The sequence below is a fragment of the Strix uralensis genome, chromosome 4, assembly GCF_047716275.1.
Source record: "Strix uralensis isolate ZFMK-TIS-50842 chromosome 4, bStrUra1, whole genome shotgun sequence".
In the NCBI taxonomy this organism is placed as follows: domain Eukaryota; kingdom Metazoa; phylum Chordata; class Aves; order Strigiformes; family Strigidae; genus Strix; species Strix uralensis.
The window spans coordinates 102,605,518-102,727,413 of NC_133975.1; the positions used below are offsets into that span (position 1 = coordinate 102,605,518).

The following is a 121,896-nucleotide window of genomic DNA, read 5'->3' on the forward strand; positions in this document are numbered from 1 at the left end:
AACGACTGTGCTGTGGGAAAAACAGGAGAAATTTTTGCTGCTAAAAAGAGACTAGTGACAGCATTTTTTTCCTAGTAATAGCAGTTGAAGTTAACTAATAACTATAGTTACAGGAAAAGCAATGGTAGTAACTTCAGGTTTTAGCTGCTAAATGGCATGTAACAGAAAGAGAAGGAGGGTCATGTCTGAGTTTCGCCTCATCTTAGTTGTGCATCATCAGTTTATTAACCTGGAGCATTTAGGATAAGAAAATTACTTGTGGTGTCCTGACTGATTGAAGGATGGTGAGAAAATATGATAAATATGTTAAATCAATCAAAAATACATTATATTTATCGTATCTAATGTAAAAGTTGTGACAAAATGAAAATTCTATCATGTAGGAAGATACGGTTGTCATACACCATGACCCACTTTTATTTATGCTGTAGATAATATCATAGTAGATAGGTAGATCATGACTTAAGGTCACTTCAAAACCCATGAATGTAATGTTTCTCTTAAATTGTAATTTCATAGGTTCTTATGGCTTAGTTTTCCTTGCCAGCTCATGGATGGCATTATCTCTTGCAGTAGACATACGCTTGACATTAGGGTCTTCGCAGGTCCCTAAAGGAACAGCTGATCTCTCTCCTACTTAGTCACTTCCTTCTTCTGAAACAACCTCTTTCTACTTAATCCTGATTTTTTTCTAGTTCTGCTGTCAGCAATCAACCACAGCCTCCACAGACACTGGCTGTCTGTACCAGCCAGCCACCAGGCCATGTGATGTCCAAGAAGGGGCTGAAAGAAGTGGGTTCATTCAGTCTTAAGAAGAATAAGCAAAGGCAAGATCTTTTTGATCATATTGCTGCCTTCAGCTACCCACTAGGAGGGTATGGAAGAACAGAGCCAAACTCCTTCTAGAGTGCACAATGATAGGATGAGAGGTGGTGGATACAAATTGCAACACGGGAGATTCCAATTAGATATTAGGAAAATTATTTTAACTGTAGTCAAACAGTGGAACAGGTTTCCCAGAGAAGTTGTGGCATCATCACCACTCACAACTCAATCAGGCAAGGTACTAAGTAACTTATTTAAGTTGGTCCTGCTTTGAGTGGGGCCAGATGACCTCAGAAGGTCTCTTCCAACCTAAATTATGTGGTGATTCTGTGATTCTATTCAACTCCAGTTCAGGAGAGCTCAGCAGGCAGTGGTTGTCATTGAAGAAATTACTCTAATTGAAAATCTGAGTATGCCTGAGACAATAGGTCCCTCTTGTAAGTGAAAAGGTGTGATTTATCCAAAAGTATTTGCCACAGAGGGAGAGGTTGGTATTGTTCTCTTGTGGATGTATTTTTTCTATATCGGCATAGAGCATGTTGAATTTAGTAGAGTTATTCCTGATGAAAATATAAATAGCACAGAATCAACTCCTAAACACGAATGCACCAAAAATAAAATAACTGATAAGTTTCCTTTCAGTATGGCTTGTTCTATTTCAGGAAACACAGAACCCAATAAGTTATATTCAAAGCCCCTCTATAATTAAGTGTAAGTGAAATATATTGCTACAGCATATTAGTGACTCCATGTAAACATATTTTCCTCCTGAATGGTTATAAACAGGCACACCATAAGCTCATTTTTAGCTTTTTTTCCACATTATAAATTCATTTTTCTCTTTGCAAAATGTCACTTTCTTTCCATCAGGTTAATCCCAGGAGGTCTGGTAACTACAATTACTCCATTTAAATATTCCACATATCTGTCAAGACTCAAAAGAATTCTGTAGTGTCAGTTTAAATATAAATATATATAATTCTAGTTAATAATCATTGCTTCAAGTTCTGTTATGAAAACTGTATTACTCATTCAGAATGTGTGTGATGTTGTGTACATATGCAGCATTTGTGGCAGCATTTTCATTGATTTATTGGTTAAAAAACCAACTAACTGCAACACATCAATGATCTCATGCAGAAAACAATGCTCTTCAAAGGTAAACTCATCTATTAGTTTTGATTTTAATTACTTACGGAAGAAGCACCAGAAATTTCTTAGCTTTTTATGCAGAGAAAGCTGAAAAGGTATATAATACTGTAAAAGCAAATGCTAGCAAAACATATTTGATGTTTTTCATTTTTATATTATTTCCATCATTTACCAGTGACCAGAACTTTCTTTTTTTCTTGGCAGGGGGTAGGAAGGTTTGTGGGAGTTGACAATTTTCTGCCACCTTATAAATAGCCTGCAACACTACACAATTAAAAGACAAGCATCTTAATGGCTTAGAAACTAAAATGGTAATGTTGATAAAAAATAGATCACAGTTTATTTTCCTTAAATCGTATGTGCTCATCAGGTCCTTATTTACTTAGCCTGCTAGAACAGTCTTTGTAATACAGGTAAAAGTGTAACTGTTTTTACAATGAAAGTTTCAAAGTAGCAAACGGAATACCCTGATGCCCAGCAAATGCAACTAATACCAGTGAATAGTATTTCAAAGCTTTTAATCTCCATGACAACCCACCTCAGATTCTTCAATAAAATGCCACTTTACATGCACACAAACATACTCATTTATGCACACCTACCATGTGTTCATAAATATCACCAGTGCTGTGCATCTTAAAACCATATATAATACCATTGATGTCTTTCTCTTGGAAAACTAATCAGTCAGCACTCAGTGAAAAACTTAATTTGTATCCTTCTGCTTATATTAACTGCTGAATAAACAAAAGGCAAAGAGATACATACAAAGTATGGCTCAAACATATAAGAACATACCTTGAGCTTTGGCAAGCATCAGGAGAAATACCTGATATATAAATAAATCGAAAGAATTACTTCAAAGACCTACACAAATTGCATAGCACAGTTATTCACAGTACTTCTTCTGTCTCAGAAAAGAAATAGTTGACTTAAATATTATAAGCGGAGCACTCACTAAGCTGTGTGAGTAAGGATCTAATTATTGATATGAGTCATGTACTGATGTAAATATGGCTCACATCTAATATGGGAAAAATCACGACAAATGTTTAAAAAAACGTCCCAAGACCAAAGTTCAATTTAAACCACTCCAGGAAATGGAGCATTACAAAGATCTGCCCACATAAAGTACACAGATACCTGCTGCCATTTGCCCAGCTTGTAATATTGCATTCACAAAAATTCACTAATTACAGACCGTTACCTTGCCTGTTTTGTGTTTTTAGGACTGGTTCTCTGGACCTGTGCTGACACAGCTCTAACATACCTGCTGGAGGGATGCACCACATCAGTGCAGAATGCAGTACTGAAATGAAAGAAAAATATATGCTCAGGCCTGGAAGTGGGCCTGGAAAACTTCCACATGCACGACCTGAATAGATCACTGTAGCTGCAACTCATACCCTTCTCCAGCCTGTGGCTTCAAAAGGCAGCGTCCCCCCTGCCCTCAACCTCCTGGAGCCTCCGGTCCAGCAAATCTTGCAAGCATTTCTAAATAACCTGTTTTAACAATCTCTCATACCTAACACCGCTACCCAAGCACAGTAGACTTTATTAGTCAGGGTTAATTGCACATGTTTCAAGTACGATTTGTATCCATTAAGCTACTCTGCAAGGTAATAGCTGACAAACTGAGCAGATCTCTTCTTCCTGCCTTCTCCCAGGGTGTGTCAAAGGTGATGTCTAGCCATCAGTATCAATTTTGGGAAAAGCACTTTTCTCCGCACACAAAAAAGAGGAGAAAAAGTCAGAAGCAGCTTTCAGCTGTGGGAATAGCCTTCTCTGTGGCATCCCAGGACATACTTCACTTTCTCATGAGTCTGCTCATCTCAAGACCTTTTATCCCAATTAGTATGGTCAGTGAACAGCAGTTGACATAAAACTCCTGTGAAGCTCACTGCCAGCCTGGAGCACAGGTAAGAAACTCAGCAGAGAGACCTCTGAAATACCACCAGGTATCTTTTGTGATAGACATGGACAGAAATCCTCAGCATTCTCCTCCTCCTCTGTTCCTTTCTACTGTCCCTGCACTGACCTCTACTACAGAACAGCACTATACATGTGTCTATAGAGGAACAAAGGCTGCTTCAGCATACCTGTATTTGCATGGTATGTCACAGGACTTTAAGGGCTTAGGAAGGGCCTGAGGGTATGTTGAAGACCACCAGTGTGCTTATGAATGGCTTGGCCCTTAACAGTCTCATAAGGCATTATCGATACAGGCTAGTTAGCTCATATACTTTGCTAAAAGACACATAACAGAATTGTGTTGCAGAAAATGTGAGGAGGCAGGGTAAGGGGGGCATTTTGCAGTCTTGGAGTAACCACTGCTACACTATCTGGCTAGTCTGCAGGCATCCTGGAGCAGTAATCTATCAGATATATTAACTCTGCCTACTCATTTAAGATTAGCTGTGAACTCTGTAATAAAAGGGCCAGTTCTAACATCAGCACTAACTGTTGCTGTTGCCTTAGGTGTCCAGCCAAAAAAAAAAAAGCTTCCTGCAGTCCAAGTATATCTTCCATAATGTATCATTACTAATATTGCTACCTGTCCCAAAAGCCTCCAGTGTGGCCAACCCCCTTCCTGTGACTCTATCAATAGTGAAAACATTGTGCATTCTAAAATGGCATTGCATTATACTATAAAATAAACATAACTTGCTTAAATTTTGTGGATGAATGCCAAATCAATTTTATTTTCAAACTTCAGCACAAGAATCTGCAGTTCATTTCACTGCAAGCCAACAAAATGAGTTTGTCAAGATGTATTCCTCAAAATTTCTTGCTCTGCCCTGTTACTTCTTCATATAATACTTTCCCTGCTTGAGAAACTTCAATAAGAATTCTTACTGAGAGAGAAAGTCATCTGCCTGTTAATTAGACATTTATGCTCATTTTAAATCTGGCAAAAGGACAGAAAGTCTAAAAGGCCAAAATTAAATTCTTTCCCTAAAGAAGACTTAACATCTTTTCTCATAGTAAAAGGGTAGAGTTCCATGGTGACAGAAGTATATACAAGAGTTTACAGGGCAAAATGAAACCTTTCTGCAAAAAAATGCCTTGAGATGCATCCTTTTCTAGCCTTTCTTCATTGATGGCCAGTTGCATCACTTCTAAGTTTTCATTATCCCCCCTTCATTAAAACGACCACCTAAGTTACCAAAAGAAAATGTATAATATATATAATTTCCTTTCATTCATGTTGAATTCTACATGCAGCTTCAAAATACTAATGCTTGATTGTACTATCTGTCTAGAATGAACGTCTAAATTTCAGACCTAGAGCTTCCCTGAAACACTTTGTTTTGTAAGCCAGTGTTGATGGGGCCAAAAAGAGTTCAGCTACCTTATTTAGGTACTCATTACTCAAGCACAACAAAAGGTAGGAGTTATGTTTTATCTGCATTTCTAAGATAGAGACAGCCCAAGGTTGGCCTTTCCACCTTTAGAGCAGGAATCGTTGTAGAACAAAAACCTCTAGAGGTTAACTTTATTGTTTTCTCACTATTTCTTTAAGGCAGTGTTAAAATCAAACTAAAAAGGCAGCGAGTTGCACTTTTCATGGTGGCTGGGTATAGTTCAGAGTAGATTAAGGAAGTCACAAGTCTACAGATACCAATTCTTATTAATCACAATGATATTTTTTACACTGTAGCTACCACATTGGTAACAACTTCATTTTAGACAAAAACCCCTGTGAACAGGTAGTAAAAACTTTCATTACCACTTGTCTTTCTAATGGCAATCTAATAGAGGGACCACAGGTTTTGCATGGAATTAGCAGAGCTTTCGAACTGTCAAGACCCAATGCAGGTTGTTAGATCTAGCCATGAAACTCATGGTAAGAGTAAGCACCTTCTTTCTACTGAATGAGTTTAAGTGTTAAACCAACACTTCACTTTTTAAAAAAATGTTTTATACGTTCATTTTATAGCTACTGCATCATGCAGTTAATTCTCAAGTCAAAAATACCATTTGTCTTGGATCCTAATGACATTTACAAGGCCTACAATTAAATAAACAAAAGATACTTTACCATCTCTCAGTGTCTTGTCCCTGTAAAAATTACATACTGTATTTGTACAGAAGTGTATCTTTTCTTCTGTTTAGTTTATTACCTACAGAGAAGTTTTAGGTATCCTTTTATGTCTTGTAGCTGTAGTTTCTAAACTATATGTAATTACTTTCAGTGAAAAAAGATAACTATAATGGGAATAGCTTTATTGTCATATTTTTACTAGTGGGTGTGAGAAGTGATTTAACTTACAGGTACTGATTATTTAATTGTATTGATATAGAGCATACAGCCTACCATGACTAGTGAATCATTCAGACTGACAAGAGGAGGTGTAAAAACTCTTCTTGCTTCTATTCTGCCACATCCTTCCAGTTTTACAAAGGAAAAAGCTTTATTCATAGGTGGGGGTTAGTAAGCCATTAAAGTTCTTGGTAACAGCTATGAATGCATAAAGCAAACACATCAAATCCATACGGTATAATTCTGAAATTAATTGGATAGTGAAACAAACTATTCCAAGAGATGACTATATCATCAGATACACAGTACAGCTGACTCTGAGCCTACATATGGTTTAAAAATAATCGTTGTAAACTTTACAAAATTAAGCTGATATATAAATTGCTTATTTTAATGTGTTCCATTTCGTTTGTTAGTACGTGACCTTTATTCAACACAATTGTTGCATAAACCCATTTACTTGTTTAGATGTGAAAAGACACCACAAACTATTAAAGTCTTAGCTACATCATTATGGATGAAAGTAATTGTACTGTGTATTTTTAAACCTATGGCCCTGCACCAGTAGTTGATTAAAAGAACATTAATTTAGTCTGCAAAATAATTGTGCTCTGGACAATACTTGACCAAAAATAGTTAGCAGAATTTAGATAAATTCTCAGTCTGGCTTTCAGCAACCTGCATAGAAAAAGATACCTATAGATAGGCTTGAATATGACTGTTTGAGTTCTACAGTAATATTCTACAGGAATAATAGGGCTCAGATTTTAGATATACTACAAAGCACAGGCTTTTGGCTCAAAAAAGTCTGCTTTTTTTTTCTTCCTCATCAGTTTTGTTGGTTTTTCACTAAATACAAGATGACGAAAAGCAAGTAATGGATTCACATAGGTCTCTTAATTTCTTTTCAGTAACAATTTTTGATGAGGATAATTAAAAATAAGATGCAAGTCATCTGCTTTAATAGTTATAATTTTCTATAGTTACAGCCAACAATATATTTCAAAGTTATATATTTCTCATTGTTTTTCTTATAGTATTTAAGTAATATCTATCTCTCTGTTTGTGTGGTTTTTTTCACTATGTAGTATACATATCCAGAATTGTTATCTTCTACTTTCAGTATCATTAATAATTCCTTTATCAGTATAAATGAATATTCTAAGAAGCTGAGTAAAATATCCTGAAAGCATTAACTAATTTGCCCAGTAACAGAAACATGTGAAAGTGCAAGATTATATTTTCTTTTTATTATTTTTTTTCTTGTTATTAACAGAAGAAACAAAAGAAGGTAAGAGCTGTGTTAGAAGACATCCAGCATTGGTAAAACAGTTCTGAACTAGTGATTATATTCACTAAATAGGAAAAGAGTTCCTTTTAAGTACTGCCACGTGCTTGTTTTGCCAGAAATGAAGTGGTTTTCTTCAACAAATTACTAAAAATCTGCCTGGCACTTGTAGTCCAAGAACAGCAATGTTGTTGAAGGGAAATGTTTTCTCCTTTTTTTGTTTTCCACAAAAGACAACCACAATGGGTCTGCCTGCAGGGCAAAAATCTCAGAAAATGAAGAAGTTGAGAATGATTGTACATACAGCATAATTTCAGATGTGACATGCTAGTAATGGCCCATGGAAAGAAAGCTGGCACATCTGGACAACTTGTTGGTGAAAACAAGTTACATTTTATGAAATAAAAATGAATGAAATTTTTGGCTGGCTAGCTTTCTTCAGATAAGGGAGCCAGACTATACTAAGTAATGAAACATGAAGAAATTATTGCAGTTTCACTTGGATGACACTTGAAATGAAAATAATCCTGGTCTAAAGTGAAGTTCACAGATACTGACAGAAGAATCTTTGTGCTTGTAAATTTAGCACAGCTTACTTCTAACAACTGGGATTTCATGATTGTTGATGATTTCCAAGTTGCTTTTCAGAACAGTGCATATCAGTATTTTTATTTAAACATGAAGTAAAAATTAGAAGTATGGCAATTCACCCTGTTTATAAATATATAATTACTAAAAAGGATGAGACCACTAGAATTGAACTTACCTTTTGAAATGGCAGGACTGAAGAGAATCATAAGTACAACTTAGAGACCTGAATAGGGAATGTGAGCATTGATAAAGGATGTTGTAAGTCTGATAAAGAATTCTATTAAAATATTGTTATTCAGCATCAAATTGTAAAAAATATTTTTAGATGAGGTGAAAAATCATAGAATTGTAAAGCTTAAAGAACAGATAATGCAATTATAACAAGATACAGGTGAGCTACTTAAATTATCATATTCCACTTAACAACTCGGTGATCGTAATCATTTTGCAACTCTATTATAGCAAGCTATGAAGAATAATTTAGAAAATCATTGACTCCATCTAGTGGTGATTTTCTGTAATTTTCAATTGCAACTGCTTCGGTAGGGAACTCTACTCCAAGCTTTGATTTTGTTACACTTCAGGAAATAACAGATAACAACAGCACTTGATTGATATATGAAAATGAATGAAATATGATATATTGATATATATTACTTTTTATAGTATAGAAGTAAATCAGTTACAAAACCTATGCTTAAGTGTATAAATTTTAATCTTAGGGAAATCAACTGGTAGTAATGCCCACATCTCTTCAAAGAACAGTGCTCAGAAGATCTTGCAAAGAAAGTCAACATAATTTTTCATGCACTACAGCATGGGGAAGCTGATACAGGGAAAAATGAGTCAATTTTGGCCAGTGCCGGAAGGTGGAAATGAACCTCAGCCTGTCCAGCCACTTGGCTCAGGGTTTTCCCACAGAGAACCAGCACAAGGGAGGCAGAGTCTTTCTCTTCGGATGTCTTTGGCTCAGATCAACACCAGACTAGTGATGACAGGTATTCTGTAATGACATATGAAATGAAATGGCATTTTTTCTTTTTATAACTTAGAGGAGGGAGCCATATCACTGCAGCCACCACCTTAGCTATTACAAGTAACCACATTTGCAGCCTCCTAAGATGATATAAAGACTCAGACTTCAGAACATGATCTGCTTCCTCAATTCCCATGAGTGTACAATTGAATCAAAGTGGCAGCATGGCATGAAGAAATTTACACTGCCACTCCCCAATGACCTACCTTATTCCATAGAAAAAAATGAGGTCAAGTCCCCAGGGCAATAACTGTCATTTTTTAAAAGCATTTAATCCAGATGAAGTCTTTTTGGATATTCTTGTTTACATAACAACTAAAATGTAAGTCTGCTTGCAAAGTTTGAGAGACTTGAAAAGCAGTATGCACCAAGCTGCCACATGTTTATTCAGGGTCATTGAAAGGAAAATTAAGTCCATAGAGATCAGAATCAAAGGAACTAGAGACAAAAGCGATTTTAACATTGTGAAGGTCTGGCACCTTGCGGAAGTGTGGACATCATACTAGATTAGTTTTTATTTCTATTTTTACAGCAATACTGTTCAAGCAATATGGTGAACCTCAGGAAGGAGGCCCAGTATTCATCTCCAGTTTCCATGACAGGGAAACAAAAATGTCCCAAATACTGTTCTATTCTATGTCAAGTCAAATACATAACACTTCCCAATTAATAATTTGGAAAGCTATCAATAAATTGTGAACTGGTCAACACTTATGAGAGAAATATCAATTACTGATAAACAGCATTCCATAAGGAGGATGACTGGGCTTCAACTCTAGCTTGATCTGGCTCTCACTACCTTGTCAGTCATAGTCTACACAGCCCTAACATCTAGGACACTGAGCGAAGGATTAGCACTATAGTGAACTGTGCTTTCAGAGGTAAAATTTGAATGTTGAAAGCATTCACTGGTGAAATTATCCAGATTATTTTGAGTGTCTAAACTTGGCAGACAAAGTGCTCTCCTTAAAGCAGTATAAACAGTACCTGTCAATAAAGAAGCTCACCCTCTGCTCGTTTTAATCAACCACAGCTGATTCACAGATTTTGCACAGCTAAACCCTCTCCTACTCAAACCTATCTTCCTTTGACAAGAGTACTAATGAAAAATCACTGGATTGAAGGAATTCTTAGCTACTAGCACTCATTCTTCAAGCCATCGCATGTGTTCAGTACACTCCCTCCATGACAAAGTAGTATTCTACGTGCTGTCCTTGTCAACACCTGAGGAGGAACAGAGCATCTTTAAACAATCCTATAGACAACTGAGAGAGACTCAGTAGCTAAACAGTTAAAAAATGCTGGACTTTCATAGGATACTTATCTCTCAGACATGATTATCAAAACAAAAATTAGAGGAAAAGTTCTTCTTTTCCAGTTTTCAAGTGATGAAGATACAGGATGACTTCAGGTCTTCATATAGGAGCCAACTGCAGCCTAGCAAGAGATCAGTCATTTAGGATATATTACATCCTCTACAGCATCTAACTAATAATTTGGTATGAGTAGTTTGATATGAGTAAGAGTTGTCTCCCGACTGTTCATAAATAAGATGTAGATCAACACAATAAATGCAGAACTTGAAACAAATACAGTACTATCTTTTTCATGGTAAGCAATACAGCAAACAGAATTGTAAGAAACACAGCTGTATTAATTTATTTAAAAGACCAATGTCAGGTACTGGTACTTTTCTATTTGCCTTTTAAATTATACACCAGAGCTGGTCCCCAGTGCACAGTGGTCTATAGCTGCATACTAGAATCTTCTTCTCCTATAACACTCATACCTTAGAGAAAGAAAAATGTCTAAACAGAAGAACAGATTATTTTAATAGGAATAATTTTCCATGCTTCTAGTTCAAAAAATATCAATTTTATAATAAAATTCTTTATTTGTAACTATTTGCATATTTGAAAAGAATAAAGGCTGTACTCCCTTGATAGTGATCCAGTAAAAGAATGTATTCAAGGAACTAAATAATCTGCTATTTTTAATCTTTTGTCTAGCTAATATTCAGATCTTGGGCAACTTGCAGAATGTGAGAAGTCTGGATAATCATGGATGGTTGTAGTGAGTTTTAGCTCTAAATTTCTGCAATGAGATAACACTTATGAGACATCTCAACCAAAGAAGGTCTCCCTTGGTAGGATGGGAGGATAGTAACTTAAACACAGAATGCTTACATAAGGGTACCACAGTTGATTTCAGGTGCAGAATATATCATAATCATTGAAATAATCAAGATTTCAAGTTGTCTAGCCATTTCAGAGCTGAGAATTTAACCTCATCTCAGCGCTTGAGAAGAAATAATAAAGAGGTTTAAGATCAAATTTCCTTTCTCTGTAAATACAAAAGAAATCATTGGTAACAAATAAAAAAATCAAGATTCATACTCATTTGTCACCAGTGAACAATGCGTTCTTGGCCGGCGTTAGTTCATCTGGCATTTTCCTTACATCTATCCACAAATTTCATGAGAGCACTGCAGAGGCCCTTCCCTCCCAGATTCTTTATTACAGCAAACAAAATGTAGATAATCGTAACCCGACACCTTCCTGCTTTTTACTTAAGTAAAGTACATCAGCAGAGAGTTCACTGAGGCCTTCACCATTTTTATTCTGCTTTTGTCAGACTCCAGAACTAATCTTTCATGGTGAAATTCTTATATTAGCATCTAAATCTTTTGAAAAGAGATTAAGTGTTACAAACCAAAAAAAATGCAACAGGCATTCTGGATCTTGGAGCTGGAATTTTCATTCATATGTAATTAAAGGCATTTGTGCAGCTCAGGACAATGATGTAGTCCCTCAGGGTACACAACACGTTTCAAGGTTTCACTTGGAAGTGGACCTGTGTTTCTGTCTTATCTGGGTCTGATGAAAGCAAAGGGTTTGCAGGGTTCACTGAAGGATGATCTACCATTGCCTGAGAAGCCAAAAATGCCAGGGCAGCTTCCTTTTTGGTGTATGAAGTTTTGTCCCTGTATCTGTAAAAATTATAAGGGTCTTATCCACCTTAGTTGTAAATGATGTTCAGAGTGTCAGTATCAAAGGAAAGGAAAACATAATTGACTGGATATTAGGTGAAAGCAACTCTTAAATGACGATCAACTCTCAATGACAATCCTGGGATGTGTTCCCATGGTTTCCAAAACCTGGGGCTCTTTCTGACACCCTCATTAAAGATCAGCAAAACAATAACAAGTCCTATTTTATTAAGAAAGACCGACTAGTACTCATCACCTCTCCAGTAGGGTTCTCCATGAGCTTTTAGCAGAAGTAACATGCTAAGGAGGGAACAGACAGAAATCTTCTTCAAACAAAAAAGCCATCATCTGATGTACACTTTTGGTTGATTTTGAGATGCTTGAGAAATTTCTGTTTCTGCATCCACTGACTGCTCCCTCATCTGAGTCTTCCTGCATAGCTTAAGGTAACCTGTTTCACTCTGCGCTGACATGTACTTGGTTAGTTATGACTCAATAAGTAAGCTGACTATACTCTATCTGACTGAAGTACTTTGGTTCAACAGATTTCAGTTAAGTTTGCTTACCTCTGCTTATTTATAAAAACTTTAAGATTTCCACAGTAAACTAAACAGAAAGTACCAGCCGTTAAAGTAACAACCCCTGCCCACCTTTAAAATAAGTATTTTATTTAAATGCTCAAAGAAAATGTTTTATATTCTACTTAATCTTTAGAGTTAAGATTCTTGCCTGAGCCGGGTTAGAAATTTCATAAGTAAGGCTACCTATCTCCCAAATGATGTAAAGTATTTGTATGCTCAAATGGACATCTCAAGAAACCTTACCCTGTTTTAAAGATTTAAGAAACACTGTAAGACTTCAACATTCAATGAACTAAGTGGCAGCTTAATATCAAAACATTTTCCCAACTACCTTTTTTTCCTTAAAGCTACTTGCTGTACAAAAAAGATACAATTTTCTTTTGGAATATTTCATAAATCTCTGAACCAAAAGTATTTCTCTTTACAGAAACCAATTCAGAGTGTTGAAGAAACTATAAGACCACTTCTCTTTAAGACCTAACAGTGTTCTCTTGTCCTTTAAAAAACAGGATGTATCTTACTCTTTGAAAAGATATTGTGACTGGCTGTTTGCATCTTAAACAAATGCTTCACCAAGTATCATCAGCATTACCCACAATCTGCAATTAATGACTCTACAAAATTCTTTCTGCAAGGCAAGTATTAATCGACATTTAAATATAACTATCAAACATAAACATATTCAAGCAAAACAGCATATTTACAGCTACAGGCTACAGTTTGTTCATTTGGATTGGGAGATGATAAGCAGAAGCTTTCCTGCCTCTTATTTACAGGATGAAAAAGGAAAAACTTTCTAAGTTTTTTAATGAACCTAAAAATCTCAATAAACAAGCAAGTAAAAAAACATAGATACACAAACTACAACTGGTCATCACATGTAGAAAGGTAATTTTAAGCACTTTGTCAACTTCAGGAAGGCTAACAGATACAATGGTGTGTAATCACTTTCACCTTGATATCCCAGTTGCTCTCCCAGAGTTCATCTACGCAACACAATTGCCTTGCCCTCGGCAGAGTGCTGATCGTGGATCACAGTGTTCAGATACATCAAAAGAGAAGCACCATTTAAACTTTTAACTCCAGAAGGAAAAATTATAAGCAATTTAGCTTATATCCTGTCTGAAAGGCCAAAGAGTGGGACACAATGGTATTGCATTTATATAGACACATTAAGCTCCTGACCCAAAATGAACACAGCAATGCAGGCAGCAGATAAGCTCTGCGGGATGAAGCCACACCATCTCACAGCAGGAGAAATATCACCCCTAACCACTGCTGCTCACATACCTGCTTATTATCTGAGCAACCTGGTATGGAGACCTGAAATTGCTGTTTTGTGATGAAATTCCTGCTGCCAAGAGGTGGTATGTTTGAGTTCAAAAGACACCGAGAACAGTCAGAAGTCATTTCAGATCAAAACATTCAAACAAGGACCAGAAAATATAACAGGGGAGAACTAGGAAAAAAACCCTTGTGTTTTGTGGTAGATAGCGAGCTAGTACTTTTCAAAGGGTTATATGAAAACAAAGGAACCAAGGGAGCCCATGATTAAAAAAGTAATTAAAAGAAATTAAGGTAAGCTGTCCACCTTTCTCCTAAAAACAATTAAAGAATAAGGACATGGTTAGTTATTCTTTTAATTTTATTAAAATATAACCATGCAAATTGAGTAAAAAATGCTGCCATCATGGTTAGGTCCTAAAAACTTAACAAGCTATGCCATGACTGAGCATCTCCATATGTGATTTGGAGTTCTAGACAGCCTACCATACTTCAGATGTTTAGAGGAGGATGCTATTGCTTGTCAGAATTTTACATAAATACAGAAAAATGTTTGAGGCTGTCTCATTTTAAAAAAAAAAATCCATAAAAAACAGCAGAACAGACAGATACATTCAAATGTTAATTTTTCATTTAGAGCTTTTTCTCCCGTCTGGGTAAGACTACATGAATGACTGATAAAGACTGAAAGAAAACAAAAATGTTCAGCCTTTTTTTGACTGATGATAATAATTAAAAAAAGATCTAACAGAACATATCAGCTGACCCAAAATGGAATATTCTGTATTTGGAAATTATCAGCATACAGCAAAGGAAATAATGGTATATATTACAAAAGATGGAGGTAGTATAATAATAACAACATCCTTTCTTTATTCAGTAGACCATTACCTGGGACATTTATCAATAATGTGGCAGACTGGGGTTTAACCCCTGACTCTCAAAACACAACATTAAAGCTCTTCATTCCCATTGTCAGTGTGACACTTCCTTTTATATATTAGAATAGTCAGCAAGCCAGAGAGGATACAGACAAGAATGATACTCTACACTTCTTGAAAACGTAAATTCAAATCCATGTAGGAGGATGGAATCTATTCTGGATTTTTCATATAGCAGGTAGGTGCTCCACTGGATAAAATGGGACACCCACCATACCGAGGCACATTTAGGAAAACCAATGTCATTTCTCAAAAATCACTTTTTTTTTTTAGCAAACCACAAATCACCTATAATTGTCTATACCTTTTGCCCTATTTCACATCCAGAGATTCCCTTCTTTTTCAGAAGTACACACTATAAGGATATGCGGATTAATTTTTTTCTGAGGCTATCTGATTAACACCTGTTTAATATGCAAGACTTGGACAACAAACAGGAGAAGTAATTAAGCCCCAGGAGATAACGGAGACAATACCAAAGACCAGAAATCTCAGGCCACTGATGGGCCATTGAAGGAACCACTCAAAGTCTTGAGGAGACATAACTGGAGCTTTCTAACAGATGAAGGGGAAAGAAGATTACCACAAGTCTCTCAGGAAAGAACAGACTCATTATGGGATATTTTAGGGTGTTTGTATGATTGTACAAAATGTGTTATGGGATTTTGGGGAGAAAGGCCAAAGATGGGGAAAGGGTGGGATGAAGGTACATTGAGGATGAACAAGCACAGGAGAACAGAAAGGCAGTGGGACAACAGGGGCCAGTTGTGTGAAAACAAGTGGTCAGCACACTTGCCTAGCCAAGTCCTAACCACGTTCCTGGGTAAGCTCCCTGTTCTGTCTCTGTGTGCTGCTACCAAACTTCAGGCCAGAGTAGCTAGTGAACAGCATAAGTGGTCTGGGACCTAGCTAATGGAGAGAGCTCAGGTCTGGGTGTCAGGTGCTGCAGAGACTCCCGTCAAGTTACCTGGGGGAATACAGGCCTGCACGAGGTGCTGCAGAGACTCCCGTCAAGTTACCTGGGGGAATACAGGCCTGCACGAGGTATTGGAGAGACCTGCCTGGGTTGGGCGGGGGATGAGGTGGGAGATCTGCTACCAACACTGCCTGGTGGGTGGGTGCTGTATTGAGGACGCCTGCTCAGCATTCCCACCGGCTGGACCTCGGGCAGCTGGCTGTAGCAGACGGAGAAGCAGCACTCACCTGCATCTCAAAGCCCACTGGACTGAGCTTCCTTTTGATGCAGTCCACCATTACAGTGGCATTCAGATGGCAAAACATTAGTGTAAACATCAAATACAGAGCTTTAGCTGAGAAACTCCGTTTTACTGTAGCAAATGTCGCTGTGTCCACATGGGTTTCCTATCACCTATGGGAAACACGGTTCAGTGCCGCAGCCTTACAGTGGGATAGTTTAGGCCCCTTGAGAACAAGCTGCAAAAGACAGTAATTTAAAAATAAACAAACTCAAGTGGATTTCTCGGAAAAAAAAACCTTGTTTCCTTAGGTAAGTACTCCACGGGTATTGTGGAAAGGCTGCCTGGTATGACAGTTAGCAAGGGCAGAGGGTAAACAGCTTGTGAAGGCCCTGCACCGTGTCAGTACAGAGAGGTTACCGGTGGACACAGGCCAGCCTGCCCACACGTTACCGCCCGGCCACAGCCGTTTGTAGGGTTTTGCTTCTGCGCGGCGACGCCAGAAGCTGGGCAATCCCGCAGCACACCGACGGCGGGAGCACCGCCCCCCACGGGAGGGCACGGCCCACCGGCCCCACCGCCCCGCCCCTCACGGCTCCCGCCCACTGAGCCCGGCCCCACGGCACCACCCGCCGTCGTCAGACCCCCCCAGTCGAGTGCCGATCTCCAGGATCGCACGTCTCCTCCCGCGGAGGCGAGGCGGCGCGCCCGGCGCAGGTGGCCGAGCGCCGATGCAACGGATGGCGGCGCGGCGGTGGGCGGAGCGGGGGTGCTGGCGCCCCGCTTCCGGGAGGGCGGCGGATGTTGGCGTTTGAATTGTCTGTCGGTTACCGCCAGCGGCGCCGCGCTGCCCGGGTGCGTTGTTGGCGGGGCTGCCTTCGGGTGAGTAACGCCCCGAGGGGGCTGAGGGTTTGCGCTTCTCTGGCCTTGGCTGAGCCAGGGGGTAAGGACGCGAGTGCCGCCTCACGAGGGGCGGGTGGGGCGTTCAGTCGCCGAAGGGGCAGCTTAAGTCGCCGTGGCCGGGGAGAGGGGACCCCCCGCTTCTCGGCTGGGGGAGCCGGGCGGGGGAGCAGCGTGCACAGCTTCCCTGTCCGTGCTCTGGGGAGCAGGAGGTGCCTGTCTCCCGCCGCCCGCGTGGAGGCAGCAGGCAGCGGAATCGCTCATCTAAGAGGGAATCTTCCCGCTGCCGGAGGACACTAGCGGGAGGCGAGCGGCGTCCCGCGGGGACTCGCCGAGTGCCGCCGCGCGAGGGAGGCGGGACGGGGCTTGGGGCTGGGGCTGGTCGGGGGGCTTCTGCCTCGGAAGCTGCCGCGGCCGTTGTGCCCTTCGGAGAGACGCCGCTCGGGTGTCGTGGCTGAACCCTCGTGAGGCCCGGACAGCGGGTGGGCACCTGACCGGTGGCGGGGGCTCCTCGGAGCGTGGCGGGAGTCGCCGGCCCCCGCCCGGGTGGTGGTTGCCGAGGGGCGGGCTGCTGTCGGGACACGGCGTCGTGTTACAACCCGCGAGGTGAGCGGGAGACCCTCTCGTATTAAATTCGGGACACGCAACATGGACGGACGGGATCTGGGAGGGTTCCTTTGTTCGCATGCTAAGGAAAACGCGTACCTGAAACCGTGCCTCTTGGGGTTGCTTTGTTTTTTTTCCCATCCTCTCGTTTAAAAACTCTTAAATTAACACAACTTACATTCTAGAGCAGTGAAGAGTTATAGAACTTAGCAAAACTTAAATATCGGCTCTGAGGAGGATTTTTTTAGCCTATTTAGGCAAAGTAGATACTTTTTGTTTACGGGTCTTTTTTATAAACAGTGGATGATAACGTGTTCCTGTCTGCAAATGGACACGGAATTGCTTTGTTCCTGTACAGAGCCCTGTGGGACTGGCGCAGGGACCCTCAATGGTTGTTCTCGCCTGTCTTTTAACTTGCAAATTTGAACTCCAGGTTCGTTTCCCTGAAGGAGTTTGAGAAAACAGGAAGGAATGTGGGTGATGGGGGAAGAGCCGCGATTTTTTTTTTCTGTTTTGCTGGAGCCAGGGAAACGTACTCCAGTAAAATGGCTGCAGTGCTTTACTTGCAATAGTTTGGATTAGCCGGAGGTTTGTCCCTGAAGCGCGTACCTGGCGGCCATCTAAGCTGTAAATAGCAAAGCTCCGGCAGCTCGGAGCCTGCCGGGGTCCCTGCTGGGACGCGGGGGTGCAGGCCGGCCGCTCCCTGCCCCCGCGGCGGGCCGGGGCCGCCGGCTGCTGCGTCGCGCCCGGGTCCGCACGCCAGCGCCCGCCGTCCTCGTCTTGAAAAACTTCCGTCATGCTTTCTTCAGCTTCCGAAGGGAAGGCAAGTCAAAGATCTACAGATATGTTCCTGCAGGGGTTCTACTTTGCACTAGAGAAAGAACAATCCTCTTAGTGCTGCCCTGAAGAAACGTTTGTCTGTTTCCCGCCCGGGTGGGCTAGGGCGCATGGTGCGGCACGCAGCGAGGGTTCCGTCCCGCTGCCCCCGGGTTAATGTATCTTGGGGATCTAATTTTTAGGGGCATGCGATGTCTGAAGGACATGTGGGTTAGGTTAGTGTTTCTAAATAAATTACTCTCCACTCTAGAATGTAAAAGACAGCTCTAAATGGTGTAAATTCCCCTGTATGCATGTCCCTGTTTTGGATTCCTCACCTTTTTTTTTTGGTCTTAGATGAGGATTTCTTTGACAAGGCCAGGATCCTGCATTTTCTCCAAACAATGGGGACTATCTTCACAGTTATATCATTATTCTACCCAGTTAATTTTTTTCTTCCAAGTTCCTCATGTTAATACAATCTTTATTTGAACAGGAGTTGCTACTGCTTCCTTGGTTGTCCTTGGATCATTATTTTTGATGTTTATGCAAACTCTTCTGTACAATTAAGTCTATACATAACTAGCTGTTGCATTGGACTTGTTTATTTTCTCTTTTGAAAATAAAGTATCTTGTTTGATAGTTTGGGGAAATAGTTAAAAGTTGCTACATGTTTCATTGGTCTGGGAATATTTTTTCTAAACACTTGCATCCTGCTTCCCAAACCCCTCTCTCTCACAATAACACTTGAATTATAATATTCTTTTGTTCTTGATCCTGTTTTTACTTTACTGAGTTTGGGGGGTTTTTTAATTGAAAATAAAATGTAAAAGCCATATATAATGGTCATTATTAATGCGCTAGATGTATTTAACACCTCATTTCTTTTTCATGACAGACTGCTAGAAGAACTCAGGATGAGTAAAAACAATAACTTTGACATTCAGAGTCCATGTAAGTAAGGTTTTTATTAAATAGTTACAGAAATCTTTAATCTGCATATACAATATCAATTTATTTGGGCTTAAAGAACAGGTGGATTTTCAGTAATCAGATTGTGTTGGAACCACTTGTTGCAGGGAATGAATAAGAAATAACTTGTAAACTTCCTTGGATTTGTTTGCTGTAATTGGAATGTTTAGAAACAGTCATTTCTGCAGATGTTTTAAGAAAGTAACCTTGGGAATTCAGCTGTCAAATCACACACAACTGTGTTTGAGATGTATCATTCAAGATTTTCTTAGGCTGAAGCAGTACATCTAGTCTCATCACTACTATGACTGTGCTTGATGTTAGAATATTGAAAATGTGTCTTATATATCTCTTGAGAATTGAGGGGAAGATATTAAATGTCTGTGGAAGTATGTTAGTGGGCTAGGAACTGCAGAAATGGGGAAGTCCTCAAGGTTTTAGTTGACTCCAATGTTGTCTCAAATCCCTGAATGTTTTGAAGCTAGCACTCCTTTAAAAGCACTGGTAGCATATGACTTGATACAGTCAGGGTACCATTCATATGCTTTCACAAAGGTTATCACATAGGTATACAATGAAACAGTTAAGTTGCTTCATGGATTCTAATGGTGATGTCTTTATGTACAGTACTGAGAACAATTAGATGACACTTCACATGCACCTGGACACTTGGCCATTTGATAATTATCTTTGGGTGTTTTGGGAAGAACATTTCAGTTAGGAACACAATCAGCTAGTGAATATCACTTGGGTGATAGCCCTCTCCTGAATCAGCAGACAGGTGGAACTGGTGAAGTATTTTCTTTTTAGGAACTAGAGAAGGAACAAATAGTACCCTCTTCTATATTTACTATGGAATTCAACATTAAGGAGAGAGGGGTATCTACTGTTCTTCATCCAGGAATCTACTTCAAGATGCATGTAATTAAAAGAGATGAAAGTTACTGCTCTACAGCTGATCCATAGTAATTCCAGTACATTCCCTGCAACTATAAACATGATTCTATATTTTAGTCTGTGTTCTCTGTGGACGGACAGATGACTGCCCTGAAAAGTATGGAGAAAAAAGGACCTATGTGGAATACGATCTCACTGTTCATTATTACTGTTTGGTAAGTATGTGCTATTGATTTTCAAGGTTGTTTGTTGTAACTAAAAAAAATTAAAATAAAAGGGCAACAAGTATTAAATAGGTGTTGTGACATTTTCCATTTTTGTTGTTGTAAAGCTTGAACTGTCATCTTAAACTTGTAGCCTTGAAGGCTTGTACTTGTCAGGTGCATCAGATGAAATAAATAAATCCCAACAAGCCTTTTTCAAAGCTAAATTCTGTTCAAAATCCATTTAAATGAATTAGTTATTTCTCCTGACCTATCATAGCAATGAAGGTACATGCTAAGAGAAAGGGAATAGATTGCACCTACATACTCGCTTCTATAAGAGAAGTTGTGTTCCAAAATTTAGAATGTGAAAATTCCGCCCTTTGGGGGAAAAGTAGAGAAAAGTTGTCGCTCTTCTTATTTCTCATTAGTTCTTGTCTGGATGTGAGTTATTGTCTGTCATTATACAGGACACTGTAACACTTGAGAAATAGTCCTATTTTTCAGATTAGTAATATGTACACTACTGATCAGATACAGCTACGGTATCACTATTTAGTGATAAATAAAAATAGATCACTAAAAGCTTATAATTTGAACAAAGCTATGGATATAAACTACAGTTGAGTATCTTTTGTTACCACACTTGACGCTTCCCAAGAGTCATATTCTTAAAGGTATGCTTAAGCTACCTTTCAAACTCTAAATTTTTGCAGGTTTTTAAAATAATATGAATACTTCAAAAAAAATTTTTTTTATATGTTAATAAATACAGTTTGAAATTGTTTCCTAGGTTTAAAAAACCAGGCTCGAAATTATCAGGAACAGTTTGGGGGTTTTGTTTGTTTTTTCAACCAGTTCTTTAAAGATTGTGTTGATTACAGATGGCTTAATAGGTTGGATATTGAATCCTTTAAAGACTAGGCAGAGTGGAGGTTTTCTGAAGTTACATAAAGATAGAACTATATTTTTTTTCTTAAATAAAGCAGCTGAGAGGAAATTTAGGTCTTTGTGATAATTTTGTTTCATTCATAAGGCCACATGAAATGATAGGAAAAAGTCCTTTCCTGATGGAGCAGAACAGCTAGGCAAGGGCATGCTTGCAACACTGAGCCTTATGATTTATAAGATATTTTACTGTGATGAGCTTGCTACAGTCATCTTCTAAGTTTTGGTCCCTACTTTTTAAAAAAAAAAAAAAACAAAACAAAACCATGTGATTTTACTTAAATATAGTGACTATTATATAAAAGAGTTCTAGAAAGAGGCCAGTTAGTGGTGCAGTTTCATTTTTCTTTGCCAAATGTCTCACATTTAAAAAAAAATACATTCTTAATTGGTTTTGGTGTAAAATTTTACATTTGTTTGACTAAAATATTGATAAAACTCTTACTGGTGCTGTGTTGAAATTCTGAAATGAGAACTATAAAATGGGATTGTAAAGAATATAGGAGGCATCAAGTTGTGAAACTATTTAGTTATTTGAAGTTTGTGATGTAACTGCCTTACTAAGTAAATTATCATCAGGCTCTTCTGACTTGCCCAGTTACTCAATTCTGTTTTGATTTAACTCTCTAAAGTGAATTACTTTTCCCCTTAGGTTGCACTTCAGTACATATACTTCCTACTGTGCTTCATTATCTCCACAGCACAAATGTCATTCACATTAACAAAACTAATTTAATTTTACTTCCTCTGAAGCTTTATATGCTGCAAGTAATTGTTTGACAATTATCTAAATAGTCTGTATACTTCAAAGTGGAAGGTAAAATACACCATCTTGGGCTCTACAGTATTAGAAGACTTCGATGCTGTGAAATACTTTCATGTTACTGGTTACTATTCCCTATTATGTCTTATCAGACAAAAATATATAGAAGTTTTGGATCTGTTTTTTAATCATTAAAATGTTTGCACACAAGCTTTGTTAAACTAAGCTTCTCTCTTACCTGACAAATGCAGTATAGGTAATTTTAAATCTTTAGGTAGGTGGATGTTTTAAAATACTTAATTTGTTTTCATAGTTGATGTCAAGTGGCATTTGGCAGAGAGGGGAAGAAGATGAAGGTGTAGATGGATTCTTAATCACAGATATTAGAAAAGAAGTAAATAGAGCTGCAAAACTGGTAAGAATTAAGTCTTTGATATTTACAAGGGGGGAAAAAAAGTAACTTTCAAGTTGTCTTAGTATTGCCCATGGGGTTTGTTTTGTTTCTCCAGTGGGCAGTGTGCTGAGCCCATTCAAGCATCTGAGTTTTACATTTAATTAACAAGTATATTGGGTTCATGGAAGCCACAAGGGACAATAAAACCTACAGAAATTTGCTAAAATTTTTATTTCCTGGCTATGTTGCAGATAAATGAGTAAGAGCAAATTACATGTGCATAATCCCTCATGCTGTGCTTCAAACTGACATATAATTTTATAGGTGTAACTAAAGTATAGGTATGGGTAAAATAACTTGTATTTTGGCTTACGTGTCACATGCATATAAAACAATACATAATCAAAGTCTGTGAAATAGCTAAGTATCTTTACTCTTTGAAATAGAGCTGAAACACAATAGTCTTGTCACAGTTACAAGCTATTGGCTGATATTCTGTTACACGCTTTACAGGAGTTAAACCAATAGAAAATTTATAATTTTACTTGGACTTTAGTTAATAGTCTGTTATTTCTACAATGAATTATTTTTAGAAATGTAATATCTGTAAGAAAAAGGGTGCCTCAATTGGATGTGTAGCTCCCAAATGCAAACGAAGTTACCATTTTCCTTGTGGAATACAAAAGGAATGTATTTTTCAGTTCATGGAAGACTTCAGGTAAGTTCTGGCGTTTTGTTGCTTTTTCATTTTCATTATATTTATACAGGAGGTGATTTGTTTTTTCATGGGTTGTCATTGGATAGGCTGTTAATTATAAATGACATCCAGATTATCTAACAAAAAATATCTGATTTGTGGAAAGCATAAAGGCCAAGCAGTTTTATTGCATACCTAGTACCTATAAACTAAATTCTTGACACTTTTAAAGATATAATTTATTTATAATTTGTTTATAAAATTGAGCATTAAATCCTAAACTGAAATAAACTGCAGAGTGGTTGGATTTGGTCTTTTGTTTGTCTTTTTGTATTAGAGGTGGACTGTAGGAGAAATGTGTTTAATATCAAACGTCTAAACACTTTATTTTCTTTTACTATCATCTGTCCAGCATCTTGGCTGTAGTCAAAATACTCTTGAGTGTATTTGAGAACAGCTTTATTCTGCCTATTGTGAACTGAGTTTGTAGGGTGGGTAGACTGAAGTCTGGCAGGCACATTAACTTCTTAAAATAAATGACTTCTATTCAGTCAAGCACGTTTGAAAATAATGCATTTTCAGAGAGGTTGCTTCTAGAGCTGGAGTTCTTGGCTGTCTCACTTCTTTGAAAATGTTCTAAATTATAAAATTTATCATGCTACCTAGACTCTGTAGAATCAATATGCAAACTCAAAATTGTTCCTTTAACATCATGGTGACACTGAAATATAGGAAGAGCTTGGGGTTCTGAGGACAGGAAATTCATTATTTGGACCAAAAGAAGTTTTGAGAGAAAGGGGATATATGATCTCTGTAATTTACAGAACATCAGTTGGCAGCATGCTTCTTTCCTACTATTGCTCTATTGACTTGCTCTGTTAGATACATAATTTGTTTACATGTGTGTTGTGGTTTAACCCTGATAGGCAGCACAGCACCATACAGCCGCTTGCTCGCTACCTGCAGTGGGATGGGGAGAGAATCGGAAGGGTAACAGTGAGAAAACTTGTGGGTTGAGATAAAGACAGTTTAATAGGTAAAGCAACAGCTGCATGCGCAAGCAAAGCAAAATAAGGGATTCATTTACCACTTTCCATCAGCAGGCAGATGTTCAGCTGTTTCGAGGAAAGCAGGGCTTCATCATGTGTAACAGTTACTTGGGAAGACAAATGGCACAACTCTGAACATCTGCCCTTCCTCCTCCTTCCCCCAGTTTTATTGCTGAGCTTGACATCATGGTATGGCATATCCCTTTGGTCAGTTGGGGTCAGCTGTCCTGGCTGGGTCCCATCCCAGCTTCTTGTACACCCCCAGCCTCCTCACTGGTGGGGTGAGAAACAAAGCCTTGACGATGTGTAAGCACCACTCAGCAATAACTAGAACATCCTTGTGTTATCAATGCTGTTTTCATCGCAAATCCAAAACACAGTACCATGCAAGCTACTATGAAGAAAATATTGACTCTATCCCAGCCAAAACTAGTGTGTGTCTGCCTTTTTAGCTTGTTGCACAGTGTTTATTCATGGAAAACAGATCGAGTAGCAAATTAATTTTACTATCTTCAAATTTTATGATGAAGGTTCTTAAAATGTTGTTTTGACAAGGGAACCTCAAATTATTATTTTTAGATCTTACTGTTGGGAACATAGACCAGTCCAAAAGTTTCCAGACAAAGAATCTAGAGGAACATCACAGTGTACGATATGCCTGGATTTGGTTGAACAGCTTCCAGTGTACACTGTATTGAAAAGTCCTTGCTGTAAAAATGCTTGGTTTCATCGAGAATGCTTGCAGGTAACACAGGTTCTCCCTTTCTTTTCTCTTTTCATCCATGGAGATTGCATTTCTGTTGTGTTTAAAAATAATGGAACAGTTCTTTAAAATTCTGTAAAATTGCTTAGGGTTAAGTAGGCAGTAGGTACAGAAATACATTAGGTTTGAAGGACAATGCTAAAATTGTGTTTTGGAGACTAGTGTCTTACAAGAAGGTTTTTTGGTTTTTTTTAAAAAAAAATATTAATTCCCCCCCATGTTTCTGCATGTGTGTTACACTTCATGCCTTTAGTTATTTTTAGGAACTGAAGTCCAGCCTAGGTAGTTGCCACTTTGCAAGTCATTATGTGCAGAATCTAAATGCTAAAGATGTCATTTATCTTTGCCTAAGTCCAGAGCTAGAAAAAGTTATAAGGTTATTTTTGTAAACTCATTCTAGATCTGGAGAGGTTGACTGAAAAGGATTGTGCTTTTGTTTATAAACCTGATTCTAGCATGTGAGCTCTTGTCCTTTAAAGGAAGAGAAAATGCTCACCGTTTGCTTCAATATCAAGGGACATTATGATTGATGTCAGCTTTAACATCCGGGTCAGAACAATATACATGAATGTAATGGTTATAGATATTAAGGCATTATTTATTGGCATCCTAAGGATGGTAGTAATTCAATAATTGGTTTGGTTTTTTTGTTGTGTGTGTTTTTTTTTCTTGATGCAGTATCAAGCTTTGAGTGCTGGGATATTTTTCTTTAGGTGCACAGTATGTAATAACAAGGACAAATTTCAGAAAGAAATGTTGAGAATGGGCATACATATTCCAGAAAAGTAAGTAATTTTGTAACTAATCACTCTTTTATAAAAAACTTTGATAGGGTGTTAAAACCATTTTTTTATTTATTCTATAGAACTGCATCTATTATCATGTGAAACCTCAGTTCTGCCTTCAATGGTAGAATTATTTGGTTTGGTAAAGAGTAGCCTGTTTCCTTTTAGTTATGCATAAAAATTGTCAAAGGCCAAATTAGTAATCTCAAACATAATGGAGGAGGCTCTGAAAAGTAATTTTTAATGCCATGATTCAACCAGGGACCTATTTAAAAGATCAAAACACTTCTTAAATACAGTAATTTTGCATAAACATAGAGGTTGCTGAGAAGTGCATTTTCTGTGCCCAGGTTTTTCAATTATCTGAATTTCTGTCCAGACAGTATTATAATTGACTGATTACTCAGTCATACAGCTTCTGTCTTCTCCCAAGGGATTGCTAAGGATATGTTTAGTATAACAACTGCTTCTAAAATTCTGACCTGTTTTTCATAAGTTGCTACCGTTTGATGGGGTCCAAAATAAGACAAACATCAGAATGATGTTTCTTTGTTAGAAGTAGTATTCTTTTATAACTATTAGTCTCTTCAGAGACTACTATTAATTCCATCCAGAGACAGAAGCTCAAGATTTTGGAGAGGAAGAAGAGTTAAAATACTTGATGAGCTTTTCCATACCAATCTGAAAAATTCTGACTTACTTTTCATGAGACTGTTTTCAGTGGTGACTTGAGTAGACTGACAAAGCAAATATCCATGTCTGCTGTGAGAGAAAGCGGAATAGTATGAAACAGAGCAAACATGCACTGAGGTCATATGAAAAAATAATAAATACTTTAATCAAAGTAACTGTACACAAGAAAATATCTGTGTATTTTATAGTATTATTTTTGTTCCTAGACTTTTTTCTTCCCCCTCTCAGTTGTCTAGTTGTTGCATGGAAAGTTACATGACTGAAATATCTTCATGTGGTTATTACATATATCTTTTCCAAAGACAGAGTAACCCATTTAAACAATCAGAAATACAGCTGTGATAACAGATCTTCTGGCTTGTTTATAGGGATGCATCTTGGGAACTTGAAGAGAATGCATATCAAGAACTACTGCAATGTTATCAACACTGTGATATTAAAAGATGTCTCTGCAAGAAAGGAAGAGACTATAATGAACCCGATAGGTATGACACTTTTGCAGGAAGGTGTAACCTAGGATGGAATAGTACTTTGGGGTGTTTGGGGTTTTTTTCTTTATTTAAATGCTTCAATACTTTTCAGCATCAGGTTTTAATTTCAAGCCAAGATACCGTGTTCAAATAAAATGTTTATTTTACTCTCTATAATAACATCTCAATACTAATTTTCTCTAATAATGTTGTAAAAGCCAAGAAAACCAAACCAATTGATTATCAGTTATCTTGTCCTTATTCTCATGTGATACAGAGCTGAAGTAGAATTTGTACATCCACATGTAGAATAGCACGTGCCTAAACTAATGTTGTGTATCTTTCAGAGCTTAATTCAAGAATTCAGTAATTGTTAGAATACTTAATACCTTTACAAGAAATTCATTAACGTACTAGACTTAGCTGAAAATTAACTAAAATCAGTCTGCAAGCTATCCCTCTGTATGCAAATGGTAGCTAGAATATTGCTGATAGTTTGAGAGGTTTGAGTGATCATATAATGTTCACTCTACTATATGTAGTGTTCTGCTCTACTTGGTTGATTTTTGATTAACAAGTTCATTTTCTGCATTACTTCTTGCTTTATTTGTGTTGCTTCTGAAATTTATGTCTTCCACTGGCATGACTATACTCAAAGCTGTCAGAGCCTCTACTTTGAAGACTTGTTTCTGTAGTACCGTGGTAGGTTACTCCCTGTAGGCATTGTTCAGATTTGACCAAACATTGCTTGGTTCATTTATGGTATGTGAGCACCTCAGGATTTACTTTGCCTTTAAGAGTTGTACCTCAAGCTTCCAATATTTGAACTAATATGTCACATTGTTCCGTTGTATGTTTAAGCAAAATTGCAGAAATCCAGACAAAAACCTAACAAACTTGAACACTGTCATTAATGAAGTGTCTTATTCTGAATGTGTAAGAATAATCAGATATGATCCTTTAAAAAATTTACCATTTGGAAAAGCTGAATGAAAAAATACAGAGGATGTTGCTATCTAGTAATGTGAGGAGAAAATATGGGCTGCAAGCTATTGTCTTCAAGGCAGGGGAGCATACTAACTCATAGCCTCTTTCAATACAAGGTTCTGGAATGTGGGAGCTTTTTTTTCCTTGCTGCAGTGAGGAATTGTGAGTACATTTTGTCTGAAGAAAGTTTCTTTTGATTATATACAGTCCTACCAGACTGATACAATTAGGCTTTGTTAGTTTAGGGTCTGGATTACACTTACTGTTGAATATTCTTTGTTTTAACTAGCTTCATTCTTCTGTCTAATTCTAAATTCATAAGTTTTTAATTTTAGTAAATGGGAAATAAAGCGTTGTCAGTGTTGTGGCTCCCGTGGAACTCATTTGGCCTGTTCATCTATGAAGTCACGGGAGCAAAACTGGGAGTGCACGGAATGCAGAAGTATCTTTGCAAAATCAGGTAAAGATATGGATGTGACAGTGACTTCTAAAAATGATAAATTCTAATACTCTGTATTTTACAGCGAGCAAATTCACTGTATTAATATAATTTAATCATACAGGAAACTACAGCAAACAGAAAAAGCGTTCTTTGGCTACCTCTGAAAAGACAGATGGTACAACTTGTTTGCTGGAAGAGCCACCTCCAAAGTGCCCTCGGCAGTCACCGGGATCTCAACGCAGTTTTCTTCTCCAGTGTGTAACTTTCTGTTTTCAAGCAGAAACTGATTATAACGTAAAAGAGTATTTAAAGATGAGGAGGTGATAGCTTATTCTGTAGGAGAAACTTCTTACACTTAATTACAAGTTGAATAAAGTTCAAGTAAAGTTTAGTGATTGAAGTTTTCTGAGTAAGCCATGAACTCTGTAAATTTGCTATCGCTATTTGCATTTGGTGGTATGTAAACCAGTTTTTAGTTTGATAAAATTAGATCCTTGTAAAAGGAATATTAACAACTTAACTTTGAATGTACAAATGGCAAAACAAAGTTACGGTTGCTTATCCTATTTTTTTTCATGTTAATAGTGTGCTAGAAATCTAGCTTAGAGGTATTTATATAAATAATGTTTTCCTCTGCTGTAATAAAAACTTTTCAAGTCTATAAAAACTAATATTTCTAGTTTTTACTTATTGTATCAGTTGGGACTTCCATCTCATGTATGGGATGCAACTAAAAACAGATTCTAAACCCACCACATAATAAAATACTGAATTATTACTTTAAAATTGTAGTTCAGGCACTGATGGTTTTCATGTAAATGAACATACAAATGAGATTCAGTACTGAAAGAGGGGGAAATTATATTGCTGTGTTTATGCATTCTTCAGTTGTATCTACTCTTAAAATACTGTTTTGGCTTATAGATCACCAAAGAGAATGTGTCAGAACAACTCATCGCCCTGCACACACCTAGAACTTCCAGCATCCAACAGAGTGATGATGTCCTTATCTCCACTGATGTCAGACAGAAACTGGTGCCTGAGGAAAAAGTATTTTCCTCTTTTTCTTACATTGAAGAGTAATTCAGGACATAGCTTTATACCATATTTCTTACAGAACATGATGTGTGTCAGTGTGTATATATATATATAGTGGCTATATATGCATATATTTGTGTGTGTATATATAGTCACTGGAAGAACTGAATTGAATACACTGTAGAGCTGAAGTCATAACTTGATAAAGGCTTCTGCTGTTTCTGAATGCTAGAGGGGGGTTAGGAAAAAAGAATGATATTGAGAATTTTTAGGTTAGGTAGTGAGGGGATCAAAACCCAGAAATGCATATTTGTCCTTACTGAATGGCTAGTCATTCTTTAGAAAAGGGTGATTGAAAAGAGTCCTAATTACTTTCTCCAAATTAGACATGTCCTGAATTTTTAATGTTTTTGGATTTGTACCAAAGGAATAGTTCATGGTTATACTAAAATCAGTGGTAAAATAACATGTTTTAATACATGTTTTAATTCAGTTTAAAGATATAAAATTCTGTGTTTTGTGAATACTTAATTTATGAATTCCACCTGTAATATGTGCTAAAAATTAAGAGGAGGGAATTAATTACTTCTAGTAGGTAGGGTACTTGAAATTGTTTTGCTTGCAAATTAGAAAATAAAGAAGGGGTCTTATTTAGATTTGTTGCAGTTCTAATTTTAAAAAATATAACACATTTCTCAAATGCATTTTTGATTATAGTGACTGATTAAATATTAGTGAATAGTTGACAGTGTATTCTAATTTGATTGCAAAGCATCTTTAACACAAACATGGTAAACTCATCAATTTCTCACTTGTTTCACATTGTTCAAATGTAGAATGATGGTGTGAGAATTGTTTGGCACTGTTGGTATAATTGAATTAAGAAAATAACCATTAGTTTTATGCGAATGTAACTATTTCTACCTCTCTTTTATTTCTTAGAGGTACTTTAAAATTTGCCACTACACTTGCAGTTTGAAACCACATGTTTTGCTGATATAATTTGGGTAATACCTAAATGTACCAAAGTGTTTAAAGAGGTGTTTTTCTTAATAGATTTTTAGGATCTTTCCTGTATAACTGTTGCTAATTATGAATCGTAGATTTCACCTGAAAATACATGCAATTTTCTTGTAGGCATTTAAGAAAACAAAGAAGGGAAGCTTCTAATATACTGAAAGAGTTAAATCTACAAGTTAATACAAAAACTTCAAGGCTTTACATCAATGCAGAAAATATCTGGAATAGTGCTTTAAAAGGATTTAGACAGCGCAACTTCAGTCCTACAAACACCATTGAAATAAAGTTCACAAACTTCAAAAATAGGTCAAAGACAGATACTTCTGCTGCATCAAAACACCATTTCTTCCAGTTATTAATGCTTCACCTTCAGAATTCATCATTGTTTGAGGGCTCTTCTGCAAAGAACTTGTCCCTTGATTTTGACGGTAATTAAATGCTTTGTTCAAAAATGCATTAGAACTGTTTAACTTGAAAGGTTTTTAAAACTTCAGCCAGCCTGATTGTCAGTTCACAATTATAGTCCTGATGGATAGAAACTGGGTTTTTTAAATTTTTTTTGTTTCTCAATTCTAAAGGGGTGCAGAGTTGTAATAACAAAAAAATTGGGTTTAGTCGGAAGAGTTGATGACAAGCAAGGAAAAATTGCAGCATATAATTAGTCTTGGAACTTTTTAATTAATGTATTTGTTCTCTACAAGTGAATTTCATTCTTTCTGACTCACTTTCTGTTACATATTTTCTTTTCCTCAAATTTCTATAACATTATCTCTGATAGTATGCTCTGTAAAAATCCAAAGTTAGCTTCTTTTGAGTTCTTACGCATCAGAATTAAATGTGCATTGGGTACAAAGTGGAAGAGGATGTTACATTTCCTCCCAAACCTTGATAGTGGCTGAAGAGTTGGAGTAAAAGAATATGGTACTCCTGTGTAAAAAAAAATTACTGGTCTTACTGTTTCAACCAGCAGGAGATGGCAAACCTAATTTGTTGCATCTCCTGAAGTAAGAAGGAATTGCATTATGAGATTTTCTATTAAAAAAAAGAGCATCTTTTTTTATGCATTATTTTTATGCATATATAGTAAATATATTTTTTTTTCATTTGCAGCCGTAAAAGAGGATCTTTATTTTGAAGCTGGTAAAATGATGGCAGTTTCTCTGGTTCACGGTGGCCCATCTCCTGGTTTCTTTTCCAAAACACTGTTCAGTTGTCTTGTCTATGGTCCAGAGAATGTGAAGCCGGCACTGGAAGATGTTGCTGATGTTGATGTAGCACAAACAATAAAAATGGTAAATAAAACTAAATTTACTGGCAAATTCTTGTTTAAGACTATATTTGGAGATTAAAGAAGGGCTTATTGAATATAACTTTAGTTCAAATTAAGAAGCTTATTCTTATATATACACACACATAGTAAACAGATTCCTAACTTTTATCTTCTGATACAGATAAAACATGCAAATAGTCTGTCCAGCCTACAGTCTACAATACACAGCTGTTATGAATTCCTTGCTGCTGCTGGATGTTTAAGACCTATAACATCTTTGTGTGATAAGAATATGCTGGTGAATGACATATTGTTCCATCATGTAATCAAGAGAATTATTTCGCCATTAGAAAGGTTTGTTTTGTTTTGAGTTTTCAAACTTCCTGGATATTTTCCTCACTGAAATACTAATATGTTGCTAAAACTAACTTTAACATGTTCTTACTTATTCTCCATTTAAACCAATGAAATGTACTGTAATTTTCAGTGGATTAAGCAGCAACTGTTAACTAGTTAGTTAAACTGAAAGATTGAAATTATTTCTCTACATATCTGCTCCGTTCCACTTCTCCTTGGTCACATTCCTTTTTCAACTCTATGAAGAGAGCGGCATATTGACAGTTGTAAACTATAGTATGACAGACCTTTGCACTACAAAATTTCTCTAGCTTATGTTCATTTTGAATTCAGAATTGCTCAGATTTAGAATCTTTAAATTTTAGAAGTGTTAAATGTACATTTAGAATTTAAATGAATTTTCCAGAGTTCTAATTAGGGAGTTTGTGTGCCATTAGGAGGGCAATAACGTGCATAAGTGTAAATTGGCCTACTTAAAATGTAAGCATTGCATTGGTGTTTCCATGAGGTAGCGATGACTTCAAATAGCTGGGAAAGTTGCAGCAGTTGACTGTATTTTGATTGGTCTCTGACCTTACTTCAAATTTGCATTCTTCATCTGCTCAGTAAAAAGGCATTGGATGCTAATTTTTCCAACAAGTATAGTTGGATTTACACTTTATACATTTATGGTGTTATCTTTGACAAATTTGAATCAACTGAATCTCCAAGAGCTATGAAAACTAATTTTGAATGCAAGTATTTTTTTAACAAAGTTGAAAGTAGTTAGTCTTTCAGTCAAGGCCCTCTATGGCATATTTGACCAATCTATACCATATTTTAAAACAATTAAAAGGTGAAAGGTAGTGAGTAATGTGTTTGTTTATGGCAAAATGTGGGGTTTGTGTGTTTTTGGAGGTGGGCTTAAAGTGTGCAAAAGTGAACCGAACAAGAATTCGCTTGTCAATATCAAGGACTAAAAGTAGTGAGTTAGTCACTTTAGCTGTTAATGGTCTACACCACTGTACATTTTCAACATGTTTATTCTGAACTTTACTGGTTTGGCCTATTGAGATCTAAGAAAACAACTTAAGTAAAACTTTAATCCTGATTTACCATGGTGGTTAAATTGTAAAGCTGGTTGCTTGAAATGTTCTTATCCAGTACACAGTAAGTAGTGAAATTTTTTCAACCTGCAGAGCTATTTAAAAAAAAAAAAAAAATTAAATCACAGCATCAGATTGGTGTGTACATTGAAGGGGACTTCTGGAAGTCATTTGTTCACCACCCCCTGCTCAAGCCTGGCCACCTAGAACCAGTTGCCCAGGACTGTGTCTAGACAGCTTTTGAATAACTCCAAGGATGGAGACTCTAGAACCTCTCTGGGCAACCTGTGCCAGTACTCAGTCACTGTCACAGTAAAGAAGTGTTACCTGATGTTCAGATGAAACCTCCTGTGTTTCGATTTGTGCCCACTGCCTCTGGTCCTATCACTGGGCAATGCTGGAATGAGCCTGGCTCCAAATTCTTTGGAAACTCCCTTCAGATACTTCTACACATTGAGATTCTTCAGGCTGAACAGTCCCAGCTGTCTCAGCCTTTCCTCATAGCGTTATGCTCCAGTCCCTTAAGCATCCTACTGGTCCTCTGTTGGGCTCTCTCCAGTGTGTCCGTATCTCTTGTACTGGCTAGTCCAGAACTGGACATAGCACTCCAAGTGTGGCTTTGCCAGTGCAGAGCAGAGGGAAAGGATCACCTTCCTTGACCTGCTGCCACCACAGTTCCTAATGTGGCCCAGGATACTCTTGCCTGCATTTGCCACAGGGAGAAATAATGGCATGTAAACACATGCAGACTGCAGAAACCAAGTGAAGGCTATCTTTTAAAACACCTCATTTTGTGTAGGGACAAGGAATTTAAACTGTGTTTTCTAAAGGGATGTTTGTAAGAAGGAAATTCAGTATGTTCTTAGAGAAAAATTATAAGTAAACCATGCTTATACAGTCAAGTACCAGGAAATAAAGTTAATTTCTACATATTGCTGGTATTTCTTTCATCTGCCCAAAAAGCTCTGCAGAAACACTTAGATTGTTAAAATGAGAATTAAACACATTTTCCGAGATTAAAATAAAATGGAACTACTATTTACACCGTGTTCATAAGACTTGGAGACTACAGATGGGGAAACTTTATGTCCAGTCTTACAGCTTTATAAAATGCAGAGTAGAGTTAGTTACCTACTGGCTTTCTGATGCATGCTTACTCTTTTTTTTTTCCTCCTAGTTTTAGGCAAGGTTTGAAAACTCTTGGTGTGCTAGAGAAAATGCAAATGCATCCAGAGGCATTCTCTAGTATATTATGCCACAAACCTGAAAGACTCTCAGCAGAAACCATTTGTGATCTCTTTACAATCCATTCCTCATCAGATGTAAATAAAAGTAGAACTGCTAATTTTTGGATGGGTTATTTGCAAGATGTGGAAAGTAAGTAATTTCTGTAATTTCTCTTTCTCTTTTCTCCCTTCCCTGTTCAGGGTATTTAGCTGTTGGTATACGTACAAGGTTTGGTTTTTAGAGTTCAGTGGGGTTGATAAAGGAAGGTTTTGCGGTCCCTGTCAGTTCCTAATTGTTCCTTCTTCCTTACTAATTATAATTTCTGAAACTGTTGCCCAATTATAACCAAACTTGAGAGGGGTAAATATCTGAAAGATTGGTACTAGAACTCCTGTGAGGGTTTTGTGTTTTTTTTTTAAAAAAAAAAAACACACCTGAATGGTACAGAAAAATCTTTTCATTACCTCTCTTCAGCTTTGCTGTGAACTTATTAGATAGTGTATGTCTCACAAAGATAGAAAACAGTGGTCTCCTCTTGCAGAAGACTTGTTTATTTCTACACAATTAAAAATTTTTCAGAACTAACCCAAGTGGGGTTTTCTTGCTAAAATTTTTCTTATTTGGCATATTAATCTTATGTTTCCTTAACATGCAGGATAACAGTTTATGGGTAACAGGCAATAAATGATGCAACCTAATTCTACTTTTTTAGGTGGTGAGTCTGTAGTGACATTGGAGGATATTCTGCTCTTCGTAACAGGCTCTTTTTCTATACCACCTGTTGGTTTTGATCCTGAACCTACTATTAAATTTTTGCATATAAGGTATCCTGTTGGAAAGCGACTCCTTAATTGCTTAGAGCTCCCTATAACAAAGTCATATGAGCAGTTTAAAAATAAAATGGAGGTCACCATCAGAAACACACTAAGAGTTGAAAGAGAATAAATACTTTTGCTGCTGAACTGGATGTTGGAAACTTCAGTTTTCTGCAGGAACGTCTGCTTGCAAATCGCTACTGTATTTTTGGACAGCATGCTCTCAGCTTTTCTCACTTTTCCCCAAAAGGTATGCTAAAAGTAGTAATTTTGTAGATGGAAAACAATCTTCAAATGAAAACACTTTATCTGTTGAATCGTCTTCCTGTTTGAAGTTGGCTTTGAGTCTCTTGCAGAAGTACTTTAAATGTCTACTTTTGCTGTAGACACTTAGGAAATGTTACCAAACTCTGTAACATTCTAGCTTTATCCCACAGGTAAGTATGTTGATTGTATTACATACTTAAGTAACTTATTTATCAAAGTCAAATCGGGTACATTTTGAAGATAACTGATGTAGAGCTTTGTCTCGAGTAAAACTGTGATGCAGTTCTTCAGTTGTTCCATGTATATGTTTTTCAGTAATTTGTTTTTATATTGATGATTCATATAAACCTATGAAAGCTAAGAAACTTGGGAGTCTTATGGTTATTGAGGTTAGTGCATTAAATATAATTAAGGTCTGAAGAAAACCTAGGCAAAATAATAAGGTGCAAGAACAAAATCTGGTTGAACTTGAGTTTCTGTTGTTTGAACAAAATCTTTGACATTTGCACACATTTCTGCATTCTACTGTTAAGTGTTAGTTTCTAATTATCCATATAGCCAAAATAGTAAAAACTAGAATTCTTGAATATGCAACAATAAGTGGTCTTTCAAAATAAAATATGAGAGTTAGATTTAATGTTGTTGAGTATGAAAGTATAAGAATTTGTTGCTCATTAGAACATGTTGCTTCATCTTCCATGGAAGTCAGTATTTTCATAGGAATGTGCACTAAAACTATTTGTTAAACTTAAGGCAGTCTACCGTCAAGCTTGTCAGTGCCTGACACTTTTCTAGCTTTCAGTCTTAAACTCTTCATGTTCACATGTAGGTGCGTTCTGAGCAACTTCAACTGCATAAAATATATTTCAATTCTGTAATATTTATATAAATACCATTAAGCTATAAAAGATCAGTAGTGAAATTACTATACTGTAAAATGTTAATGTTACTAATACTAAAACTATGAAACTAAAAGGACGATTAAGTACAGGTTTTTTAAATACATGCAGGTGTCTCTTTTGAAATTACTATTTACCCCCTGTCAGTTTGACCATCTATACTATGTCCCAAACGTAGGTTGTGCTATAGATATATATATAGGTAGATATACATGTGTGTATATCCATATATATCTCCATTCTTACTGAAAAGTAATCATACACTTTTTTTATCAAAATATCTTGGTTTTAATTGAAAATACAAGCAGATTACTTTATAGCATTTACTTTTGAATGCCTTGGCAAGAAAGTACATCCACAGTTAAATTGTAAATGGATAGGTGCTTCTAAAAAAAAAAAAAAGCAAAGTAATCTTGTTTCAGGTTCTGGTTTATGGTTCATTGCAAGTATTCCTCTAATTAACAAATTGTATTACTAAATGCTAATTAAATAGCAGTGTACTGCAACTCAAGAACTGTGGAAGTGGCAGTCAAGACTCCCTAAATTTGAGACCATGATATAAAGGGTTAAAGACAAAGACGCAGTTGGGTATTTAAATTGTACAGTTCATTTTACAATATGCAGGTATTTTGAAATCTTTCTTAAACTGCTACAGCTTCTCTTCCTTTCTTGATCTTGGGAGAGGTGCTAATCTTCTTTAATACGGTCCTATTTCCATCATTGGGTAACAAAAGCGTGTATGCCATTTCTTTTTAATTTTTTAAATTTCAAAGTCTGTAAGTACGTTATTGTGCAAAACTTAGATCAGGTATTTCTCACTACTTTCAAATAGCTAAAACAATCTAATCAAATCTTGCCACTAAAAATTTAAGAATATTTGAAATTAAGACAGGGCTAGTGGTGTTTTTCTGGTTCTGAGCCAAAAGCATATTAAAGTCTCCTTTAAAATAAATGTAGGAGCTCTTGGAGAACATCATCTGACTTACTTATATACTAAGCATTTTCTCATTCTCTCCTGATTTTTTTTTCTCCAATAATATTCCATGTTTGTTGTCTTTGCGTAGTTTTTGAATGTTGCACTGCCAGTAACTTCCTTATATTCTTACCTTTCAGAATGGTCTGTTACCATTATAAGGAATGTGGCTTATTGAAAATTTATTTGCATAATAAGGATTCACGGTGTATGTTCTTATTTTTAAAATATAGCAATGAGTCTCCTGCACACAGAGTGTTATACTTTAAAAATGAGTGGTGTACCCAGTGCAGTATTCGTTTTTCTTGCCTAGTTAGAGATAAATGTCTTCTATAATATTATTTTTCTGTATGGTCAGTACAGACCTTATAGCAAGCAGTGTGGATAATTTTAAAGGACAATTCTTGGACTTCTGGTACCTGCAATGGCAAGGGAAATGGTTTAGAACTTGGAACTAAATAAACTGCATTTTAAAATGGAGAAAGAAATAATAAGGTAGTGTGAATATAATGCTTCAAAAAGTGTCTGAGATAAAAATAGGGTTCATACCTTTTATTGCTTATTAGTTTTGAATTATCAAAGCATGGAATTCATAAAATCCTCTAGTCTAATATTGGTTGGAAAGATTTTTCTTACACTGAACTTGTTCCCATTTTCTAATACTGATGTGTAACACATTCAGGACAAGTTATCTTTCCTTTCTTGTTGGTTCGATCAACTCTATCTAGACATTCTAACATAATCCTTGATATATTCAAGTTGTATTCCGAAGAAGTGCTACTATGGAGAGGAACTTCCTCTCTTCTGCTTATTTTCAGCATTTATTTACATAGCCCAATCTTAAATTTATTCTAACATTCATTAAAATTCCATTGAATAAGCTGACTTCCAGTCCATCAAAACATAGAAAGGTCTCTTGTCTGGAAACCTTAAGAGCAATTTCTGTAGCTATGATGACCATCAGGTTTTTAATTGCTGTAGCAAGTCACTGAAGTGCAATATTAGCAGGTAGTTTTCATTTTACATAAACTTTTAATTTGAGGCACATCTGGAAATTAGGGAAGTTGCTTACTTTCAGTATTTCTGTAACACAAGGAGAGTAATTGCATATACATTAGCTGTTATGTATTAAATACATTTTTATAGAAGTTACATCTTCTATAAGATTTGTCATCAGGACCGCAGGAGAACTAGTGCAGTCCTCTTTGACTGTGTGTTTGGCCAAAGAACTTCACCCCACAGTTTCTGCATCAAACCCTAAGCTTCCATCCACCCAAGCTAATTCCATCTGGAATTAGCACATCAAATAAGCTATTTAATTTCTAGAGTGATCATTTTCTAGTAAGCAATAATAGATTAGTATTAATTAGTATGGTCTCCTTAGTAAAGCACATACAACTTTAAAAAAAAACCCTCAAGTATTTTTAGATTGATGTTTGAAAAATGAAGGGATAAGAAATTTCTGTGACTTGCTTTCACCCATGTAAAGGATGCTTACTAAAAAAAGCTGCTAGCATTTTTAACTGGTTTATGAGTGAAATATGCTCAAAAGGAGAAGAAATCACTATAAATTTCTATTTAGGGCCTAAATCATCATGTGCTGCAGCTTTGACTTTTCATTAAGATGTTCAGTCTTGTGATTGGAAGACTTGAAGATTTTGAGAGGTGTATTTAAAATGTAGAGCAGAGTATTAGTCGTTAATACACACATTCTGCATGTGCGTTTTGAAAATAGTATCAAAAATAGTATCGAATAGAAGGAAATGCAACTTCTGAAGGCTATGAAATATGCTTGTGAAGTTTATCTTGATTCTGTATTATATGGTAAAGCATTTTAAAACTCAAGCTTTACTGGTTCCAATGGTATCCTGGCTTGTATTGGCAATAGCGTGGCCAGCAGGGACAGGGAAGTGATCTTACCCCTGTACTCACCACTGCTGAGGCCGCACCTCGATTACTGTGTTCAGTTTTGGGCCCCTCACTACAAAAAGGACATTGAATGACTCGAGCGTGTCCAGAGAAGGGCAACGGAGCTGGTGAAGGGCCTAGAGCACATGTATGAGGAGCGGCTGAGGGAACTGGGGTTGTTTAGTCTGGAGAAGAGGAGGATGAGGGGAGACCTCATCGCCCGCTACAACTACCTGAAAGGAGGTTGCAGAGAACTGGGGATGAGTCTCTTTAACCGAATAATAAGCGATAGGACAAGAGGTAATGGCCTCAAGTTGCACCAGGGAAGGTTTAGACTGGATATTAGGAAGCATTTCTTTACAGAACGGGTTGTTAGAGGTTGGAATGGGCTGCCCAGGGCAGTGGTGTAGTCCCCATCCCTGGAGGTGTTTAAGAGTCGGGTTGACATAGCGCTGAGGGATATGGTGTAGTTGGGAACTGTCAGTGTTAGGTTAATGGTTGGACTGGATGATCTTCGAGGTCTTTTCCAACCTAGACGCTTCTGTGATTCTGTGAATTGCTAGTTGGATACAAGAAAAATTAAAATGCAAAACCTTCTGAAACGTCAAACCTTGTATACAGAAAATTGTCAAAATATTAATGTTTGTAAAAACGCAATCTTCTGATTTTTGTATTGCATAAACAATGTTTTTTAAACTTATGGTAATTAGAATATTACACAAGAAATTATAATTTTGTAAATAGTTTTAGTTCTAACTTGAACTGCAGGATCAGTGCCTGAAATGTTGCATCTTCAAGCAACATTACTCTTGACAGGTGTAGCATCAGTATTGAAATACGGGAAATAACTGTCATGTATATGTTCAAAGTGCAATAAAGGGTTAAATTTCTGTTGGAATAAAGATGCAACTTTTTTCAGTGTTTTTATTTTAGTGATTTAATGGGTAGCTTCATGTGTGTAGCTATATGCACCTTTATATACATCTATAGCATGTTTTAGCCAGATACCTTTGTATCCAAAACTGAGTTAGGGTGAGCAGGGCTCTTCCTTCCCACTGTAGGACTTCTGTAAGGGCACAGCTGTAAAGACATGGAGAGCTGAAGGCGGGCTGCATGTTGGTGTATGCTACCAGAGGCAGACGCAAGCAAACTTGCACTATTTTCCTTTTCAGTAACTCACTAAAACTTGATGACTGACTTTGTAGGTAGCTGCCTGGTTTTGCAACATCAGTCCTTTTCGGGTAGTTAAACTAAGCACCTCGGAGCTGCCCTGGTTGCATTTAAGCGATCTTCCATGGAGTGTTTCAGTTATCTCTTCTTGAAAATTTTCTGAGAGGAGAGCAAAAATTCTTTAATGAGACTTTTTCCTGGGGGGAGAAAAGGTGGAAAAGAGCACCCCCCTGGTGTCTGAAAGATCTCAACCTCTTCTTTTGTTCTCAGCTGGGGAAAAGAACAAGCCCAAATTTTAAATCATAAGCTGCACTTAATTACCGCTCCCTCACGAAGGGGGGCTGGTCCTAGGGCTCCCCGGGGCTGCCTCCGGGCAGGAGGCACCGCCTTCCCCCGCGCTGCGGCCAGGCGGGGCGCGGAGAGCTCGGAGCTGGGAGAGGGCCGAGCTGGGCCGCGGCTGCTCCGGGGCCGGGGCCGGCCGAGGCGGCGGGGCGCCGCGCCGGGCAGGGGCGGAGGAGGGGCGGCCGGGACCCGCCTTCCCCCGCCCTACGGGCCGCCACGTCGTCCGGCGGCTGCGTACGCGGCGGTGGGCGGGGCGCCGCGCCGCGGCCGGGCTGGCGGGGCAGGAAAATGGCGGCCGGTATCCGGGAGAAGCAGACGGGTAAGCGGCTTCCCGCGGTCTCCGTGGCGGCGGTGCCCTCCCCGGGGCGGGGAGGGGGCAAGGGGCCTCACGCTGCAGCCGGGGGCTCCTGCCTGCTTCCCCCGGCGGGGCCCCGGGACGGGACGTGGGCGTCCCGGCGCCGCCCGGCCTCCGCCGGCGGATTCGCGCCCTCTCGCCGGGCTTGGGTCTCCCGGCAACGAGACGGCGGCCTTCTTCCTCCGCCCCCGGCGGCCGCTGGGGCGGCGTTCGGCAGCCTCTGCAGCGGCGGGCCCGGGGGTGCGGGGCTCCGGGGCTTCTGTCCGCAGCTCCCGCCGCGGGCGCCCGGCCCCGCGGTGCGGCACGCACAGGGCCGCGCCTGTGCCCTGCCCGGGCGGCGGCGGGCCCAGGCCCCAGGGACGTGGCTGCAGGTGCCGCCGTGGTGTGGAAATCGTTCCCGGGGAGGGGCTTGCGCGGTGCCCAGCCTCCGTGGCCGTGGGGGGCGGGTTGTGTTCTCCCTCTGGTTCGGCTTCCCTTCTGCCCGTGGCAAGGATCAACGGGAAATGCTGTTCAGTGGTGCGGAAACAAAGCAGCTGTTGTGATGCTCCTGTTAACGCGGGGGCCTCGGAGCGTGTGCTGACCCTCAAGAAGTTGAGAACATGGGATTAACAGACACAACTAATTATGGAGGAGGTTTTCTGTGGGCAAAGGGTTAGTTATTCGGTCCCTCTTTAGACATTGCTACGAGTCCATAATTGACTCTTTATTCTCTGTCTTGATGCTGCTTTGTGGAGCCTTGAGCCACCCATCTGAGCATAGCCCTAAAGCGTAGAGCATGTCAACTCCGTAGTCCTCTACTTCCCTCTCTTGCCAAAGTTTTTTTCAGTAGTTTGAGCTGTAATATTGTCACCATCTCCTTGACAACTGCAGTATCTTTCTGGTGGTATAGAGGATTCTGGGTGCATTTATTTAACATGAAATGTCTAAAATCGTCTGCCTAAAAATCTCCGTCTGAGTCTCTCTGTGGATCTTAAATATTTACTAGTATTCTCTATCTTCTTTTTGTACCAGAAGCCTACTTTCTGCAACTCGTTCCTGGGGTCAGCTACCATTAATAGTCCTATTTGATGTTCCTTTTCAATCCTTTAGTCTTTTTTTTTGCTACCTTTCTGACAAAGCCTTCTGGTAAAGTCTTTGAGCCCTTACTCTTACAGTTTTATTCTTTTCTATTGTGCTTCACCTTGTTACTTGATTGTTTCAGTCAGCCTTTACCACTGAATCCATGTTGTCTTCCATTGGGGACGCTATTTGCAAGGAGGTAGATTGAACAACTAAAAGATACTCAGAAGAAGGAGAAAATTTATTACCATTTAGTGTTTGTATTACCATGTACGTGCACCATCTGTTGTGACCTTTATACTGGTTCATAACCAGTCAAAGCATATCATTGTGCAATCACAGTAAAAACCTGATCCTTGCCCCAGCAAGCATTCAGCTTAAATATAAATGAAATGGCAATGTAAATACAAAAAAGAAACCCAGAGACTTGCTGAGTGGTTGTCATGATTGTCACAGCACATCAGTAGTCTGATTGCTGTCTTCCTTAGTAGAGAGTGTATGCCAAGTTTTAATTTAAATGATAAACTCTGCAAAGCAGCTGCTTCAGGTCCAGTAGTACCAAAATACTTAACTGTGGAGCTCTATACAAAATTGCTCATATGGCTGAAATGTATGGAAGGTGGCAGTGGCAGTGAGGGAGTGAAGACTCCAGGAGTAGTCTGTAATCAACTTTTGGGATTGTTCCATGGTGTTAAGAAAAAAAAAAAGACAAAGGAAAAAAAAGTGTTAAGCAAGTGGAGAAGGCTGAATTCCAGGGAGATCCAGCACTCACTGCTAGCTTGCTTCCTCCCATGGTCAAGTTACTGCTGGTAATGCAATTTGAAAAGGCAGCACACAGGAGGAGAAAGCAGGGAGAGACTGTGAAGGACTTTAGAAACATTGCCTGGGCATGGGCGGATGGTGTTAGGAAAGCCAAAGCTCAACTTTGCAGCATATGTCAAGAGCAATGACAAGAGCTTCTGCTGTGACCTTAGTTGTGAAAATATGAATAAGGAAAAATGTTGAATCATTGCTAAATGGAGCCAGTAATTTAGTGGTGATGGACACAGATAAGGCTAAAGTACCCAATGCCTTCTTTGCCTCGCTCTTCACCAACAAATTCTCTGAGGCCTTTGTGTCACTTTGGAGTCAATCATGGAGTGGATCCTCTTGGAAAATATTTCTTATCATGTGAAGGAGAAGGCAAGCATGGATTTATGTATGATAAATCATGCCTGACCAGCCTGATTGCCTTCAGTGATAAAATGGCTAGATTTGTAGGCAACAGGAGAGCAGAGTATGTCACCTTGACTTCAGCAAGGCTTTTGACATTGTATTCATGTATCCAAGTTAGGATGTTATGAGCTGGAGGGATGGACAACTAGATAAATTAAAAAATGGTTGGATGGTTAGGCTCAGAGGGTTGTGATTTATCATACATACTAAACCTGGAGTCTGGTAACAACTGGAGTACCGCATGGGTCTGTCCTGTGACCTGTCCTGTTTAAAATCTCTAACGGAGACCTGAAGGATGTGTGAAAGTGCACTCTCATTAAGTGGGCAGGTGACAGCAAACTAGAGGAATTGGTTAATATAGTTGAGGCAGAGCTGCCACTCAGAGGGACCTGTATGGACAAGAGGAATGGGCCAACAGGAACCTTATGAAATTCAGCAATGACAAATGTAAATTCCTGCACCTGGAAAGGAAGAGCCCCTTGCAACGTGCAGGGGACTGGCAGACTGGATTGCAGCTGTGCTGAAAAGGCCCGCGAGGGCTCTGGGTGGGCAGCAAGCTGAACATCAGCCCTCAGTGTGCCCCACATAGCAGCATCCTGGGCCATATTCACAGGAGCACAGCCAGTAGATTGAGGGGAGTGATTATCTGCCCCCTACTCAGCCCCAGGAGACCACATCTAGATACTGTGTCCAGTTTGTGGCTACCAGACCAGGAAAGGTGTTCGTCAGTTGAAGGGAGTTCAGCAAAGGACTACGGAGATGGTCAGGAGCTGGAGCACTTGCCCTGTGAGGTGAGGCATCAGGTCTGGGGCTTGTTCAGCCTGGAGAAGTGGCAGCTTCACAAGGGGACCTAACAGGACCTAGGCGGGGGGGGGCATTGAGAAGATGGAGTCAGGCTCGTTGTGGTAGTGTATGGCAGGAGGGTGAGGAACAACAGGCATAAATTGAAATGACATATTCAAACTGGATATAAGGAAAAACTTTTTCACCACAAGGACAGTCAGTGCCACAGGTTGCGCAGGGTGGTTGTGTCATCTCCATCCCAAAGGTTTTCAAGACTTGACAGGATAAATCCCTGAGCAGCCTGGCCTGGCCTCACAGTTGACCCTGCTTGAGCAGGAGGTTGGACTGGAGAGCTCCTGAGGTCCTTTCCAGCCTGAGCTGCCCTGTGATACTGTAAACTCCAGGGGAACTGCACTGAGAGTGCTCACAAGCACCATTCAGCTAAAGAATTAGAAGTTAACCATTTCTACTGCTCTCCATTTATGAGCTAAGTGGTGTATATTGCCCTGATTTCTGAAAGTTTTTCCTCTTTGCAAAGTTCTGTGATGATTTTGTTTATGAGTTTGAAGAGAACAGCCACTAACTTACATTGATGCAAGTAGTCTTCTGCTTCTAGTCAAAAATGGGAGAGCAGCACATAGTGTACTGTTTAATCAGATAAATGAGGAAGGACTCCTTACCTAATAGATTTGTAAGTCAAAGGTAGGTGAAGGAATCTGCTTTGATTTCTGTGTTGAATGGGAGGTAAAATGAAAGCTCATTACTGTTTCAGAGAGTTTTCCTGCTGCAAATTGGGGGCATTTTTGTACCCCTTAAAGCAGCAATTTCTTCACAAAATGTTTCAAAATGTGTATCAGTTTTAGTCAGGTGAAAAGGTATTTTTTGCTTGTGGGTATACTGTTGTTCCTGTGGTATAGGAAAAGCAGATCAGGGGAATAAAGCAAACTCATTCCTACTTGTACAGAAGGCATCTTCAGGAAGATACTGGAATTACTTTTAAGGCAAACTGCAACAGAATGTAGCCTGTATAACTAAGGAGAGAGATTCTTTCTTCATGTTTTGGGACTTGCTTCTTTTCCTTTTGCAGTGTTTTCCAGAGCCCATAAATTCTAGCTGACGTGTGCCACTTGTCAGTCCAAGCTGCATAAAAATAATGAAAATGTGACTTGTTGCATTTATATTTAATGATGGTTTTCCTCTCAAATGAAACGTATAATAAAATCCTGGTAATGTGTTTATAGCTGAAGTGTAAAGAGAGTAAAGCATTATTCTGCTTTATCTTCTAGTGGCTTTGAAACGTATGCTGAACTTCAATGTTCCTCCTGTTAAAAACAGCACAGGAGAACCAGTATGGAAGGTAAGAACTATTTGAACAGGAATAGGAGAATTTTATAGTGTTCAAAAAAGTTCAGATTTTCAAGTTTTAAGTAAGTTGAGTATCTTCTCCATGTTCCTATCTTGTACAAAATATTTTTTCCTGTGTGCAATGAATATACAGAATTGAATATCAGAATTGCTGAGAAAAATACGTATTTGACATGTTGGCTGCTTGATGACCCAATGACTGATTCCTTAGGCGATATTTTAATGAGCAACTGAGGAGGACGTTTTTGAAATATACTTAGGTCTCATTGATAGCCGTGGCAGAAACTTACATGATACCTTACAGGTGAACTCACAGAGTTAGAAAGAAGCCCATAGAAAGGGAAGAGCTATTGATAGCCTTAAATTTAGGACAACTGAGCTCAAGCTACCTTTATTAGCTTTAAAAAGTAATTTGTGAGAAGTTTTTGCTACTGCAATGCATATATTCTGTCTCTTCATCCGTTCTGATGTCTTTTTTTTTGCCACTTCCTTTTTTTCCTCTCTGCTTCTCCTTTTGCTTCCTTCCAAATGCAGTCAGAGAAATTCTGCACTTGCAATAACAAATTTCTGACAGCAGATCCCTGTTTGACTGACACTTTTCAGGAGATGGAAGTGATTAATTTATTTTCCTTTATCACTGAGTTCTTTTAGTTCTTTTGTTTGTTTGTTTGTTTTTGTATTAGTAAGCACAAATGGAAGACCATGACAGATTTATGATGTATTATGAATTGGTAAATGTTTAGCACTTTTCAGTTTAGGACAGTACTTAAACCTGAATTCCTGTATCCTGTATCCACCGTATCCACTTTTTACACCACTTTGTAAAAAGATGTGTATCTATTTCAGGTTCTCATTTATGACAGATTTGGCCAAGATATAATCTCACCTTTGCTCTCAGTGAAAGAGCTGAGAGATATGGGGATCACTTTGCATCTGTAAGTAAAAAAATTGGGATTTTTTTTTGCTAAAAAAACTTTATTTAATATTCCCTCAGAATCACAAACAAAACATTGAAAATCATTTGATGAATAACCTGTAAAATAAAGATTATACCCTGTCTTGTTTCTAAAATCAGGTGGTATTATTCAGAATTGGGGAGTGGAAAGGTCATTTCAAACACTGTTCAGTAGGATTTCTTACTAAGTAGAGCAGGCCCCTGCTCAAAAATAAGAATTAAGTAAGTGTTTTGGGGAATCTACAATTCCCTGTGTATTCATATATCTTGAAATTATTTTGGCACAAACTGTTTCATGGGACTCTGCATATTCTCTGCTTGTTGTTTTGCACATAGATTTTAATTGTCTCTTGTCAAAGATACAGAATCTTTAAGTATTATTTTAAGAGATTTCCCATTTCTCTTTCTCCAGATTATGTTTATTTAGTTCATTGTCATTCCTTAGCTGTGGTTACAGTTGTGGAGGATCTCTGAAAATACATTTATTTTTTTAAAAAAAGTTTATTAACTTTTACTAACTGAAGGCTAGAAATGGAAACACAGTTTAACATGTTGATATATCATCAAAAAAGTGAGAGAAACATGTAAGCACCTTGCCTGTCTTTGTTTTAATGAGCAGGAAAGGCAAGTTTAATAGTATAAGATGTGCAGGTTTTTTGTTATTATGTCAACAATTGATATTTGGTATATGAACTTTGTGGATGTACTATTTTACCTTCCTCTGAATGGATTCATCTATTTTTGAAGACTTGCAAAGTCTTTTCTCAAACTTTGAATAAACTGCAGAGATCTCTATTAACATATTCAGCCAAATATTATACAAATACGATTTTGCTATTTTTTCATGTTTTGTTCTTGCTAAAATCTAGATAGGTATAGGGAGAAATTGTAGGAAATTAAATGTGTCTGTATAAATAAATAATTTCTTTAACTTTTACAATTTTACACAAATCAGAGGAGGAACACGTTAGAGATTTATTATTTCTTCTTTGCAGGCTTTTGCATTCAGATCGGGATGCTATTCCAGATGTTCCAGCTGTTTACTTTGTAATGCCAACAGAAGAAAATATTGACAGAATGTGCCAGGTAAATTCCGTGTTTAATGTTTCAGACGAGCGGATACAACAGAGGTAGAGTGTGTGAAGTAATCCTGCACTAACTGGAGCTTGACCATTCTACATCTAGTTCTTGTGCGTGTCTGAACACCTTTGCTAGGATTTTTTTTATAGTTTAGCACATATTTGTCATAAAAATATTACCCAAAAGTTTTACATGCAAAACTTCAGTTTCGCAGAAAGTAGGTAAATGTGTCTTCTGTGTTTCAGAGAGAGAGTTTTGGGAGTGAAAAGACAAGAGGCAGTGGGCACAAATCGAAATACAGGCAAAACTCTGCTTTGAGCCAGGGGGTTGGACTAGGCTAACCTCAGTTTTTCACATGCTCTGGGGGGAATCGGTGGAAGGTTGACATCTTCACCAAAGGAAGGAGGAAGAGCAAAGGGTACTTTTGATTGGTGGTAAGGTGTGGAGCAGTAGTTGCTATCTGGTACCTTACATTTAATTTCCTAGGTTTTGCAGTTCCATGTTAGGTTTGTTATATCTAGTTATGTAGTCAAAACACTGCGTACAGGGCTGTACAAACTGACAGTTAAGTACTTCCAAAAATTTAGTCTGACTGTGGATGGTTGCAACATCACGTAGTAAAAGCAAGAATGTTTTATATTAGTACTTATTCAGGAAAAAGATTGTGGGTTTCCTTCTTTTTAGGATCTTCGAAACCAACTTTATGAATCTTATTATTTAAACTTTATTTCTGCCATTTCAAGAAGTAAACTGGAAGATATTGCAAATGCTGCCATAGGTGCTAATGCAGTAACTCAAGTGGCTAAGGTAAGAAAACCCCACAGTCTCTAATGTTAAAGATACTACCGTTACAGGTGTTACTGCATTCTTACATGGCCACATCAGTGCCGTACACAGCTTTTCTGACTGAATCATGAATAAAATAAATGTTTAGCTAGATTCAATGTCAGGCATAGATTTACTGGGGGGAAAAAAGGGAATCTATAGTCATCTCACTAATGCAGCTTATTACTGTACTTCAGCTTAGTCAAAAGCCCAAGTGCTGCAAGACTTTCGTGCTAAACGATAAGAGGGGAAATACAGTGGTTTCAGAGTATTCCTGATCTCATCACCTCAGTGAGTGCATCCAGTGCATATATAATGGGGTGGGGTTTTTAGCTCCTAAATGCATGAAAGGTGCAGTGTGACTGCAGTTGTCATTTTAAAAATAGGCAGTGTATTGTAGAGGTGAATGTTTTATACATACACAATGTTATTCAGTACACTCCTATACCTTTATGATTTAAAGGCAGGTGTCAGGTATGTACCCTTTTATTTTTGTTGAATACCTGTACCAAAACTGGCAAATTATTAACTAATTATTTTCATATATACTTAAATACATTCAGTTTTTGTCACTCCTGTTAGGGAGTACTACTGGCATGAGAGAAAGAAACTGTTGTGAAATGAAATGAAAGCTATTAGTATTGTTTAAGCCTTAGGTCTTCAGCAGGAGTAAGTTGGTGTAGCAGTGTGAACTAATTTCTTAAATCTATTTTTCTGTTGTGATGTCCCATTAACAGTTTATGCTGTAGAGAGGTTTATTTTTATTTTCTGAATGTACAGGTACGTTACAGAAAAATTAGAATTCGTGAGCTATAATCTCTCATTGTGTAGATACTGCCCTCTTTCCTCTCTCCTGCCTGAGAGTTCAGCACCGTTTATGTTGTAGTCCTTCATATCCTTCATATAATAAAAATTAAACCCATAATGTCCTCCATATGTGTTTTTTCAGTGATGATTGGCTTCTAAAAATTTGTCCACAGCAATACTTGAAGTTGGACTGTTTTAGCACTTTTCAGTTGCTCTAATGTTTTGTGTTATCACTCAATCCTTACACAGGCTTTTTAATTCATACATTATATCTTGCATTTCTTTCTTTTAATAGGTAGTTCTGTAAATGGTTCAAAAAGAAGTAGCAATAAATCACAGATAGGTTTTTTTATGCTTCATTCTGGACTGTTCTGACCATTATTCCTTGATTTCTAGGTTTTTGATCAGTATCTTAATTTTATTACTTTAGAAGATGACATGTTTGTATTGTGTAACCAAAACAAAGAACTTGTTTCGTATCGTGGTAAGTAAAATTTTTATAAAAATTATACCAGAATGTCTAAAGTTGAAATTTAATTTTGAAGTTGTAGCTAATGCCAAACAGTTATTTCATTTTGCTTTGATCTGCTCAGAATTCAGGATAATCTGTTAGATGTGTAGTTTAAAGTCATGAAGGAAGCAAGGTCTTAGATATTAATTTCAGCATCTTTACTACATGGTATTCTAATATTGAAAAATAATTACGTATTTTTAGATAACACATTTAATAAAGCAAAACTGCAGTATAGACATATATGGATAGTAGGGCTTTTTATAGATGGAATAATATAAGAAGAATTCCGTATTGTTTACACATGTAGATAAACACTGGGTGGCTGCTGTGTTTAGGCACCACTATTTAGTCATCATCACTTCTGCAGTTCCTAAGGAATTGAGTATTTTGTTTCTGTGTGAATGGTCAGTTGGGAAGTTACTGCAAGGAATGCAAAGCAAAAAACATTAACTGATAAGAGTTTCTTGTATCTTCTAGACAGCGACCAGTGGATACTTGCTTTTCTTACTCAAGACATGAAAACATGTTGGGGTGTGCAAGGGGAGATGGTTAGGATCAGGGGCCGGAGTAACACAGGGAAGAATCTGGGAAAGGGCGTTCTAGAAAATAAGATTTGCTGATTGCTTCTGCAAGCACGTGAGCCAAGCATGTCAGCTTCTTCGTAAAGTCTCAGAGTTGCAAGTGAAGTCAGCCTCATGGAACTCTTTTTTTTATTTTCTTGGGACTGCTGTTGGACCTGTTTTGGAACCTAGCAGTAACACCAAGTGCCTGCCTTAGGTCAGTTACCTCTGCAGCTGTGGTGCTATGGCTGCTCAAGTCAACTAGTTGTCATAATTGTCCACATGGTTTTCCTCCCTCCTTTGATCTCATTTTTGTGCTGAATCAATTTAGCTAATTGATTATGCTAAATCAACAGAGAACTATCACTCTACCTCTCCTGCCCCTCTTCATTGGCTAGCTATTACAGGGTGGCTTGTCTTGCTGCCCCTGCTGTGCTTTCCCTCATCTTCTCCTCCTTTTACATCAGAACCAGTAATCTTGGAGCTGCAGAGTGTTTGTTCATGGACTCATTCCATAGAAAATACCAGCTCATTTGTGTGATCTACAAATCTGGTGCAAGGGAAGCAGCAGAAGTGTGTAAGTCAGAGGCAAGATAGCCCTTTTTTAGCCACAGCTCCTCATTAATGTCACAGTGTCTACACACGGTGTCACACAGTTAATTCCTGATTTATTTGGATGCACAGAATACTCACTAGTGACCAGGTAGAGGTGAAAAGTCTCTGTATGCCTAATATTTAGGCAAGAATTTTTTCCTCTCTTGCCCAATTTTCAGAGTCCTTACCTTTCTTTAAAACTGGATGCATAATAGTGAGTTCTCTCTCACACTGGGGATTGATTCCATTGTCAGAATGAAGGGCATTTTTGTTTGAAAAGCAGACTTTTTTTTTAACTGCTGTTAAGTGTTTTAGTAATAATTGTTTTGTGATGTGTTTGTGTGTATGTAAAGATACTTGACTAGCTCTCTTAAGATTCCTGCTAGCTAACAAGGAATTGGAATTAGAATGACGGAAAATGTTTTGAATTCATCAGAAATTCACCACACAACACATGGCTTCACAGTATGTTTAAACCAATCTAGAAGTGGGCTGTTTTCAAAAGCTCATCAAACGGAAATCTAATTTCCCATAGAGAGCGATTAGTTTTCCATTAGAGCACTGAGTCGATCCACCTCGCTGTGTGAGTTCTAGATCTGACACAAGCAGGCAGTAGGGATGCAGGGGCAAAGAAAAAGCAGTCTTCTTTGCCTTTGGAGAGTAACCCAACAGGAAACTGCCAGTTTACATATATATAGTTTCATGATCTACATAAATCAATATAAATCTGATGGTGATGAAAGATGGCTGCTCTTCTTGCAGCAGCACTGCCATGTGTGGCCACACATGTAGCTGAGTGGGTGAACTAAGAACAAATATAACAAAGAAGATTAATTTCCAGTTTCCTGATTTCCTGGCTGTATGGCTGTATGAATGTATGACAGAGAGGTAATGTCAGGACAAATAAGCATGGTAACATTCTTCAATTAACATCTTCTGTGTAGTGCTGGATATAGGTATAAATGCTGGAGGGAGAAAGGCTTTCACAGACAGAAAGGAGATAACACATACTCTCTGTCCATGTAGTAATGGACAAGAAGTGATGAGCTTAAATTGCAACGAAAAAGTTTCCGGTCCAATATTAAGAGCACTTCCTAACATTAAAGATAGTGAAATATTAGAATGGATTACCTGTAAACATGATGGCATTTTCATGACTGGGAAGCTTTGGGAATTCATTTAGACACAGAAATAATATGGGTTTAACTCATCTTCGGGCAAGAGGACTGACTAGATAATCACTCAGGCTCCCTCTGGTTCTGTTTTTCTATGACTGTGTAGAAGTGTCCTTGTTTTGGCTGGGATAGAGTTAATTTTCTTCCTAGTAGCTGGTAAAGTGCTGTGTTTTGGATTTAGTGCTAGAATAAGGTTGGTAACACACTGCTGTTTTAGTTACGGTTAAGTAGTACTTATCCTAAGTCAAGGATTTTTCAGTTTCCCATGCTCAGCCAGCAATCAGGGGCACAAGGAGCTGGGAGGGAGCATGGCCAGGACAGCTGACCCAAACTAGCTAAAGGGATATTCCATACCACAGGACGTCATGCTCAGTATATGAACGGGGAGTTGGGCTGGGGGGAGGCTCACTGCTCGGGCCTCGGTCAGCAAGTGGTGAGCAATTGCATTGTCCATCACTTGTCTTTTCTTGGTTTTTATTTCTCTCTCTCTTTTTTATTAGATTCCTTTTCATTACTATTATTATTATAATATTTTTATTATAATTGTTACTATTTTAGTTTAGTTATTAAACCATTCTTATCTCAACCCATGACTTCTACTTTTTTTCCAATTCTCCTCCCCACCCCACTGGGAGTGAGGGAGTGAGCGAGCAGCTGCATGGTGCTTTAGTTGCTGGCTGGGGTTAATCCACAACAAGAAGGAAGAGTAAATGGGTAATATTGGTATAAAGTCGATGTTCCTGGCATCCTGTTTGATGCTATTGGAATGCTTCTTTACCAAATTTGGATCGATTTTGTAAAACAAGAAAAAGTAGGAGACCTAGGCTTACTTTTCTGTAATAGATGTATCCCCCATAAGAGTGTTACAGTGGAGAGAGAGGAGGATATAGAAAACATGATAGAACATTTTACTGAAAGATTATTAATGGAGTTTCTCAAAGGTTGACCTAAGGAGCAGTAATACTGAGTATTTGTGTTGATTGCTATGGTACAAACAAAAGGAATGTGCTCATAAAATGTGCATGTTACACAAAATTAGAAGGCACTGACAGTATGCAGATTACCAGAGCATCACCAATGAGTACCTTAAACATAATAATAGGGAATTAAATTTTAAAATTGAGAAAGGCAAGGGTGTAAAAATAAGATTATTTCCCTCCTGTAAACTGGGAGACCATTAGTTGGAGCTAACTACAGAAAGATAGCCCCAGTTAATTTCAAAGCTTTTTATTACAGAAAAATACAGATATTGGAAACAGTCTGCCTTTCTTAATGCTGATATTTCAGAAACTTTAACTCAAAGTAAAAAATTGCTAAGGGGCGCACTTCTATTGCTGCTGTCATCCTAACAGTCTAGTAAAAACTTTGACTTACTAAAATAGCTGCTGATAGAAATATAATCCCTCTCTCTAAAGTTCTAGAGAACAAAAGCTGGGGGAAAAAAAGCACTTTAAAGTTAAAGAATTATGATTATGACTGGCCATGCATAAATTTTGGATGGAAGGCTTAATATTCAGAGCTTTAAAGTTCATTTTTTGAAGAAAGAGTATAAGACAGGTAATTATGTGAGAAATTTCTAAAGGTAAAATAAAACGAATGAGGATGGGATTTATGGCATGAATCCTGAGACAGTGCTTATCTTGAGAACTGTGAAAAGATTAGGTTTGATGTTTCCTCTTGACTATTATATACTTGTCAGTGTTAGTTATTTAATAGAAATGTTGCTACGTGTGTCTTGTTCTGACCTAAGTATGTGAGGGAAATCTTCCTATCTGTAGTGTGAAATGTTTTAGAACTTGGGAATTACCCCTAACCTAGAGACTGAGAGTAAATTTATTAAAAAAGTCTTAAAAAAGGAAAAGGAATCTCCATTACAAGAGATAGGATTTAGAATCTTTAAATATAGATAACTGCATACTGTAATTCTCTTTAAATTACACAAGTAATTCTTGTGGAGTTTATATCTGAAAAATGGTTTCCAAGTGGATGGCCATTTCTGTTTTGTAACATGGTTTTCTAGGAGGTCCTTAATAGTGCAATACTAACACAATCCAGAAATTACAGTATGTATTGTCAGAGATAATTGGAAAAGATTGTGTAGTGTTTGACCTTATACAGTGGGCAATAATTAAGTTCTCCCAATTTTTTGCTCAAAAAAAGAGAAAAAAAAAAAGAACAAACTAATGGATGTGCTAAGAGGGGCATTTCACAATTTGATCTCTTCTGCAACAAAAGCTGTTGGCTATTGACAGCCATTAGGTAAGAAGAGGATTGCTTTCTCAGTATTAAAGTGGCACTTTAACCCTATTCTTAACTCTTTTCCACACTGTTTTAGCCATTAACCGACCAGATATAACGGACACAGAAATGGAAACTATAATGGACACTATTGTTGATAGTCTCTTCTGTTTTTTTGTTACACTTGGTAAGTTTTCAAACTCTAGCATATTTTCCATATGTTTTCCTTTTAGAAGAGATCCGTGTTCAATGAGATACCTAGAAGTTTAGTGATTTCCTGTGGCAAATTAAAAGCAGAGTTAGATCTGTGGCAGGAATCTTAATGGTTCACAGGGTGGGTTAATGATCTTGCTCGAATTATTGCTGTACATCACTGCAAAAGACAATAAAGACTGTCCTACATGGGAGTTGAGTCTTAGTCTTTGGTGTCAGTGGGAGAAGAATACTGAAATGCAAAGGTTTGGATTCACTGTTTTTACAAAATACCAGTTTGCAATGAAGATCAATAGTGCTTTAAGTTTGGATTGGTAGCTTTCAAAAAAATACCCACAGAAAAAGAAGAGAGAAAACCCTCACACAAACCTTGCAAATATCTAACTGAAATAATTCAAGGAGTAGGAAGAGATATTAAATTTACTTTAGTGTGAGTTTTCTTGTGCTTAGCGTATACATTTTTCATAATGATGACATGTAATCTAAGTTCTCACTGAAGTCAGTCAGTCTGAGATGGCATTCCTACAAGGGGAGCTGAGGATTGCTATCGGGCAGTCTGTTCAAGAGACATTCCCTTGCACCTGTTGAGTTCCTTCTTTCAAGTGTTAGCATGATACAAATTAAATCTTTTTTACTCAGTCACTTAAATGCTGTGGTATTGGAATTTTCATATTAATACAGATAAGTGAGAAACAGTAGCTAAAGATTTTGAAACCTGAATCCTGAAAGCCAATGGAAAATGTGCTTTTGAAAATAACATTACCCTGCAGTGAGTTGTAACTGATACATTGTGGTGGCGTTATAGTACTTATTATTACTGTTTTCAAGGGACTTCTAACCTTTTGAAAATAACTTGTAATGCTTCTGTATGAGATAGTTTGTCCCCTCCACAGTACATTAACTATCTTTGTAGTGTACACGATACTTCTCATCAATTCCTGTATGAGGTATTAACTGACTTTTGTAAAACTTTATTTATATTTTTGTATAGCATTTTTCGTTTCATAAAGACCGCAAGAGACAAATTTAACATGTTTTTATTGTCCACTTGAAAAATATAATCTCAGAATGTTACTAAAAATTTGTTTTATGAATAGTGCACTGACTTACAATCTGAAAATTATAATGCAAGTAGAAGTCAATATATCTTTTATTAGGAGCTATTCCTATAATCAGATGCTCAAGAGGAACTGCAGCTGAAATGGTGGCAGTGGTAAGAAACTATTTTCTAAACAAATATTGTTTAAAGACTTCCTAACACCTTGTTTACTTTTCTCAATACTAGGCAGAGATCTAGTGTCATTGTATCCTTTTCCTTATGAAGAAAATAAACCTAGAAAGGAGATATACCAGTTTTCCTTTCTGATTTCAGTTCCATGGATCTCATCTGTAGAAATTGTAATATTATGGAGTCAGCTGATGAGAAACTTACACATGAATAATCACTCCTAATCTAGAGTTTATCAAGATTTTCTGACAGGCATTATAATTACAACTATTAAGCTCTGTCTACACAGTTTAAAAAGTGGCTGTCTGGCCTGGGCTTTTCTGTGTGTCTTACTGAGAAGTTTTTATCTATCTTGCTGGGAAACCCCATTAAGTATAAGACGTTTCTTCTATATCAAAATTACACTGAACTTGATCATCAAGTAGGGATGAAATTGCCAAACTAAATCACAATTAAAAATCCCTACAGCACTGTCTTCAATAGGAGTCACTGTGCTTCTTTTCTTCCATCTTCCTCACATCTTTGTCAGTGAAGCCTTAATGCTGATTAAACCTAAGCATTCAGTGTGCATTCATTCATATTGAGGGTAATATCATTTTTATGAAACAGTGTGGCAGTGTCTGACAGCCCAGTTTGCTGCTCCTGCTGTGGTTCCCTCTTGGTGTTTCCTACTGGTATTTTCTATTTACATGTTTAGGGAGAGGGTGCTGATTGCCTGAGAGAAGATTAGTGGACATAAAGAGAACATCTTCTGTGTAGTGCTGGATATAGGTATAAATGCTGGAGGGAGAAAATAGAAGGAAGAGATTTCTTTCTTTCCTGTGTGCAGTGGACCTAGACTTCCTGCATCTAAGACATTTATAAACTACAGAAACAGCACAACAGATCTTTAAATGTTGGTCATATAAGGAGGTTAGGGAACCATTGGTTTGTTAAAAACTGTTCTGGTTTTTCCTCCCTCAGAAATTAGATAAGAAGCTCAGAGAGAATCTAAGAGATGCCAGAAACAGTCTTTTTACAGGTGACACACTTGGAGCTGGCCAGTTCAGGTATGGTGTTAGTAACAACTATGTATTTTTATTTTTCATATATCAGTTGTCTTGAATGCCTCATTGGAATAAGTCACCACTGTACTGAAAACTGTATTTGCAAGAATTCGGTTCAAATTCTGTATTAAAAGAATTCAGGGAGTTTTCCAATCTCTTAGCATAACTGGTTTGAAAACTTTTATAGCTAGTAAGTGAGCAGTTCCTAGGACAGTGAGAAATTATTTAATGAGCCATGTAATTTTGTTCACTCTCTAAACAGCAAGAACCAAGCTCCTGCAAATACACTCAGTTTACAGGACCAGGATATGCAATTGGATGTCTGAACACATCTGTCAGCAACCTTTAGTCCATTAAAAAGAAATACCCATTTTCTCACTTGTAAGCACTGTTAACAGTTGTAGTTATGTCAAAAACAAGTGTTTCTCAGCTGATCCCTATATGTACCAGAGGAGGACTGCTTAAGGACTACCACTTAGATAATTAGGTAGTTAAGAACTGTGAAGTCATGACCATTTGAATCCTTTGAGGGGAAAGAGGGGTGAGAAAAGACATTGTGGATGCTTGCATGTTTCTAATAATGTGTTCTCACTTAGCCTCCTGCTTATACAGTTGCCTGCAGATAGTTTAATACTCCACAGGCTGCCTTAGGAAAGTGTATTACAGGAGTTTACACTGTATAGGAAAAGATGAGGAGATGTATTGGGAAAACTAGATGAATTAAACAGTTGTGATCTCCTAGCTGAATATGAAATAGTCATATTTTTATCTCAAATTAAGAGTAGAACTTGGATAAAAGACAGAAAAAACATCAAGGGTGGCAAAATGGAATGAGATTAAAAGGTGTTAGGAGAGAGAATAGCTGTGAAATACCGCTTCCCTCATTTTCATAGGAACTGAATTGTAACCACTGTTTTTCCTTCAGAGGGGTTGTTTTCCTGATAGCATAGCATCATTACCTTCAAAAACTCAAAATGCAAGGAAAGGGAAACATGGGAACTTTTAACCAATTAAATGGCTTCAGATCTTTGGTTTTCAGAATCAGGTGACTAAGAGTATTGAGATTATATATCTATGTGAAAATACTTACTGCAAGGAAATCCAAAGCATGGAATTAACATGCTTTTACTCTGTTCAAATATGCTGTAATTTAGCCATTGCATTTACTGTAGGGTTAATGTGCTTAAGGGAAATGCTTGCAATAATGTTCTGTCAACTCACAGCCTTCCTATCTTCACTATACATTTTTCATGTAGCCATAACCCAAGACATTTAGGCATGTCTGCATTCTTTTTCCACAAAATTGAGTACTGATGAAATTGCCACAGTGCATCTCAGAAATTCATGATTTTTTCTTTATAGACTTCATATACAAGCAAAGAGAAAAGTGAAATTAAAAACTCTTGAAAGAGAGATTTTATATTTGAGGTTTATAATGGGGATTAAGGTCAAATATTACCCACTCAGACAGTTGTTTGGAACTCAAATGTGTATCCACACACAGAGATATTAATTAATACCTAAAAGGCTAGTTACTGTTTAATGGTTTGATTTCTTCTCAATATTTATGCATTGGTAATTTCTCTTAGTACAAAATAAAATAATCTTTTTATCATTACTAAGACAGTGATTCATGGAATTTCTGGCAGTGATCAGCCCCAGGTGCTTTGGGGAAGGCTGGAGGAACTCTGCATAGTCAGTTTGGCTTTTAACTTGAAATACGATGTAAAGGTGGCTGATATCACTCAGGATGTTACATGTTTAAAGAAGTACTAATACAGTGTCATCTTTTCAGCTTCCAAAGGCCCCTATTAGTCCTTGTTGACAGAAACATAGATTTAGCAACTCCTCTACATCATACTTGGACATACCAAGCTTTAGTGCATGATGTTCTGGTAAGAATAAATCTGATTTTGTTACCAAAACTATTTTTTCACTCAGTTTGTTACTAAACTTAACACCAAATTCTCTCTTAATCCAAAATCTGTTTTGTCTGTTTTATTCGGAAGTTGTTTAGTAAAAAACAACTTGGAACATTTTCTCGAGAAGGTTTATTTAGCAATAACTTCTAAAATGGTTGAAAAGTTGAAATCTTGATATTATGAAAAAATAGGTAATTCAGCAATCCTAGCTTTTTCATCAGTAGTTCATGATCTTTTATGTTATGTAAACTGTGGACTCCATTAAGTGCATTTCGGTTTTGAAAAATAAATGCTCTTAATGAGTTTTTAAACCAATTTAAGTATTAGTTTGAATTTCTTAAAATACCTGTTTCTGGTTTTCTCCACAAGGTGGTGTAGGTGTTCAGTATAGAGATACCAAGTGGTATATGGCCTTACTGTGAGGAATCTAAAATAGACTTTTTTAATAATTTTTTTGAAATCCAGATAGCCTTAAACCACTTTTATTTCCTCAAGTTTATTTTATAAAACCAGTAGTAGAAGTGTACTTGAATGAAAGCAAATACTATTCACCTATAATTTATGCATTTCATACATAGTTATGGAGTAAATAATAAAAGATAATATGAGTAAGAATAATTGCTATCTGGATGCTTTTTTATACTGTAGAGTTAGTTATGAAAATCATTTCAATATCTAGCTTTGAGAAATATTTTGGTTTTCTTATTGAGACTGTTAGAGGAATACATAAAATATGCACATGCACATATGTGTTTGTATACAGAGTTGGTTGTGAATTGTATAGTCATAAATATAGTGTTATCCAGAAACTTGCACTGGTATGATGAAAATATTTTAGCACTAATGGGATGTTTTAGAACACTCTTCTATTTTATGTAAATCATTCTTTATGAAAAGTCCCTTCCTCCTAAGCTTAAGGATGATTTTTACAAATAAACATTTTTTGGCCTGGTTTCTTTAGGAAAGTCATACATTAAAAAAACACAGTTTGCACTGTGTTTTCTCCAATAACTGTTGAACTGGCTAGAGATTTGCAAATAGAAGTACTGAATTTTTACAGGTTTCTTTTGAAAATCAGTGAAAGAGTAGGGGATGAAAACCCAGATTTGAATTTTTACAGGGGTAAACTATTGCATGAGGTCTACACTTATTTTGCCTTGTTACCTGCCAACCACTTAATCAGCAAATGCTCATTTACTGGATAGTAAATCCATGCAAAACTCCATGTACTTGCCTCCTACTCACAGCTGCCAGGTAGAGAAGGTAGTGTCAAGTGGCCTCAGGCATGTGTGGGAGTAGGACTTTGGTGCATCAAGATGCAGAGGGATTAAAGATGGAGTGAAAGTTGAGGACAACTAGTGCTACAAATATGGAGGGGTGTTAGAATAACACTGGAAGAATGATTTGAGGATCGTTGGATACTATCTGTACTGCATCAGGCTTCAGTAGTTTCTCTGGAACAACTTGTTAAATTTTGCATGTTGCATCTAATTTTTGACTGAGTCGATAGGATTCTGAATTTGTCTAGTGAAATTATAACCAAGTGGCCTGTGATTCCATGTCAAGGGCAAAATTTTAATTTCAAAACCAGTCAAGTTACTCACCTTAAAGACAAGCATGCCAGGTTCTTCACTTACAGATCATATTTCATGAAATAACCGCAGTAGCCTTTTAAAAGGCCATAAATTGTAACCATGAAAGTGTTACCAAGGTGATGATTATGTAAACTGTACTTTCAATAAAATTGTTTTTCATTTAAGCTCTCAGTTACAATAGTCCAGGAATTCTGTGGGGTGTTGAACTAAATGTTAACTCAGCCACAAAGTTGTGTGCTGCATCCATTTAGATTATAATTGTGATGTTTCTACACATAAACAGGCTTGTATGATGAAGAGATTCCCATTTCTAAATAAAAAAACCCTTCAGGAGTGGATACAAAAAAATGGGAGGCATGGATAGAAAGCCTTATCAAGACAGAATGGGGAGGTGAAAGGAGAAACACTTAATCAATAAGAATCATTTTGGTAAAACAACTTGTAGATGCCAAAACTAACTTGGAAACTCAGGTCACTGGTGAGTTAGATTGAGCCAAAACATAGATCTTCATTAAAAATTACAGCTGAATTTACAATCAAATTTTTTTTTTCTTTAAGTCTTTATTGAACATATGTACTTGAAAAATACTCATTTTTTGCTGAAACATTAAACATGTCTTGTAAGATGAGGTTTGTGCTCATTGACTGCGTGTGTTTCCTTTGAGTAGCTACTTGGTTTTGTTTCTATTCTGGCATGAATCATTTATAGTATTTTATTTTAAGGGTGAACTCTGCCACGGGATAACTAGAAACATTTAAAAATTTTATTTGACAGTTTCACTTACAGTGTTCTAGTTCTGTATACTGTAACGAACATAATAAAGTGGAGTTTTATTTCTGGAAAAAATATCTATTCTAATGGCAGATTCTGTATAGTTGAAGATTTGACTCTATCATTACTTGCCAAGCAAAGAGCACCTTTGAAATTTTAAATGTTCTTGAAAAGGGTTAGAATAAAGTCAGCAATGGAGTACTTGTTAATCTTTGCTGAAAACCAGAGGGAATATGTGTGCTGCAGAAAATAAAGAGCTGTCCTTGGCAAAAGTAATTGGGAAAAGAAGCAGAAGACATACAGGGAGCAGTGTAGTGACATATTATGTGAGCAGAACTCTGCAATCTAACAAAAAGATGTAGTTTCTAGGTTCGTGCATCTGTGGAAGAAGAAAAGCTATACGGAGAAATAGCAGCTTTGTGGAAAACTGTTGCTTTATCCTGCACTCACTGTTTCACTAGCGTACAAAAAAATAGGGAAGAAGCTGTGAAGGTGTAGCTAAGTAGCCCTTGTGGTGGATATTCCTGTTGCTGATGTCATGAGCTTTTTTGCAGCTTTGATACATTTGCTGTAGTTGTGTAAGTGAAATTCAGCCTTGGAAACATTTTTTTGTCTGCAACACAGAAACTTTTATACTTTCTAGTTTTGGCCAGTTGTTAGAGCTCAGTTATTGCTAAATAATTTATTTTCTATACAGAAAACAGTGTTCGGAGTTCAGTGTCAGAAGATTGGCTGCATGTGAGACAGTCAGATGTCTTTGCTTAACATTTATTGCCTTGTTTGGTGTTTTTTCAATAAGTGTGAGTAATTCTGGAATTGTTACATTGCTGCTGTTATTATCTAGTTAGTTAGTAAACCATTTCCTGCCGTCTTATGAAATGGTAATAAATAGCTGTGTTAATATTTTTTTAGAAAACATTCTACAACACAATTGGTTGAGTGTAACAGTGATTAAATAATTAAAAGCTGTCAAATATTTACATAAGATTCCTCTTTTTATAGGATTTCCATCTGAATAGAGTTAACTTGGAAGAATCAACAGGAATGGAAAGTTCTCCAGCAGGTGCTAGACCTAAGAAAAAAAATAAGAAGTCCTATGATTTAACTACATCTGACAAATTCTGGCAAAAACATAAGGGCAGGTAAGCTGTATAGATACAGAATTTATATTAATTCAGTCAATATAAATTCTAAGGCTTCTTCATATTATGGTAGTTCTATTTTTAAGCTGCTTTGAAAATATTTTTGAAGTTTTTTTTTTTTTAAGGAATGATCATTGTCAATATTCATTGTCCACATTAATTGTATATTAGCTTTTTGTTACAGAGCACAAAATTGTTCTTCTCAAAATTATATGAAAATACTGAAAGCAATGAATATATCTTTGAAAGTTTAAGTAAACCTACACTAAGATGTTATTATTTTCACTGATTTGATACTGCTGCATGATTTGTGTATTGATATTTCTGAAAATGTTTTCATGATCATCTTGGTCGTGCAACCTGTCTGGTTCTAGTGTTTCAGTTTGTTGATTTAACTGAGCCTAATGCAGAGTTTTGCATTAGTCCTTTTCCAGAGGTAGCTGAGTCTGTTCAGCAAGAGCTGGAATCCTACAGAGCCCAAGAAGATGAAGTCAAAAGACTTAAAAGTATCATGGTAAGTTTTATCGCCTATATGTGCTTTATGTAAAGCATAATAGGACTTGTAGAGATGCTTAGTCCACTCTTGTCACCCCACACAAAAATTATCAGCACATGCTGAATTTTAGGCATAAAACAATCTTAAGAATAGGACTAGAAGTACCATATTTCATGAGAAGGTTCGATCTCTTGCGTTTATTGGCGTTACATTTATATAACTTCCATAATAATTACAAAACACAGTGCAGATTTTAATACCATTATGAGAAAATGGGTTCTGATTGTACTGACTGTATTTGCATGTGTGATCTTTGTATTTATTATGACTACTTTTATTCCTCTTTCCAAACCCTTCCCCAAAACCCAGGGTATAGAAGGGGAGGATGAAGGAGCAATAAGTATGCTTTCTGATAATACAGCTAAGCTAACTTCAGCTGTCAGGTAAGAAATCAATAATGCATTATTGTTTAATTAATTGGGAACCATTTCTAATTCTTTCTGTAATTTCACTTTTAATATCCTTTGAAATAAATAGCTTTAAAAGTAGACTGTTCAGCTCAGTAATAAAGTTTAAATGCTTTATAATTCTGATAAAGTTTAATGCAGTGTCCTTATCAAGTCCTTACATGTGTAACATCCACAGCATGTGTGTGTGAGCCCTACACATGGCTTTGGAGTGTTTTCTCAGCAAATCTCAATAATCCAAGTGCATCACAGATTTGCAGTGCATCACAGATTTGCTTACACCCTTCCACTAGAAAAAAACCAACTACTTACCTCTGCATTCCTTTCTTAAAAATATTGTTAGTGAAATCCACTGCCTGAAGCATCTGCTTGCTTTGCACAGTGTGTAATTAATTACATTTCAATTAATGTAGTTACTGTAACATCTGTTGATAAGATTATAGACATGAAGAACTCTGCATGGGAAATTTACTCCTGCTTTTGGAGACCTAGCTACCATGGATGACACTCAAAGTCTGAGATTTAGACTTGTTTCTCATTGTAAATCTGTTTTTCAATCCACTGGTGCCTTGAAGAAGGGAGATGTTTAGTTTACTGCATTTCACTAAGACCCCAGTCAGAAGGAAGAAGCAATGATAAGTACTCTGAGGATAGATGGGGTGATATGCCCAGTGTGCTGTGAAATCCAACATGTGTCTGCATTAGTTAGTCGTCTCTTTGTGAGTCTGATAAGTGGTTTTGTATGCCATGTCCTGGTTAGAATTTGATTGGTTTCACAAAGGATGTGTGATGGATCAGACAGTTGCAAAAAAGAGAACGAATGTTTCCAGGCTCCCCCTATAAAGTTTTAAAGTTTTGTACTTCTCAGGATGCTAGTTTTCAGGTTAAGTCAGCAAGATATGAAAGTGACAAGCATCAAAAGCTTTAAACTGATAGCAAAAAAAAAGAATAATCATATGACTAAAGCTTCATCAGGAAGCTTTACTGTTCAGTTAGCCTCTGTATGACTGTCTTCTGTAATCTGGCATTATAAAGGAAAATCTTGTCTCCCTTTACAAAAGTGTATAACACAGTAAAGTCTGCTATTGCAATATTTTGACTCTAGGATTATGCTGAGTTCAGATACCATTAAGATCTTCCATTTAGGCATGTTTCTGCTGGAAGAATCAAACTAGGCTTTGCTGTTTCGTTGTCCATCATGTGAAGGGTATCTTCTTCCTGCTAGTAGACAACAAAACACAAAGCCTAGTTTAAGTCTTAGGCTTTACAATATCTAGAAAACTTCAAAATATCTATTAGTAATTAAAAAACAGAGGTTCTAACGTAGATCATTACCTGTCTTTTTTTTTCTTTCTTTTTTTTAAATGTAGTCCTTTACAAACACAGTACTAGTCTCCTTCCAGCTATAAGGTCATTAATGACCAATCATCGTAAGTAACATTGATTTTATAATTGCTTAAAGGAGGAAAGAAAGTATGTTTACTTAACTTCATGGTTCTTCAGGACATGCAGTGGGAGTCATTAAGTGCCTTCGCATCCGCTTATTATTAAACTGAGTAAGACACTGACTGACTGGGGTGCTTTTGGATGTGAAAGTGTACAGACCCTGAGCAGTCTTATATACATGTGATGCCCAAGTGCCAGCAGTGCAAATCATGTAGGTCGCAACACCTTAGGTAATAAATTTTCTAAGAAGTAAGCTTAACCATTCAGTTTCCCATTTCACAAAAGAAAATATTTCAGTTATGAATCCTGCATAGAGAATTTATATAAACCATAATTCTAGTAGATTATTTGTTTAGGTAAGCAGGGCATATATCTGTTCTTGATCACAAGCTTTCAATAGGAATATTAAATTACCTACATTATGTGTATTTTTTTGCTAGTCAGTGTAAAACCCTGTTTTACTGCTTTACATGTGGATAACATCCTTCTGTTAATGAGAGTCATTACATCTATACTTTGTAATTTTTTACTTCAAATCCTACTGTATTCTATAATTTTAGATTTCAGTAATCTTTAAAGGTCCCTTCCAACCCAGACTGTTCTATAATTCTATAAATTTTTTTGTATCGGCTGTATACAATACATCATTCAACTAACTGTGCAACTCAGCAGGTTAGTTTGTATTTAATCTCTTCAGCTCTCTTCCAGAACTTCTAGAAAAGAAGAGGCTCATTGATCTTCATACAAATGTTGCAACAGCCGTATTGGAGCATATAAAGGTATGATTGCTCTCCAACTTCAGTTATCTATCAGTAGTGCTCCTTACCTGGGGAAATGTATTTGAGCAGGTGAAGTAAGATAAGAAGGAGACCCTTCTCAGTTGTGCTACCTTTTACAGAAATCACTGTATAACATTACTTAGTGGTGAAGGGTGAGGGAGAATGAATTTTGAATGCCTCTGCATGGAAAATGAAGTAAACGTATCAATTTTTTTCTCATCAGAATTTGCTAGTATACTCTTATCTTTTATTATGATGGCCACAACCTTTATTGTTTACAATAGAAGTGTTCCATTTACTTTAGAGATGTGTCATGGCAAGTTATGACTTATTTTCTGTTTGGTATGTGTTTATCAGAAGGGTACTGTTTACTGTTCACCAATGAAGATGATACCCAGAGGTGTGGCAATAGCGATGCAAGTTACTAAACTGATCTTTCCAGCAGGCCTGTGTTAGATGTCTTGTGCATAATTTAAGCACTTCAGAAGGATGCTTGTCCCCTTTTCTGTTTAAGTCTGCTGCTCTTGTATCAAAGAACTTGCAGACAGTTTCAGTATCAAGACCGTGGTTACTACTAGGATGACTTGGAAGATGCATCTGTTTTCAGAGTTTGAGAACAGAAATTGTTGATGAGGCTTTCAGAAACACTGAAATTCTGGTTTTGAAAGTGATTCATGCACCAAGTGTTACTGAAAATCAATAGTTAGAAAATTTTACCCCATGCTATTTATAACTCATGGAAGTTTTGAAGCTAACTTTAACATTTGTAAAGCGCATAAGATCTGTCCTCAGTTACTACAGCTACTGATTTTTTAAAGCTAAATACTATAAAAGAACAAAGGATTCATTCTGAGTTTTAATGAATAAATTAATTTTATATATTTATAAAATTGGGGAAGAGGTATAAGTGTGCTTCTATATTTGGCTTATTACTGTAGGGGCTAGTTTATGTGCTTTTGTAGTATTAGGCATGTCAATTTTTATATATGGCTATTTAAAAGCAGTACATTAATACCATTGAAAAGAAAATAGAATTTGACGATGTCAGTATTTTATTTGATGCCTTGTCTGTAAATTCACTTTTCTAAGAAAGATACTGAGATGGTAATGGCAGGCCTTAGTAGTATTTTATATATTATTTGTTGGATGGAAGCCAGGTTGCAGACCAAGATGAGGAATGGTAATAACATCAGTTTTGATTGCCAGTGTCCTCTTGGCAATGGACTGGAGTCAGATGCACTTGTTTGTTCTCCATTAGGTGATAGTGACACACTTTTCTGTCATCTAGAGGTGGAAGGAATTGCCTTAGGGTCCCTCTGCTATAGCACTCTACTAGCCCTTAGGCTTTTTCCTCTGACAGGGAGCCTGCTATTAGAGGGTTCCCAGGGAGTGGTGATCCATTTCTCCATAAATGGTTCTTAATTCGGGTATTGCAAAGTGCTCAGGCTCCTTACCTTCTTCTTGTATAGCTCTCAGAGCAGATTGTGAGACAAATGGGCATGCAGTTTCTTCAATATATTGATGATATGTGCATCTGTATCATCTTTTCTTTTGATTTCAAAAGAATCACTTCATCTCCGGATATTTAGGAAACTACCTTAAACTCAAAGTAATGCAGAAGCACATGTTTTTTCTGTTGGAAAAGCCTTTTCACTGAATGAATGTAAAGTTTCTTGCAATTGCTTTGTCCTGTCCATTTTCTCTCTTCTTTTCATTCTCCAGTGTTACAAAAAGTATCTTTCTGTCTTGAGCTGGGGAATTTTATGTGCAGGATGATATGCTACCTAATGGATTCCTCAAAAATACTCTCAAAAAGGGTAGTATCTCAGCCAGTACTTTTTAAAGAAATTCTGATGGCACCTTGAGGCTGTGGTTAATACGTTTTATATACAGTTAAATAATTAAACCAAGTTAGGATAAGAGAGAAATTTTTTGGCAAGTGCCCAGGTCATGAGGAGCTAGTGAGGCACCGTGCTCTTCTTCAGGTTACTATATTTTCACTCTTAAAATAATCTGGAAGCACATTCATACTTTAAAAAAGACTGTTTGAATTGTCCATTATGGTTTTTTACTACATTAAGTATTTGAGCATTTTTCTTCACTACATATATGAGAACCAGGGCAAAGAATGCTACGAGACCTGCTTTAGATATACTAAGTGAATTTAATTTTTCTCGTGGTCTTATTTTAGTGTTCAGTTTACAGCTGCTTTCCACATTCTCTTGGATCATTTTCTAAGGCACAGCAAGAGGAAACCAGAAATTAATCACATACTTAGGGATTCTGGCAGTTTTCTGGCATATCTAAGTGTTTAGAGAAATGATGGAAAGAATGCATCACTTTTTTCCCTAAGTGAACCATCAAGTGTTTATTGTCAGTGCTTAGAACAAACGCATCCTCGTTTTGCATTGATTGTTTTTTCTCTGAAGAAACTGGTGACTGAAGGACTGTACCCAACAGATAACGGATCTAGGACTAGAGTTATGGATATCTTTCTAGCTGCTTTAGAGTTTCAAGTATCTTTGCATGTCATTCTAATATGAATACTAGGATTACTGGAGTATGTTAAATCGTGGCATATAAAAAGGTGTACACGTATACTTTTCTAAAATGATTAACCAGAGCAGGGGTAGATTAGATAAGATCTTGCCAGAATTCTATACATGTGAATTTAAGTGGCAGATTTTTATGTGAATTACTATGTGGTTTAGATTACTTATGCTCATTTGGTTTAGGGTTTTTTTTAATTCCTACATAATTTTCTTATCATGTATCTCTGACTTTGCTTGATCTCAAGGCCTGATACTTTGAATGACTCCATTATTGGGATTGCCAATAGCCTTTCAAATTATCAAATTCAAGTTTTGTAAAGGAATTCCACTATTTTAACTATTCTGTTTTAAATGATGTTACATTTTTGTCTTACCATGTGAAAAGAAAGGGTATGTGTTTGTGAAATATATATGTTATGGTGGTCCAGGCTGTTTTTCTGTAGTTCAGAACCGGTAATTGAGTACCTTTCCAGTAAACAACAGCTTTTTCTCAGTTCAGTTACAGTGACCTTTCTGGCATCATTCTGTGCACTTCAGTCGAAGGTAACTGGCTGTATCTACCATTTTCAGCCTTCTCCCAGAGTTTCTCTTCCTCTCGATAGGAGCACACTATAATTACTTGACCAACCTCACTCATTCTGGGGGCTGTTATTTCTCATTGTTTTCTGTCAGTATCTTTGAGAAATTCCTCCCAGTAATTTCTTAGAAAATTTATTTTCTCTTCTTCTGCATGTTCTCTCTCTCTCTAAAAGGAAGAACCTTAGTACTGTAAAGAGGGTAGGAGAGCCTCCTACAAGTCCTTACAAAAATTACCTGTGGTGGTTTAGCCCCTGCCGGGGTCTGAGACCACGCGGCCCCTCCCCCACAAAGGGAGTGAAGTACAAAGCCCCAAGACTGAAATAAGGAAAGGTTTAATACAACAGTGCAATAGCAACACAACAAACAACAGCAATAACAATAACAGTAATAGTGATAGCAATGAACAGAGCAAAATAGCTACCAATTACAGCAGTTTGAAGCACGATGTACAAAACCACGAGTGCACCGCGCTCCGCGCCAGGAAAAATGTGACCTGCCAGGATGTGACGTCCGCATGGTATCTGAATAACCCGAATAACCCGGCTAGAGCTCCCTCCCTCTGCTGGGGAAACTTAACCCTATCCTGGTTAAACCAGGACATAACCCTCTAAGAGGTTTCATTGGGTCCTGCTTCCACTTCCCTGCTTAAAAAAGAAGGAATTTTGTGTTCATTTTGGAGTACGCTGCTCAGGTAGAAATTCCCATGTGCTTCAGTAATTTTCTCTAAAATAAGCCTTGGCTTACAAACAGCCTGTTTCTAAAGATGCTAAGATAAAGCTTTCACAAATACATAAAAAAAAAAAAAAAAAAAAAGGCAAAACAAGCTCAGGTGTAGCACTTTAACTGCAATACAGATCCTGTCCCTGAATTGTCAGCCAGAAAGCTCTCTTGAATGACTTTGGTGTGGAACAAGGTGTAATAGTAGGAAATCAAGAGCAAGAGGCAGAAAGGGAATAACTGTAAATGTAAATGCATCTTGACTTTATTATTGTTTTTTTATTATTATTCTTCTTCACTTGCTTGCCAGTTTGGCACCCATAAGAAGCTCTTCTTTGCTGTCTTTTTTTGTTGAATCTACAGGATTGTTTAGCTCCTATTCCCCAGCTTTTCTTCTTGGCATGTCTGTGAGTTTGCCATTGAGTGAGCAAAATTGCACTTACTTAAATTAAATGGGACATCTGCTTCTTATCAGCACTTCTTAGACAAGTTGGCTCTTCGGGAAGTAACTGTCTCATTGATGTGGCATATCTGGGAAATCTGTCAAAAGGTAACTAGTAGTGTTTAAGGCTATTCAGTAATCTGTATAAAATTTGATTAGGCATCCATATAAATCCTACTGAACCAGTATTAAGAAGAATATTGCCCTAATTAGCATCTTTGCTAGTAATCTTCATTAGTTATCTAGTGAAAAAGCAGCTGAATAGACTCACCGTATTGATCCATCTCTTTAGTTTGTGCTTTTGTCACATCAGACAGAGTCGAAATTTTATGTTGCTGCTTACCTCTGATTTCCCTATTGTGGTTGGAAATAAAGGACCTGAAGTTTTAGGATTTTCAGGTTTTTTGTTTGTTTTTTTCCCCCAGAGTGCTAAATTCACACTTCAAAAGTAATTGTCAAAAATTTTTGAAGAGAGCGAGTATACGTGTACCATTAATGTTTCAGTTTGGGCTCAAAAGTGTAGCAAATATATGCAACCAGTGAGTTTTCTTTGCTGCAGTTAGTCTGTTTTGTTTGGCAGTCTTAGTCAGTCGTAAAGTTGCCCATGGTTAAGAAGAATTTTACCTAGTTTGTGCTCCAAGTAAGTTAACAACTGTAAATCTGTTCTTAACAATTGAAAGTATCTCATGTTTGAATTACATAATTTTATTTAAAAGTTGATATGCAAATATAGTGAATTAGTGAATCTTTATTTTATGTTGTACAGTTTTACATGCCATCTGAATACATTTGTCTTAAACCAATCATCAGCTATGATAATACGGGCATTGCCAAATTCAATAATGTATTTATCTTAGTAAGATTGATTTTTCACATTTCAAGACAATCCTTTGTTTGTGGGATGTCTTTTGTTTGTGAAAAATATTTTAAAAACATTGAATTTAGCTCCATGTAAGGAGATACAAATGTCGTTAAAACAAAAAAGTAAGTGAATGTAATGGAAAGATTAGAAAAATTGAGTAGTTCCTCTGCAAGTGTTTTACAGAATCACAGAATCATTCAGGTTGGAAAAGACCCTTGGGATCATCGAGTCCAACCATAAGCCCTACTCTACAAAGTTCTCCCCTACACCATATCCCCCAACATCTCATCTAAATGACCCTTAAACACATCCAGGGATGGTGACTCCACCACCTCCCTGGGCAGCCTATTCCACTGTCTGACCACCCTTTCTGTGAAAAATTTTTTCCTAATGTCCAGTCTGAACCTCCCCTGTTGCAGTTCAAAGCCATTCCCTCTTGTTCTGTCACTAATTACCTGTGAGAAGAGACCAGCTCCAACCTCTCTACAATGTCCTTTCAGGTAGCTGTAGAGAGTGATGAGGTCTCCCCTCAGCCTTCTCTTCCTCAGGCTAAACAGTCCCAGCTCCTTCAATCACTCCTCATGGGATTTATTCTCCAGACCCTTCATCAGCTTCGTTGCCCTCCTCTGCACTCGCTCCAGCACCTCGATCTCTCTCTCATATTGAGGTGCCCAAAACTGGACACAATACTCAAGCTGTGGCCTCACCAATGCAGAGTACAGGGGGACTATCACCTCCCTACTTCTGCTGGTCACACTATTTCTAATACAAGCCAGGATGCCGTTGGCTTTCTTGGCCACCCGGGCACACTGCCGGCTCATGTTCAGCTGCTTGTCAATTAGAACCCCCAGAGCATTTTCTTCCAGACAGCTCTCCAGCCACACCTCCCCAAGCCTGTAGCGATGCGTGGGGTTGTTGTGGCCCAAGTGCAGGACCTGGCACTTGTCCTTGTTGAAGCTCATCCCGTTGATGTTGGCCCACTGATCCAATCTATCCAAGTCTCTCTGTAGAGCATCCCTATCCTCATGCAGATCGACACTCCCGCTTAACTTGGTGTCATCTGCAAACTTACTGATGATACACTCTGTATATAGAGTTTTATCTCTCTAGAGAGAATTAAGGAAACTGTAACACAGATAGTCTTCAAGATGCTGTAGATTTGAAGTCACAGAACATGTCTGATGTGCCGGATACCAAATTGCATCTGAAGTAAGGACTTGGAAAAAGGCTGGTAGCTCAGTTTTATTCAGACTTCAAACTAGTGTAACAACCACTGATAATCACTTTAACTTTGGCTAAATACAGGATTAATCCAAGGTTTTACAGCAGTGTAACTATCTAAATTTGTCTGTGACTACTCTTCTAACATGAGCTCAAGGTAAATATAGCTTGAAAGAAGCTCTAGCCTTTTTTTTTTTTTTTTTGGTCACTTTATATACCTTATACGCAGTCATAGTCGCTGTGACAAACAACAGAAGACATCCTTCTGCCCCTAAATGTAGCAAGTGGTCATTTTTGAGCACTCTTCATGGTAATTTACTTTATAGGCTGTAATTACAAGCTTCCACAAAGGCTTTAATTTAAGTTGCTGTTCTGTGAGTAACTGTTCTTCTCAATGAGTTCAGTAGATGCTGAATGAGAAATAGAAGGTGTTATATAGCTATATGCATCATAAGCTGGTTGCCAAAGGCTTTCAATATTAAAATATTCTTGTGATTTACCTCTTCTTCTATTTTGTGTTCTCATCTCTTAACTCATTTTTGATGAACTTACTTAGAAGGTGAAATATCCTAATATCCTTAGGCTAGAGAAGTATCTTTTTTCTTCTTTTTTTTTCCTTTTTTTTTTTTTGCAGGGTGGTGAAATAACTGTTTTTTAAAATTCCATTTCCTTATTTGTGATCACAGGAATAATTTTAGTAGAATCCAGAAACATGTGAAAACCAGACTTGTAAAGTTTTTATGTTGCTGTCATTACCACAACCATTACACTGGGTTAGAAGGTGCCATAGCAGTTTTGCATGCCTTGGCATTGTCAAGCAAAATTTCCTGAATCTCTTAACCAAAGAAAAGCCGCAGTGACTCTTGCCTCACTCTGGCAGTATCATTTCAGTCTCCCAATGGGTATGAGGTCACGTCCCTGAAATACTTCCAAGGCAACGGGATGGAGATGCTCTCTGCCAGTCTTCTCTTTGAACCAATAAATACCTGAATTTGTCCAAACACCAGGTTTTAGTTACTGGATATTAAGGTTTTGTAAGCTGAATAATTGTAACATTTGTTGTGATGCTACATTTTAATGTTCAAATGCTGATAATGATCTGTTATGTAACAGAAGTTTTTAAAATAAGTTTTGGAAGGCATTTTTCTATCTTTAGATTGTGAGTTCATGATATGATGGTCGAGAAGTGCAAAGCTTGGCTGTTTGTGCAGATGTATTGCAATGCTGTCATCAGTTGCATGCCATGTGATGTCTTCCATAAAGCTTTTGCCTCATTAACTTTGTGCGGTCCCTGTGTCATCCTCCCTAAAAAAAGGGTTTCACATCTTGATCTACATGTGTCATTGCATAATGAGAGACTTTTTTCCAGTGTTAGCAAGATAATCTAATTATGAAGTCCTCCATCTTTGGTGTGAATGAATTATTGCAAGCCTTTGGTCTGAGGTAGTTAGTACCAACCCAAGTTGGCAGTTGCCAACTTTTCTCTGGGATGATGCCTTAATGTATTTAGGAATTTTTCACATTTATGTACATTGAGTAATTGCCTTGTTGACTAAGAGACTTGAAGTTCAGCATAAATTTGACATAATATTCACTTGACCATTATTTTTTCCTATTACAGCGTAACACTACATATGATGGCATGTAGTTTTCAGCTATGGTAAAACCATAGTTGAAAACAAAGCTCCTCTTCCAGTTTAATATTTCCATGTCAGTCATCCCTTGCTTAACTTGCATTAATTAAGTCACTTATAATATGAGAATTACATAAGCATCAATTTTCTGAGAGTTAAAAAGCATATTATAATGCGAGCAGTAGTTATTTTTACTGATAATTTATTTAAAAGTATTTTTTTAAAAAGTCTTGATAACTAAAACTATATACCTTTTAAAAGAGGAAATAAATATCCCTTTTACAGTGTTAAGATGTTAACCCTAACACTTACTCTTAAACAGAGTCGAAAGCTGGATGTGTATTTTGAATATGAGGAAAAAATAATGAGCAAATCCACTCTGGATAAATCTCTTCTGGACATGATTTCTGACCCAGATGGTGAGTACTTTGAATCTGAACTTGTTACAAAATTTGTTAAGATATACAATAAATCTCTACCTGCTGGGACTTCAGGGTTGCTAAAGAGTTTGTGTGCAACCTGTGCAAGACTTGTAAAGAAAACAGCTTTTTATTGATTTTTAAGTAGCAGTCTGGGCAGTTTAGTGTTTCGGTTGAGTAGTATCCAAAATACCAGCAATTTTTGCAGCTCCACTAAAATCCTTTCCTAATTCCTTGTTTCTGAAGGTCAAAATATTTTAACTTTTGTGCTTCTCCAGTATTTATTACTGTGAATCGTGTGGTCTGAACAATACTGATTCTTTACAGTCCTACTGCATGTTTTATAACTCATACATACCTCACAAACAGAACAAAAAAGGGCATTACATAAAGTTTGGTTAGATCAAGACATTGTAATGTAGGTAGCTCTTGTCAGTGTAAGGAAAACGATGGATGGGAGAAGGTGGAGAGAAGGGAAACGAGATGTAAACTGGCCAGTTCACAGAGAGACTCACCTGAAGTTTTGCATGCATTGACCTAGCTGTGGCATGCCTGTTTTCATTGTCTAAGAGCAATGCATCCCAGCTTCTGTTTCATATGTGCTTCATACATAACAAAGCTTTACACACTGGCTGATACTCAAATTCTCTATTAGCAGAAATCACTAGGGTTCCTTCTGTAAAAGGTTGAAACCAGAATGGATTCCCAGCCTATCATCTTATCATAGCATCAATTCTCGTTTCAACCTCTCAACCTGAGGTATGTCGCAATGCTCTGACATATTTCAATATGATCTGATACCAGTTGGCTGGAACAAAATAACCTGCAGAGCAAGGTTGTAAAGCTTAAGTTATGACCACTGGCCTGTCTGCAGATTGGCAAATATATTGGCAAACCTCAAGCAAGAGACCCAGGGTTCCTGCTCTTTTCCCAGTATGCTCTTTTAAGAAAATGTTTTGTTACTGCATGCTTATGTGTGTAGTCTTATAGCTACATACTGGACATAGTGTCTGCTTGGAGTTTGTATAATGATTCATATTTATAGAAAGAGTATATATAAATCCTGCTGACTTTTAAAAAAAATCTTTTATTAGTGTCTGTCCTATAGAATCAAAAGGCAGTAGAAAAATAGTACACAGCTGGTAGAAGTCTGAGCTGAAATTTTACAGATCTCATCTTGGATCAGGTCTAGAAATGAACAGATTTTCAGAAAATCTAATGTCAAGCATCAATCTGTAATTCAGTACAGACATTCATAGTTAATATGAAGCTAATAAGAATTGTATAATCTATACTTTCATTAAGCATCAGTACAAACTGGTCCTTCTCCATATTCAAAATTAACTGTTCATGTACTATTTTGATTTCAGTTCTTATGTTTGCATGAACTTAGATATGAAAAGAGAAATTATCGTGCTTGCTAGTATTTCCTACTGATCAATTACTTTTTACCTGAATCCACATTTTCTATGTGTTTTTAGATTGCAGTATAAAGCAGGCCTGATGTATCATATCAACATTCCTATTACCAAAGTTCCTGGATTTTACACGAGAGAAAGATTAGATTTCTAAGCTAGAGTTTTTCTTCAGATAAGTATTCAGGTGTTCACAGTAACATATTAGCATTTCATATGTGTTGGCAAGGTTTAAGATAAGTTTATATAACAAAAGGATTTAGGTTAAATCACGATAATTATTTCTGGCCATGCTATCTTATAGAACTGTCCAGCTTCCTATTGTGTGATTCACTAAGAAATACCAGCAGAAAATATTTTGAAGATAAAGGGTCAAATCTTCCAGTGCTTTCAGTGGTGAACTACTTGTTTGCATGTAGGGATACTTTTTTTGTGGACAATGGTATCTGCAGAGCTGTTCACAGAAGCACTTAGAGTTGACCACTTAACACTTCCAGGCTTCAGGCTCCCATTTCTTACTGTCTTATACTAATCTACCACTTGGGGCTATTAGCTACTTCCCAGTTCAGTGGGTATTATTATATCCTGGAGTAGTGATAAAACAGAAGTTAGTGGTTTTGCTTTGCTCTAGTAGTTAATCAGCAGCCCTAAAGGCAGCCTGCTGGTTTTTGAGTGGAAAGTAAAATTGTTCTGTTCTAGGTTTACCAAGTTGAATTTTCTTGAGAACATTTGGCACTCCCCCTCTCTATAGCCTGGAAAAAAATAGTGAACCTTTTACAGGCAACTCACCTAGGTCTTACAGCTGTTTATCACAGCTATGATTTACATTAGTAGTATGTCAAGAGTAAAGTACTTTTGCAAACACAAGTGGTTTTCCTAACATTTAGTAAAGTGTACACAGTACAATAATAGATTTTTTTTAAAGTGTGTTATCTTTTAGTAAGACAGAATATTAGTTACACTCTTGTGTAAATTAGACCACTTATACTCCTGTGAGCACAAACCTAGTTTTGTAGACACGGTAAATAGGCCCAGTGAGGGAAATGCTGTGGAGTGCCAGTGTATTCCAGCTGAAAGAGAAACTCAGTGATCAGCAAAGCACTGAAACAAGCTATAAACTGGCAAACTGGAAACCAATTTTCCAAGTCAGTTACAGAAACCAGTCAGTTACACTGTATATTTAGAATGTTTCGGTGCTTTTTTTACCCAAGTGAACTCGAAGTGGATGTCTACCTTGAAAGCTGGCTTTTGGTTTAGATAATACAAAGCTTCTTCAGTTCTTGATCTTCTGGCATACTGGTATTTGCTAAACATTAATAAAACTTATTTCCCAGAAGAAATTGTACCAAGTCATAAATGTTCATTACGACAGCGCTTACTCTGAACTTCTGCCAAACAAAATATATGCTCACATATAAACAAAAGTTGCAGATTAGATTAGATGATCCCCTGCTGACATGATCCACATTCCATAGTGGGGAACAAAAAAAAAACAAAACAAAACAAAAACAGAAAAAAAAATCTTTTTCTTACCCACAAGTACAAGAAAGTGCATTTTTTCTAATGTTGTACATTATCTAAAGGTGTCAAGCTTTTTCAATGAAGTATTGGATTACAGATTCAAAATGTTTGTTTTGAGAAGTTGTACTTCTGAAATCTTCATTTGAAACTATGATCTTTACTAATAGTGATTGTCTTCTAGAAAAAAGTAGATGGTGTTCAAACTCTGCTGTAGTAGGTTATAGCCGTCATTTTGATCTGGCAGAGATGAATTTTGATTGCCATTGATAATGCTTTCTGAGAATTTGTAACAGTGTTTTTCTTCAACAAGTGGTGTGACAGAAGATGGTTCAGGAAGTGAAATCCTTCCTGAAGGCATGTTAGAAGTTCAGGATTTTTTTGCTGACCAGAAGTTCACATAAGTGCTTTTGCAGCCCTCAAGTGTTTCTGTACAGTCAACTGCAGAGCTGTGTAAACAAATTGTAGAGCTAAAAAATAATGTGCTGTGGCTTTTACTTTTATGATTTTTCTTTAGTCTTCTCTTTCATGGATTTAATCCCTGCTAATGCTTGCAATCCCTGCATAAAATAAGATATAATGCCACTACATAACTTATTTAAACTTATTAAAAAACTATTTAAATAAACTATTTAAATAATTTACGTTATTTGAAAAATAATATTTGCTACGGGCAAAAGGGGGAAGCGTAAGTAAACTTACAGAAACACTGAGCCAGTCTAATCCAACTTGCAATAAAATTGCTAAATGTCTTTCTACCATTTTGTACACTGAACAAGGCCATGGTTATAGATAACAATTATTGTCATAACTAGGGGTCTGAATGCATCTGTATTACTACTGAAGAGCAAGTAACATAACAGCATAGTTACAATTGTAGTTTTTTAATTTTTTTTTTTCTCGCTGCAGCAGGCACTCCAGAAGACAAAATGCGGTTATTTCTTATCTATTATATAAGCTCAACTCAGGCACCTTCAGAGGTATGTATGTTCTTTACAGCTTCCAACACCAAATTCTACCACACAGGATTTTTCTGTATTGTTTCAGCACAAAGTAGGTATTTCTGCTTTTCTTTGAAGCAAAGTACGAAATGCCCAGCAAATATTAAAACTTTAAATAGATTTTGTAGTATTATCAGGGAATCTGCTCACAAAGCTTTAGCCACCATTTCAAGGATATGAATGACTAGTAAGGAGGATTATCTTTTGAAATATTTAGTTCAGAGTTAACTGCAAGACACATCTTGGCATGCTTTCTGTTACTGTGCTCCACTGCTCAATAGAAGTAGATAAAATGTTAATATGACTGTTTTTACTCTATTCATGTATATTCAAGAATAATTGAGTCTATTGACTAGCAGATGAATAAAGGAGAAATGCCTCTTGTGACAGTATCTAAATAATTCAGAAAACAATTTCTTAATATTTATTTTGAATTTATGATTATTAATTTCAAGGAAGATTTTCATTGTACAGTAGAAATACTATAGGTAGAAAAAATAAGTTAGATTAGGCAAAGAGAAAGTATTCTTATATATGTATATTAACTCCTCTTCATTTTTATTATTTGCTGTTGTGACATTTTACAGAAAACAGGATTCTGTCAGGTTTTTTAAAGATGCTGATATAAAAGACTGTTCCCACACCAGAAAGTGCACAGGGTTTAGTTCCACAAATACTGTTAAGTTTAATGAGAGCTGCTCATAGCAAATGCATTTTAAGTTACATTTTCGTACTTGGTAGGAGATGGGATTAAGACTCATTAAGACTTTTTGACTTTGGTTAATGCTATAACTTTACACTGCTTATTTAATATTTAGATAATGATATTTTGTCTTTCCACATAAAGAGAGTTAGGAGTAGTTTAAACCTTTTGCAATTCTCCACTTCATAATTTCAGATTGATTTGGAGCAGTATAAAAAAGCATTGATGGATGCAGGTTGTAATCTTGCTCCTTTGAGCTACATAAAACAATGGAAGTAAGTAATGTCTTTTTTCTCCTATGTGAGGCTATAACTGGTTAATTTTACAGAACTCAGTATTGTTATCAAAGAATTATATGTTACTTCTCATACATCGTAAATTATCCTTAAACATTTGTTCTGGCATTGTTTTTTGCTGTCGTCGTTATGGTAATATGTGCAAATCTTATTTTAAAACTAAACTCCAGTAATGCCAGAACAGTACTGAACATGACACATAGTAATGTACTTAATGATCCAAGACAGAAGCAACTTACTGAATTGAATTAAATGAAAAGTTGTGCTAGTTCAGACTCCATGTTTTTTTGTTCATACCAAAGGGCTATCTGCCTATCAGTTGTTCTAGTTTTACATGATATCAGAATTAAGTCTTTGTTCTTCAAGTATAAAATCCAATTCCTTTCAGTTCCTTAACTGCTGTATTTCTAGACAAGAGGGATGCATGTAATAAATAGTTACTTCCTGCAAGAGTTTGAGAAGCAGAAGTTTTTTCACTTTCAGATGACCTGAGTGGAACATTCTACAGCAGTATGTGCCATGAGATAAGTGTTTGATTTCTATCCCTGCTTTCACAGGGCTTTCACTAAGATGGCTTCAGCTCCAACCAGCTATGGAAATGCCACGCCTAAACCTTTGGGGTATGCTCTTGATTAATTTCCTGTAAGCCTTTGGGTTCTTTTAACTTATTTTAGTAGTACTGAAAATGTGATTAATTAGTGCTATATAAGGCCCAGAATAAAACATTTCCCTATTGGTAAAAAGTTTTAAGTTACAGGCAATTACAAGCACTCATCTCCCCTTAACCATGCATGGGACTTACACACAGGAAAATAAAAGGATCTGTGACTAAATCCACAAAGTAACTTAATATAGTGATGTCTGCACCTGCACATTGAACGTACTCTCACAGGGGTAGAATTCGGCACCAGGACATGGATCTATGACAGCCATCATTTTGAACCTTATTTAGTCAGTAGCTAAAGACAAGAACAGCCCTGTGCATTCAAAACTGATTCTGTCCAGGGCTTGGAGACTGTCAGGGATGCAAGAACACGCTGCTTTTTCATTAGGGTGTCCTGAACTGGGTGTCTGCCCACTTGTTGAAAGGTGTAGTCATTTGTTTCAAGACATGAAAATATGACTGTGTTAAGAATACATATATCCCGTACAGGATATGGGACTTGGGTCTTTCCATGCTTGAGAGGATTTGAATCCCCATTACCAACTTTACTTTCAGGAACGCACTATCACTGTTATAAGGAACCTGTCGCAATGTATGGTTAGAGAGAATTCCAGTGCTGTCTCACTTGGAAAAATTACTGGTTGGTTGGCTGGAGACACTGAGCATCTCTGTTAACTCTGGTGATTAGGACACCCACCCACTTGAAAGGAGCACTCAAATCCTTGTATAACTGAAGTTATAAAATAAACTGTTCGATGGATTAAAGACTAGAACTCAAGACTCCTATTGATAGGTGAGGATCTGACTGCTAGATTATAGGTGTATTCCCATACACTTGGTTGCCATGTGGTTTGAAGAATGTATTTCATGACAAATTGAATGACTTGGTACTCATGTCCCGTCAACGTTAATGGGAATTGGATGTCATCATAAAGTTTAAGAATGCCAATTAAAAAAAGAAGGTCTTATGCATCATCTTGATTTTGTTTTTCAGTCTGTTTTCACGTGTTATGAATACAGGATCACAGTTTGTAATGGAAGGAGTGAAGAACTTGGTACTGAAGCAACAAGTAAGTTTAAAAACCAATTAAAAAAATAGTCTATCACATGAGCATTGTGAACATTTAGAAAAACAACTTTCAGTACCCCTGTCATATTAATAAAATCAGTTCTACAGTAAAAAAACAAACATCAACCTTTGCTGGTGGATAGATCTATCACTTTGTAGCTTCAAGTTTTTAGACAAGTAAGGAATAATGTTCAAATTTTCTTTGAATACCTCCATTTGTAAGGAATTGGATTCCAGTATGTGTGGTTAAGACTGATTTCAGCATTATAAAAAGAGCAGCTGTGAAATACTCAAAATAGTCTAGACCTTCATAAACAAAAAAAACCCTCTGTGTCTTTACTTAGAACAGCATGTATTAAATGCATCTATTCCAGAGTGATTGAAAGGCTGAAAGTGTTCATTCTCTGTTCAGTTACAATTCAAGCATTTCTAGTTTTCCCACGTAGTAATGTACAGCAACGATAATTTTGAAATGTACTTGAAAATCAAAGTGTGTTTATAACAATATAGCCACCTTCAAATATTCACTTAACTTTAGAAAATATTTCTGAGAATAATGCGCACGCAGATTTCAATGTACACCCCCAAAAGAAAAGAAAACAACAAAAAAACCCCACTGGTTGTAGAACTCGTAGCTGAAATTTTGAATTGTAGTTCCAGAAACCAGCTTCCCTGTAGAGGACGTATTGTTTTCTCCAATATGCACTTTCATCAGATGGCAATAAATAAATACAGTTAAAAAAATCTCAATTCTGTAATGCTTTGACATTAAGATTTCTAAGAAAAAGATAATGCATCATACTATAATTCTTAGTGGAAGAATCCAAATTTAATTTAGAAATACAGCATATCAGGACTAAATAAAATGAAATCTCGCTCTGTGCATCTTTTTGACAAAGTTAATGTTATGATAGCCGTTGTTTGTTTGGGCATCCTATTATACACATAATTTATGCATGAAAAGTATCAGCTATCACATAAAAGTTTTTAAAAATTGCGTCTGTGGCTTCTGTAGAGTAGCCAACGAAATTAATTCTGTGGGAATTTCACTGTGACTAAATGTGATAAGTTGCATTGCACAGTTACAGATCACTGGTATGTCATGAAATATACTTGAGGAAACTTAAATTTGCAGCTTGCCTATATGTTATATTTTACAGAGACATCGTCAGATAAACTGTTACTTGTATCAATAGATAATAAATATAGTCTAAATGAGACTTCCTCTTCTTCTTGTATTAAACATTTTGTCATTTCTTTTAAAATGGCTTTAAAATTTAGTATTATTCTTGACAGAATGGCTTGCTTTGTTTTGGGTTCTAAGTGAGTAAGAAGTCACAATGCCGATGTTTTCAGGATATTTTTTTTTCTGGCTTTTAGTTCCTCCTCCAGGTGTTTTGGGGTAGCCAAATAAAATCCTGTTCTTCCTCATATTTTTAAGCCTGATGTAGGTCTGTGGTATTTCTATTAAAGTTAACTTTTTGTTTCTCATTCGGTCATTCAGGGATTTACATTGTTTTTTTACTAAGTGTTTTCCAGTGTTATATGTAGATCATCCTTTGGAATGTCCTCTTTTGATATATTCTGTCAACAAGACACATTTCCAATTCCATTGCTATGTAAACTCTCCTTCAGTTTATTATAACTAAAGTGGTTTGACTGTTTAATACTTCAGATCTTTTGTCCAAGCTAACATTTCTCATCTTAAATAAGTAAAAGTCATCTTGAATCTCACCCCAGTTCATTCCTTTTCAGTTCATCCAAACATTTGTTTGGATGCTTTTTTTACCCATTTCTTTGACCACATTAGTTCTTTTTTAGAATCACACCCTTAATTCTCATCTTCAGCTTTAAAATTCTTTCCTTAAACTGCAAAGTATTTTTTTAATAAGATGTGATACATCATCACATGTCTGCATATATTGTTAATACCTAAATACAACTCTGTTCCTATCTTCACACTTTTATTTGCACTCTCTGTTCATCCCCTAGCTAGATGTCCTCAGGTGTTTGCATTTTCTTCACAGAAAAGCAATTTAGGTGATGATAAAAATGCTCAGCCTTTACAAAATATAAGAGGAAAGATGTTTAAACTAGTATTTCAAATGCTCTGTAAACTGTTCCATAAATAATAGTGTGCCTGTGAATAATTCTTAGTAAGCATTTCATCATTCCATTAATTTCACATGTTTTACAGAATCTACCAGTCACACGTATATTGGACAACCTTATGGAGATGAAGTCAAACCCTGTGAGTATAACTGCCTTCACACGAAAGGAGGTGGAACAAATGAAATATTGAGGTCATGATATGTAATATGCCATGGATATTTTTCTTCATGGTAATGGAGTTTAATCATGCTGTTTCTCAAGAATAGAACCATTTTCATAACTATTTCATAAGATTTTTTGGGTAAAAATAGTTTCTAAACAATGACAATTTATTATTGGAACTAATGTTTTTGAGGGTCTTGTCTATTCTGAGTTTCTGTTATTCTTGTGCTGTACTGAGTTTCTGTTGCTCCTAAATTTCTGAAAGTTAAACTGTGGGCTGAAATTTTCTTTGCATCGAGGTGATTTTTTTTTTAAGAGCACAGTTTCAGAAGTAAAATAGTTACAGAGAGGTGTGTTAAACAAAATTTTGCTTCCAACATCTTTAAAGCTTTGCTATTTAGAGGAAGGTATTTTAGTACTCATGCAGTCTTTCAGTTTGCAAGCAGAGTCGGTTTTGTGTCAGAAAAGTCCTCTCTTTCTGTGAAAATTTACTCAGACTTACATAAGTTACAAACTTTTGAAACACTTAAACGTTATCTAGAAAGTCAAGACATTTGCTAGAATTTACTGCTAAAAATAACCATAAGTCTTTTTATACATAGTGCATAGTCAAAGTAGTCTTTGTTTCTTGCTGTGTACCTCCTTCCTGCAGAACTCTTACATAAGACCATCCTGTGCACAAACTTGTTTTGAAAAAAAATCAGGTGTTAAAAGTTATTTAGAAAGCTGTAGTATGTTTGCCACATCGTATCAGTCTTCCTTTTTTAATGATATCAGTGTCAGGCAGAGAGATACAGTTGTATTATCTCACACTGGTTACTAATTAAAACATTCTTCTTAGTCCACTTTCACCTTCAAGTATTAGCTGTATGTAAAGAGAGATAAATAATGGTAAAATACAAAAATTATTAACATGCAAGTAATCCTGTCTTTTCTTAAACTGTACTTCATAGATACTGTACGTCATGATTGTTAGCAGAAAATGTGCTTTAACGGACAAAGAAATTTATGCTGTTTTCAGTGGCAGTGGATTGTTGTCCCTATTTGCAAGAGAGAAAAGATGTACAGGGCTAATTTCATCTAGTCAACCAGTAGAGGTCACTCAGAACACTTAATACAGAAAGGTGAAATTAAAAACTACAGATAACTTACAAGTAGGTGAAAAATGAAACAATTTTTTTAAAAAATAAGCACTAGCTTCCTCAAGCTAACAGTTTAGGAATTGATTTAGAAAAGTTTACAAGTCATATGGGGTTTTTTTGCTGACTGGATATTGTCACTTTTCACTTAGTAGAAAACAGCCATGATCACTTTGATAATTTGGAGAAAACATTGATCTGCTCACTTGAAAAAGCAGAGATTGAGCCAGTCTGCCAGTGGCTTCATGTTTCACTGCCATGTCAGGGACTAGAATTCATGGCCCAAAACAAGGAGTCCTACTTTTCAAGTCATAGGAGACCAGGCAAGCCCTAAAGAATGATTCTCCTAACCTGCAGGAGAATTGACAGCAACTTTTTGAGTAAGTTTCAGCTAACAGAAGCAAGCCAGAGAGTCATTGTGGAGTATGCTTAGACTTGCTGTACCATCAACAGAAGTGAAACCGTATCTGGAAAAGGTCAATGTGTAAAAATACACCACTGTGGCCTGTGTTTATCTTCTGATGTTTGAGATCCTCTTCTATTCCCCAGAATAGGAAACTATTGCACTGCAGGCAAAATACAAAGGGAGGGAAAAAAGAGCTTGAAATTTTATTTTTTTACAACACAGAAAAAAGATCTCCTTTATAGTTCACTGAATGTTACTGACCACAGTGATCATTGTGTGAAATATGCATACAGATAAAAGTTGTAATGCAAAATTACAACAGATTATTGAGAAGTCAGTTATTACAATGAATGTAAATAAATTATTTTCTAAATATAAAATGCAACAATAAGTATGTGAACTGTACAACTTGTAACCACCAACATTCACAAATATTATTGTCAGTTGAAATTTTAAACCTATTCAGAATGTATACGCTGTGCAAAACTCTGTAGAGTTTTCTGTAAATCTCTTTGTGTGTTACTTGTCCCTGCTCCTGCTTTTGTCTTGGAAGGACAAATGAGTCTACACCTGTGCTTTCCAACTTTTTCAGAAGCAGGAACAGATAGAACAGTTCTTATGGACAGTAATACCATCCTGTAATTTTTTTAATTTGTCTAGACTGTTTAACCTGTAGTTACACTTTTTCTTGAAATACTTATTCGGCAACATTCATTGATGACCTTAAAGTAATCCGTTCCTTGTTTTTTTAATAGTAACATTTATTGGTCGAAGCAGGTTTTTAAGCAATTGCTTTTGGGACTGTGTTTTCATAAAGGAATGTTCTGGTCATAAATCTAAGAACATAGTTGCTTTATTTTGGTATCGTTAAATAGAGATTGATTAAAACCGTAAATCTTTCTAACACAAAAAAATCATATTGTCAAGTATACGCAAATTTTAACCCATGAAATTGACCACCACCTGCTATAGAATTGTGGAGGTTCTTTTAAGTATCTTCCACAAAATGCTTTGATTCAGTAGTAAGTAAAATCTTTGGTAGGTAAACCTTTAATATTTTTATGACAGAAGCCCAAAGTGGTTTAGCCTGTGTCAGTTCAGTATGTACATTTGTATTGACTGAAGAGGTAGATAAATCTTATTTGTAATATACATGAATGGAACTGTATTTTAGTTAATATCATCCCTTTCAGTGAATATGGTATCTTTCAGGTTTAGGCCATACTGTATGATTACCTTTCATGCATTACAATTAAAAATTCTAAAAATGGGAGATTTCCTTAATCCATACTAGTCATGTTAGCTTCTACAGAAAAACAAATACAGACTGAAAGTCAAGGATATTTTCATGGGTCTTTTTCCATTTTAATTTTAAATCTTGAAAATTAGGTTTAAAATTTCAAAAGTATGAATTTTATTCTTGGATTGCTTAGGGAAGTCACAAATTCAGTTGTGTGTAAGGAAACCGCTATACAGGTGTTTTTATTGGCAGACTAGCTATTTCTTAAAGCAAATAAAATCTAGTAGGGTTTCTTTTCCTGCACCCTCAGAACTGATTTCAGCAGGAATGGCGTATTTAAACAACAAAAAAAATAAACTAGCTTACCACATTTCTATTACTTTACCACTTTTCGTGTGTCTACTTACACAAGCCCACAGCGAAAAAACACAGCAGTAATACATTCAGGAGGAAATGTTTGTGATACTGTTTTTTTAACTCTGATTTTATTTCTGGCATTAATCTGTAATTCATTCTAACAAGCAGGGAAGCTGCAGCTCTTTGTCTGAGTTAGAGGTTTTTCAAATACCTCTCAGTTTTAGTCTAGCAATATCTATCCATTCCCAGCTCTCTCATTACTTCAAAGTTGCTATACCACCTTTATGTACAAGGCTGCCAAAATCATGAATGCTGGCAGACTCTACAAATGCAGTTGAAATTCCCGGTGGAGCATATAAAAACATTTTACAGAGGTTCAGTGTGAAATGAGATCTAAATTAAATTTTTTAAAAAGCCAAACTTGAGGATAAGAGACTTATTTTTCTGTAATTACATTAAAGTCCTTATTATCAAATATTAATTTTCTGTGTGTGTAACCACCACATGTATACTAAATATTTTGTAGTATTTGAGATAGTTATGCTTTGTGAGCTCTAAGAAATTCCCCAGATAATGTCTACTACTCAAGAATTATTTCTGCTCTCCAGAGTTGCATGTAAGCACCCAGATGAAATCAACTGTAGTCCTGCACACAGTTTATCCACAAATTAAACTTCATAGTACCTGGATGAAAATGTAGTATAGAAACAGAAGAAAGCCAAGTAGTTGTCAGAAGGAGTTACTAGGAAGTTTTGTTTTCCATCCATAATAATTGGTAAAAATCTTGCCTGTTGCCAATAAAAATATTGGAAGTGCCTCGGTGTTCTGTGTGAAGAAAAAAAAATTTTTTTATAGTTTAGACAGACTTTTCAAATCCTTGTGGAACTCATTTCTTTTTCAAGAGCTTAATTTTGGTTTAATAGTAGTCATAAATCATGAAACGAAAAGGGCAAGTTACATAACAGTAGCAGATTTTGATCTATCTTGTATTTAGTATTCATTGCCATAGAAGTGCTTTGTTTTATATTAAATCAATAGCAGATCTCTGTAACCTGGAAAATTTCATCATTTATAACCAACCATGTGATGTTCCTCTAAAGCTGGTGACACCTTAATTTTTCTTTCTGCATACTGCCTTTCTGTTGGGACTTATTATGCAACCAGCATATTTTTTGGAAAGTGTGTAACAGTCAATTTTAGATGAACCAGAAACAAAAAGCTCAATAGCAGCCTTCATAGCTTTCTGACTGTTGTTTATTCTGTACCAGTTCAGTTATGTACAAATACTGTAAATATTAGTGGACAGCACAATTAATTTTGAATTAATGTGACTGCTAAATGAGAAATGACGTTGTTTTGAATGGTGTTTAATGTAATAGATACAAGCAGAAATCATAAGCCAAAATTCACGTCTTTTGAGATAAAAATGTACTTTTTAATAGGAGACAGATGACTACCGGTATTTTGATCCCAAGATGCTACGAGGCAGTGACAGGTGAGTTTACTACGAGTTTTGCTTGTTTCCTTGTACCCTGTGAAAAGGCTAACTTAAGAAATCTGGTTTTATTTTACTTGCTGACTACAAGTACTTAATTTTAATCATTAATTCTAAGTCAAGACAGTTGGTGTTGAAGGAATTCACAACAGGAACTTGGATCAACCAGATAAATTTTTATAACACTACAAAAAAAATCTTTTGTTCTACTGGCTGAACATGCTGCTAACATGTACGTTGGTTCAGTCAGAGGAATGTGCGCTAATATTTAGCAAAAATAAATGTTAGAATTCTTTATATGTGTGCTGCTTGGTTTCTTTGAAACTTTGTGGTTTTTCACTGTCAAATTAAAAAGTCATCGCATAGTGCACCAAAATTTCTTTATCACTTTTTGAACAGTTAAAATTTTAACTTGAATACAACCCTTTACAAAGTTAACAACTTTGAAAAAAAATCATTAAAAATTGACTGCATTTGCTCTTGTATAGGCAGGTGCACATTTTATATTCATGTGCATATGAAGGGAGGATATAGTTTATTTTGCCAGTAAAAGAGAAGAAGAGGAATTCCACTAACACTTTATAAATTTATATCTCTTGCTTTCTGTCTTTGACCAATAACTGTGACTGACAATCTCACTTATAATATCCTGGAAATGGAGAAGATACTTATTTGCCAGTATTTTATGTTTCTTGTTAATTACAACTTTCATTGTTTTGTTATGCTTTTATAGCATTTTTGGACAATTTTGTGCAAAAGTGCAAAGATTTGTTTTATTAAAGCCGAAAGGTTTTCACGTAAGCATGCATTTTTACCCACTCCATCTAGCTCTTCTGTTGCTTTAAACAATGTAAAGATATGCATTTACAGCAGTTCATAAATGTGCCATTCTGTGTAGCTGTAATAATCATCATAGGGAAAAACTTAATTTCTGGTTCGGGGTTTGTTGGGGTTTTGTACATAAACTCAAGTTATATCTCTTAAATCATATTTGAGCATGGCAACAAAACTACTATAGCCGTATATGGGTTTATCTAATTCTCCCTTCAAATATTTATGTAGATGATAAAAAACCATAGGTTTGACAAAATATTACTAGTTTAAAATAACAATATTAAATAGTATAATTAATGGAATGATATTTTAAAATTACTGATTTTGGTTTTAACCTACTCCTGTTTTAAGAAATACTGGCATTTCTACCTCTTATTTTTTAAATAGAGTAGGAACTGCATTGCTGTAATTCAGTCTTAGCAAAACAGTATCTTCACATTCTGTATAAAGCCTGTCAAGTATAAACAGGCCTTGCCCTCTGAAAGGATGACAAAATATATGTGGATTTGTCATATCATATCCAAATCACGAGAGAATTGGGCTAACTTTTCTCCTTATGGGGAGTCTGTAGTATTCATGACAGATAAAACAACATATTAGAGAGAGCCATTCCCTCTTAAAGCCTATTTTTCTGATACACTGGAATCTGTGTTGAGTCAACTGTTATTTGTCACTCAGAAAACTTGAAAGAAGCAATGCTTTTAATCTGTTAGAACGTAAGAATTATTTGGCTACCTAGGACTGCAGGCCAGTACAAGGCAGGAAGGTAGTGGTAGTGTGTGAGCAAAGGGCGAGAGAGCAGACTGACCCTTCAGAGCTTTCTCTTTGCTTTTTCCCTTCCTCCTGAAGGTGCAAGGTGCTGCAGGAAAAGAGGTTTCTCCCTCTCTGCCTGCTACCTCCCTGTGGCTAGGACTGTGTCTTTAAATGGAGAGGAAGAGTTTGTACCACCCGAACTGTAACTTAACCTCTTCCTCCTTAAATCGTTTTAATCCTAATGTTGTTGCTGTGTCACCTGACAGCAGAACACATACCTATGGATGGTAGCTTTTGTGATTTCGAAGCATCACTATGTGTGCAGGCGCTGCAAACTAAGGGGCTTACCTAGTTAAGATTCTAGTAGGCAGGATTTGTCAGTGTCATGAACTGTGCTAATGCTGATGAAATATTTTACTCATTGTATTTGCTCCTAGCTAGCAGCACTATAGTTAGAACTTCTAAGCTCTAAAAGTGTTGTCATAAAGCTTATGATTCAAACAGCAAACTTAAAACTGATGAAGTTAAACTCCTATTTACTCATATTTTGAGTCCTCTAGATGATTTTCCATAACAAATCATTTAAATAAAATACCTGGAGAATGAATGCAGAAAGGCAATTATTGTTCTATTTTATATCTTTGTCTAACATTATATAGTATTCCGTAAACATGATGTGTACATGATACTTACTTTGTGTATTTATATTAATGTCTAATAAAATTTAAGTTGTAGTTTGTTTGTGTTTCTTTTTATAGTTCAGTTCCAAGAAACAAAAATCCATTCCAGGAGGTAAGTCACATAGAAATTATTTTTCAATGTTCTTGTGTTTAAAAAAAAAAAAAAAATCCTGAAGTACCAGTCATTTTTGATGATCATGATTAAGAAAACAAGAGGTCGTGTTTGCAGAAACCACTTAGACTAATTATATCTAGTATTAATTATAATTAGCTGTTATGTTGAAGAAGTCTTTTCATCTTCAAAGGACTATGTAAGCATTAACTAATACTGGGGAAAAAAATCTAGAAAATTCTTCTGGAGGTAATTACAGGGATTTATTAATATCCTAATTGGGTACTCAGCAATTTAAACCCCCTATTTTTATACCAGACCTTTAGAGTGCTCTCTAGATTTAATCCTTTGTTCAGCCTTAAACAGCAGTGTTGACCACTGATTTAAGTGATAGGATTTTAAACAGTCTCTGCAATTAAAGGAGAAAAGCAAAACAAAAAATGTTGTCATTTTATACAAATGCCAATAACTTTCAGTATTTTTCAATGTAAATATTTGCAAATAATTAAGTCTTACTTCTCTGATCTTACTACCAAGTTTCATAAGCAAAGTCTTTGCCTTGGCAATATACAAATGTCTCAGATTTCTTTTGAAATGTCCTGATTATCCTCCTGAACAAAAGAAATACCATATGATGTCATATATATGACTAGCAGATGGCCATAGCAAAAATGTCAGTAGTAACATAAAGTCTGTATAAAATTGGCATAGCGTAGTCAAACAATTTTGGATGGTGAATGTTAACAAAAGTTATGCAACACCTAAGTCTTCTTTTTCTATTCATTAATCTCTTTTAAACATAGCCCAAAAACTACTGATGGCCTTTACCCGTAATATTAGATTATTACCAGTAGTAAGTGGGAGGTGAAAACCAATAAAAAAGTGTATTCCTTTGTAACAGAAGTATTTTATTTGTGTCCCAAACTAATTCTTAAGCATCCATGGAAATATTTTAACTGTTGCTATGGTCACTGGAGACATCTCTGCACAAAAAAGTAACATGTTGAAACTGCTTACGTTTCAAGTATGCCTTAGTAAAAGATAGTGACATGTTAAAAGCTCTCAGCTTGCTATTCTGCATCCTACTAAAACTCTTCTATTATCTTCTTTCAGGTAGGAAGCTAGTGGTTCTGTGTCCAGTTCTTATTAGACTGCAGTGTGATTAGGATTATTTTTGCTGTAGATTTAATGATTTGGTATATATTTTACTACTGAAATACTAAGGATTTGAATGCATCTTCTGATTATGTGTGTGTTACCTTTTAGGCAATAGTGTTTGTAGTTGGAGGAGGCAACTATATTGAATACCAAAATCTTATCGACTACATAAAGGTATGTGCAATTCTGTCAGTTGTAGTCTATAACTTACTGATAGAAATGGTTTTAGCAGGTTTTCTGTAACATGTAGTATTAAGAAGATTAAGTCTATGAAATTAGCCTTACCATCCTTATTATATACAGAGTCAGGGGAAAAAAGTACATAAGAAGTCAGTAGAAAGTGTGGATTATTAATTCAGACCAACAAAGAGTTACTGTTTCTGGTGGGTTTGCTCGTGTTGCACTTTCGAATTGAGTAAATAAACAGCATTCTGCTTTATTTTGTCTTCATACACACTAACGTGGTTGACTGTCAGCAGATGTGGTTAACTGAATTAACCTGTCTTCTGTACTGATACATCAAATGCTGTCAGTTCGGGTGTTCATATTGTTTTAGAGTTCTGTTACTAGTTTTTGTTTGCTGTTGTTAAATAAAGTAGCTGTAGCATATCATTGCCTTGAAGGTGAGGAACTGCTCAGAATTGTCTAGTTTTCATAGGTCTCACAAGAGATACTAAAGTACTTTTTCGTATGTAACTTAGCAATATGAAATCAGTTCAAAACAAGGCCTACAGATAACAGTATCTTGGTTTTCAACAGTCTTACTTGAGCATATTGTCTGTTGTTTCAGAAGCCAGGATAATGCAAATACTATGCTATCTGTCAGAGCAGAGATCAGATTGGCATCAATATCTGACCATTTATTATTTTCCCACATTTAGAAGTTTTCACTAATGAGTTAGTAGTGGAAGCTCATTCTTGATGTGCTGCATCATTTGATTCTGTGTAGAAATCATAAGAGGTGTTACATGCACAAAGAAGAAAATATGTAAATAACTATGTAATGCTAGTGTAACAGATTTAGTTTCTCTGGTTCCAGCTGGCCAGCCTAGCAGAACACACATACACGAAAGATCAGTGGATGGAGAAAAGTAACATCATGAGAGTTCTTGAGGGGCAGGGGTGGGATTCAAGCATTTTCCAGGAATAAAAAAGTACAGAAGGAACCTTGATAAAATTTTGAAGCAGCAGCATACCAGTTGAATTTAAGAGCAGCAACATACCAGTCTTCCTTCCCCATCTTAACCTTGTTCATGGTACGATCGTCCTGTCCTGTGGTGGACTGGATTGAGGCTTTTCACAGAAAAGAATAAATATGGAGCCTTAGTCACTGAAAAACACTTCTTCCACAAAACAAGTACACGAGAGTTTTATGTCCAGGTAAATCTTGAAGAACATAAAGTCAGAACACATGTGTCGAGTTGTTTTCCCCCTCTAACAAGCAGTCATTTTGAAACAGAGCTGGTCTGGATAGGGGAAAGGAGAAGAAGAGGAATATAACTTAAAGAAATTATTTGGGCTCAGTGTAGCACTTACCACTCTTGATAACTAATTATAGCATTCAGTGGGGCATCTGCCTGTAGCAGAGTGCATTGTCAAACTTTAGGCTTACTCCTTAGTTTACCCAAAGCCACTTCAGGTGCCATATCAATTCAAAAGATGCCCAGCAACATGCGTGTTTGTTACTTCCTACTAAAATAAAACTCTGAATCCCCTAGAGGCTAATACACTTCTCTGATACGTAGCTGCCTGCTGTCAGAGCTGAGGTTTGCTCTCTATGCGTATACGTATATATGTGTGTACACAAAGCATTTGTATGATGACAAACACTAGGCACTTCATACAAGGTGGCAGGAAGCTGAAGTTTCTGAGGAATAGGAGGGCAAATGGGAGGTCATTTGATAAACAGGTGGAGAGGACAGAAGGAACTGAAAACTACAGGAATGGTAATGTTAGATCTTGTGGAGAGTCAGAATTAGGACGTAGTTTTTCTTCTTCTGGAACCTGTGAGCAGAGGTTTCTTCATCATCAGTTGTCACAGCTGAAGAGTGCTGTATGCTTCTCCAATCAGACCGCATACTTGGTCAGCAGGAGGTGACCTCCCAAGGGGGAAGGCTCCCTCACTGTTATTCCACTTAGCTGTTTGCTCTTGAAAGAACAAGAAAGGTTAATGAAAGGCTTAATTCCACCTCCTGCCCCTCCAGAGACTTGTCTGCCTCTCCCAGGTGACTCTTACTGGCTTATCCAATAAGATTTTCTTTGCCATGCAGTACACTTCCAGCATCTGTTGTTTCAACAGATGTAGCTTATTAATTATTCTAATATTCAATCAGTCTTCCTCCAAAATATAAAAAGAGAAAAATCAACAGCTCTGTTCTTGCAAGCAGATACCACAAAGATTTTATTCACTGCTTTATTTTTCTAAGCACTATCTGTTTTGCCAGTTTGACTCTGAAAGCACAGAGAAAGTATTTTAAAACTTTCTAAAACAGGAAGCAATGTTCATTCAGCTTTGACATTCTGGGGTTTTTTTGTAGGAGAATGAAGAGGAACCCTCAAATCCAATTATTTGCAGTTCTGTGCTAGAATGGACTATCTCACATCATCAAAAAGCAAATATTTATAATGTCAGTAAGGCAGATTGTGCCTTAAAATAAATATATTGGCCAAGTTCAGTTCAACATGCTGAAAATGTGTCATTAAAATTGCAAGCCATAGGGAGCCTCCAAGAGGAGACTAGCATACTGTTTTGTACAAAATAATTTAGCATGTCCTTTCAGTTCCTTTTGCAGATGGTTAGAAAGGTACTGCTTGATAATCTGAAATTTAAGAACAAGAAATTTAAATGCAGCATAGTTTTTCAGTCATTAAAAAATACTGGGCTTTGAAGAGTACTGAGATTTGGGGGTTTTTTAGATGTTAAGCAGTTTCAACTTGCCTCCAGTAATTATTTGGAGATACAGTGCTTTGTTTGAATGGACTAAGTAATTAACTTTAAATAAAAGCATACATTTACAAAAATTACGCATCTGGAAGAATATATATGACAGCCTGGAAGTGTACATTAATGTATTTTAGAGCTGTCTGAAAGGCAACAGTCCCATTTCACAATTCTCTGTATAGTTTAAAATTTTTTTTTGGTACCAGGCAGAAACAAATGCTATTCAGTCATACTGCTGAAAGTGGAATCTGTCAGAATACCAGTTTAGATCAAAACCAGGCCTGTTTGGGCATCAAGATTAGAAAAACTGGCCTGAAACGTGGGAAGATGCAAGCTCAAGATGCTGCTCAGCAACAAGAATAGCTTATTGCCACAAACCACTCAAAATTAATAAAGATGAGGATTTGAACCAGGATTACCATTTCCCCAATTAGTGTGTGACCACCAGCTAAGGACTGTTTGAATCTGCTTCTGTTACTTTCTGCTGAAACAGCAGAATGGTTAATATATATGAAACAAAATCATTTTGTCAAGGCTTGTTCCTGTTTTGCTCTTTAATAAGTAAGTTTTACCTAACATGGGAAAATGCAAAATAACAGTGAAACAGATTTCTCAAGCCTGTGCTTGACCTTTGGAGGAACCATGGGATTATTAGCCCAACACTGGAAATAAATTCAGTCTGAAACTATGTTACTTAAAATAATTTTCACTTCCAAAATGCTAACATAGCACTTTGGTAGCCTTACTCAAGTGAATACTGTTAAACTGCAAACTAGGTTTGTTATGCATCCGATTGAAATCAACATAACATTTTGTTTCAAAATCCCTTTACAAAAAAACATGCTGTTTTTAACATCATCATCATATGGAAATGAATTACAGATTGAAGTTTACAGGCTCTAATGCAACAGAAACAGTGAATATATTGTTACTATTCTTAGCACAGTGCCCGGTTATTTTAGGGGGTAGGATTTGCTCAAGTAAGGTTGTTTGCTTCCGCAAGTCATTCATAGATACATCAGAGAATTTAGCATTCTAGTGACTTTAAATGTGTAAAATGCCCCATTTTTTCCACTTTCTTTCTGCCTCTGGTCTCTCACTTCAATTTAGTTATGGGTTTTTTTCCTCTGGTGGAATAACTATTCCTTTTTCAACCAAAAGTGTAAGACTTCCAACATCATCAAGATTTGGTTTTTTGGTATACAATTAGATTAAGCCACTTCTGCTATTCTGTTAAACACTTGATTTCTTCCTGTCTTGTCTTTTTTTTAGGGTAAACAAGGCAAACATGTCCTGTATGGCTGCAGTGAACTTTTTAATGCTACACAGTTTATAAAACAGGTTGGTACTTTTGATAATCTCTGTAATATTTATTACTTCTGTAACTGTGTGTTCACTTATTTGCCCTTACATCTCTCTATGGATTTTTACAAAAAAATCAACTAATTTGTGAAAGATTAATACATGTTCTTGTTACCTCTTTTCACTTGATTGAAATGGGTGTTTGAAGTAATTATTTTTAATTAACTTTTGAAGGCCTGTATTGGTCAGTGTCAGTTCACAGATTACACAGGTAATCAAGTTCTTCATAATTGCTTTTACATAAGTCCTGATGAAAACAATCACTCAGTTCTTGATACTTTCACAAATATCATGTCTTCCCAGGCTATTCTAGCAACTTCTGCAAGTTAAAAACTGCTATTCAACTGTGATCTTTAAAAATTTGTCCTAAATTTTGCTATTTATAAATACTGGCCTCGTGGGGGCTTGATGCTGTCCATACCGATACTAAAATCAGTTTTTTAGTGCTGTTAAAAACATCATCACCACTACTTCTCTATGTCTCAATCCAATACAGATGCAAAATAAAAATTATTCACGGTGATCAGCAAATAGCAGCCCTTCAGTAGCTGTCACCACCGATGGTTTTACTTTCTACTAAGATGACAATAAACTGTTATTCAAAACTACATTTTTAAGAACTAAATTAATTCTTGCTGCACTTGAAGGAGACAAATGGTACTTACCAGCTTATAACTTTTCAGTCAGCTTCTGAACTTTTTTGTTGACTTGACTGGGTATGCTGCACCTTTACCTCTGAGATTTATTCAGATCTTAAGATTTGAAGCTCAGCTTCTGTCCTGTGAGGGTATGCATTAAATATTCTATTACCAGCATACTTCTGGTTGGAAGAGAGAAATATTTACTGTGTGAACTGGATATTAGTTTGACTGAAAGAATAATATTAGCAACCTAATAGTTTTCTGTCTCTTCATGTTTAGCTCTCCCTGCTTGGCCAGAAATAAGACTGAAACACCATTACCTGGATGGCAATGTGACAACAGAGAATTGTTAACAACATTCAGATATCTTTGTATCTATAGTTTTGTCATTATATTAAAATTTAAACCCATTTCATTAATATGATAACCTTTAAAAAAAAAAAAAAAAAAGACCTGTAATTACTATGGTGTATATCAACATTTCAGAAATAAACCTTAAAACCTGCTATATTTTTGGTGGGGGTCAGTTTCACATTATTACATTCTAAATTCGGTATTAGCTATGGTATATGACAGAGCTGGCTGAAAAGCATAGCATTTTCAAGTTCTTGTATATAGTTTCTGTTACAGTAAACAAAGCAGTGGCTTGAAGAAAAGGTCAAGTCTGTCTTCAGGAGATGTGTTCTTCCTGAAAGCCAGATTATCTTTATTTAACAGAATTGAAAAGGACAAAACTGCCTTTTAGGACCACAGACAAACAGCCTTAGTGCAAGAGAACTACTACTTCTAGTAGTAGTAATTTTATTTTTATTTTACCTTTTCTTTTATCCTTTATTTTACCAAAATCATTATACTTGTACTTAAATTTGTGCAGTCTTTGCTTGATGGTCCAAAGATGTACTTGAAGATACCTTCAGTATAAGTTTCTGATACAGTAATTTAGCTTTTCTCTTAAGGTTAAGAGAAAATTGCTTTCCTACACAGTCACAGTTTCAAACGGTGAAACATTTAATAATTTTCTTCTGTACTTTTTATTGTAACTGCTTTTGCTGTTATGTTTGGGAAAAAGCCAAGTCATACTCACAGAACAGTTCTTAACTGTTTTATAAGCACATATGTAAAATACAGTTTTTACCAATTGCATTAGGCAGGGGTGGTTTAGTAGTTTAAAGAATCTCATGATAGAATTAAGTTTTGCCAGTAATGACAGCTCTGGAGAGTGTGTATGGGAATTGAGAGAAGGTAACAAAATTTCTTTATAGATATATGTCTTTAGAAATGTCCTCTCTGGAAATAGCACTGCTACTGGTAAAGCAATAATATGTCTTCAAAAGGAAGCCTAACATACTCAAAAAGTAAGAAATAAACACTTCTGGTGGGTTTATTAACAAACTGTGAGATTGTAAGAATTACTGACTTACTGTAAATTTTTCAGCAGTTTCTTGCACTATTCTTCAATGTTGAATGTTAATTTTGCTCTAAAGGCAATACTTTTTGCCCAGCTAGATTTGTTTCAGAACATCTATACAAGAAATGCAGTTGATCTATTCTTTAAAAAGTAACACGGTCTAGATTATGCATATTTATATTGTGATATCAAAAAGTAATCCTGTTCATTATCTCAGCTGAGTGTTGTAAGCTACTCCACACTACTACTATGAACTTCTAACTTTGCAAAGTCAATAAATAAATTTATTGTCCTGTTAATTAATAGTTTTTGTAAGTGAGCACTCTTCCATACTTCAGTCAGCAAGGACTCATTGTGTCAAATGGAGTTTGTTATTCTAATTCCCTACATATACTATATTTGTTAGTAAAAACAAGGTCAAAGTGCATTTGGAAAAGAAAATGACATTTAAGGTGTTTATTGCTTCCTGTGGGAGTTTGTTCTAGGAGCTTGAAATAATCCATCCCCAAGAAAACTGTGCTAACTGTGCTTCCTGTGCAAAGAGTTTTAACCTTGCAACTGATAACCGACTTCTGAAAAATCTGCTGACTGCTTTTTGTCCAGATCTTGTGGCAGCCTGTGGTATGATGGACCCTGCTCATTTAAACCAGGAGCACTCCTAAATCACAGCTTACAGAATTTGCTGTTTCAGTAAACTATGGGAAGATATCAGAAATTGCTTTGGTGGCTGTGTTCAAAAACGTAGTTTGCAGTCTTTATGCTGGCCCTGGAGACAGGTTTCATTTGTGCCCAGCTTTATAGCTGGATCTTCAGGTCTGTTGTGTGAGCATGCACTGGTCAATGTGGGATTTGTTTTTTTAAAAAATTAGTAAGTACAATTTTAGTACGTCAAACATTCTTCTCTTTCCTCTCCAAACTAGTTTTCTGGATTTGTTGCATTAGTAGTCCTAAAGCTCTCTGTTACCATTAAAATCTCAGATTTACCACTCTGTCTCTGTAACAGCACTCCTCATGCTTCTTCCCTTCTGACACAACCCAAGTTACAGCGTGCTGGTTTTGTTACGTGGCCCTTTTCCCTCAATACCTCTTGGGGAATTAGGAATGTAGAAGGTTGTACATGAAGTCTCCATGGTTAATCTAGAAGCAAGCAATGTTAAAAGTAAGCTGGCTCTTTAGCAAGCTTATTCAGTTTATAGCCAGTCACTATGCCCTTCAGATCCTCAAAGGTCTATGCTTAAAGGAGAGGTTATGCCTGGCTTAGCAAGTCTTTTAAGTAAAATAGTACCAGCAGCGTTCATGTTGCTAATAAATATTTTAGGTGGCTGCATAGGGGACCAGGGAGTTTTGGAACTTGTCTAGCCTCTTCTTTGTTAATTAACCTCAGACAGGGCGGGCTGGCTGGCAGGGCAGTGCCAACGGCAGCACCAGCTCCAGCACAGCAGCTCCAGCTTCCATGTCTGAGGTCTGGCCATTCTTCATTGGGATCCACCTTCCCATTTAGGTAAGTAAAGCAACACGGCTGAGTTTCAAGTGCTGTATTTGTTCTAAGGAAGAAAATAAGCAGTCTGGTCTTCAGCTGTGGAAAATTGGCACATCTGTCTTTCAGGATGTATAGACAGATCATCCAAATGGTTACATATACTTGTCACTTAAGAATTAATTCACAGTTTGAAATTATAACCCTTTGCTTGCTTTCTTAATTAGAAAGTTTTAGAATATTTAAATAAATATTTTGTGAATTAATGATGAATGTGGTGCCTTTGTTTTGCAGAATTAGATACTTTTAAAAAAGAAAAAGTAACAGTAAATAAGGAAACAATCAGAATGAGGAAAAGAAACCTCTGGAGACCAAACTTGATTTAAATGCCTTTACTAGTATAACGCTATCTGATACAAATCAATATTTCTTTCCTATGTTAGAAGAAGATTTTGCTAAGATTGATGGTGTTTCCAATCTGAATGGAATGTAAAATAGCATTTTTTTCCCAAAACACATCAGGACTTCAGATAATAGGAATGCTCCTATCATTCAGAGCTACAGAGCCAACACTGCTATACATACAAAACTCCACGACTAGAGTTGAAAAAAGTGCAGCGCTTACCTTTTCACTTAAATGATATAGTCCAAAATGGAATTACTTAATGGTTAGTCCAGTGTGTTGGCTGGAGCAATCCTAAAAGGAAAAGCTTTATAAGTAGGTACATAGGAACTACAAAATTATCACAACTGTGTTCTTCAGATCTGAAATAAAAGGTGTTGGGCCAAAACAACCTCCTACCCTTGTTTACTGACAGTGGGGAGACCTACTCGCTCTCTTTGAGTTGGATGATCCATTAGATCTTACGCATTGCTGACAGAGGGCTCTGGCTCACAGAACGTCAAGCTTGGTCAATGTTCTAGTGTTACAGAAAAATTAGCTACAGTGGCAGTGGTTTCTCCATAACTTCAGAGATCAGAGAAAATGTTAATAATTTTCTTGCAGTGACTCAGCAGATGATTTGACCCACTTCTGTTTTGTTCAGAAATGGTTTAGTGACCCTATCCATGTAGAAATCACAGTCATTTTCAGCAACATTCAAATATATTCTGCTTTTTCATGTGGTCACATGTCACTGAGACACAAATTACCTCCTTCAAAGCCATTGGAAAATCTGCATATTTAATCTACCAATGTATCCTATTTTTTTTCTAAAATTATAAACCCTTAGGTAGCTCAATTGCACAAGAATTTGAAATTCTAATGATAAACTTTGTAGCTTTCCCCTTATCTTCCAGTGTCTTTCCCCTTCTGAAAACCAAGCAGGACCAGATTTTGCATTTCAAAAATGTTGTATTGAACTTATCCCAGCTCCTTCTCGTAATCGCAGAGGGTGGCTGTCTTGGTTTGGCAATGGAGGAGTGATCTTTATCCCGTGAAACCAGACACATCCCCAAAAGCCTCAGGACTCTCAGTCCCGCATCCTACTTCAGTCTTCCCATCTCGTGCATTCCTGGTTTTGGCAATCTAAGGGGTAGATCATATGCATAACGCTTTTAAAGAAAATTGCTTCTTAGCACCTCAGAATGGACATGCAACGTAACCATTATTTACTGATCCAAATTGTTATTTGTATTATGTATGTTTCATGAAAATAAAAAGAGAAAAATTAACCTGCATGAAAATGAAGTGCCAGAGAGGTGGGTAGCTTCTCTTAACAAAAATCAATGTGGATTCATTCCATATTTGCTGGGAGGTTTTATTTTAGAATTAATAGAAATAACCTGATATGAATACAATTCTCCATAGTGTTTCCTATAGCTGACACCATTCCCCCTCCTTTTTCTGCCTCCCCCAAATAAATTTATAATATTTTCCCTCTACATAGGTTTTGAAATTATACTGAATATTTAGTTTTAACAAATAATGGGATTACTCCTACTTCATTTTGGGCAGTAAATTTACACAGGTCAGCTCAAATACTTTTTTTTGTAGTGGACTTAACTGAGCTGTTTAATTTACTCCCTGAAATGAACTAGGGCCGTTTGTACATTCAGCTACAATGGCAAAGCTGTCTTGGTTCTTCCTGCATCTCTAACAAGGAGAATAATTGCAACACCTTATACCTGAATGACACTAGGAGCTCTTCTCTGAAATGTTTATGACAATGCTGGTATAGCATTAAATTGATTTAAAAATAGAGTCTAAGCATTCAATCTGATACATACCTCTCAAACGACTTTTTAAAGCATAAATCAAAACATACAGTTTTTTCTGTTTCCAATGCAAAGAACTATGTTTACACACTTTTTCTAGACCACAAATATGCACCGTATGAAATAGATTGAATGAGGGCAACATTTTCTTCCATCTATAAATCCCATATGATTGGTGTCTTCATTCTTGGTTTGTTGTTCTTTTATGTGTCGGTGTTTTCTGTTATATACAAAGAGTTATCAGGTCACCAAACCGTACGAGGGAGAGATACGAGCCAAAGATAATGGATTATGACACAAAATGTTTCACAGGCAAGCACATAATTTTTTGCATAGAGCTTGTATATTAGCAAAGCTAAATGCTGTATTGTCAGTTTTGCTAGCACTGAAATAAACCCTCTCTTTTTTATATGTGAATGAAGTGAAACACCACTGGTGCAATATTTTCTCCAGATTCTGTTACCAATATGTTCCAGTCCTCTAGGAGGACCTCTTTTACTTCATTTTCCTGGGATTGTTGACAGCTAAACTACTGAGCTCCAGCTGGGTTATGAATTCACCCTTGAACTAGAACATCAATCCATTGCCCATAGGTAATTAATCAGCCATGGACCCTGTTCATTCAGATGTAGTTTGAATTGGTAACTCACAGGAAAAGATACCTACTCCTAAACATCATAGTCTGTCAAGCTGCAGTACTGAGGCTATTTTTTTCTTCCCAGTGAAAAAACCTGTGGCTAGCCAGCCTTCCCTCACTGCAACCAGGCTCTGATGAGTTCTTTGAAAGCAAATAATGTGAGGATAAGCACTACTACACAGGGAAGGTAACTATAAATCTACCTTCTGTGGTTTTTATATCTTCATCACCTTTATCATGTGAGGGATATGTGGTAGTTTGAAGGAGAAGAGGGAGGAAAACCAAACAACTGGAAATCCTCTAGGAGTAAGTGTCAAAGACGACAAACACACTTGTTTTGTAGACCCTCACCATATGCTGCGAGATTGTTCTGCAGCTCTTACTGGGAAATTGCACAAGTCTTTGCTAGCCACGCCACCAGCTTTCCAATGGTTCTGCAGACCATGTCCCTCCACAGGGGAGAAGTCTGTTCCATTAACCTTGTCTTGCATAGGGCAAGAAAAAGCAGTGTTATTATCAGCTCAGGGCTCTCAGGGAGGAGAGTGAGTGCTCATGTCTTTAGTCACACTCACTCCTCCCTGGAAAACTTGAATTTCTGTAGGCTCAGGGCCCAACATGAAAATGGGTGAACCCAAAAGAGGTCACCCTTCTCCAGAACAAGTTCTTTTTTTTTTTTTAAATCATAAAATCTCTTGCTTATTAGTTAGAATTAAGTTTCTGTCTTTTTTTTTTCCTTACATCTCCCTCTCAATTCACTGCAATACCAATGATCAAAAGCATAGTCCCTATACTTTAGGATAGGATCCAGCTTAGTCAAACAGTCAGTGAAAACCTGATGAAAACTGATGTAGTTTTATAATTGTGGCAGTCAAACCATGAACACCAAATCTGTGATGTTTTCCAAATTCTTTTTCCTCCTTTAGGTGTCATTAGTAATTTCTTCTGCTGTTCTCCTGGCCTGGCCTCCCTATGTGCAGTCCCTATCTGGTCAGGATCTGGGCTTCAAGCGCCAAGCCCACCAGTATCCTAGCCAGGCTTTCTACAAAGACTGACAGTTCTTAAAGTCCATTCATCAACACTGGCGTGAACCCTAAATTACATAAGGGCTTTAGAAACCTGTTCCAGTGTCCCAGCAGAGACAAGGATTTAGCCCCAAAATGCTAGTATTGATATCTCAAAGGAAACAGCTAGCTCCCTCCCAAACCCACAGAAATATTTGTACATCTAAAGTTTCTGAAGCAAAAACACATCAGAGTTAGAAGAATCTTTTGGCACAAGATGACCTTGCTTTCTGTTACCTATTTCTAATAAACACTCATTTTGGGAATGAAAACAGTGCTAAGAAAATAAATGCAACTCTCGCTGACTTAGATCCAGAAAGGATGAAACCTGGACTGCATTCTTTGGAAATTTTCACAGTAAGAAATCAAGGACAAATGTCTCTATCATTTCATTAATATGTCACATTTTTATGCTGTTCAGATACATAACTTTTTTTTCACAATTACAATAGCAAAGCTAAATGACTGCAAAGGATATTCACTGAAAGGCAATCTTACTCTAGTCTCCTCCTTCCTTTTACTTAAGATTACTACATTAAAGGGATTCCATTTTGTTCAAGTGTTTTTACTGATTCCCTAGAATTTATCCCTACTATACACAGTATTCCAGTTTTTCTGATCATGCCTAGTGCTCCCAAATGCAAGAAGACTTCCGCTTCTGCAGCTGCGTCCTAAAGAAGTCTGTAAGTGAGCAGCCACTGTGTCCAAGTCCAACTTCTCAAACAGGTTTGTTGGTTTTGGTTTTTTCCCTCCTCACAATGGAGAGGGATGACAGGACTGATTGCAATTTGCAGATGCATCTCGATTACCATCTTAGTTTCCCTTGCTCACTGGAGAACAATTTTGACTGCATCTGCAACCTCACGACTGCAAGAGCTGCAAGCCTCAGCACCGCACAGCCCGGAGCTCAGCTCTGCAGCTCACAGACTGTCTATGACAAGGACTCCATGGCTGCTTGAACCCCAGTGCATCCGAAGCCTGAGGAGCAGTGTTCAGCAAGGCCTCATCCCGTGGCCTAAGCCAGACAGCACACAAAGCGTTGCTGCCTGCGTGGGGAACTTGGCTGCTATCAGTAAGGGCCAGGTGGGACTATGAAAGAGGCAGGTCCGGATGAGCCACCCTCCTGCCAGCTGAAGGCCCTGATCAGAAGGTGTTGGGATGACACAAAGCAGCAGGAAGGGTTCATGGGGCTGGCAGGGCTTGGGGCTAACTTACTTGGTTTATGGAAAGTTCTGGAACAGTCAAATATTAAACGGTTCATTGTTCAGCATGACCACAGGCAAGGATCGGTAATCAAAGCCTGTCTTAAAAAGGAAAAAGGGAGAATCAGGTCCTTCCCAAGGCATCAAGGTGTAGAGATCACTCAGGCAGCAGTGTGGGAAGGGGGAGGGATCATAAAAGAACTCCAGCATAAGTACAAAAGGGAGATTCTCACCTAAAATAACAGGCAAGGACAGAAAGTAATGCTATCAGTCAGCAAAGCTATGGAGGCACTGGGTTCAGGCTCCCATGCTTTTTCCACAGTAGCCATGTGTAGGGAACCCAGCAATAGCAGTGGCCTCCATCCCAGGAGTGGTCCAAGGATAGGGTCCATCTCTCTCCCTTCCTCCTCTCCCCTCCACAGGACAACGGCCAGGAGAAGAGCAGGACACTGAGCCATGAACCTCTAGTGACCGTGTGTGGTTGGTAACATCCATCACCAAAAAGAGCCAGGAGGGAGTCTCCAGCATCCAAAAATCACATCCCGCTGAGTCAGGGATGAGACTGGGGAGACACTGACATTCTTCACTAGAAGAATCATCTACCAAGGAACTAGAGAATAAATTCACGTATTTAGGCACATACCAGGAAAACGAATGCTGCCTACCCAAATGCAGATCTTCTGACAACAGAAACTATAAGCACAAAGAAAACACAGTTCAAATGACTACAAGTTGCTTTGAGATCTTTCACATTGTTTGGTGCACAGCTACAGTTCCACTGTATAAAACTTTGTGGATATACAAAAGATTTAGTGGCTTGGCAATCACCGAAAAAATGTGGAGATTAAAAACATTAGGTTGATCTTGCTGTTCTTGCTATTTACTGGAAAGCCTGAATTCAAAAGAAACAAAATCTTAACAAGGCCCAGGTATCAGACAAAAGTTGGCTATAAACTAAAACCACCTTTTGCTGCTATACCACTACAGCTATTTTGACAGGAAGCACAAGAAAACAGTTTATGGCAATGGTCTGCCTTGCAATGCATACAATCAGGTTCCCAAGTCTTTTGGAGAGACTGGTGTTCCTGCAAGAATGTGCAACTCTGTGTGCATCAAATTGTTGAAAAATAATGAAAGACCAACAGTCAAGGAATATCTACCTGCATTATCTTACTACTGGTTTGTGTGTTCTTTTGTTTATCCCCAAATTCATCAAAAATCATCAGAAATGTCAGTACTTTTTGTACGACAATGGCAGACATGCAGCATATGTTTGCATACACATAAGGGCAGAAGCAATTTTCATGATTAAACACAAAAGATGGTTTTAGGAATCTTAACATTTTCCATATCACACAGTTATAATTAATTAGATGAATGTATTGCCTTCCCTATGCAAGTACTTTTATAGTGTTTGATACTTGAAAGGTCAGAACATGTCTAAATTTAAGAAGTCAGTAGGCCAGCTGTTTTGAAATGGGAAAACAGTTGACATGATGATGTGAATTAAAATTATTGCTAATTAAATTACATCAAGTCATTTTCCTCACTTTACATTAAATCTGGCTGGTAGCTGGATATAATGAGCCGTATTTAAAATGGAATGCAATTAACTTGAAATAGATTTTTTTTTTTATTTTTATAAAAATGTTTTTCATAACTTGGTGTTCCCTTTTCCTTTTCCCACTGTGATCAGAATTTAACTCTCTGAAAGTTCATCTGGCAGCGGAAATATTATTTCCAGTTTGCCTACAGATACAGTAATTTCTCAAGGGCTGGTTCATAGCAGATGCTTTTGTAGACAGTCTTTAAACTTTGCCATTTCAGAGGCAAACACTCTTGATCAAAGGATGAATAAAAAAGAAAGGCTGCAGGAGATTCCTTCTCCGCTGACTACCTCCAAAGTGTCCTCTCAGGTTACGAGCTCTCTGAATCTCAAAGCTACCTTTAGTTTCTATTTTTATCTTCTAAATTTCTAGACCTGTAGACCTAAAAGCCACTACAAAGCTTCCTTGTAGGATAAGCATGCTTCATCTTATTTCACAGACTACTTTTAAGGAGAGAGGGGAGCTGTGGATGAAAGCCAATGCTGCAGCAATTAAGACCCAATTAACTACCCTATTAAGCAATTAAGTACCCAATTGATCTGGTCATCTCCTCCATAGGACAGTGTTGTCACTCCATGGACCACAGAAGTGGGTATGTTTGTAGGAGAAACACATGGTACTTGCTTTGAGGGCTCTGGGTGAAGGGCAGCACCTAGGAAGCGACAGACATTTAGCATGATGGTACAAAGCAGAAAGGGAAAATGCACCACAGCCACATGCATGAGCACCGTCCTTTTTCAGAGAGTGAAGCGAGAGCATCAGTGCAACTGAAGAAATGGGAAGTAAGAAGGAAGCCATATGCACAGCAGGAAAGAAATGGCTAAGAGGGATAAACAGCCACCATTTGAGTTAGATTAGCTCTTAATTGGAGTCTCTTAAAAGAAAAGTAAAAGAAAGTACAGGCACGCATGCATACAGAAATATCCTTGTTGGAGGAAAGTTTTTCCTACTGCAAGAGAAAAGGGCCCTATTCTACTGAAATGAAATACAGGCTATTTAACAAGACTTAACAAAAAAGAAAAAAGAGCATCTGAGAACAATGTATCTATTATAGCCTTGTTTTCCAGCAGATGTTTTGAGGTGACACAGAACAGCTTAGTAGCTGGGTGTTCTGTTTTAAAGACCATGCTGTGAGTCGTTCCGGAACAGAGCTATTTTGGCTATACAGGGCTTTTAAATTACCATTTTTAAAGTATACTTAAGCTGGTAAACTATGTGTAGCTAAAGACTTTTGTTTGAGGAAGAAGGGCAGGAGGCCAAGGAAGGTACCTCCAAAAGGAAAATGGGCTTTATTAAATCAAAGTGCACAAACAGTACTAGTCTTATCTGTTTTTCATACATCGCTCTGCAGCCTTAGTAAAATAACGTATTTCACTTGAATTCAAAACTAACATTTCTAGCACGTAGAAAAAGAGCTTTTGCTTTGCAAAAATATTTTTGCAACAATCAGGTGTCCGAATGCACTTCCCAAAGAACCAGCACATGAGGTGAATAATGATGCTATAAACTATGTTTGACCTTTAAACAGTTTTCATTTTGAAACAGGCTTTTGCTGAAGCAATGACACTATCCATAATGAAAAATTAAACAAAGTTGTTCAGCATGAACTTAAGTTTCCAGAAGTTTTAATAAATGAACCACTATTTAAGTAGAAAGAAACTCAAGAATTTCCCCAGTCTCATTAATTCTTCCTATCTGGCAGAAGGCCTGGTAGCAGCTGCGTGGCCTGTCTGCAGGTACCTCGGCAGCACTCAGGCTATAGGTGGTCACTGTCCTCCTGGTACCCACGGCCTATGCAGCTCTGTGGGCAGCAAAACACATTATTTTACTCATACCCCACTGTAAATGTATTGCTGCCAAGCCTCTATATGTGACCAGCACCTTTCACATAAATACAACTGAAGTATTTCCAGTGCTTGTCTTGCCCATCACTTCCTGGAAAACCCTTGCCCAAAAAAACACTTGTACTAATGCTGCTCCACCATCAATGCTTTTACAGGATGCAGTTAAAGTAACATAATTTCAAGTCTCTCTTCAGCACCAGCAGCAGTGGAATATTCAAATACATACACTAAAATTTAAAATGCAGATACGTGTTTATGAAGAAAATTGCTTGTGGCCAGCAATATTTGCTGTCGTATGATTATTTCTGCCCACAGTAAATGCTTGGAAAAGAGCACTTTCATTTTGAGGTTGAACACACAAAGCTGTGTCATGTTCAAGCAGTGCTCTTGCCAAAAGAGGCCCATCCAGAAGTTGTAGAGCTGCCTCTGAAGATGCTTCATTTATCTGAAATCCTGAATTAATACCACGAGTTTCCAGAACACACTGGGCTTCTAGTGAAAATTCCAAACCTTTGAGAATATTCAGCTGAGCTACATCTATGTAAAATCCCACAAATTACAACCACAACACAAGTCATAGGAGAAAGATAGTTTTCTATATTTCCTGTCTGGAGGGGGAAGCAGTCCTGTCACAAACAGGATATTGCCCAGCTGTGTATCCCCTTGGACTGCCCACGCTCCTGAGGAGATTCCACTTCCATCAAACTCTTTGGGAAGCGCCCATGCACGCACTGTAACAAGCTGACATGCAGGAAGCCACCATGTTCTGCCATTTAGTTGGCCAGAAACTACACAAGTGCATAAATTGCTGCAGCTATTAAAACCTTTGATGGTCAGTTTAATTATTTCCATCAATAATGAAGAAATCACAGATACCAGCCTTGCCAAAATAAAAAAACCCACGAATTATTGGTATCTTTATAAATAGTTCACTAAGAACATTTTAACAACCTTAAATGTTTAACAATAACATAGAGTACTTAAAACTGTTTTCAGCCAGATCTGTTACATGTTTGTATTCATTGTCACCAGGTATATCATGTGTTCTAAAGGCTCGTAAGTTGAGGTCAAAGTTAGGCATTTGCAAACTACTTTGATTTTACTAAAACATGCACATGCTTTATATAAAGACAGATAAATTTTTCAAAAATGCTCATTATCATCTTAATTCTGCTGCAACTGAAGTCAGCAGAATGTAGGAAACAGAAACAGTCACAGTAGCAAGACCAGGCAACCCATCCAGCCTGGCACCTTCAGCAGCTTCAGAGACAAAACTTCTCTAAAGCCCAGAACCTGATTCTAATGCAGATTTCCATTCACAGTCAACTGGTGGCAACAAAGTAGTCCAAGCTATCAGTATTTCATGACATAATCTAAAACCTTGTCATTACAATTACTGTATTTGAGCATTTGATCTCATTGACACTTTGCAGAGATGACATCTGTGCCCTAGCTTACTTGATTTTTTTTTTTTAAAAAATCACAGGTTTAATGGTAACAGCCCAACTTGAGCCCTTCTTGAAAATTCCTAATATGCATGCATAAAACACAACCATTTTCTCCAAGCAAAACCACAATGCCAACTGTGAGTTCAGAAACACCAAGGACAGTACAATATATATCTCTGTCTGTGAGACAAGGTAGTGGGAGATCAACACAACAAAATCCCAGACACCTCTCTTACTTCCTCACGGTGGAATAAAAGAGCAGAAATAATATGAGTCTTCTAAAAACCAAACATTTCAACAGCTGTGGGAAACCAACCCAAAATTTAAAAGGATGGCTGCCAGTGCTAATGGGTCCTTGAGGTATTGTTCACCAGCATGACAGACAGGAAAGAGATGCAATATAAATGCAAGTAAATATTTAGTGCCTTTTTATTTTCTTGAAAGTGAAAACTGCATATGCTCGTTAAACCTAACTGTGGCTTTTATCATTTGAGCATTTATTATGCTACTTCTAGGAAGCTAAGGAGACATACTAAAATTATTTGACTATTAATACTAATGGTATTGCCTATTGCTGACTTGCTAATTTTCTCCAGACAAATGACTCTAACAAGTTCTCTTTTCTGCTCTAATTTCTTTTCTCTGACCACTCCCTGGACATTTTTCACACACAGATTTTCTTTCTCACTTACAAATCTCCACTTGGCATTCACTAAAATACTACAGGACATAGTTAAAAGTCAGAGGATTAAAATCCATTTAAACCAACTGATAGAAAAGCAAGAATCTGGAGGGCTGGGGGAAGACACTGAACCGTTCTCAACAGACCTGATAGCAAGTGTCTCCCCCTGAGACGTCCTACAGATTTCAGGTAGAAAATCCTCCCCCCACCCTCCAAAATCAGCCTCCATTTTTATTTAAATCTCTACTAGTATCTTAAACAATTCAGTCACATGATATAGGAACCATTAGATATGACAATCTAAAATACACCCTCTACCTTCAAATACATCTCTCAAGCAAGCAGAGGTAACTGGATTTTCCTGCATTGTCCTCACATTGAAAAGGCCAAGTGATTAACTTTGAAGTTGCACTTTAAAACCTTAAACAAAAGCAAGCAGGCAAAAGTAAAATTCTAGTGGTAAAAACTGTTTCGTTTCTTGCTGACCCTCACATAATTCTACTCCTTACACTGGGTCAATAATGTCCTCTGGGCTTTACAAGCTGCATCCCTGGAACTCCACAACTGTGATGTTGCAACAAAATTCATCTTTATCCAAGATGTCAATTGCCCTTCATGTTTGTTTGCTTTGCGTGCGAAAGCTTATGGCACATCGGAAAAATTTAAAGTAAGGCTAATATTCACAAATTCAAAATTGGAAGATAAAAGGTTCACAGTCTAGATTGAAAACTTATAATTAAAAAAACACTGAAACAAAATTATTTGACAATTCCGCAGAACTTTCAGAATTTCTACATAGTGCCACAAAACTGAGAGTCAGGTTACTGTTAGTACCCATGGCTTTGTTTATGAGCCTTTCAGAGCCTTTTATGTATGTGGAAATTGTTCTAACAACAAAGTAATTTCAACCACAACTGCTTAACCATTATCAGTGAGAAGAAAGTCTACTCAACACTACTAATAGTTGCCAAAACTAACAGATTAAGTCCATGTACTCATCTGGAAGTTCTATATCGAGCTATTTTGCAGATACGATGAGCCAAGAGAGTTCGGAAAGTGTTCAAGCGGTGAGTTAATCTTATTTTTCTGAAGCAGGAAAATTTCCCAAATGCCTTTTCTAATTTGTCTCAATTTTCCTAAAATAAAATAAAAAGGAACCCTAGTGAAAGATTACAGATGTACCAGATTAATTATTTTGGTCATGGTGAGGTCAGTGAATATGAAAAGCCAATTTTAAACGTGGAGGTAAGGTCAGTCTCTGCAAAGTGAATGTGGAAGAAAAACAAAAGCAAATGTATTTAGAAGCCTAAAACACTTTTGTACAGAAGTTTTCCATACCTACTACCCCAAACTACAGGAGAGAGAAAAGAAGATTAATTTCCTAGCAGGTAAGCAAGTAGAAATATTACAAGAATCAGGTACTCTCTCCATCTAGTCTGCAAAGAACTTGAGCTTACAGGAAATTCAGGCTGGGGAAAGAGGAGAAATGCAAGGACTTCAGTTTTCAGAGGCAGGAAATGCATCTCTTCCTCTTCTAGAGGCATATAGACTCTGGGTTTTTTGGTCAGCCCTGTGGCAAGGAAGATTAATCCCAGAGTAAGTATAGAACAAATAATTCCAAACATGACAAAGAAGGAAAGGTAAAATTCAGTGGGCAGAACAAGTCTGAGAAAAAAATCATATGGAGAACAAAGTGGACAGATCTGGGCACTAAGGAGAAATTTAATTGTTTAGTTAATAAGCATCAGAAAAGATCCCCTCCATAACATCTGACAAAGAGGTGTTAAACTTGAATCACACTTAAATTAAAGCAAAAGTGGCTTGGGGACTAAGACTGGGGAAAAAAAAAAAATTACTAGGTGTTTTGCAAACTAAATAACATTCTTAAATTTCATTTGAAAATACCGAGTAGATATTTACCACAATAATGGAAGTAGTTCTGCTCAGCTCTTGCTGGAGAACCAGTTATTATTGAGACTGTCAGGTGAGAAGTATTCTTCACAACTTGTTTGAATAGGATAGAGTTTGTCAGTAATTTAATAACAATAATAATCTCGGACCAATGTAAATTAAAAATTCAAACAAACTGTCACTGAGAAATGAGACAAAGATTAAATAAACAAACAGTGCAATGAAATAAGGATGAGGGCCACCTACATTCTTCCTGAAACATTATGTTTTTTCAATGTCCAATTTTTTTCTGGCTGGTCATGAATTTGGAATTATCCATATCCTAAAAAAGCACTATTTTCTATTAAAGCTTAGTAAGCATAACAGTAAGTTTTTAACAACATGCACACTGAACATTGCAGTCACAACCAGTCAGTGAAGTTACTTGCCATTATGAGAGATATTAAAAGCAGAATATAAAAAATAGCTTAATTTGTACAAACTGATTTTCTACAATCCCACCTAAATTTTTTTCATGAGCTAGGTATGAGGTTGATGAACATATTGGGAGAGACATGAGAAGAAAAGGGGATTTACATTACAACAATTCCACTGTTGTCGTAGGGCAATATTGGTATTAGTACAGGGTAAAATGTAATGTTTTCACTCTGTTTCCAGATAAAACCTGTTGCTGTTGTTCTTCAACACACAAGGTGCTGTCATTTTTTCCTCTGATTGTCATTTTTCTCCTGTCCGGTTTAACATCAAAACCACTAAAAGCATGTGTATTTCCAGACATAGAAAAGGATTTGCCCCTTGTCACATTCTACACCGATTCACTGCTATAGCTGGCAGCTACTCAGAAGATGGCTGCTGTCAACCAGGACTTAGACCCTGCAAAGAAAGTTTTCTGGAAAAAAAGACAGAGCTGAGCCGATTTATGCAGGACAAGGACATCTGCATTCAGTGTCTAGGGTTAAGGAGAGACCACTGATCCTGCACTCCAGGCCATCAATCACTCGGAACCCTTTGCTCTACAGGGTGTCAGCAGCTCTGAGGGATGCTCCACCATGCAATTGCACTGTAGTAACCAGCTGCAACAACAGCAGGATGCAGCAAATGCAAAGAAGAATCTGGAAAACTGTGAGGCTTAATCCCCTATGCCACACTGCTGTGGTCACAGGGCACAAAAGAGGCAGGAAAGTGAATGCTAAACAAGGCTTTATTGTTAAGATGAGGAGCTGTGGGACTGCTTGTGCACTGTGGAGTGCTTCCATCAGCACTAAAAGACTTTCCAAGAAGGGTATAAACTAATCCAAAGCACTTACCTCAGAAACTGGAGCATTCTTCAGAGCATGTACCAAAACCCAACAGACTTTGGGGCTACCTCTACATTAACTAGAGTAGAACTGGTGACACAGTACTCCAGGGATCCCTCCCAGAGGACAACTCTCAGAGCCAGAGACCTGAAAGGACTTTGGCTTGGATTTAGCTCCTGGAACTCTGAAAACATTTTTTCCTCTCCCTCAGTCCCACTGGTCTTAGATTTATATTATGTTCTTATCTATTTTACTCAAAGAGTAAAATTACTTCTATTAAATATGTTAAGTAAATAGTTTGACTGAAGGATGTAATTGCAGTAAAGTGTAACGTATAACTAACAATGTCATAGCATAATCCAGACCAGTCTTGTGAAAAGTCAAACAAACATGCCTTTGGCTGAATTGCACAAAAAATGAATCCCATTAAAATATGGTTTTGTAATGGTTTTATTTTTATTTCAACATAATCACTTTCAAATAGGAAGCCCTTTAGATGTTTGTGGCTCAATAGCATTTTGACTGACAGCATGAAATCTGGTAACAAAGTTGAAGATGATACTAATTGAAAAGCAGCTGGCAGATAACAGGTAAAGCTGATTTGTTACAGCTGGACCACGTATTTGCCACATGATGCAGATCTCATCTTTCTAATCAGTCAGGTAAAGCTGATTTGTTACAGCTGGACCAGGTATTTGCCACATGATGCAGATCTCATCTTTCTAATCAGTGAAGACTTACACCTGCATGCCTCTCCCCCTCCTCTTTACCTCCAGTCCATCTAAGCAAACTCTGGTATGCCAGCTCTGCTGATACCTGGCTAGTTCCCAGCTGAGCTCTCATTCAGGTAGATATAACCAGAGGTACATCAGGGTATAGCACAGTTGGTGGAGCAATCATCACCAGAGAAGTCAGAGGTGTAGTTTTCATGGGTTTATAGCAAGACTTTTACAAGGATCTGAAAAGTGATGGACCTGTTCCAACAGTAGAAGGTACAGCATTGTACTGTCTTGCCTCATTCATCTTGATACACCTAGACCACACAGAAAATGCCTTTACATTACAGTAAATTCCCTTTACTTTACAAAGGCTCACTCCTTTCCACAGTATAAAACAGATTAACAGACACACCCCTCCAATACACTTACTACTGTTTATTTTTCACTAGCACCTTCCTCACACTTGAAACATGCTGTTGAAATTCTGCATTTATTTTACCAGCCTGGGAAATATAATAAAAAGAGTTGAAGATTGTGTGCTAGGTAAATTTTCCAAAATTGGTACAGTTCAGATAGAATCCTTTTAATCCTTTAATCTTCAAAATAACACAAGAATGTTTCTTGGATCCATCCCCAGCTTCTCTACAAAAAATTAAACAGCTCCATTTACACCATCTCCTTATTTACAAGCACCCATTTCTCCACAGTGTTATTTATTCCTGTCTTCCCAGGTACCACAGCCCAAGACTTCTTCCTCACGCAGAAGACTATAGTCAATAATTCTAGCTACTACTTAGCTGAATCTAAATCATCACTAGAAACAAAGCTTTATGTAAGAGAGTATTTCACAGAAAACTACATTAGCACTTTGATAACTGAAATCAGCAAAACAAGTGACTGAAACAGTGCTAAGCTTTGGTCTCATAACTTTTCCCACTGTTTTTTTCCTTCCAGTCCTTATTATCATGCCTCCTGCTATGTTACTCCTCCTCAACCCTTTTTCTAAAATACTTAAATGTGCTTTTTCTAAGCATATGATTTCTAGCCTCCATGGACTGAAGCATTTTGGGGAAAATCAGATTAGCTATGCAAACCTGTAAGCAGCAGAGGACCTGAAAACTCAGATAAATGGATCTACCACAGTCATAAATGTCAGTTTTTCAAGTTGGAATTCTTTTTTTTTTACCCAAGCTTATAGATGTTGCAAAATTACCATTTGAAAAAAAAAAAACATTTTTTTCCATGATATCTACCAAAATTAGCTTCTAATTATTCTAAAAATGTTACATCATTAAAACAGAAATAGCATAAAGAAATACTACAGCTTTTCACTGCATGGCCCAACAGGAAAAAAAAACAAACCCAAGCATCACTTATATTTATTTATTCTAGGTATACTATTCTACTGAAATATACCCAAGTACATAAGAAATTCTCACACTTGACTACATGTTTTACACCTTCTGCTTGCATAAAAAGTGTATTTGGAATGACTAAATGTCAACAGATTTAGTACAATATGATATAAAAGAAGTAAAACATTGACTTACTGTGAGGTGTTTACATCCAAATCTTCAGAATGTTCTTGGATACAGCAATTATTTCAACAGAGTTCTAGCAGAAAAAAGTCATTTGAGCCCAGAGATTTTCACTTAGCTGAAAATAAAAAGAAACTAATTAGCCAAACTACAGAAAGGGTTATGGAACAAACTAGCAGACAACTGGGGTCCTCAGCTAAAGTTAATTAGTAGAACTTCATTTATGTTGATCTATACCAGCTGAGGCTGTGTGCCCTGAGATCAAGCAGACTGCAGACCCTTCTGCTGGGCAAGGGTCAGCTACCATGTCTGCACACAGGGCTGCTTGAACTGAATTAAAAAAAGAAAAGGGGGGATGAATTCAAGTTCAGTAGAAGCAAAGAGGTGAAGTAAGTCACCACCATGGTACAGCTCTTGCTGGCTGTACCTGTAAGTTAAGGTAGTTGTGCTTCACAGTGCACTTCTTAGTCCTGGTCTTAGGTGTACAGGGTAGGGGGCGCAGCCCAGCATTAGGGCAAGTGGGTTTCCACGGTCCTGGTTCACTGACTATACACGGGAATCAATTAGGGAGGATTTTACCTTGCTCCATGGTGACACACTTCCAGTTCCTTCTGCAGGAAAACAGAATGTGTGATTGGATAGTGCACACACTTGCAGTTTGCCTGAGACATGGGGACACATTGGAGATCAAACCTGCAGAGATTAACTCCTCTACAGTACAGATGTAGCCATCTTTCCCCCCACAAAGTAGGAAGTATTTATGTTGGTACTCAAAAAGGTAGTGAAGTGTCATCACTCTGTGTGCCATCCCATTTCAAGCAGTGGTGACGTTTCATTTTCTAATGTATTTTTAAACTAAGTTTTCTGTATCCCTGTTCTTAATGTCATATTCTTATGTTACTACACTAACACTTTACATTTCTATAATGTTTTGACCAAATGATATCAATGTGGTGTGAAGGTCCGTTTGTGCTTTATTTCTGTTTATCTTGTACCCAGACTTACTACAAGACTGATTTAGAGTAGGAAGAAAAGTATATCTTGTAATAACTGTTTTTTTGGCATAGGTGTATAAAAATTGTTAAAACAAGGTTAACACTACTCAGTCCACAACTATTAGAAGGAATGGGAGAACAGGCACACAATCTGCCAGCAGGTAGCATGGCTCTGAACAAGCTGGAATAGACTGGCACCCCGCTGGTAACACAGCCCTCAACAAGCCCGAACAGAGGCTGATCCATGAAAGGAGAAAACAATCCTTCGGACCAGACAGATCTTGATCCGCAGAAAAGTGTATATAAACAGCAGTGATACACTGTGGAGCTCTGGAAAGCTTAAAGCTTCCCACAGGGAACAGCTTTGAGCCTTGTCATCTCAGTCTCGGAGGGAAGAATCACAAAAGCCCTCAGAGCCAGCGATGTGATATCAGACTTGCATCATCATATACATAAGGACTGACTAATAAATTGATTAATGTCTGGGTTTTAGAAGTTAACAGAAAAATTACCTATTATCTAGGCATAAATAAATGTTTGAAGTTTGAGATTTTACCTGGTCTCTAAGTCTCAGAGTACTCCCATCATGCTGGTCCCAGACTCACAAATAACAGCAGCAATGTGTGCAAGCACTGATGTCTTACAGCAACCTCACCAAACAGAGAATTATTATCCCTATTTTAGATATGAGGAAACTGAGGTATGGAGAGGTTAGCTGACTTTTTTCCAAAACTAGCAAAGCTAGTAACACAGCCCTTATCTCCCAAGGGCAGGCTGCATGGTTCAGCAGAGAGGACTAATGCAAGCTTTGCAAGAGACCAAGGCCAGTAAGACTAGAGGCCTCTGTGCTGCTGACAAGGATCTGTGCTGCCAGCCCAGACCACAGCTCCATCTGGCCCTGTCAGAAATCATAGTTTGTCCTGATGATCAGAAAACCACAGAAACTAAGCAGTTTTCAGTATTCTCACAAATAAATTGTTTCATCTCTTACTTTGTACCTCTTACCAATGCATGAGAAATGTAACTGTTGACCTATCATGCTCTAATATTTTGTGAATTATTTCTAATTTCTGTGGTAGAATATATCTACATTATAATTCAAGAGTTTCCTAGTAACCTTTCATAAACTTTCAAACACCACTTTTTTCCAGACCACAGAGTAACACATGGCAAAATGTTCTGCAAAACTATATATATAATGTGTGTGTGCATGTATGTCTCGCTCTGCCAAGCCTTGTAGCTGTTGGGCGAAGTTCTGGCAGTTTGGCAGACACAGGGCTCTAGGATTAGTTACAAGAGGACATTTGCATATAAATCTGTCTCAATTTATGAAGCCTAAGAAGAGAAGTGTTAGTGTTACTGGATTTTACTTTTGCGAACAAAGCATGAAAATCTTCATATAAGCTGAGAAAGTTAAAGCTTTTTCTCTTAAGTTAAAAGTCTCTGTTAGGTTTGAGTTGGGTCATCAAAAATATGGATATAATCTATATGTCTAGAAACCTATGTTCGCATAGGTGTTCCTATTGTTTCTGTGGACAGGAACACAGCCATGTCTGTGTACTCTGTGAAGTTTGCATTTGAACTAGACCCATTCTGTTCCCCTTCTCCATTTTCCCTGGAAGGATTTTCACTGCTTACTGATCCAGCTGGCTCGCTTCAGGCTGCAAGTCAGCTTGCATGTAGTGGGTAGTTTGGATTTGACTGCAAGGATCTAGATACATTTATAGTCACCTATTTTTACACTTAGTCACCTCTTTCCAGGAAGGAAACTGGGGCAAGAGAGGTGCATGCAACTAAGGAAGACGGGCAAATGGGTTTTAGCAAAGTAAGATAAATGTGATGTTGAAATTCAGAGTATCATTAAAGTCAGTTTGCCTCATGTGACCAGAAACCCCTCACCTCTGCTGAATCACCGCTACATTACTGCAGAGCTTCCTTATGAGATGCTCTAAGGAATCAGCAATGTCCTTTGTTATTAAAAAACAACAAAATATTTTAAACTGATATTCAGTATCATCTCCTACCATTGCAGTAAATCAGCTCAGAACTCAAAAGCCATTCCTGATCACTAGCACTCCTTTTGTGAAGTTTTTTTTTTCTTAATTTTAAAAGATAAATTCAATGTTTCTTCCAAATAATTCTCAATATCAGAATGGATCTCAGATGAGCTTAGCCTCCGCTGCTGTTTTGAATGAACAGATCAGTGTTAGAAATGGTTTTTTAGAAGCAGTACTTTATAACTTATTGTTGGCTTCTTTCTATTCATTTTTGTGAGTGCCTGACAACAGATTATTTTTGCAGAGATTACTGGCCCTGTGACGGCCTCATCAAAATGGTAACATCCTAGACATCTTTCTTTGTCAATACTTGTAGGACGCTTAACTTTTCATTTGTGGTCAATTACCCTCCTTTTAAAAAAAACCATGATCCTTCCATTGATATATACTTAAATGATATATATTTAATTGATATATACTTAAATGTCTATGGAAATATAACTTCCTATATCTCATGAAATAGCATCTGCACTAAGAAAAGTAGCAAACTCTCTGACCACTGAAGCTATATGTATCCTAGTATCAATAATGACAAGACAGTAAGATGAACTCCATTTTTACTGGAATGTTAGTTAATATTTTTCCAAATATAACAAAACACATCAACTGCAACATAAATAATTTTACCAGTATTTTTTTGTTTGAATTTACTTTTAGTATAGCTTTAAAATAATTTTCAAATTAAACATTGCTGAAATGCAACGGAAGCACTTTTTGTTACCCACACGGATACCCAGTCAGTTTTGCAGCATAAGGATCAAGTTTTCTATCAGCGTCTCAGCTTTTCTGCACACAACTTTGCAGACTGGTAACAGTTTGCATGGGGAACTTCACATCTGACAATTCATTTTACAAATTGCTCCCATTGTTCCTGGGCCAAATCCTGTAAGGTTTGTTAACTCCCATGGCACTTGATGAGAGTGACAGGTGGTCAGAGGGTTGGAAATTCCTGTGTAGGTTGGCATCTATTAAAGACAAGACCTACTGTTTTTTAATCCTCAGGATCAGTTTCTGACTGCTCTATACATATCACCAGGAGGATACAGCTGTTGCAGATCTGACAGAGCAGGCATGAGCAACCTGATGCCAATATGGGGAGACAAGGGAATTTGTCTCTCCATGAAGAAGAGGCTGCTGTGCAAAAAACGTGAAACAGGTCAACATGGAGGAGACAGCTGATGCAACCACGAGGAGGAGATTTCACCTCCTTGGATCCAAGTGCTGGATGTACCTGTGAATGACCACACCCCTCCACAACAGCAGATACAGGGCAGAGAGTAGATGAAGGGGTTTGATGATATAAAAATCATTCAGGAGAGTTTTATGAATTGAAGCTCAAGAATGAATACAGTTGAGGTCCAGAAAAGAAGGTGTAACCAGACCTTGTAACCACGACTATGAGACAGTGAAGAGTTGGAAGTTATGGCAGTTCTTAATTTATAGCAAGATTAATACAAACAGTCTTTTCAATACTAAATAACTGAGCAAGTAAAAATTTGAAAGACTACATATTTTTTAATACTCATCATGAAATGAGATACATTTCCCTCTGCTTCTTTGTCATTGGGCCCAAATCTTTTGATTTGTACAGTAGTTTCTAAATCTGTCCAGCTGGTCAGGTTGGAGGGCAGGTATTGCTTACTAAGGGCCCACTCAAACTGGGTGAATTCATGTTTCCTGTTCTCACACACCTTCACAAGCTTTCTATTCTCAGCCAAGTCGATTACACATAAATATTTCCAATTTTAATATTATAAAAATACTCTGTCATGTGACACTTAAGTGACACAGAAGACATAAAATCCCAGCTCAAGAGAATAAACATTTCAAAAAATAGATTCAGTTAATTTAAAAGTGACAGTGAATATGCCCCAAAGCTCTATTTTTAAAATTTAAGAATTAAAAACTGTAAATTTAAAACTATTTTTAAAAATTTATACATTGTTTTTATCTAGTCAATTTTATGATTCAGAAACAGAAAAAAAAAATATTGACATAGAAAACTCACTCAGCTGAGATTTCAACTATCTTAAACACATCCAAAAACTACCATTAATTTTTAAAGACATCTGCTTTAGTTGTGCACTCAGATCAGAAGTGAATTTTGGTTTGGTGTATGGCAATTGTTAATTTTTGACTGCAAATTTCTAATTTTACATCTGAATACGCAATCAACACAAACAATCCAATATGCAAATATGGAAAAGAGTGGTTCATGTACCATAGTTGTAGAATTATTAATTAGGAGACATACAGCAGTCTCAGAGAAAAGAATCTGACAACAAACGACCTTTGCGGTTTTAGTGAGTGGAGGTGAGGAGAAGACCACCTCCTTTGTGCCCTTGGTTAGCACCCGTGGAAAGAAGCCTACTGTTATCAGCAGAACAGGATCAAGCCCGTAGCTCCAAAGGCGTTAATGGCAGCAGAGTCCCTCCTGCACTTGGGACGATGTCAGCAGCTGCTCCTTCCCACCTCCGGCTGTGGGGTTCTGCTCTTCCGCTGCAGCTTCCCCCGCCAGCTATGCCACAACAACTGCTTGTGGGAGCACAGGGCAAACCAGACTGCTGAAAATAACCCTTTCGGAGAGTTATTTTTAACCTGGATCCCTTCAGATCATGTCAGGGTGACCTCACAAGTTCACGTGGGGTTGCGTAGCAGTGCAGGATAACGAGTTGCCAACAGAGGAGGGGGGGAGGACAGAGGACCCTTTAATCTGGGTTTGCCCCTGAAGGCAGAGTATTGTGAAACTACATCCGTGTTTAACAATTGCGTGTACGATATACACAGCAGAGAGAATACAGGTCTTTCTGTCATACCCATGAGAGAGCAATGAAGTTCCAAAATGCTTAAAAATCTTTAAAATACTTTTCCTTTCTTTTTGTGTCCCTGTACCTAAATATACACATGGAGAAGATCTCTTGCAATATTAAATAAGTATTTCCCTAACTTTCTTTATTCTCTCAGTGTAATTCAGTGCCTCTTCTAAAAGACCCCATCAAAGCCAAGTCATGGAGTATCAGAGATGTTCACAAGAGAAATCTCTGCTAATAAACTGCATGGCAGATATCCACAGCAGAAACACTTCTAGCAGTAGTAACACAGCACCTTCTAGACCACTCTTCTAATGATGGCGTCACAGAGACGAAATGGTAGTACCTTTTAGATAAGAGCGAAAAAATGGGCACACCAAAAAGAGAAACCACTTTCCATCAGGAATTAAGAGGGACACCAGTCTGAAAAATGGCAGAGTAGAGCCATGCTTGAGATTTGCAAAGGCGTTCCCATCCACAGAGACCAAAGAGATGTCTATGTACTTGCACAATAAACACTGAATAAACACTGGAAGAAGGAAGACAAATAAAGATAATAAAGAAAAAGATAAAGATAATAGACTTTTTCCTAAGAAGCTCTCTCCTTTGTTTGTTGATAGATGAGTCCTATCCTTGTCAGAAGCAGCTCTCTTCTCCAGGCTTCTGGGAACTAGCTGCTATGAGGCACTTTATGAATAAAGAAGAAGTTTCCTAGCTCAGAGAGCAGCAGCAAGGAAAAAGCCCACATCCTCAGACTGGCTTTTCTTTCAGCTCTTCCATGCATTTTTCAATAGTAATTTGGCCCCTGGCTGCCTGTTTGAAGGACTGGCTGCAAAAACAAGCTGTAAGAACAAGCAGTTCAGTTGGTGCTTCTGTATCTAAACAGGATGTCAATATTAGCTATTTTAATCTTTATTTTTAGATTATTTTTAATGCTTTCACAACTCTCACTCTCTGAGACTGATCT

General features: G+C 37.2%; 2 protein-coding genes and 1 long non-coding RNA gene across 9 annotated transcripts; 2 read left to right on the top strand and 1 right to left on the bottom strand.

Moving 5' to 3' along the window:
• Positions 1-16,912: 16,912 nt before the first annotated feature.
• Positions 16,913-40,295, top strand: G2E3 (G2/M-phase specific E3 ubiquitin protein ligase). 2 transcript variants are annotated; one of them, XM_074868216.1, is made up of 16 exons: positions 16,913-17,029; positions 19,368-19,423; positions 20,456-20,553; positions 22,566-22,667; positions 23,240-23,364; positions 24,972-25,137; positions 25,834-25,940; positions 27,002-27,118; positions 28,426-28,550; positions 28,654-28,786; positions 29,457-29,582; positions 30,708-31,018; positions 31,701-31,882; positions 32,042-32,214; positions 34,480-34,679; positions 35,242-40,295. In XM_074868216.1, the coding sequence occupies exons 2-16, from the start codon at positions 19,387-19,389 to the stop codon at positions 35,472-35,474; spliced, it is 2,235 nt and encodes a 744-aa protein (XP_074724317.1). In that variant the 5' UTR covers positions 16,913-17,029; positions 19,368-19,386; the 3' UTR covers positions 35,475-40,295. The 2 variants fall into 2 exon arrangements, with proteins under 2 accessions (XP_074724317.1, XP_074724316.1); XM_074868215.1 differs by lacking the exon at positions 16,913-17,029 and adding an exon at positions 17,420-17,653.
• An 804-nt stretch (positions 40,296-41,099) lies between these two features.
• Positions 41,100-97,729, top strand: SCFD1 (sec1 family domain containing 1). Of its 5 annotated transcripts, none has more exons than XM_074868217.1 (25): positions 41,100-41,222; positions 45,602-45,672; positions 46,527-46,615; positions 47,631-47,721; positions 48,400-48,522; positions 49,744-49,831; positions 54,526-54,615; positions 55,799-55,854; positions 56,833-56,918; positions 58,711-58,810; positions 62,207-62,346; positions 62,770-62,860; positions 63,212-63,285; positions 65,453-65,534; positions 73,864-73,960; positions 77,803-77,873; positions 78,793-78,872; positions 79,451-79,513; positions 80,552-80,627; positions 82,824-82,877; positions 87,485-87,537; positions 89,883-89,916; positions 91,183-91,248; positions 95,288-95,356; positions 96,298-97,729. In XM_074868217.1, exons 1-25 carry the CDS (start codon positions 41,192-41,194, stop codon positions 96,319-96,321), a joined length of 1,899 nt encoding a protein of 632 aa, XP_074724318.1. In that variant the 5' UTR covers positions 41,100-41,191; the 3' UTR covers positions 96,322-97,729. The 5 variants fall into 5 exon arrangements, with proteins under 5 accessions (XP_074724318.1, XP_074724319.1, XP_074724320.1 ...); XM_074868218.1 differs by having other exon boundaries at positions 77,806-77,873; XM_074868219.1 differs by lacking the exon at positions 48,400-48,522.
• Positions 91,775-120,671, bottom strand: LOC141943267 (uncharacterized). 2 transcript variants are annotated; one of them, XR_012628907.1, is made up of 5 exons: positions 120,491-120,671; positions 115,080-115,185; positions 99,529-99,600; positions 96,043-96,156; positions 91,775-92,367 (listed from the first exon to the last, which is right to left on the bottom strand). It is a non-coding gene; the product is annotated as an uncharacterized LOC141943267 (long non-coding RNA). The 2 variants fall into 2 exon arrangements; XR_012628908.1 differs by having other exon boundaries at positions 120,473-120,671.
• Positions 120,672-121,896: the final 1,225 nt, after the last annotated feature.

What these genes read in the sequence shown, in the direction of transcription:
- SCFD1 (XM_074868217.1), top strand. Translation starts at nt 41,192, where the DNA reads ATGGCGGCCGGTATCCGGGAGAAGCAGACGG. An exon ending in CAGCTGAAATGGTGGCAGTG is followed by an intron (nt 55,855 to 56,832) that starts GTAAGAAACTAT and finishes TTCCTCCCTCAG; the next exon opens with AAATTAGATAAGAAGCTCAG. An exon ending in ATGCTACGAGGCAGTGACAG is followed by an intron (nt 87,538 to 89,882) that starts GTGAGTTTACTA and finishes TTCTTTTTATAG; the next exon opens with TTCAGTTCCAAGAAACAAAA.
- G2E3 (XM_074868216.1), top strand. Translation starts at nt 19,387, where the DNA reads ATGAGTAAAAACAATAACTTTGACATTCAGAGTCCAT. An exon ending in TAAATAGAGCTGCAAAACTG is followed by an intron (nt 22,668 to 23,239) that starts GTAAGAATTAAG and finishes AATTATTTTTAG; the next exon opens with AAATGTAATATCTGTAAGAA. An exon ending in CAGTTCATGGAAGACTTCAG is followed by an intron (nt 23,365 to 24,971) that starts GTAAGTTCTGGC and finishes TATTATTTTTAG; the next exon opens with ATCTTACTGTTGGGAACATA.